General features: G+C 43.1%; 1 protein-coding gene across 1 annotated transcript; it reads right to left on the reverse strand.

Moving 5' to 3' along the window:
• Positions 1–11,240: 11,240 nt before the first annotated feature.
• On the reverse strand, positions 11,241–100,288 carry CRISPLD1 (cysteine rich secretory protein LCCL domain containing 1). The gene is made up of 15 exons (XM_040432989.1): positions 100,105–100,288; positions 95,182–95,505; positions 66,782–66,900; positions 66,564–66,696; positions 60,461–60,576; positions 60,275–60,375; positions 58,790–58,972; positions 56,655–56,715; positions 56,206–56,272; positions 52,769–52,899; positions 51,884–51,927; positions 51,716–51,788; positions 34,986–35,061; positions 22,428–22,561; positions 11,241–15,009 (listed from the first exon to the last, which is right to left on the reverse strand). Exons 2-15 carry the CDS (start codon positions 95,437–95,439, stop codon positions 14,958–14,960), a joined length of 1,548 nt encoding a protein of 515 aa, XP_040288923.1. The 5' UTR covers positions 95,440–95,505; positions 100,105–100,288; the 3' UTR covers positions 11,241–14,957.
• Positions 100,289–144,179: the final 43,891 nt, after the last annotated feature.

Below are 144,179 nucleotides of genomic sequence, written 5' to 3' on the forward strand. Positions count from 1 at the left end.
AGATCAAGGTCTTTGACCCAATTGAATAGATTACATTTCTGCAAGGGGACGAAAGACAAGCCCTTCTTAAGAATTTCCATTTTAAGTGGGGATAGGGGGCACTGTGATAGATTAATGAACTGTAAGTCGTCTGTTTGGGAGTTTGTAATTACCTTTTGTTCCTTAACAGGTACTCTGAAACTGGGGGGGGGGTATTGTCTAAAAAAACCTCCTCCTATATGCCTTCCTACTCTCTCCCTCGCTGTCTACCACCTCTTCATCTTCGAGAGCCTCTAGATCATGTACTTCTCCCTCTGGAACATGTGGGTCCCTGACCCGTATCTGTGTCGCACTCTGATGAGGATCGATCTGTTTCCACCTCAGAATTAGTGCCCCGTTTGGAATTGAAATCAAAGACCCTACCCTCCTTAAAATTAGGGATATTTCTGTTAAACTGAAAATGTTTACTCTCTTTGAGTTGACAGGTAAATGTTCTGTTGTAAAATAGATTTTTGTTATCAAAATCAGTGAGTTCACTAAATGTTTTTGCCTATGCTAGACTGTCCTTCAGGTCAACTTCACTTTTCGTCAGTAACCGCTGAGATGGAGAGAGCCCTCAATGGACGACTCCTCCCACTTTTTAAGCAAGTCGCACTGGTCAATTCTACAGTCTGACACGGATATAGGGAACCTGATACCTGTACGCCCTCTTGTTACTTATCGACGCAGCTCGATTCTACATGACCGATTGGTCCACAGTTTGTATCAAAGCCTTACACCACCAATGTGGCTTAAAAGTACCCTCACAGGCACGTTCCCATGTGGGTCATGTGTGGAGTGCTCTAACATAATGAAGGGTACATCGTTCTCCAGTACAGTTACTGGGGAAAATTACCGTATCAGATCCTTCATCAACTGTTTGTCTGTGGGGTAATTTACCTTCTCACTTGCCAATGTGGATTACAATACGTTGGCAAGACGAAGCGCAAGCTGCGTAGAAGAATAGGTGAACACCTATGGGATATAAGGAATAACTGTGAGACACCAGTAGCACGTCATGTGTGTGACCATCATGGGGGCAATAGCAGTGTATTTAAAGTCCAAGGGATCGAACATGTACAAAGACCCATTCGCGGTGGTGACATTGACACAATGCTACTCCGCAAAGAAACGCTATGGATTTTTAAATTGCACACAGTCAACCCTAAAGGACTTAATGAGGCCATCTCATATGCATGCTTTATTTAATCCATGCTGTGGCTGCCATCCATGTTAGACCTAAAACTATTATATTATAGAGGAGTCTCTCACTGTATATGTACAGGGAGTGCAGAATTATTAGGCAAGTTGTATTTTTGAGGATTAATTTTATTATTGAACAACAACCATGTTCTCAATGAACCCAAAAAACTCATTAATATCAAAGCTGAATATTTTTGGAAGTAGTTTTTAGTTTGTTTTTAGTTTTAGCTATTTTAGGGGGATATCTGTGTGTGCAGGTGACTATTACTGTGCATAATTATTAGGCAACTTAACAAAAAACAAATATATACCCATTTCAATTATTTATTTTTACCAGTGAAACCAATATAACATCTCAACATTCACAAATATACATTTCTGACATTCAAAAACAAAACAAAAACAAATCAATATCGCCACCTTTCTTTGCAAGGACACTCAAAAGCCTGCCACCCATGGATTCTGTCAGTGTTTTGATCTGTTCACCATCAACATTGCGTGCAGCAGCAACCACAGCCTCCCAGACACTGTTCAGAGAGGTGTACTGTTTTCCCTCCTTGTAAATCTCACATTTGATGATGGACCACAGGTTCTCAATGGGGTTCAGATCAGGTGAACAAGGAGGCCATGTCATTAGATTTTCTTCTTTTATACCCTTTCTTGCCAGCCACGCTGTGGAGTACTTGGACGCGTGTGATGGAGCATTGTCCTGCATGAAAATCATGTTTTTCTTGAAGGATGCAGACTTCTTCCTGTACCACTGCTTGAAAAAGGTGTCTTCCAGAAACTGGCAGTAGGACTGGGAGTTGAGCTTGACTCCATCCTCAACCCGAAAAGGCCCCACAAGCTCATCTTTGATGATACCAGCCCAAACCAGTACTCCACCTCCACCTTGCTGGCGTCTGAGTCGGACTGGAGCTCTCTGCCCTTTACCAATCCAGCCACGGGCCCATCCATCTGGCCCATCAAGACTCACTCTCATTTCATCAGTCCATAAAACCTTAGAAAAATCAGTCTTGAGATATTTCTTGGCCCAGTCTTGAGGTTTCAGCTTGTGTGTCTTGTTCAGTGGTGGTCGTCTTTCAGCCTTTCTTACCTTGGCCATGTCTCTGAGTATTGCACACCTTGTGCTTTTGGGCACTCCAGTGATGTTGCAGCTCTGAAATATGGCCAAACTGGTGGCAAGTGGCATCTTGGCAGCTGCACGCTTGACTTTTCTCAGTTCATGGGCAGTTATTTTGCGCCTTGGTTTTTCCACACGCTTCTTGCGACCCTGTTGACTATTTTGAATGAAACGCTTGATTGTTCGATGATCACGCTTCAGAAGCTTTGCAATTTTAAGAGTGCTTCATCCCTCTGCAAGATATCTCACTATTTTTGACTTTTCTGAGCCTGTCAAGTCCTTCTTTTGACCCATTTTGCCAAAGGAAAGGAAGTTGCCTAATAATTATGCACACCTAATATAGGGTGTTGATGTCATTAGACCACACCCCTTCTCATTACAGAGATGCACATCACCTAATATGCTTAATTGGTAGTAGGCTTTCGAGCCTATACAGCTTGGAGTAAGACAACATGCATAAAGAGGATGATGTGGTCAAAATACTCATTTGCCTAATAAGTCTGCACGCAGTGTATATCCATTCTGGATATGGTACTATATGTTCATTAGTCTCACCATCAGACTTTCCTTTTACTGACATGTTATGAAGGTCCCTTATACTCTCTTTCATTATCATTATCTCCTGTTACCTGCCGGTATATATGATGATTGATTCCCTTATGCCCCTCGCCACATTAACAATCCAACCATCTCTATGTGGCTGTGGACTGGACTTTACTACGCCACGGTCTCGATTCCCCCTTGTTACCTACCAGTGCGCTTGCGCCAGCTCTGAGTCAGGGCACGCAACAGTGCGGCAGCTATGTATTAATAGACAGCAGTCTTTTAGTGTGGTTGGCTCCTGATGAGGCGTAGTAAATTCCACGCAGAAATACGTACTAACACCTTATTTGAGCACTATTGTTAGGCAGCGTCAGATGCAATTGTGCTCTCCATCTGTGGCACATTGCTTTTGGTTCTTTTGGCTCTGGCTCCCATTCACCCAGATGGATATCATTAGGAGTCTGGAGTGTTTTAAACTAATGAGGGAGGCTGGGTACACTGACTAGACCTGCCATACCTTTATTGTTGGCTGTCTGTTTTATACCTGTGTGTGACTTACACTCACTGGGCAAAGACCAACAATAGTGAGTTTTTTTTTATATAGACTTACCGTAGGTTCTATCAGGCTACCACACTGGTTGATGGCGTATATCTGAGTCCCTCTCAACCTGCTAGGTACCCTGTTTGGCCTGTCTTATACCGAAGAGGGTGCATTTCCCCCCCCCTTTATTTTTAACCGTTTGTTTTCAATTAAAGATTTATTATTTTGTTAGCAATTATCATTCTTTCAGGCTGAGATTTTCTTTTGAAAACTGAATAAACATAAACAGACGATTGATGTTTGATGCTCAATTTCACGTTAACACTCACAGGTAGATTGCTTCCCTAGCCTGTGTACTGGTTTACTGATCACCTATATGCTCATTTAATTAAATTGAACAAGCCCCAAAAAATAACATTTCAACAGTGTGGAGACTGAATAAACATAAACAGACGATTGAGGCTTGACACTCAATTTCATGTTAACACCTACAGGTAGATTGCTGCCCTACCCTGTATATTGCTGCAATAATCATGTATATCTGCTGGTTAATTAAATAGAACAAAATAAAAAGATTAAATTACAACTGTGTGAAAATTGAATTCACAGAAAGGGATAATTGAGGCTTGACGCTCAATTTCACGTTAACACTCAGTTAGATTGCTGCCCTAGGGTGTGTATTAGTGTACAAATCACCTATATGCTGTTTAATTAAATAGAACCCCTCTAAAAAATATTAAATACAACCGTATGAAAACTGAATAAACAGAAATGGACAATTGAGGCTAGATGCTCAGTTTCACGTTAACACTCACAGGTAGAATGCTGCTAAACCTTGTGTATTCCTGCAGTGATCACATATATATGCTGGTTAATTAAAATTAACCCTCCCAAAAAAAGAACTATGAAAATGCGGGGGTGGGCATTTGGTGGGAGAATGAAAGTATTTAATTGCAGATAGCTGCTTTTGAGGTCTGCACTGCAGCAGCTGCAGTTCTGCTAGGAGGCACAGAAGCCACAGCTCCTGTCTTCTCTCTCCCTGGCTGTCAGCTTCCCTGGTTGCCCCTATTCTAAATTCTACAAACACAATTCTTCTTTGTAATCCTAGCCTTTCCCTTCACTGTCCCTGGCAATAGAATACAAGCTTTATTGATTTATGACTGTCCCTGATTTCCTAAGATAATTTTTCTTGAAGAGATCTTAACACCCAACTACCCTCATTCAAAGCCCTGCACAGAGTGGCATTCTGCTAGGGCACCTCCCTGTCTGCTACAGCATTGATTGGCTCATCCAGGCTGTATGTCAGCCTGGGAGACAATCAGGGTAAGCCCTCCCCTGTACTTCCTCTTAGGGTCATGTGAGAGCCCTTCTTCTCCCTTAGTGTTTTAATGGTGCTATGCGCTGGTTTAGTGAATTCGTCCTAAACTAACCTGAAAAGATTCGGGTCATCTGCAGTCCAGAAAATAGCAAAACATGTCAATCTGGACATTTGAATTTTAGGAGTAGGCTGTTTTCAGTTCTTACAGTTTTATAAAGAATTGGCCTGCTTTTTACCTTTAACGTGCCAGTTCAAGCATATGGTGGCATGGCTGCATCTACATGGATCTGAGGGGCATTTGAAGTGTCACTTACATACCACATCAATGTTGCTTTGATGTAACCAGATTAGAGGGGGGATTGCAAATTGATGAATGTTTTTGGGAAGCTTTGAAATAAGAGGGCAAGGATCCAATTTAAAAAAAAATGTATTCAAATTTCTAAAAATATACAGTACAGATCAAAAGTTTGGACACACCTTCTCATTCAAAGAGTTTTCTTTATTTTCATGACTATGAAAATTGTAGATTCACACTGAAGGCCTCAAAACTATCAATTAACACATGTGGAATTATATACATAACAAACAAGTGTGAAACAACTGAAAATATGTCATATTCTAGGTTCTTCAAAGTAACCACCTTTTGCTTTGATTACTGCTTTGCACACTCTTGGTATTCTCTTGATTAGCTTCAAGAGGGAGTCCCCTGAAATGGTTTTCACTTCACAGGTGTGCCCTGTCAGGTTTAATAAGTGGGATTTCTTGCCTTATAAATGGGGTTGGGACCATCAGTGGCGTTGAGGAGAAGTCAGGTGGATACACAGCTGATAGTCCTACTGAATAGACTGTTAGAATTTGTATTATGGCAAGAAAAAAGCAGCCAAGTAAAGAAAAACGAGTGGCCATCATTACTTTAAGAAATGAAGGTCAGTCAGTCAGCCGAAAAATTGGGAAAACTTTGAAAGTAAGGGCTATTTGACCATGAAGGAGAGTGATGGGGTGCTGCGCCAGATGACCTGGCCTCCACAGTCACCGGACCTGAACCCAATCGAGATGGTTTGGGGTGAGCTGGACCGCAGAGTGAAGGCAAAAGGGCCAACAAGTGCTAAGCATCTCTGGGAACTCCTTCAAGACTGTTGGAAGACCATTTCAGGGGACTACCTCTTGAAGCTCATTAAGAGAATGCCAAGAGTGTGCAAAGCAGTAATCAAAGCAAAATGTGGCTACTTTGAAGAACCTAGAATATGACATATTTTCAGTTGTTTCACACTTGTTTGTTATGTATATAATTCCACATGTGTTAATTCATAGTTTTGATGCCTTCATAGTCATGAAAATAAAGAAAACTCTTTGAATGAGAAGGTGTGTCCAAACTTTTGGTCTGTACTGTATGATGCCATCCAAACACAAGTATATAATAAAAAAAAGACTGAATCTATGATGTCTCCAATGTCACATGAGATTGAATCGTAAAGAAACGGTGTTCTGGTCAGGACAGTTACTCCACCCTAGTATGCCTAATTGTCCTAACCACAGGGTGTCCATCCTGAGAAGAGCAACCTCATCCAAAGCTTGGCTAATATGCTAATTTCCTTGATGTTCCCCAACAGCCATGTCATGTTCTGATATGGCAAATTTCTGTCCAACAGGAATTTGGATTTCTTAGGGGATCTAGAAACAAAAGTGAGAAGGCTAAAGAAAACGAATGCTGGGCTGTAGAGCTGCCCACTGATTATGGCAATATAATGGAGTTTTAGTTGGATTCTCACTCTCTTTGATTTGTAGACTGGAATCCTAGTGAGGTTTTTTGGTACATTTGTATAGGCAGCACTTAAGTGTTTGTGGTTTTGAGGCCTTGGAATAAAAGTCATGATTTGCGTGGGTTTTTCTTAAACCAAATGGATCACACAATTCATACGTTTACTATACTACATTTCTCATTTATCAGCAGCTGGTTTATAGTATTCCTGTTTGCAAGCAGAGCTTAGGAAATCACTTTTTCTGCCAGGATGGAAATAATACTTACTCATCAATAATGAAAAAAACCTTCACAATACATTTCTTTGTGCAACAAACTGAATTGTGGCTACAAGATAGTCTACAGTATGTGTTAAAAATGCCAGCCCGGCTGAAGTGTTCTGCACAGAATGCAGCTATGTCTACTTTACATGTTCAGCCATTACCCTGAAAATGCTTGCTTCAAAACGTAATGACCTGCTAACTAAAAATAAATAGCAGATGCTCAAAAATGTCCTTTCTGCTTTGGTTTATTTTCATTAAGTTCCTTCTGTGACTGACATCAAATTTTAACTGCTGTGTTTATACCATATTTAATTGGCTACAATAAAGTGATGAACTGTCGTAAAGGAAAACTGTTTCCCATAGGAGAGAAGCAATGCAGTGATTTATTCTGCAACTGAGAATATGGTTGTATTGTAAAGTTATTGTTTAAAGGGGTTCTCTGGGATTTACATATTCATGATCCACGCCGAACAGCTGTACAAAGAGGCCACGAGTGCTTAGGCCTCTTCCTAGGCCAGGGATAGTCGACCTGCAGCTCTCCAGCTGTTGCAAAACCATTACCACCAGCATGCAAAGACTGCCTACAACTATCAGCCTACAGCAGGGCATGGTGGGAATTGTAGTTTTACAACAGCCGGAGAGCCGCAGGTTAGCCATCCTTGTCCTAACCCATGTTCATCGGTTACGTGGCCTAGGCACAGCTCAGTCCCATTCAAGTGAATTGGGCTGTGCTGCAATACCAAGCACAACTGTAAAAATTTACAGTGCTGTGCTTGGTGATCTGCAAGGAGTTAGGGACACAGCCTCCTCAAACTGCAAAGGTGCCAGAAGTCGGACCCCTGCCGATCTCAGATTGAGGACCATTCCTGAGGATAGGTCATCGATATGTAAATCCTGGAGAACCCCTTTAAAATATTACAATACAGAAGTAAAAAATGTTTTATATTGGAGTCAATGAAGTCTGCTTTTGGACAACTAATGCAAAAAATGTATCACTTTGGTTACTTACTTACCATGCTTGCCAACATTTTCTTTTGATGACCCCTCCAAATGTATTGCGAGATATGTGCAACTGTATAGCCAAACAGTTGTCTACTGTTCACACTCTGTAAAAATATGTACATTTTTTGTGTACAGTTAAATTTAAAAGCTTAAAAGGGGTTGTTTCATCTCGCCTTGGTCGGAACTGTGTGTATCATGTCGCTTAGTAACGAACAAAAATTGATTTGTTACCAGGAAACGCGAGGAAACTTGGCTTCTTGACCAATCAAATTTTTCCTGAAATTTGGATTGAAGTCCACTGCATCAACTTTGATTTGCTCAACACTAATAATTTTACATGTAGTGTCATAACCTCTGCTATACACTCTCTTCGCCTGCCGTGGCAGACCTGCACCCTGTACCTACCTCTGATACTGGAACTTGTGCCCTGAAAACCCTTTGGGCTTGCTTTGCTTTGGCCTTGGGGTATAAATCGGTGATTTGTACCTGCACATTAGTGGGCTTGCTTTTGCAGGGAAGGAGCCCTTGGAGTATAAACCTGTAACCTTCTGCCTGCATCGTGTACCCTGAAGCTATCCTGTACCCCAGTATGAAGGACACTCCCTATTCCTGTGGGTTATGCATGTGTCCATTGGTGAGAACCTCACCTCGCTCTGCAGCAGTACAAGGGTTAATATCTACTCGTGGTGTGATTCAGCTCTGTGGCTGTTTCTAATGTGTTAATAACTTTTGTTATATATTCCATGCTGTTTGGCTCACAGGTGCCTTAGTGTCCATGTTTTCCTGTGCTGGTTTCTCTGTCCGGTGCTGATGCCAATGTTCCTGCCATGTGGGTTCCTATCCAGTCCTGATGCCTGTCTGCCTCGTTTTCAGCTATTACTGCATGTTCACAGCTCTGCATTGTATTGATCCAAGCCAAGCCACAGTTCAACTATTCCAGGTCTGCTTCATCACTGTGTGGTCACAGTCCTGCATTATACAGCACTACATTACTCCTGTTCAGCTGTCAAGCCATTGTGTTGCAAGTATAGCTCTGCTATTCCTTTGGACTCTGTGTTAATTCTTGGATTCTGTTCATACCTGCCTGTTTTGTACCATTTACTAAAAAAAATACACATTCATACATTATGCTGAATCTGAAACTGTTGCTAATCATCTGTACCTTTAGGTTTCAATAAAGTCAAACCCTAACAAAGGGTTTGGGGTGGCAGAAGCGGTTTCCTATATAGTGTCTAATAGGTTTTACTAAGGGCTCATACACATGACTGTAGACTGATACACGGATACTGGCCATGTGTGTTCCACATTTTGCGAAACCGAATGTCCTCGTCTCTATAGAACAGTCAAATTTTCTGGCGGGTGGCACAGAATGGACATACCGATGCAGATAGCACATGTGCTGTCTGCATATTTTGCAGCCCCTTTGAGGTGAATGTAGATTGGATGCGGAAAAAATAATATGTTCGTGTGCATAAGCCCTAAATGTGTTTTTTCGCTGGTTCACGGCCTGATTTATTGCAATAGTTGCCAGGTCACTCAATTTTTTTCTTATAGGAATACACTAAAATTGTGGTGAGAGTTGAGTTAAAGTGGTTCTCAAGGATTTAACAATTGATGAACTATTCCTGGGAGTCTGCCTAACTCTGTCTAACTTTTTCTCATTCTCAGGATGTTGATGTAATTACACTTTAAAATTGTACCTTTACATAGTAACATAGTTTACAAGGCTGAAAAAAGACATCTGTCCATCCAGTTCGGCCTGTTATCCTGCAAGTTGATCCAGAGGAAGGCAAAAAAAAAAAACTGTGAGGTAGAAGCCAATTTTCCTCACTTTAGTGGAAAAAAATTCCTTCCCGACTCCAATCAGGCAATCAGAATAACTCCCTGGATCAACGACCCCTCTCTAGTAGCTATCCTGTAATATTATTACGCTCCAGAAATACATCCAGGCCCCTCTTGAACTCTTTTAGTGAACTCACCATCACCACCTCCTCAGGCAGAGAGTTCCATAGTCTCACTGCTCTTACCATAAAGAATCCTCTTCTATGTTGTGTACAAACCTTCTTTCCTCCAGACGCAGAGGATGTCCCCTTGTCACAGTCACAGTCCCGGAGATAAATAGTTGATGGTAAAGATCACTGTACTGACCCCTTATATATTTATACATACAGTAGCTATTAGATTGCCCCTTAGTCTTTTTTCTAAGTGAATAACCCTAATTTTGATAATCTGGGTACTGTAGTCCACCTATTCCAGTTACTACTTTAGTTGCCCTTCTCTGAACCCTCTCCAGCTCTGCTATGTCTGCTTTTTTCATAGGAGCCCAGAATCTTTCTATATGTAAATGAAGGTCATGGAGTAATTCGGTCATCTTCTTACACTGTCTGAATCACCGAATCAACCCAGTGCATCTGAGATCAAGTGCATGTGCTGTTAGTTCTCTTTCCCCTTCTCCTTATCTGACATGGAATAAGTGATGAGCAGCATAGGCAATATTCTTTTTTCACGGTATTTTGCTAATTTTTGGCCTAATATTCTCCATAAATTCTAGAATTCTAGAATTCGTAATCTCCAGTCATTATTTTCTCCAGTCATTAAGATCGGCAATGTAATATGCGAGTATTGCGCTCGCAATACAGGCGTGGCTCACTTTTGCTACATTTTTCAAGCTGCTAGAATTTTCCCGAGACTGAAGAAAATGCACAGTATAGTAATTCCTATCACACTACCTAACACCCTGCACTGGAATCAGCTATGCTACATCAGGATATAACCTACACTGACTATCTCCCACTAACTATCTGTATTATATATATAAGCTAACTATCTAATGTAATTGAATAAGGATCCAGATGACTCAGCAAAGCACAGAGCACAGCACTGACACTGCTGTCTCTCTCTCTCTCTCTCTCTCTCTCTCAGAACTGCAAAAAAAACCTGCAGAAAACGGCTGCTGGGGAGTTTCTTATATAGGAAGGGGTAGGCAACTTTCCTATTGGTTGCTAGAGATGCTGCTAAGCTCAGACAAAGATATTGCAGCCGTCTCATTGGCCCACAAGCAAGAAGCAGTGAGGGTATTGATGAAAAAAAAAATATTTGCGATTACGAAGATAAAGCACTATATTCTACATCTTTGCAAATTCTCAAAGTGCAGATATTCGTGATGAAAATTAGCGATTAGAATATTCGTGATCAACACTGCGTGGAATACGTTGAGATGATTGGGATGACTTGGAGCAGGCAGTGGGTTGTCAATCACAGTGAGATAGACCGGCTTGTGGCAGTGACTCCATGACTCTAAGCAATGATTTTGCTCCAATGTGATCTCCCACTCTACTTAATTATTTGCATATGGAGAATTGTGATGACAGGTTCCCTTTAAGATTAGCACTCCCAATCCAAATGTTATGCTTTGCCATTTGATCAACTTTTTCACACAAACACAGAAAGAATAAGAAATCATACATTCCTTCTTACAATTTATATTTATTATGTTATCTCTAATAGAAAATACAACACAGAAGAAGATTTCATTAAAAGAACGTGACTAACAGTTGGTAAAAATAGTGTTGTGAAGATAATCATAGAATGTAACTGCACTACAAAAGAAATTCCAGCTGCAACATCTTCAACCTTTAGAAGGCAATATCTCATATAAGTATGTTTTATAATTAATATTTTTATACCAACATGTGGACAGGGTGCAACAATAAAAGTGAATGCACATTAACGGCATTATAAACTACTTTGCTGTACACTTCCTGGCCTGCAGGAATATTTGCCAGGCTATAAAAAAAAAAAAACACCAAAAAGTTCCAAACTTTTTGTAGAGTAAATTCATTCATCATAAAAATATAACAAAAGTAACAATACTACTCAAATATGAACAATATTTACACAATAAAAACCCTAAGCATCATTTCTCAACAACATATTGTTTTATAAGAAATAGCAGCAATAAATGATCCACTGCAAACATTTATGTATACAGATTTTAAATGTGTTGTCTCAACCCCCTTTTTGATTCAGAAACATATGGCAATTTCTAAGGTTGAGCCCCAGTTGACACCTCATGGGAAATGTAGTATTATATCAGCCCTTCAAATAAATGGCGCCAAAGTGCTGTGTGGATGGGCTGTTTCCACCAGAGTGAGAACTGTCTTTCATTAGCAGCTCTCTGCTCTCACTCAGAGAGAGGGTACCAATTTGGACACTGCCTCTATGATATCCATATGTCCTTTGGTTTTAACCACATCCTTAATTATTTCATTTTTTTTTAAAGATAATCAGTTGCCATGTAACAACCCCATTCATTAAAATCCCACGGTGACTTAGAAATTACAGCTCATGCTGTGGACATCAGTCCTGGTCCAAAGTTTAGAACTTCTGGAATTTCGCATGAAGGAACATTGAAACACATAGCTACCACGGTCCAACAGTGGAGTAGAAAGACTTCACAAAAAGGTCAGGAGGGCAATACTCGGGCCATTGTGTTCAGCACGCGAAAATCACAATGGGACAAACTTACAAAGTTGTTGTTATGACTGATTCTTCACTTAATCCAATAAAAAGGTATAATGGGGTTATAATGGATCTCCTAATCCAGTATAAAATTATCAATAAGATATTTCAGTAATACTGTAGGTCAATATAAAAAAATTTGTGTATTATATTATGTGTCTTTCAATTGGTTTTATGTAACATATATTGTCTTGAGGGTCAAGACTCAAGATGGGATTTTCTAGTAAGAAGAGGAAACTATAGTAGGTTTGAGAATCAAGGCATTTAAAGAATATTCGATGGAAATCCTCACTTTTCAAAATAACTTGATTGTGGCAAAAAGCACAGGATTTTACTTACATGATAATCCATTTTTAACAACCCCTATGATAGAAGTGTCAAATAATCATAAAGCTAATCAGAGAGTGTCACTGCTGGAATTCCCAGTCATCTGTTCGAGATCCTGGCAGCAAGAATTCATTTTTCCTTTGGTGTCACCACAGGGAAAATGAAGTATTATACATTGCCTATTGAAATAAATTGAGTGCCTAGGCATTTTCTCAGTGTTTTGGGTTCTCTAGAAAAAAATATTCTTTATGAAGATTCCCCACTCTGACGAAATACTATCATGAACTGCTGAGTTGGGCTACATTAATTCCGAATTCCTTCACAAGGATATTTGAAAGTGTTACCAACCATTTACCAAAGTGTTAAAGTTGTACATTAGCAGTAAAAAGTTTAATGCAAAACTCACACATAGCGGTAGGTGTGGCAAAAAAGCTGTACCTCAACATCAGTAAAAATAAATAAAGAAAGAAATTAAAAACCTGTGATAGCACACTGGGAAGATTTACTTTCAGATTTTGAGTTAAGATAAAATTACAGATGAAGTAGGCAGATACTTTGCCAAATGTGACACACACTATGTGATACATCTTGTTTTTTCTCTTCCTTATGCCACCCCTTGGCTGGCTTTTTTAAACCAATATTCTGAATCAAAAGAATGGAGCACACCTTCAATAAATGGGGTGCATTGTGCAACTCTTCTTAGCCATGCTCCTTTTCCAGATACATTTCTAAATGGCCCTGTGGTGCATAACAATTTTCTGTAAATATAATAATTATGCTGCAAAGTATTCCACTTTTTTGCCAAAATTTGTGCCAGATTAATTTAGCAGTTTGCTTAGTAAATCTCCTCCTTAAAGAAGCAGTTCCAGGTTATGCACCTAGAATTGCTTCTATTATAACTAATGGTCAAAATTCGTACATGTTCCTGTCAATTTTGCAGTCTTCACCATTACAGTAAAGGTGGAAGACTGCTGAAGGACAACCACAGAACAACAAAACAAAAAGCGAATACAAATAAATCCACCAAAGCTGCCCATGGCTTTAAACAAAAATCATCTTATGCCCTGAAAACAACAGCACTGTATTAATGGGATTTCATAAAATCACTTGAGAAAAGTGAAGGAACCTCCATCCAGGATGAAGACCCTTTGCTGCCCTATCAAAGCTTAATAAGTCATCACAATTGTACCTTTAAATTGTCGTACCAACAGGAGGCTATAAATCATGACCGTTTCACTTCTCAATTTTAAGAACCAGGAATCCACTTATTTCTAGTAGCAGATACAGGTAAATTGGTCATATGACCATTTCACAGTTCTGTAAATTAGAACCTGAGAACGATTGGACTCGAACATGTATGCACAAATATGTTGATCCTCACCACAGTGCTCTTGGAAATGGAACTATAACAGTATATTAGATACATTTGTTTTCTGGAACTTGGATCAGATCACCCTTAGAATAAATCATCAATGCTTGACTAGAAGGTGTCTGACTGTCAGCCCCCCTGCCATGAAGAAAATGAAGACGCTGCAGTTATCTTCAGAGCTCTTCATCCCATTCATCATTTACACAATTACAATGGCTTGTTTGCATAAATGTCTGTTCCTGGTATTGCAGTTCTTTCCATGGACTTGGATGGGACAAACTACAGTACAAGACTCAGCTGTCCATATGGACATGCCACTGTGCTTGTGTAAATAATGGAGAGCAACATCCCTTCAAGATTGGTGACTAGTGGGGATCCCAAAAGGAAGTCGCCACTGGCCTTACATTAAGTCCATGAGAATCCTTTGATTCATAATTGGACAAGGAATTTTTAGATTTTCCAAACTCCTTTATGAGTGATCAAACATTCTCTACGAACTAGAAGTTTATGTTGTCTCCTCCACATGGTGCATATTATACATTTTTAAGGGGTTTAAAAGTGCCCATTCCCAAAGCCAAATAAATTGCTAGAATATCTAAAATTGGATTAACTGTGTACTCTCCTTTAAAATGTTGCACGGTTCATTCTTTAGGTCAGTATTACTAATTTAATTTTGTGTTTGATTTTAAGGGTTAGACTGCCCCAACCCAAAGAACTGAACAATAAGGCATAATTCTGAATACACCAGTGGATCCTAATACTATAGCTTCAATGCCAAGAAGAGGTCAGATACAGCAGGAATTAATAAACTCTAAAAAGTTAATATTCTATAATGAATACAGCCTCATTTTACTATGATCCACAAATGTTCTTACAATAGATATTATGGACTGTACAATAATACACCTTTATACAAATCTTGAGACATGTTCTTCTGGATTGTTCGACTTCTTATATTTCCACTTCCTTCTCAGATGACAGCAAATATTCTAAATGCCTTGCTTCCCAATGGGTTATGTAAACTGCAAAACAAAGAAATTTTATTTCTTTAGAACTAGTTGGCAATGGCATCCATCTGAAAGAGGTCTTTAATGGATTCGAAGAAAAAGTATTATTCACTGTCTATGTATTATAATCAGCAGTCTTAAAATATCAGGAATTATGGCTTATCTGATCCGCTTATGGTAAATTTAGGAATCTTGCTGTAAATGGAGACTGAGAGCTACAGCATACAATCACTTTTGGCCTCATTGCGTGCCTATGGTGAAGCAGTTTTAGGTTCTTAGTAGAAAGCATTGAATCAAATATTACATTATACACAGCAGAAGACTAAAACACAGAGCTGGTCTGACTTGTAAGCAGCTTGTAAGGGTATGATTTATGGGATTACAGGAGACAAGCAGTTATGGTACCACAGCTTCTCCTGAGTTTGCTAAATACCATCAGTTATACAATTTAATAAATAACAATGGTCAGCTTATTCGACGTGTTGCACATACACTATGAATTTGTGTAACACATTGCATGCATTGCTTTATATGAACATGCACATACTTTTTTCTCCTCTATAAAGGGGAAAACATGACATGAATTGATGAAAAGACCATCATATAAATACGCAGAATAAATTTAATAAGTACCCTAGATTATCTATTGGTTGTAGTATATTGCATAGAGTGATACCTGACTGGTATGGTATATAATGTTGAAGACAAATGGCTGCTCACTTCGTGTTGTGATTAGTCACAAGTTCACAACAACTATAATGGTGTTGAATAGTGTTGAGCGAACCCGAACTGTAAAGTTCAGGTCCGTACCAAACTTTGCGAGTTCGGGCACCCGGACCCGAACTTTGCCGGAAAAGTTTGGGTTCGAATTCGGTGTTCGGGCATTTAATAAAGCTTTTGGAAAGACTGCAGGGCAGCCAATCAACAAGCTTTTAAGCTGTGGGCACTTAGAAGCCATCACAGCCATGCTTAGAAATGGCAGGGCTGTGATTGACCAGTGCATCATGTGACCCAGACTCTATACAAGCTGGATCACGTGTAGCTCTGAGTGGTGCAGGGACAGGAAGCAGGCAGCTGAAGTGAGGGAGAGTGTTAGGAATCTGGCTATTTGTTTTGTTAGTGACCTATAATGAATTTTTGTGGGTGCAATTCACCAGGTTTGTACGCCTGACACAGAAATATAATAATAAATCTGGCTGTTAATTCTTTGGGTAACCTATAGCGATTTTTGTGGGTGCAATGCACCATCTTTGTACCCCTGACACAAAAATATAATAGTTAATCTGTCTGTTAGTTCGAGGGGTCACATAGACCCATTCTTTGTGTGCGATACACGTGCACTTTATACATGACAGGGAAATGAATATAATTAATCTGACTGTTAGTTTGGCCGGACACATATACCCGTTTTTGGTGTGAGGTACACCTGCACTGCATACGTGACAGGGAAATTAATATAGTTAATCCGTCTGTTAGTTCGGTGGGTGACATATACCAATTTTTGGTGTGATGTATACCTGCACTGCATATGTGACAGGGAGATTAATATAGTTAATCTGTCTGTTAGTTCGGTGGGTGACCTCAAAGAATGAGGAGAGAATCAAATAAGGGACGTGGCCCTGGTCGTGGTGCTGCTAGTGCTGGTGGAGCTCCTGTTGCAGGGAGAGGACGTGGTCGATCTGTGCCAGCTACATGCCCAAATGAAACACCTTCCTCAGGTGCATGTAGGCGACAGGACATTCAGTGTTATTTTGTAGGCCCAAATACCGGTGTACGAATGGTGAGGCCAGAACAAGTAGAAGCGGTAGTAGATTGGATGGCTGACAGTTCCTCCAGTTCCTTCACATTGTCTCCCACCCAGTCCCCTGATGAAACCGCAGAGTTGGCACCTGCAACCCATGGGCACCTGTCTTTTACCTCACCCTCTTGCAAATCAGCCAAGCAGTCTGAGCCCCAAGTCATGCAGCAGTCTCGTATGCTTTTTGAGGACTCTGCTGGTGGGTTTCCATGGGCCATCCACCTAGCCCTGCCCAAGAAGTGGAAGAGATTTAGTGCACTGATGCCCAACCACTTATGATTTAGGATGTGAACATGGGAGGACGTCTCTGATGATGGAGAACGTCTCTGATGATGGAGACGAAACACAGGTGCCAACTGCTGCTGCTTTCTGCCGTGTGCAGACAGGCAAGGAGGGCAGGGGTGAAGAGTGGGTGGAAGATGATGTGGAGGATGATGAGGTCCTAGACCCCACATGGAATCAAGGTCATGCGAATGACGTGTGCAGTTCAGAGGAAGAGGTGGTGGTTACACAGCGCCACCCGGACAGCAAAATAGGAAGCAGGACACAAAAAAGAGGAGTGGCTGTCCCCTAGCCAGTATGCCTGCTACTGCCCACCAAGATTTAGGGACTGAGCACATCAAAGACAGCTTAAAGGAGTTCCCTGGCGTGGCAGTTCTTCAGACAATGTGCTGACGACAAGACACGAGTGGTTTGCAATCAGAGCCTGAAGCGAGGCATAAATCTTCTAAACCTGAACACCACCTGCATGATCAGGCATCTAAATGCAAAGCACAAGCTGCAGTGGAGTACACACCTCAAAAGATCTCAGGCTCCTCTTCCTCTCCCTCTGGAGTGACAGTGGCACCTGCCACCCCGCAAACCGAGGATGTGGCAGCAACACCACCACATCCACCACCATCACCCGGCATGTCCACACTGTCCCATGGAAGCGTTCAGCTATCCATCCCCCAAACACTGGAGAGAAAGAGGAAGTACCCCCCTACCCGCCAGCGATCACTGGCCCTAAATGCCAGCATTTCAAAATTCCTAGCTTTTGAAATACTGTCATTCCGTCTGGTGGAGACAGAGACTTTCAAAAACCTTATGGCGGTGGCTGTCCCACAGTACGTGGTTCCCAGCTACCATTAATTTTCCAGACGAGCCATCCCTGCCCTGCACAACCAAGTGGCGGTCAAAATCATATGTGTATTGCACAAGGCCATATGTGGCAAGGTCCACATAACTACTGATACGTGGACTAGCAAACACGGGCAGGGACGTTATATCTCCCTAACTGCACACTGGGTAAATGCAGTGGCGGCTGGGCCTGAGGCGGATAGCAGTTTGGCGCATGTCCTACCACCACCGAGGATTGCAGCACATTTTTCGATGCCTCCTGTTGCCTCCTCCTCCTACTCCTCTTCCTCATCCGATCAGCGTAACAACTTCACCACCAACTTCAGCACAGCCAGAGGGAAACGACAGCAGGTTGTTTTGAAACTCATCTGTTTGGGGGAAAAAACCCACACCGCGCAGGAGCTGTGGACGGGCATGGAAAAATGGACCGATGAGTGGTTGGTGCCACTGAGCCTCAAGCCTGGCCTGGTGGTGTGAAATAACGGGCGAAATCTCATAGCAGCTCTGGGGCTAGCTGGTTTGATGCACATCCCTTGCCTGGCACATGTGACCTGCTGCAGAAAGTGCGGGTCGTCTGTGCGTGCTTTCCGCGGTCTCACCCTGCTGCTGCTCGCTGTCTGCGCTGCAGCGTAACTTCGGCCTATCCGCTCAACTCCTCATATGCATCGTACCTATAAGCGATGATGGAAGAGGGTGTAGCACAGGAGGAAGAGTAGGAAGAAGAGGGACATTTCCACGGTTATCAGGCCAGTCATTCACAAGTGGCTCAGAGGGTGGGTTCCTGCACCAACAGAGGCCAGGAACACAAATGTCCAGCCAGGGCACAGTTCTGCAGGATGAGGAGGATGATGAGGATGACAAATCATTCACAGCAGGGTGGCACCCAAAGCAGCTTATGGGCATCAATGGAGCATGGCTGAGGGATACAGAGGACACAGACGATACCTCTGGGCAGCCTGGCACACAAGTGACTACATGATGCAGTGCCTGCGCAACGACCGCTGTGTTGCCCACATTCTAACCAGTGCCGATTACTGGGTGGCCACCCTGCTGTGTCCCCGCTAATTTCGTCACTGGAGTGTGATCCGAAGATGCGCGAGTACAATCGCACGCTGGTAGATGCGCTGCTGATGGCATTCACACCTGACAGCAGGGGCTCAGTGGAAGCACAAGGCGAAGGCAGAGGATGAGGAGGTTGAAGTAGCTGTGGCACTGACAGCACCTCAGAAGGAAGGGTTAGCATGGCCGAAATGTGGAAAAGATTTGTCAGCACGCCACAACAACCAGCACCACCAGCTAATACAGAACATTTTAGCAGGAGGCAGCATTTCAGCAACATGGTGGAACAGTACGTGTGCACATGCCTACACGTACTCACTGATGGGTCTGCCCATTCAACTTCTGGGTCTCCAAATTGGGCACATGGCCTGAGCTTGCCCTTTATGCCTTGGAGGTGCTGGCCTGCCCTGCAGCAAGTGTATTGTCCGAACATGTGTTTAACACGGCAGGGGGGGGGTAATCACAGACAAGCACAGCCGCCTGTCCACACCAAACGTGGACAAGCTCACGTTCATTAAAATGAACCAGGCATGGATCCCACAGGACTTGTCTGTACCTTGTGCTGAGCAGTGAATAGGATGGCCAGTTAGCAGTGTTCGCCAACGAACACATGCGGGCTGCCATCTTAACTCACAAGTCCGGCGATGCACAGGTAAACCTTTACCTGTGCCTGCGCCGGGAGCCAGTCTGAAATCAAATGTGGTCACTGGCAGCAGGCAGTCCGAGAACAGCCCGATGAAGGCCCCCGGTGGCTTACCTGTGCATCGCCGGACTTGTGAGTTAAGATGGCAGCCCTCATGTGTTCGTTGGCGAACACTGCGAATGGCCATCACTAGTGCTGAGTAGACAAATATACCAGCCGCACCCAGCCATTGTTATACTCTAGCGCAATTTCACTTTGCATTCTCTTTTCTATTTCCCAATGTTTTGGGGTCTTCCCAAATTTATACAAACCGGATTCCAAAAAAGTTGGGACACTATACAAATCGTGAATAAAAACTGAATGCAATGATGTGGAGGTGCCAACTTCTAATATTTTATTCAGAATAGAACATAAATCACGGAACAAAAGTTTAAACTGAGAAAATGTACCATTTTAAGGGAAAAATATGTTGAATCAGAATTTCATGGTGTCAACAAATCCCCAAAAAGTTGGGACAAGGCCATTTTCACCACTGTGTGGCATCTCCCCTTCTTCTTACAACACTCAACAGACGTCTGGGGACCGAGGAGACCAGTTTCTCAAGTTTAGAAATAGGAATGCTCTCCCATTCTTGTCTAATACAGGCCTCTAACTGTTCAATCGTCTTGGGCCTTCTTTGTTGCACCTTCCTCTTTATGATGCGCCAAATGTTCTCTATAGGTGAAAGATCTGGACTGCAGACTGGCCATTTCAGTACCTGGATCCTTCTCCTATGCAGCCATGATGTTGTGATTGATGCAGAATGTGGTCTGGCATTATCTTATTGAAAAATGCAGGGTCTTCCCTGAAAGAGATGACGTCTGGATGGGAGCATATGTTGTTCTAGCATTGATGGTGCCTTTCCAGACATGCAAGCTGCCCATGCCACATGCACTCATGCAACCCCATACCATCAAAGATGCAGGCTTCTGAACTGAGCGTTGATAACAACTTGGGTTGTCCTTGTCATCTTTGGTCCGGATGACATGGCGTCCCAGATTTCCAAAAGGAACTTCGAATCGTGACTCGTCTGACCACAGAACAGTCTTCCATTTTGCCACACTCCATTTTATATGATCCCTGGCCCAGTGAAAACGCCTGAGCTTGTGGATCTTGCTTAGAAATGGCTTCTTCTTTGCACTGTAGAGTTTCAGCTGGCAACGGCGGATGGCACGGTGGATTGTGTTCACTGACAATGGTTTCTGGAAGTATTCCTGAGCCCATTCTGTGATTTCTTTTACAGTAGCATTCCTGTTTGTGGTGCAGTGTCGTTTAAGGGCCTGGAGATCACTGGCATCCAGTATGGTTTTACGGCCTTGACCCTTACGCACAGAGATTGTTCCAGATTCTCTGAATCTTCGGATGATGTTATGCACAGTTGATGATGATAGATGCAAAGTCTTTGCAATTTTTCGCTGGGTAACACCTTTCTGATATTGCTCCACTATCTTTCTGCGCAACATTGTGGGAATTGGTGATCCTCTACCCATCTTGGCTTCTGAGAGACACTGCCACTCTGAGAAGCTCTTTTTATACCCAATCATGTTGCCAATTGACCTAATTAGTGTTAATTGGTCTTCCAGCTATTCGTTATGCTCAAATTTACTTTTTCCAGCCTCTTATTGCTACTTGTCCCAACTTTTTTGGGATTTGTTGACACCGTGAAAATTGGAATCAACGTATTTTTCCTTTAAAATGATACATTTACTCGGATTAAACGTTTGATCTGTCATCTACGTTCTATTACAAATAAAATATTGACATTTGCCATCTCCACATTATTGCATTCAGTTTTTATTCACAATTTGTTTAGTGTCCCAACTTTTTTGGAATCCGGTTTGTAAAAAAATAAAAATGAAACAAAAAAATAAATGGAAATAAAAAAAATTTAAAAAAAATAAAAAACTGTGTTGGGTACCTCCTCCTTCTCCACTGCCGCTTCCACCTACACTGCCAAATCCACCGCCTCCTCAACCTATTACTCCACTTTGACCTCTGCCTCCTAGTTCAAGATTATAATTTTTTTTTTTTTTTCTATTCTATGTTATTTTAAGTAATTTCCCTATCCACATTTGTTTGCAGGGTAACTGTCCTGCTCTTACCCCCATTTTGCTTCCTTTTGCAGCCCTCTACCCTTACTATGACTATTTTACAGCCATTTTAGTGCACCAAAGTTCAGGTCCCCATTGACTTCAATGGGGTTCGGGTCCCGAACCCGAACTTTGACCCGAAGTTCGGCCAAACCCGGCGAACTCGAACATCCATGGGTCCGCTCATCCCTAGTGTTAAATTAATATGCAGCTGATGGCTGGACTTACTACTTAGTCATACAGACTCACGTCGAGTTTATTGGAGTGTCCAGACTTGCTGATTCGTGGTGAGAGGAAAAAAACAAAAGGATCAGGGACCTGCCCTTTAGGCCGAATGCACACGGCCGTGTTCCGCGGCCGAGAGCGGTCCGTGGTATGCCGGGCTGGATTCCTGTTCAGAGCAGGAGCGCATGACGTCATTGGTTGCTATGACGCTGTGCGCTTCATGCCACCGCTGCACTACAGTAATACACTAGTATGATCTGAACATGTTGCAAATTAACTAATAAAAGCAACCTTTGCATTTGCACAGTACCCGGACTATATCTGGGAGGTAGCTGTGAACTGAAGTCCCTGTTCTTCTCTTCCGCACTCCTGTCTTTCTTCGAATTTGTATGGAATGTGAAAAATGGAATTCCTAAGCCAGACAGCTCTTTTAACATTTAATTAACAGAGATAAGTATACCTTTCTGAAGTAATTCCATTTTGCGATGATCCAAAATAGTGTTTCTTTTTATCAATTGGCATAACATCCACATAGCCTCCTTGAAGATTCCGGACTACACCAGCGTGAAGGGCTGCCTTGCAGATACTGGAGATCTTTAAAACAGATCGGAAATTTCAATATTGCTTGGATAAAATTTTACACATTTTTGCAGTGCTAAATATTTCCCAACATCCCGTCATAGATTAGAGACTAAATACTACATGGAGACAAGTATTTTATACCATGAGAGAAAAACACATACATCTCCATCCTTCCCGTACATCATTTCAGAATAATCAGTAAGGCCCCATGCACATAACCATATTCATCATCTGTCTGCTATCTACATTTTGTGTGGATGGCACACTGACCCGTTCATGTCTATAGGGTCATGCACATATCCGTATTTTTGGCAGATCATTGTGGCTGGTCTGCTAATTATAGAATATGTCCTATTCTTTTGTGTAATGAAGACAAGAATAGTTATATCTATTGATGGGGGTGAGAAAAATGGAATGGATTTGACACATGTCAAAGACAGTCCCAACATCAACAACTAGGAAGTCAGTAATATCTTCCTCATACTATCTGCTTTACAAAGACTAAATGGCCAATCCCTGCTCTTATAGGTAGGGATGAGCGAACCCGAACTGTATAGTTCGGGTTCGTACCGAATTTTGGGGTGTCCGTGACACGGACCCGAACCCGAACATTTTCGTAAAAGTCCGGGTTCGGGTTCGGTGTTCGGCGCTTTCTTGGCGCTTTTTGATAGGCTGCAAAGCAGCCAATCAACAAGCGTCATACTACTTGGCCCAAAGAGCCATCACAGCCTTGCCTACTATTGGCATGGCTGTGATTGGCCAGTGCACCATGTGACCCAGCCTCTATTTAAGCTGGAGTCACGTAGCGCCGCACGTCACTCTGCTATGATCAGTATAGGGAGAGGTTGCAGCTGCGACGTTAGGGCGAGATTAGGCAGATTAACTCCTCCAAAAGACTTCATTCTGTGATCGATCTGCAGCTGTGGATCATTGAAGTGTTATTATTGACTTGCTCACTTTTTTGAGGCTGCCCAGAGCGTTTTTAGATCACTTTTTTTCTGGGGTGATCGGCGGCCATTTTGTGACTTGTGGTGCGCCAGCACGAGCTATCACCAAGTGTATTTAACCATCGATAGTGTGGTTATTTTGTGCTATATCCTACATCAGCTGCAGGCTGAGCCTGTGTCACCGAAGTGCATTTAACCATCAACAGTCTGTCCCTAAAAAATAGACCTGACATTTCTATTCAACCAAATCTGTACTGTTTTATCTGGTCAAGTTATTTGTAGTGACCGTAAAAGCAGACTTTTTGTTCTGGGTTGAAAAAGCATTCCCAAATTTGCCATTCTCAAAATAACTAGTTTCTGGTATTTGAGGCCTACTTGAAATCTATCCCAAAAAGAAAATCTTACATTGAAGGTATTGATAGTGTCATTCAGAAAAACCTAAGACACACGCTAGCGTGCTGATAGAAGTGTGATTCTGTGATTAAACCTATACCTGTCACACAGCGCAAAAAAAAAAAAACAGGTCTCACATCTCTATTCAACCAAATCTGCAGTGTTTTAGCTGGTCAAGTTATTTGTAGTGACCGTAAAAGCAGACTTTTTGTTCTGGGTTGAAAAAGCATTCCCAAATTTGCCATTCTCAAAATAACTAGTTTCTGGTATTTGAGGCCTACTTGAAATCTATCCCAAAAAGAAAATCTTACATTGAAGGTATTGATAGTGTCATTCAGAAAAACCTAAGACACACGCTAGCGTGCTGATAGAAGTGTGATTCTGTGATTAAACCTATACCTGTCACACAGCGCAAAAAAAAACAGGTCTCACATCTCTATTCAACCAAATCTGCAGTGTTTTAGCTGGTCAAGTTATTTGTAGTGACCGTAAAAGCACACTTTTTGTTCTGGGTTGAAAAAGCATTCCCAAATTTGCCATTCTCAAAATTGTGGTGAACGGGAACAATGAGGAAAACATCTAATAAGGGACGCGGACGTGGACATGGTCGTGGTGGTGTTAGTGGACCCTCTGGTGCTGGGAGAGGACGTGGCCGTTCTGCCACAGCCACACGTCCTAGTGAACCAACTACCTCAGGTCCCAGTAGCCAGCAGAATTTACAGCGATATTTGGTGGGGCCCAATGCCGTTCTAAGGATGGTAAGGCCTGAGCAGGTACAGGCATTAGTCAATTGGGTGGCCGACAGTGGATCCAGCACGTTCACATTATCTCCCACCCAGTCTCTTGCAGAAAGCGCACAGATGGCGCATGCAAACCAAGCCCATCGGTCTGTCACATCACCCCCATGCATATCAGGGAAACTGTCTGAGCCTCAAGTTATGCAGCAGTCTCTTATGCTGTTTGAAGACTCTGCTGCCAGGGTTTCCCAAGGGCATCCACCTAGCCCTTCCCCAGGGGTGGAAGAGATAGAATGCACTAACGCACAACCACTTATTTTTCCTGATGATGAGGACATGGGAATACCACCTCAGCACGTCTCTGATGATGACGAAACACAGGTGCCAACTGCTGCGTCTTTCTGCAGTGTGCAAACTGAACAGGAGGTCAGGGATCAAGACTGGGTGGAAGACGATGCAGGGGACGATGAGGTCCTAGACCCCACATGGAATGAAGGTCGTGCCACTGACTTTCACAGTTCGGAGGAAGAGGCAGTGGTGAGACCGAGCCAACAGCGTAGCAAAAGAGGGAGCAGTGGGCAAAATCAGAACACCCGCCGCCAAGAGACTCCGCCTGCTACTGACCGCCGCCATCTGGGACCGAGCACCCCAAAGGCAGCTTCAAGGAGTTCCCTGGCATGGCACTTCTTCAAACAATGTGCTGACGACAAGACCCGAGTGGTTTGCACGCTGTGCCATCAGAGCCTGAAGTGAGGCATTAACGTTCTGAACCTTAGCACAACCTGCATGACCAGGCACCTGCATGCAAAGCATGAACTGCAGTGGAGTAAACACCTTAAAAACAAGGAAGTCACTCAGGCTCCCCCTGCTACCTCTTCTTCTGCTGCCGCCTCGGCCTCTTCTGCTGCTGCCGCCTCTGGAGGAACGTTGGCACCTGCCGCCCAGCAAACATGGGATGTACCACCAACACCACCACCTGCGTCACCAAGCATCTCAACCATGTCACACGGCAGCGTTCAGCTCTCCATCTCACAAACATTTGAGAGAAAGCGTAAATTCCCACCTAGCCACCCTCGATCCCTGGCCCTGAATGCCAGCATTTCTAAACTACTGGCCTATGAAATGCTGTCATTTAGGCTGGTGGACACACACAGCTTCAAACAGCTCATGTCACTTGCTGTCCCACAGTATGTTGTTCCCAGCCGCCACTACTTCTCCAATAGAGCCGTGCCTTCCCTGCACAAACAAGTGTCCGATAAAATCAAGTGTGCACTGCGCAACGCCATCTGTGGCAAGGTCCACCTAACCACAGATACGTGGACCAGTAAGCATGGCCAGGGACGCTATATCTCCCTAATTGCACACTGGGTAAATGTAGTGGCGGCTGGGCCCCAGGCGGAGAGCAGTTTGGCGCACGTCCTTCCGCCGCCAAGGATCGCAGGGCAACATTCTTTGCCTCCTGTCTCCTCCTCCTCCTACTCAGCTTCCTCCTCCTCTTCTTCCACCTGCTCATCCAGTCAGCCACACACCTTCACCACCAACTTCAGCACAGCCCAGGGTAAACGTCAGCAGGCCATTCTGAAACTCATATGTTTGGGGGACAGGCCCCACACCGCACAGGAGTTGTGGCGGGGTATAGAACAACAGACCGACGAGTGGTTGCTGCCGGTGAGCCTCAAGCCCGGCCTGGTGGTGTGTGATAATGGGCGAAATCTCGTTGCATCTCTGGGACTAGCCGGTTTGACGCACATCCCTTGCCTGGCGCATGTGCTGAATTTGGTGGTGCAGAAGTTCATTCGCAACTACCCCGACATGTCAGAGCTGCTGCATAAAGTGCGGGCCGTCTGTTCGCGCTTCCGGCGTTCACACCCTGCCGCTGCTCGCCTGTCTGCGCTACAGCGTAACTTCGGCCTTCCCGCTCACCGCCTCATATGCGACGTACCCACCAGGTGGAACTCCACCTTGCATATGCTGGACAGACTGTGCGAGCAGCAGCAGGCCATAGTGGAGTTTCAGCTGCAGCACGCACGGGTCAGTCGCACTGCGGATCAGACACACTTCACCACCAATGACTGGGCCTCCATGCGAGACCTGTGTGCCCTGTTGCGTTGTTTCGAGTACTCCACCAACATGGCCAGTGGCGATGACGCAGTTATCAGCGTTACAATACCACTTCTATGTCTCCTTGAGAAAACACTTAGGGCGATGATGGAAGAGGAGGTGGCCCAGGAGGAAGAGGAGGAAGAGGGGTCATTTATAGCACTTTCAGGCCAGTCTCTTCGAAGTGACTCAGAGGGAGGTTTTTTGCAACACCAGAGGCCAGGTACAAATGTGGCCAGACAGGGCCCACTACTGGAGGACGAGGAGGACGAGGATGAGGAGGAGGTGGAGGAGGATGAGGATGAAGCATGTTCACAGCGGGGTGGCACCCAAAGCAGCTCGGGCCCATCACTGGTGCGTGGCTGGGGGGAAACACAGGACGATGACGATACGCCTCCCACAGAGGACAGCTTGTCCTTACCTCTGGGCAGCCTGGCACACATGAGCGACTACATGCTGCAGTGCCTGCGCAACGACAGCAGAGTTTCCCACATTTTAACGTGTGCGGACTACTGGGTTGCCACCCTGCTGGATCCCCGGTACAAAGACAATGTGCCCACCTTACTTCCTACACTGGAGCGTGATAGGAAGATGCGCGAGTACAAGCGCACGTTGGTAGACGCGCTACTGAGAGCATTCCCAAATGTCACAGGGGAACCAGTGGAAGCCCAAGGCGAAGGCAGAGGAGGAGCAAGAGGTCGCCAACGCAGCTGTGTCACGGCCAGCTCCTCTGAGGGCAGGGTTAGCATGGCAGAGATGTGGAAAAGTTTTGTCACCACGCCACAACTAACTGCACCACCACCTGATACGGAACGTGTTAGCAGGAGGCAACATTTCACTAACATGGTGGAACAGTACCTGTGCACACCCCTCCACGTACTGACTGATGGTTCGGCCCCATTCAACTTCTGGGTCTCCAAATTGTCCACGTGGCCAGAGCTAGCCTTTTATGCCTTGGAGGTGCTGGCCTGCCCGGCGGCCAGCGTTTTGTCTGAACGTGTATTCAGCACGGCAGGGGGCGTCATTACAGACAAACGCAGCCGCCTGTCTACAGCCAATGTGGACAAGCTGACGTTCATAAAAATGAACCAGGCATGGATCCCACAGGAACTGTCCATCCCTTGTGCAGATTAGATATTAACTACCTCCCCTTAACAATATATTATTCTACTCCAGGGCACTTCCTCATTCAATACTATTTTTAATTTCATTTTACCATTATATTGCGGAGCAACCCAAAGTTGAATGAACCTCTCCTCTGTCTGGGTGCCGGGGCCTAAATGTGTGACAGTGGCCTGTTCCAGTGGTGGGTGACGTGAAGCCTGATTCTCTGCTATGACATGAAGACAGATTCTGCGCTGACATAAGGCCAGATTCTCTGTTACGGGACCTCTCTCCTCTGCCTGGATGCCTGGGCCTAAATGTGTGACAGTGGCCTGTTCCAGTGGTGGGTGACGTGAAGCTTGATTCTCTGCTATGACATGAAGGCAGATTCTGCGCTGACATAAGGCCAGATTCTCTGTTACGGGACCTCTCTCCTCTGCCTGGGCCTAAATGTGTGACAGTGGCCTGTTCCAGTGGTGGGTGACGTGAAGCCTGATTCTCTGCTATGACATGAAGACAGATTCTGCGCTGACATAAGGCCAGATTCTCTGTTACGGGACCTCTCTCCTCTGCCTTGGTGCCTGGGCCTAAATATGTGACAGTGGCCTGTTCCAGTGGTGGGTGACGTGAAGCCTGATTCTCTGCTATGACATGAAGACAGATTCTGCGCTGACATAAGGCCAGATTCTCTGTTACGGGACCTCTCTCCTCTGCCTGGGTGCCTGGGCCTAAATATGTGACAGTGGCCTGTTCCAGTGGTGGGTGACGTGAAGCCTGATTCTCTGCTATGACATGAAGACAGATTCTGCGCTGACATAAGGCCAGATTCTCTGTTACGGGACCTCTCTCCTCTGCCTGGGTGCCTGGGCCTAAATGTGTGACAGTGGCCTGTTCCAGTGGTGGGTGACGTGAAGCCTGATTCTCTGCTATGACATGAAGACAGATTCTGCGCTGACATAAGGCCAGATTCTCTGATACGGGACCGCTCTCCTCTGTCTGGGTGCCGGGGCCTAAATATGTGACAGTGGCCTGTTCCAGTGGTGGGTGACGTGAAGCCTGATTCTCTGCTATGACATGAAGACTGATTCTGCGCTGACATAAGGCTAGATTCTCTGTTACGGGACCGCTCTCCTCTGTCTGGGTGCCGGGGCCTAAATATGTGACAGTGGCCTCTCCCAGTGGTGGGTGACATGAAGCCAGATTCTCTGCTATGGCATGAAGAGACTGATTCTCTGCTGACATGAAGCCAGATTCTTTGCTATGGCCTGAAGAGACTGATTCTCTGCTGACGTGAAGCCAGATTCTCTGCTATGGGACCTCTGTCCAATTGATATTGGGTCATTCTTTTTATTTTATTTTTATTTTAATTCATTTCCCTATCCACATTTGTTTGCAGGGGATTTACCTACATGTTGCTGCCTTTTGCAGCCCTCTAGCTCTTTCCTGGGCTGTTTTACAGCCCTTTTAGTGCCCAAAAGTTCGGGTCCCCATTGACTTCAATGGGGTTCGGGTTCGGGACGAAGTTCGGTTCGGGTTCGGATCCCGAACCCGAACATTTCCGGGAAGTTCGGCCGAACTTCTCGAACCCGAACATCCAGGTGTTTGCTCAACTCTACTTATAGGCATTGTAAAGCTCCTCCCATCCACCTCTGGAACCTACCTGCTCCTGTCTCAAGAAAACTAACTTCACACCATCGTAAATATGGAGTAAGTGCACTTACTCTGCTATTTTTGGAAGTCCCATAGGAGTGAATGGAGAGAGTTGTGCATATATATGGCCCCTCTCCATTCATGGTGGCATGAGATGGAGCCCTGTTCTCGTGAAAGGAGCTCATCCCAGAGGTGGAACCTTATGACAACTGCCAAGTGTGTCTATTTACTTATAACAACTTTTTTATTCACATTTTAGTAAAATTCACACATTTTGCTGAGAACAATTCAACTTTGAGAATATAGCTGGGAAGATTTTTCTAAAGGGGTTGTCCGGGCTTTTACTGTTGATGACCTATCCTCAGAATAGGTCATCAATATCAGATCGGCGGGGGTCTGACACCCCCGACAATAAGCTGTATAGGGAGATGGCGAGCCCAGTGCGCAGCTCTCTTCTTGTTCACCGTTCAACCATTTTTATATCTTTGCTGGAGAGTAGAGATGAACATATGACTGCAATGTCAGACTAGATGGAAGACAGTAATCATGCAAACACATAGGTCTGCACAGCAGCTACAGAGCTTCTTATTGACCAAGAATGTATTGCAAAGTAAATTCATTCTTTTATTTTAGATTTATAGCAACATTTAAAAGGGTTGTCCGGGATCTTTTGTTTTTTTTAAGCCACTAAGGCTAGTTTCACACCTTCAGCAAGGTATCCAGCAGGCTTTTCTGGCAGAGAAACACTCTGAGAGTACACTGGGTCTGGCCTACAGATGTAGCAGGGTTAACACTCAAACTCTTAACTCAAACTTCTTAACTCATCGCGTTATCTTGAAACAAAAACCATTGAAAAGATATTGAAGGTGTTTGCTTAACGCATTTAGTTTAGATAACACTCATGAGAGATATGTTAACTCTACTACATCTGTAGCTGGATACTGCTGCATTCACCAGCGAAGCTCAGTCTCTGTAATGGGATCTGGTGGGGATCCAGCCACCTCCCGGCATTAGCGCAAGATTTTGGCAGGACAAAAACTAGTGAATGCACCAGTTATTGTCCAGCCGAAACCTGGCGCTCATGCCAAAACTGGCTTAATCTCCACCAGATCCCTTTATAGTCAATGAGCTCAGGCGGTGCATGGCCCTATTGGCTATGCTGGATACAGTGAACTCTGGCAGGCTGCTCCTCTGCTGCAGCAAACTGCTAGATACCTTACCGCAGGTGTGCAAGTAACCTAAGCGTACTAAAACGGTCAGTTCCACGACTCTCCAACGAAGAAGCAGCGAAAATGTCACATACATCGTTCACATCACCACTGCAGCCAATCACTGATCTCAGTGGTGACTCTTGCCTGTATGCACGTAACTGCTCAAGCCAGTGATTGGCTGCCTTAAACATTAATGAGGTATGTGACATCATTGCTGCAGAATTAGCAAAGACCACCAGACCAGAGTGGCAGGGTATTGAACATGTGAGTGTTTCTTTATTTATTTATTTTAATCACATTGCTGACCCTTAACCACAGTATGGAAAACATTGACGACGACTTTAACATTGTTTGCAAAGGTGTTCATAGCCTGTAAGGTATCTTAAAATTGAAGAAAATACTTTGAATTGTCTTGAAGCGCAGAATGAATTTTGTTACCATTTATGGCAGATGCCTTCAGCTACAGTACAGACCAAAAGTTTTGACACACCTTCTCATTCAAAGAGTTTTCTTTATTTTCATGACTATGAAAATTGTAGATTCACACTGAAGGCATCAAAACTATGAATTAACACATGTGAAATTATATACATAACAAACAAGTGTGAAACAACTGAAAATATGTCATATTCTAGGTTCTTCAAAGTAGCCACCTTTTGCTTTGATTACTGCTTTGCACACTCTTGGCATTCTCTTGATGAGCTTCAAGAGGTAGTCCCTTGAAATGGGTTTCACTTCACAGGTGTGCCCTGTCAGGTTTAATAAGTGGGATTTCTTGCCTTATAAATGGGGTTGGGACCATCAGTTGCGTTGAGGAGAAGTCAGGTGGATACACAGCTGATAGTCCTACTGAATAGACTATTAGAATTTGTATTATGGCAAGAAAAAAGCAGCTAAGTAAAGAAAAACTAGTGGCCATCATTACTTTAAGAAATGAAGGTCAGTCAGTCAGCCGAAAAATTGGGAAAACGTTGAAAGTAAGGGCTAATATACCATGAAGGAGAGTGATGGGGTGCTGCGCCAGATGACCTGGCCTCCACAGTCACCGGACCTGAACCCAATCGAGATGGTTTGGGGTGAGCTGGACCGCAGAGTGAAGGCAAAAGGGCCAACAAGTGCTAAGCATCTCTGGGAACTCCTTCAAGACTGTTGGAAGACCATTTCAGGGGACTACCTCTTGAAGCTCATCAAGAGAATGCCAAGAGTGTGCAAAGCAGTAATCAAAGCAAAAGGTGGCTACTTTGAAGAACCTAGAATATGACATATTTTCAGTTGTTTCACACTTGTTTGTTATGTATATAATTCCACATGTGTTAATTCATAGTTTCGATGCCTTCATAGTCATGAAAATAAAGAAAACTCTTTGAATGAGAAGGTAACTTTTGGTCTGTACTGTATATGTGACACAAAAATTGGGCATATTTACAAAAACACAATTACAAATAGCATGTGTATTACAATATAAAGTGCATTTTTGTCCACAAGTGGCTGGGTATATTTCTGAATATGTATTAATACATAAGTTTAACACATTCAGACCCACATGTCTCAGCTCACATATCAGTTGCTTGCCAGAGGTCAGTCCGTGTCAGACTGGGAGTCACTAAGGGAAAGCTTTCTGATGGTTTTTCAAATGCACTGGCCTGAAATCCTTAGTGGAATAACAGATTCAGGCCGAGCCATGTATCAAATATCATTAGAGTGCACTTTTGCTTGGACAGCCTGTTATTAGAGCACAGCAGGTGTTTTAGACAGTAATCTCTTGTAAAGCTGTCAAAGATATTCTAAGACCACGGCACTTAACTGTCAAAACAGACCTTTACACCATGTGCCAGGAAGGCATTTACTCACCAGCTCTCCTGCAAAATCTAAATATTTTAATTTATCCAATTATGGTTTTTATACCTGACTGTGAAGAAAGTGTGATGGACAAAAGACTGCTAAGCAGGCAGTTTACTTAACCTTCCATCCTTTGATACCTCCTACATCACTTATACATACGTAATTCTTATGGAAATATGGTTATATCCCAGGGGTATAAAAACAGTTTGGGCAAATGCCGTCATATCCCAAAACCACTATGTGTAGTTTACGTGCTCTTACATATGCTAATATTAATAGGTCCGGTCCTTTACAAGGTCTTATAATTCATAGACTGCACAGGAAGTTCTCCAACTTTTGCATTTCAATGCCAAGATGCATTGCAGCAGCCTAATAGTAGAACAGATAAGAAAAAAGACAGACTGTGCAGTGATGAAATGTACTGTGCAGGACGGTTGTGCTGAAGAAGTGGCACTTATGTCTGTCTGCTCTAAGGCCTATGGAACGGTTGCAAGCTCAAGTTGAAAGTTTCCCATCCCTCTTTCCTAATGACTGAGTGAACCCTTCTCTCTCCACAGGAAGCGCAACATTAGTAGACAAAGCTGGAGAAACCAGATGAAGGGTCACTAAAGAAGTTTAGGACACTTCAAAGTATCAGACCATCCAGATCAGGTTTCCAGACCCACAGCAGGAGGGGAAACCATTTTATTACTTATTTCGAAGCTTATATGACCTTTAGAAGCTTCCTCTACCCTGGTGCTTTTCTGATCTGAATGTCAGATATAAAAGGAGAGAAACGGAGTAGTGTAAAGTATATATTTAGATGATTTGGAGCAAGATTTCTAAGTAAATCCTGGGAGGACTCCTAGGAGACACTGATAGTCCTGCTGACCCCGCTCACACAAGATAATTGATATACACATTAATACAGAGAGGGCTGTGAGGCACTGTGTATAGGTGGAGTAATCAAGACTCTTAGGCCTCTTGCACACGAATGTTGTGTGCCCGTGGCCATATTGCGGCCAGCATACGGCGGGTCCGCAATACACAGGCACCGACCGTGTGCACTCCGCATCACGGATGCGGACCCATTCACTTGAATGGGTCCGCAATAACGGAGATGCGGAACGGAAGCACAGATCGGAACCCCACGGAAGCACTACGGACTGCTTCCGTGGTGTTTCTGTCTGTGCCTCCGCTCCGCAAAAAAATAGAACTTGTTCTATTTTTTTTGCGGTGAGGATCGGATCACAGACCCATTCAAGTTGAATGGGTCTCGATCCGTCCCGGCCGCTACACGGATGTTGCCCGTGCATTGGGGACTGCAAATTGCAGTCCCAAACGTACGGAACGGATGCACAACGTTCGTGTGCAAGAGGCCTTACTGTCTCTCCTATGAGTCCTGGATTATACTCCACTTTTTACTCAGAAATCCTGCCCCAAATAATAAAAACCTATATATCACTAAACTCAGCTTGTCTCCTTATCATATCCTTCTCTCAGATCAGGAAAACAGCATAATACTGATAAAATGACAGAGCAAAAGGAGGAAACATTCCTAAAGGTTGCTAAGCAGGTAATGAAAGTGGCAATAAGTTTACAGTTATGGAAACCTCTGCATCATGTTGGTTATTATTCAATTTTTTTATTGGCTTTAATTGAAATTTTTGCTTTGTTTGACGTCTATATGTATGCATAAATACGGGACACAGAACAGCTTTCTGCAGCTGGCTATGATAAATCTGTCGGACTTGCTGCCTGAAGGCTCAGGTCTCCAGTCCCTCTCCTGAATGGTCAACTAAGTTTGTGGAACCCAAAGAAAAAAACTATTAATAATTAGAATTAATGAATTCTGTCCTTCAGCATATAGCATTTATCATGTAGAGAAAGTTAATACAAGGCACTTACTAATGTATTTGTATCATTCATTTTTCCAACACATTTTACACTGCTCATTTCCAGGAGTTACGGCCACGGCTGCAGCGCAAATACAAGATGGCCGGGATGGGAGCTGCTGTGCATGCGTGTCTATGCGCTTGCCTATGGACCAGGCCATCAGAGAGGCCGAAGCTTTTTTCTATAGTGTGTAAGCATGGCCGCCACTGCTGGAGAGGCCATAACCCAGTCCACGAGCAACGTATAATGTGATGGAAATATGAATCCAGGCAGCAAAGGAGGCAATATGGACAATCACAATACATTAGTAAGTGCCTTGTATCAACTTTCTCTACATGATAAATTGCTGAAGTGAGACAACCCCTTTAAAGTTACTATGACAAGCTTCTTACTTCTGCTTCTCACCTGTCTCTAAGAGGTAGACTAGCAGTGGGGTCCACAATGTGAACAATCAAATAAGGAAACATGTTCACAGACTTCCTCCCCAGCTGACTTATGTGGAATTGGACCATTGGCAAACATTACATAGCACTACTAGGTGAATTTATTGAATTTAAGAGAAAACTAGAAAACTTACATCAGAATAAATACGGGTCCCGAAAACTCGAGCATAATGTGGACTTGCTTGGGCACAGTTACGTGGACAGTACACCCTAAACAAAGCAAAGAGAACATTATTACACCACCTATAACACATTCTGTATATGACATGTGGCAAAAATGTCTTTGTACTTCTTTAGGCTGCTGGAACTGGCGAAATAAAATAACATAGTAATGTCACAGTAATTCAGGCTCTGTATGAAAATTATTGCATTGCAAACAATGAATTTTGAACCCAAAGTCTGCGAGATATCCACCACATCTGAACATGGCATAAATGGTAACATTTACCAATGTCCATCTTCCAAAACTAAATGACTGCCATGTATAGGAACTGAAAAGTCTAGTCCGATTAGAATGTAGATTCACCTAAATATACTTATACAGCCCAACAGCCAGGGGCGTAACTACCATAGCGGTGCACCATGTGACTGCTATAGGGCCAAGGGCAAGAGGGGGCCCAGTCTTAATTGGGATTGTCTCCTCTTCTTCTGGGAGGTGAAAACTTGGTCAGGACCCTCTAAAAAGGAACAACTTTTATCAAGTGAAGCAGTGGAAATATGGCCCAAGGGTCATTGAAAAGGGTTTAGGCAGAAAACCTTCTGTCCTGTGTGGGGGGCCTGGTTTGATCCTTGCTATGAGGCCCTCACTTCTCTATGTACGCCACTGCCAACAGCAGTTCTAATCCTTGCCTAATCTCCATAAAAACACTGGACTTTATTTTATTAACATGGACTCTGTGAACTCTATGAACATCTCTTCAGATTTATTTGGTATTTGAAACAAAAATAGTCTTGTCTTTTATCTGTAAGATATATTACATTATCTTTACCAGAATACAGTCTGTTCAGAGCAAGCATGCATTTCTAATTACTTGTCTAGATTTTGGGTATGACAGGTTTCTTGATACACTTTATGAAGCCAAAATCAGAAGTAGATTATAAATGAAGAGAAAGAATTAAAAGGAGTTGCCTGAGTTATTAAATAAAAACTGAGGCAGCAGTGGTAAATGCACTAAATAAATAAATAAATAAACAAACACACAAACATACTCGCTCGTTGTCTCTCTAGCGTTGAGCTAATTGAAATATCCAAGGTGGACTTCGATACGAATTTTATTCAAAAATTTGATTCACCGTGAAGCTGAATTTCCTTGTGCTTCATGGTAACTAATCAATTTTCCTTGAAATGGCAGTACAAAAAGATGCATAATCATCTATTTGAGCTAGAAGAGGCCGACGCCATATGACATCACCACACCGGCCATCACACACGGCGCAAGATTTTGCGCAGGAGTTTCAATCATGATGACCGCAGCAGCCTCTTCGTGATGAAATGGATGAGTACTATTTTTATATTTTTTTAACTAAAAGCCCTAATTTTTCACCTCATATGCCACGATCACCAATGAACGCAGCATCAGGAGGGTTTAATAACGGGGTGCTGCACAATCACCTTTCCCAGTCATTGTGCCCACTACTAACAAACACTAAACTTCTGTGCTCTTGTTGGGACCCTCGGGATAAATACAAAATAACAATCACGGTCAATTGACCACCAAACCCCTTTAGGGGTTCCAACTTGTGTGTAATAAAACTAAATACTTTATTATTATTTATTAAAAACTACAAAACCGAAAATGAACCACACGTGTAAATTTAAAACTGTCAGAGTGAAACAGGGGACAGTTGTTGATTTCACTAGTAGCGGCAATACTTAATAAAAGCGTATTTAAAAATAAAGATGAATTGTGTGGTGTTTTTATTTATTTCCACAACTTTTCATTTATTGACACTCGTTGCCATGTGTGTTTTTGAACCATGTGCACAATGTGTCAATATTTTATGTAGTGGATTTTCTGTGTGGAAGTTTCCTGTGGAGATTAGATGGAGCTTGCTACAATGCTCCTACTTTCTGCAATAGGACTCCATCGTTCTGTTTACTTTTCTCCCCACATTGTTAATTTGGATACAATGTCGTTGTAAATGTGTCCACTGGTGGGACTTCACTGCTTTGAACTGACGGTATAACCATTGATGTAGTAATGGATCTAAGCCGCTATCTCAAGCACCCGCACTTACAGCTGTAACTGTGCTTACATGCTGTTAACTAAACCCAGACACTTCTAGTTCACACACTCTTTGTTATATGCACTGGTAACTGACCCTATACACTTTCCCTGCTAAATAATTGGTAGCGTCCCCCGGCTCAGCCCTGGCTAAAAACTAACAGACACTACCCCTCCCGACATGTTTCACTGCGTGTGCGGCTTCGTCAGGGGAGTCGGGGTATTAGCCTGATACCCCGACTCCCCTGACGAAGCCGCACACTGGTCAAGTTTGGTATTGCCGCATTCGTATTGAACCGCAGAATAAGAATGTCAGGTCATTTTTAGTGCATAGTGAACGCTTTGGAATTCATTTATTTTAATTTTTTTCAATTTTGCCGCACAAAGAATTGCTTTCCCGTTTACAAGCCATGGTAAATTAAATGGTGGCTTTAAAAATGCATCTTGTCCCACCAAAAATAAGCCCTCATATAGCTATGTGTTAACAGAAAAATAAAAAAAAGTTATGGCTTTTGGCACATGAGGAAAAATCAAAAATGTCAAAAAGAAAATAGACCGGCTCTTTAAGGGGTTAAGGAAAAACAAAGCCTAAACTAAAAGTGTGTATTTCAGTCCTTTCTGTTTCAAATGTTTGTTATGAGAAGATCTGAAGTAAGAGCCACTGATGTAATACGTAGTTTCTATATTGTGAAGCAGCAGATGCCAACAAAGGAGGAGCAGTGCAGATCAGATTGCTTACTTTGAAACATTTTTCAATGGAGAACAGGAAGACAGAACACATAAAATAACCTGCGCGTAGGAGGGGATTTCAGCAGACATATAATCATAACAAATAACAAGTTTCAGATTCCATCGAGTAGAGATTTTGGATCTCCTCCACTATGCCACAAAAGCATTCATGGATTATTTTCACATACTGCTAGAGATTAAATGGCAAATTGTTCTTAGTTCAACAGTTTTTTGCCTCTGAAAATGTCAGTCTTGTGCCAGATTTATCAGTCACACAATTATCTGTCAGATGTAATTTGACCTAAAGGTGACAATACACATTAAGAAAACCTTGTTTGAACCCACTGACAACCTAATAACCTTTAGGGTCTTACAACTCTCTTCAGATAGCAGATGTTGGGGGGAATTGTTTGTTCCCATCAGGAGATAAGTCACTGCTAGAGATAGAGAGACTTTTCCAGGTAATCAGAGCACTTTCGAGTCAGGTCGAATTTATTTGGACCTGAAACAAATTGGACAGGGGATTCAACCAAATTGGACCAGAATATATATTTTTTTAATTCATTCACCTCTATCCATGACATCCTACTTACTGAGTTTGTTAAAATTTTGATCTATCATGTGCACTAATGAATAAGACTAACTATGGTAGCAATGATACAACAGAAAATTCTAAAAATGACTAACCATTGTACAAATTCTCAGATCACCGGAATAGTTGCTGAGCATGTGAGCAGCTTTTACCTCGAATCTATGTGATTATATTAAAGAGAAATGCCAACTAAATCCCCTTCAGAATTGACATGTAGTTCCAACATACCAACTGAGATATGATTTAGAGTTTGCAAGCTAAGACCCATGGCATATGTTTTTAAGATGCCCAGTGAAGAAAATCTCTTTTCAGGGTAATATGTTCTTATTTAGTTTTTATTCATGAAAACTAATAGAACTTTTGAATTGTATCTTTATAAAAATGTCCTTTATCTGGTGTCCAGAGAGCTGAGTGTCACTCCATGTAATGACTGAATCAGCATGATCTTGTCCCCTCCCTCTCAGTTGAGCAATGTACGGGTTTCCCCCAAAATAGCTGTGTGACATACTTACACAAAAGGTCATGGTCTCAGTAGAGCTGGCCTCTATACACTCCATGTCATAAGTAGGTATGGGGACAGCTAAAGGAGCCCTGTCAAAGACCACTACAGAAGTCAGCTTCCTGGATCTCAGACAGCAGTACATGTGAGGAACTGTGATATTGGGTTGGCTGTACTTGCACTTATGCTTTCAGGTTCACAGTTAGGCTGGTGTTAAGGGTGTTAACAGTAATTATAATTACAGCACTAGTTGTAAAAAAGGCCATCAATCTTCCAGCTGTCCCTGAACACTTACAAGCAGCTAGGTGTTATGGGAGGTTGACCTCATACATTGCACTCCCAAGGGCTCTAAACATTAAATCTCATCCTCCTTTTGAGCGCTGATGATTTTCTCTCTTGATTGACTGCTGACGCAGTTCATTAATGACTCTTCAGGAGTAAATCACCTTTCCCAAAAGTCTTCCCTGGATTTACTGTAAATGACTTGTGAAACCATAATTTTCTACTGGTGTAATAATCAACACCTATAGATCATAAATGACGTTAGACTGTAATAAACTCTAAGAATTTGGATTGTAAAAATTTACCATGCAATTTGTAAATTTTAGTAGTTAACATTTTCCAAGGACCCATCGGAGGATATTACTTGGAGTATCCACAATTAATTTATAGAGAATATATAAATGTTCACTTTAAAGTATATCATAAAATATGACATCATTACTGTGCACACAGATCATATCGTTAATCATTTTTAATATGCGATTTGTGACTCACTGCATAACAATTGCCCCTAGCAACACAAACCTGTCTCCAAATGGGAAGGTCTTTCCATTATGTACAGGAGAATGTGATACACAGCCAAGTCATAATATTATGACCACCAGCTAATATCCAGAGTGACCACCGTGTGCAGCACAGACAGCAGCTACATGGGCTGGGAGTAATTCAAAAAGGTCCTAATAGGTTGTCATAGGTATCTAGACTTCAGTGAATCCCAGAGCTGCTAGAGGGTGCGTGGGGAGGATCTATAGAGCAAAAACATTGATCAACGTGGTCCCATAGCTCAACTGGGTACAAGTCTGGAAAATTTGGGGGCCAGGGTAGTACTTAGAAGTCTTGGTCATCTCTACCAACCAGTGTTGGACATTTCCAGCCATGTGACATGTTAAATTGTCTTGCTGGAAGATCCTATCCACCCAGACAATCCACATGCATGGGTGTACATGATTTGCAAAGACTAATTTATACCCAAATTGGGTGGGAGTGCCTTCCAGATGGATGAGTGGGCCCCGAGAATTCCATGAAAATATTCTCCAGACCATAATTCTGCCACCACCATCCTGTGTTCTTCCAGCAATGATTGCAGGGTGTTTGCCACTCTGAATGCATTTAGGCATGCAAATCATCAAGATCAGTTACTGGCAGCTCCCATTGCAATTGCCAACCAGTGAAGCAATGACATAACAGATGTGCTAAATACAGAGACAAGTTAAGAGATGCTGCAGACAGTGGTAGCTTGTTTAGGCCATGAAGAATGCTCACAGTAGCACAAGCGTGGTCCAGGGACACTTTAAAGAAATTGCCATACTACTGGGTCCACAACCAAATCAATGTAACACCAACCTGTTTGTGTACTTGAAATAAAGACGACAGGTGTCTGGCGACTATACATCATGCCACCCCATAATCCTGAAAGTAGTAGCAGTATGACGATACCTGGAGAAGGCCTCTTCATGTTAGTGCCTTTGTGGTCTCCAGCTACTGTATCATTGCATTTGAGCCAAAAGTGGAACTCATCGCTGAAATTTATAGACCTCCGCTCCAGCCTCCATTACAGTCTTGCTGTGCACCATGATAGCCTTTGAGAGTGGTATAATGAAGTTAATGGTACACCTGTAACTGGACATCTGGCTTGTAGCCCAATATCGTGCAAACGCCTTCTGATGGTTTATGTAGATGCTGTTTGCCACACTAGGCTTGGGATAGGACATCCAATTTCGCTTGCAGTACAGAATGGATCACTACACGCCATTCTTCTAATCAGGCGATCTATCTGTGCAGAGATTCACCTCCGTGAACCTCTTGCTCTCATTCCAGTTCATTGTAGTTCTCCTAACTCCCGGGACATGCAACATTGAACAGTGTTGACATCTCAGCCAAGGCACATTGTGATCTGCCAGAGAGATAAACCAAGGTCTCTCAGTTCACGGATTCTGTCCTACTCATTTTGCATACGTGGCGATAACTGGGACATCAATGAACAGGAGGCATCGTACAATCATCCCACAGCACTTGATCCGATTTTTGAGGTTTCATGTTGCTAAAAAAAAACTGCTTTAATCTGTTTTTTATGCCCCTCCCACATGCCTCAGATTAGAGCTAGGTGCTTACAATTTCAATCATTTGCAGATATTAGCAACACTTGCTACTTCCTCGATTTGTAGAACCTTATGGCTTGTCCTTGCTGGTGTTGGAATATCAGTTTTGAGGAATGTATGTGTATTATACTTGCATTTGACATCACTGCTTGTATAATTCCAGTGTTGTGACATTGCTGAGTTAGATTATCCCTGTACTGTAACATTAGTGTCTTTATCATCTCTGTACTGTGATATCACTGTGTAAATATTCTACCAATATTGTGTGCACCATCCTTATACTGTGACATTACTATGTAAATTATCCTTGTATGACACCATTGTGTCCTATAGCCCTGTGCATCATAAGCATTTATGAACATGTTGCTGAAAGTAGTCATGGTGGAATGGGACCCCATTCTACGTTTTGCTATGGGCTCCCATGGTTACTGTTGTGCTTCTATTCCCCAGCCTTCTCTAAAGAAAGTAAATCTCCTAACTAGTGTTGAGCGGACTTCTGTTTTAAGTTCGGCTTCCGGTTAGCGGAGAATCCCGATATGGATTCCGAATTCCGTTGTGGTCCGTGGTAGCGGAATCAATAATCGGCCATTATTGATTCCGCTACCACGGACCACAACGGAATTCGGAATCCATATCGGGATTCTCCGCTAACCGGAAGCCGAACTTTAGACGCCGAACTTAAAACAGAAGTTCGCTCAACACTACTCATAACCAAGATGTTCCATACCACATATTAATTTGGTTGCCTATCGTACCTTCTCTAGCTGTATAATATCTTTTATATGGACCAGTGCCCAAAACTGGATTGTATACTCAAGATACAGTCACGCCCATGCTTTTTAATGAGGTGATATAATACTTTCTTCTGTAGAGGCCATTCCTTCCCTAATACCGGGAAATATGTTCGGAGCTTTTGATGCAGCAGACAGTCATTGCATGTTAAAATTTAGTCTATTATTAATAATTACTAATCCTTTCCCACTGAGGAGACAATGTGCAGTGCATACATTACAACTGTACACTTATCAGTATTAAAACTCATCTGCCATTTTGCTGCCCATTTGGCCAATTTATCTACAGTAGGTCAGCCTGCAGTGATTGGACTTTCTGAACTATATCAACCACACCACAGAGAAGACCAACTTCTGCATCACAGGTTAAATAGTAAGGGTCAAGTGACTCTCAGGCCATTATAGAACATCAATGAAAACTCCATGGGGCCCTTTCGCGGGTACAGCTGTAGCATAATGCTTCCTAGTATAATGCTTTTATGAAATTGAATGTGGTTTTCTAATTTAAAGAGAGTCAAATCTGTTTATAATGAAAAGTTTCCAGTAAAACTTGTGTAACTTATGAAGGAGTAAAATGCTATAAAAGCTAATGGAGCAGTTAGATATGATAGGTACATCTTTCCTTGAAAGAGTCATGATTTCAATTTCATGGTATCTGTTTGAATTAAAAATAAAACTATATGGGGGAAATGTAATAATCATCTATGGCAGGTTTCTGGCATAGAAATTATTATTTTTTTTTTTAAATGGATCGGGTGTGGGTAGGCCTGTCACAAATAGGATCTTTGCTGCTGACACATTTAACAATATGTATGCCATAAAACTGTCACACATTTCATTTGCTGGCATAGATTTCCTTTTCTGGCATGTGCCAGCAAGCTTTATTATTAAAGGGGTATTTCATTCTTTGTCTTTTATGCTCTAGATGAGAATAAGCACACTAAGCATCAGACGGGGTGGCCAGACTTATGGAAACATTCGAGCAGCCTGCGCTCTGCTGTTTCCACTCCCAAGAAGTGAATGGGAACTGCATCAAACAGAGTAGCACAACAAAGTATATTGTTTCCATAACTCAAGAGTTACAGAAACAACATAGGTTGAGGTGTTCTGCTGTTTGTGCAGGGAGCCGGTGGTTCACTGCTACAGGGGTTAATGCATTTTCACTGCGAGTTCTGTGATCACAAGAGCTGTATATGGGAGGGAGGGTTAATATACCAGTCCAAGATTCAGTTGCTGGGTGTGGGCTGGTCCCACCCCTCTGATCTGGAGCAGAAAAGAGTGTGTGTGACTAGCTGATGAGTAAGGACCTGCTCTATGTGTCAGTGGAATTACAAAGAGAAGTGACAGGCAGGGATATGAGCCCCTGCAAGCCAAGAACAACTGGAAAAGTGAAACTAAAGCAAGCCAGCCTCTGAGGTCGAGAAGCATTGAACTTTATATAATGTTGATTGCCAATGTAAGGAATAGTACATGAATAAAAAGCCAATAGAGTTAATGCATGTACAGTGGAGGAAATAATTATTTGACCCCTCACTGATTTTGTAAGTTTGTCCAATGACAAAGAAATGAAAAGTCTCAGAACAGTATCATTTCAATGGTAGGTTTATTGTAACAGTGGCAGATAGCACATCAAAAGGAAAATCGAAAAAATAACTTTAAATAAAAGATAGCAACTGATTTGCATTTCATTGAGTGAAATAAGTATTTGAACCCTCTAACAAAAAAAGACTTAATACTTGGTGGAAAAACCCTTGTTTGCAAGCACAGAGGTCAAACGTTTCTTGTAATTGATGACCAAGTTTGCGCACATTTTAGGAGGAATGTTGGTCCACTCCTCTTTGCAGATCATCTCTAAATCCCTAAGGTTTCGAGGCTGTCTCTGTGCAACTCTGAGCTTGAGCTCCCTCCATAGGTTTTCGATTGGATTAAGGTCCGGAGACTGACTAGGCCACTCCATGACCTTAATGTGCTTCTTCTTGAGCCACTCCTTTGTTGCCTTTGCTGTATGTTTTGGGTCATTGTCGTGCTGGAACACCCATCCACGACCCATTTTCAGTTTCCTGGCAGAGGGAAGGAGGTTGTCGCTCAGGATTTCACGATACATGGCTCCGTCCATTTTCCCGTTTATGCGAATAAGTTGTCTTGTGCGCTTAGCAGAAAAACACCCCCAAAGCAAAATGTTTCCACCCCCATGCTTGACGGTGGGGACGGTGTTTTGGGGGTCATAGGCAGCATTTTTCTTCCTCCAAACACAGCGAGTTGAGTTAATGCCAAAGAGCTCTATTTTGGTCTCATCAGACCACAGCACCTTCTCCCAGTCACTCTCTGAATCATTCAGGTGTTCATTGGCAAACTTCAGACGGGCCTGCACATGTGCCTTCCTGAGCAGGGGGACCTTGCGAGCCCTGCAGGATTTTAATCCATTGCGGTGTAATGTGTTTCCAATGGTTTTCTTGGTGACTGTGGTCCCTGCTAATTTGAGGTCATTAACTAACTCCTCCCGTGTAGTTCTAGGATGCTTTTTCACCTTTCTCAGAACCATTGACACCCCACGAGGTGAGATCTTGCGTGGAGCCCCAGAGCGAGGTCGATTGATGGTCATTTTGTGCTCCTTCCATTTTCGAACAATCGCACCAACAGTTGTCACCTTCTCTCCCAGCTTCTTGCTAATGGTTTTGTAGCCCATTCCAGCCTTGTGCAGGTCTACAATTTTGTCTCTGACATCCTTGGACAGCTCTTTGGTCTTTCCCATGTTGGAGAGTTTGGAGTCTGCTTGATTGATTGATTCTGTGGACAGGTGTCTTTTATACAGGTGACTAGTTAAGACAGGTGTCCTTAATGAGGGTGACTAATTGAGTAGAAGTGTCTAACCACTCTGTGGGAGCCAGAACTCTTAATGGTTGGTAGGGGTTCAAATACTTATTTCACTCAATGAAATGCAAATCAGTTGCTATCTTTTATTTAAAGTTATTTTTTCGATTTTCCTTTTGATGTGCTATCTGCCACTGTTACAATAAACCTACCATTGAAATGATACTGTTCTGAGACTTTTCATTTCTTTGTCATTGGACAAACTTACAAAATCAGTGAGGGGTCAAATAATTATTTCCTCCACTGTATGTAGGCTATGAACTACACTGCATTTGGTTGGAATGATAAGCTTCAAGTACCCAGCAATACTACTAAGACATCCTGGCCATCTGTTAAAAGTTTACACACTGCAATATTGAGAGCAAGTTTTTTTTTTTTAGAGAGAATCTGCAACCCTTGGCCAAATTGGGAAGGGACAGCATGCAGTGGCTCAGTAGTTAGCACTGGTGCCTTGTAGCGTTGGGTTCGAATCTGATCAAGGACAACATCACATAGATTTTGTATGTTCTCCCCACTCCAAAGACATACGGATATGAAACTTAGATTGTGAACTACACTGAGGACAGCAAGTAATGATAATGTCTGTAAAGCACTGTGGAAAAAGGTTAGCGCTAGAGTTGAGCGAACCCAAACTGTAAAGTTCGGGTTCGTACCGAACTTTAGGTTTTTCGGCACCCGGACCCGAACATTTACGTAAAAGTTCTAATTCGGGGTTCGGCGCTTTTTGAAAGGCTGCACAGCAGCCAATCAACAAGCGTCATACTACTTGCCCCAAAAGGCCATCACAGCCATGCCTACTATTGGCATGGCTGTGATTGGCCAACTGCAGCATGTGACCCAGCCTCTATTTAAGCTGGAGTCACGTAGCGCCGCCCGTCACTCTGCTCGGATTAGTGTAGGGAGAGGCTGCAGCTGCTGTGAGGGAGAGATCACGGAGCAATCTTATCAAGAACTGGTTTATGTACTCAGCGATCTACAGAAAAAGTGTTTTGTGGGTGCAGTGCACAATTTTTTTAAGCCTGCCCTGAGCCAACTACTGCTGAAAACGAACTTTTTTTTCTTCAGTTAGTCAATATCAATACATGATCGGCAGCCATTTTATGCAACGATAGTGCACCAGCACAGGCTATCTGCAAGTCCAGAAATATGGCTTTGGCATACTGGGGTGAAAAAAGCCTCTGATATACTGCACATCTGGGATTAGACAAGCATTAGTGACTGTCACATTTAGGACAGAAATACAGCTTTTTGGTTAGGGTGAAAAACCCCTCTAATATACTGCACATCTGGGATTACACGTGCATAAGTGACTGTCACATTTAGGCCATAAATACGGCTTTGGCATACTGGGGTGAAAAAAGCCTCTCATATACTGCACATCTGGGATTACACGTGCATAACTGATTGTCACATTAAGGCCACAAATACCGCTGTCATATAGAGTTTAAAAAAAAATATAGAGTGCAATACCCTACATCAGGGTTTATATTGGCGGTTAATTATTTTTAACATACTTAACCACTTTTTACTTTGCTTTGCGAACGCTAACTATGAGGCAAACATCTAATAAGGGACACGGTCATGGTCGTGGTAGTGGTGTTGGTGGAGCCTCTGGTGCAGGGAGAGGATGTGGCCGTTCTGCCACAGCTACACGTCCTACTGAACCTACTACCTCAGGTCCCAGTAGCCGCCAGAATCTACAGCGATATTTGGTCGGGCCTAATGCAGTTCTAAGGATGGTAAGGCCTGAGCAAGTACAGGGGCTAGTCAAATGGGTGGCACGTTCACATTATCTCCCACCCAGTCTTCTGCAGAAAGCGCACAGGTGGTGCCTGAAACCCATGCCCATCAGTCTGTCACATCACCCCCATGCATATCGGGGAACCTGTCTGAGCCTCAAGTCATGCAGCAGTCTCTTATGCTGTTTGAAGACTCTGCTGGCAGGGTTTCCAAAGGGCATCCACCTAGCCCTTCCCCAGTGGTGGAAGACATAGAATGTACTGACGCACAACCACTTATGTTTCCTGATGAGGACATGGGAATACAACCTCAGCACGTCTCTGATGATGATGAAACACAGGTGCCAACTGCTGCGTCTTTCTGCAGTGTGCAGACCAAAAAGGAGATCAGGGAGGAAGACTGGGTGGAAGATGATGCAGGGGACGATGAGGTCCTAGACCCCACATTGAATGAAGGTCGTGCCACTGACTTTCAGAGTTCGGAGGAAGAGGCAGTGGTGAGACCGAGCCAACAGCGTAGCAAAAGCGGGAGCAGGGTGCAAAAGCAGAGCAGCCGTCGCCAAAACAGTTCGCCTGCTACTGGCCACTGTCAACAGGGACCGAGCACACCAAAGGCAGCTTCAAGGAGTTCCCTGGCATGGCACTTCTTCACACAATGTGCTGATGACAAGACCCGAGTGGTTTGCACGCTGTGCCATCAGAGCCTGAAGCGAGGCATTAACGTTCTGAACCTTAGCACAACCTGCATGACCAGGCACCTGCATGCGAGACACGGGCTGCAGTGGAGTAAGCACCTTCAAAACCAAGAAAGGGCTCAGGCCCCTCCTGCTCCCTCTTCTGCTGCTTCCTCGGCCTCTTCCTCCACCTCTGGAGGAACGTTGGCACCTGCCGCTCAGCAAACAGAGGATGTGCCACCAACAACACCACCTCAGTCACCAAGCATCTCCACCATATCACAGGGAAGCGTCCACCTCTCAATCTCACAAACCTTTGAGAGAAAGCGTAAATTTCCACCTAGCCACCCTCGATCCCTGGCCCTAAATGCCAGCATTTCTAAACTGCTGGCCTTTGAAATGCTGTCATTCAGGCTGGTGGAGATGGACAGCTTCAAACAGCTCATGTCGCTTGCTGTCCCACAGTACGTCGTTCCCAGCCGCCACTACTTCTCCAGGAGAGCCGTGCCCTCCCTGCACAACCAAGTATCGGATAAAATCAAGTGTGCACTGCGCAACGCCATCTGTGGCAAGGTCCACCTAACCACAAATACGTGGACCAGAAAGTACGGCCAGGGACGCTATATCTCCCTAACTGCACACTGGGTAAATGTAATGGCGGCTGGGCCCCAGGAGGAGAGCTGTTTGGCGCACTTCCTTCTGCCGCCAAGGATCGCAGGGCATCATTCTTTGCCTCCTGTTGCCTCCTCTTCCTACTCGGCTTCCTCCTCCTCTTCTACGACCTCCTCATCCGGTCAGCGACAGACCTTCACCACCAACTTCAGCACAGCCAGGGGTAAACGTCAGCAGGCCATTCTGAAACTGATGTATTTGGGGGACAGGCCCCACACCGCGCAGGAGTTGTGGCGGGGTATAGAACAACAGACCGACGAGTGGTTGCTGCCAGTGGGCCTCAAGCCCGGCCTGGTGGTGTGCGATAATGGCCAAAATCTCGTTGAAGCTCTGGGACTAGCCGGTTTGACGCACATCCCTTGCCTGGCGCATGTGCTGAATTTGGTGGTGCAGAAATTCATTCACAACTACCGACATGTCAGAGCTGCTGCATAAAGTGTGGGCCGTCTGTGCGCGCTTCCGGCGTTATCATCCTGCCGCCGCTCGGCTGTCTGCTCTACAGCGTAACTTCGGCCTTCCTGCTCACCGCCTCATATGCGACGTGCCCACCAGGTGGAACTCCACCTTGCACGTGCTGGAGAGACTGTGCGAGCAGCAGCAGGCCATAGTGGAGTTTCAGCTGCAGCACGCACGGGTGAGTCGCACTGCGGAACAGCACCACTTCACCACCAATGACTGGGCCTCCATGGGAGACCTGTGTGCCCTGTTTCGAGTACTCCACCAACATGGCCAGTGGCGATGACGCCGTTATCAGCGTTACAATACCACTTCTGCAGCGTCCCACTACGTGTGTGCACTTTTTACCTTGTCAACAGTACTATGTTGTAATGTATGATTTTGTGTGTATGTATCTGCAAAATCCCTGTTACCAGGCAGATTAGGTGTAATTTGTACATCCCAGCACTAGATGGGGATATAGTTCAGGTCTTATATATACCTAGGTCAGGCCTAGTGAGACAGAGGAGTTCAGACCAGGTTGTTGAAAATGTAGTTCAGAAGAGAGCAGATCTGAGGGAGTCAGATCAGATTAGTGGGAGAAAATGTAGAGTGAAGACTTCAAGACACAGATTAGTGAGTGGAGCCAACTTCGCTAGGAGGTGATACTCAGATGTTAGGCGTAGAAGAGTATTTTCCTTATGTGGCCGGACTATAGACTTGCATCCATGACCTGTAGGAGAAGAGTTTGCCTCCCTGGAAAAGAAACAAGCTTTCCTAAGGAATCATCGGTGATAAGAGCCATTATTGAGGGCCACAGACACCTTTGCATGGTGGAGGATTTATAGCTTCTGGCAGTCACACCAAACTTCTGAGAGACAGTTGAGTTTTCCTGTCTAAATATTCAGCTTGTAGGGAAAGACAAGGAATAGGATCCCACACATCAAAAAGGATCAAGGTACACCTAACCCACTGCTCCCAAAACTAAAAACCTGAAAAGCCTAGAAACTGTGGATTTGCAGAATCAACTCTGTACCATCAAGAAACTGCATTTTTGTACTGCTGCAACCAAAGACATCTAAAGTAAAAGTTGCGAGTTGCATTTCACCACTGTCTACCTCATTATTACCACTATTGGTTGTACCACCATTAACGGTACCGGCGTCACGACAAAAACCATCAATGGACTCAGCATGGGTTAGCATGGCCAAAATGTGGAAAAGCTTTGTCAGCCTTGGAGGTGCTGACCTGCCCTGCAGCCAGTGTATAGTGTGAACGTGTGTTTAGTACGACAGAGAGCATTATCACAGGCCGCAGCCAATGTGGACAAGCTTACGTTTATTAAAATGAACCAGGCATGGATCCCACAGGACTTGTCCGTACCTTGTGCAGAATAGACATTTATACCAGCCTCAACCATCCATTCTTATACTCAAGTGCAGTTATTCTTTGTTTTATTTTGTTATATGTCCCAATTTAAAAATAAAAAATTCCTCCTTCACCGCCGCTTCCACCTACACTGCCACGTCAACCTACAACGCCACATCCACCCATCCACCGCCTCCTCAACCTCCTACTTCTAGATCCAGATTGTTATTTTTAATTTTTCTGTATTTTATGTTATTTTAAGTCATTTCCCTGTCCACATTTGTTTGCAGAACAGTGGCCATGCTCTTAAGCACATTTTTATGCCATTTGCAGCCCTCTAGCCCTCTCCAGAACTATTTTAGAGCAATTTTAGTGCCCAAAAGTTCGGGTCCCCTTTGACTTCAATGGGGTTCGGGTTCGGGGTCAAGTTCGGGTCAAGTTCGGGTCCCGAACCCTAACTGTTTTTTCAAGTTCGGCCAAACCTGCCAAACCCGAACATCCAGGTGTCCCCTCAACTCTAGTCAGCGTTATATAAGTAAATAAATAACTGGGAAGATACTTAGAGATGTTTTGTAGCCTATTCCACCCTATAAAACAGACTTATTGAAAAATTGTATATAAAATAACTTGTATAATATGCAAATGAGCTTCTAGGAGCAGGGAGGGCATGTCTCCTGCTTCTAAAGGCTCCATTCTCCCACCTTTGGCCACACCCTGCTACACTTGATTGACAGGGCCAGGCAGCATTGGTCTCCTCCTGCCAGCCCTGTCTGCCGTGGAAATCTCGCGCCTGCGCCATCCCGTTCAGTATTCGGCACAGGCACAGTGAGTAAAGGACGCTCGCCGGCTGACGGCCTCACTCACTGCGCCTGCGCCGAATACTGAACGGGATGGCGCAGACGCGAGATTTCCACAGCAGACAGGGCTGGCAGGAGGAGACCAATGCTGCCTGGCCCTGTCAATCAAGTGTAGCAGGGCGTGGCCAGAGGTGGAAGAAAGGAGCCTCTAGGAGCAGGGGCAACGCCCCCCTCCACTCCTAGAGGCTCATTTGCATATTATAAAAGTAATTTTTTCTCAATAACGGCGGCACTCAGTGAGATGGCACTAATATAGTTATGTTCAGCTGACATTAGTTCATCACTAATGTCAGCCAGGTTAATAACCATTTTCCTGCTGACATAAACTCTTTAAAGGGAACCTGTCATCAACTTTATGCTGCCCATACTAATGGCAGAGTAAAGTAGAGACAGGTGAGTTGATTTCAGCGGTCTGTCATTTCTAAGTTAAAAGTAAGTGGTTGCCGAGAACCAACATCACAATCATTGCAGACCGGGCCTGAAAAAGAGTCACGACCACCTGAGAAAAGTCCTGGTTATTCATGACTTCCTGCTCTCCTGCCACCTGCTGATGACTGACCGTCTTCTACCTAGTTTTCTCCCCTTCTCTCTAGGAGAGAACTGCCAATCAGCAGATGGGCGAGGAGAGCAGGAGATTAGGAATAACCAGGACTCTTCTCAGGTAGATGTGACTCTTTTCCAGGCCTGGGCTGCAATGATTATGATGCTGGTTCTCAGCAACCACTTACTTTTAGCTCATGAGTGACACACTGCTGAAATCAGCATTTCTGTCACTATTTTATGCTGCCCTCATCGAGGTCAGCATAAAGTTGATGACAGGTTCCCTTTAATGCCAATTGGACATTATTAGTTATGCTTTACAAATTATGAAAAAGGTGCTGAAAATTTAAAGTTATTGTTGCCTGCTGAGACAGACACTTTCTATCAAATACATGTATTTACAATAATACTTTATGCAACCCCATTTCTATAATTCCAATATTTACTAATTCAATTAAAAGTATAAAATTAATATTTTGTATATACTTCACCTTGGACAGTGCGAAGCTGGAGGTTGAAATGGACATAATTGCTCCACTGTTGTCTCACATGTCACAGCCTGAACTGTATAAACAATATGGAAATAAATCATATATGCATATTTATTGTATTGGATTTGTTTTAATTGTACAATATTCACACCAAATTTAGATACTTACATGAAACTTTAGAGATTGTAAAGGAATTAGCAGATTGATATTTTCTGTTGGATAAAGAAATTCATATTTAGAGGTGTTTTCATTACTGATATTTTACTGTTAGGTATAGAAAACATGATGTAAGCAAAATAAAATGACTAATTCTGAACAATTATTTATTTCTAGGTTCCTTTAAAGAGTAACTGAGTGTAATAATATTACAGGTTATAGTTCCTAGAAATCTGGAGAAGGTTTGTTGATTCAGGGAGTTATTCTGATTGCAAGATTTTGAGTCGTGAAGGATTTTTATTTCCTTAAGATGGGGAAAATTGTCTTTTACCTCATGAGAATTTTTGCCTTCCTCTATCAACTTTGCAGGATAATATGCTGAGCTAGAAGAACATATGTCTTTTTTTAGTGATACAATCTTTTTTTATAGTCTACCATATGGATTTCTATGTCCGACTTATTCCTGACTCAATCATATTATAGAAAGGTTGGGTTCACCTGAAAATCCCCTGCCATTAGTCAGTGGATGAGCAAAATGCCTAGAACAGCAACCTTCAGCACTCCAGCTGCTGTGAAACTACAACTCCCAGCATGCAAACATAGCTGTTTCGGCTGTTCTTACTCCCACAGAAGTGAATGAAGCATTCTGGGAGAATGCTTCATTCAGAACCTTACATAAAGCCCAAATCTTGGACTCTTGCATTATTCTGTCTAAACAATAGAACATCATTGCAGGTTCCTACTGAAATAATTTCATTACAAACCAGTAACATCTAAAGGCAAAATGACTAACAATTGAAAGCTTAGAAGAACTTTCTGGAACTCCACGTCAGTATGCCATAAGTTAAAGGGACCCAATGGTTATTAGTAGTTAAAAGCATTTATAGGGTAACTCACCCAATTGCCTGGACTCCATTTCTGTAAGATTTTATGAAGTAATTTCTTCTCCCTTGTCGAGTAACATCTACCCATCCTCCTTCATTATCTATTACACCAGAATGAATGGCTGATCTACAAATACTTGATTGCTGATAACAAATAGAAAATTTTCAATGGATTTTGTAACAAAATAATGCAGAAATATATGATTTTATATTAAAGTTCAGTCCTTAAATTTTTATTTTTTTTTATCCAACACCTCTGCTGCCAATTCTATGTACAGCTTGACCCAGAGGTGTAACCTAAAGATCCTGGGCTCTAAAGTGAAATCTGTTAAATGTGTGCAAGATACTTCTATCCAAACATATGGAATGTGAGTAACCAACACAAGGGATCGGCTCTATTTCTATACTTTGGCTTATAAATTGAATAAGGGGGAACATAAAACACTGAGGCAGATTTACTAATCCAGTCTAAAATCACAGCTAAACAGCCTAAACAAGACATGCAGAAGATGCACCAAATCCCTCACATTGGTGATTAGATTTGGCACATTTTAGGCACTGCACACTTCTATAGGCACACTCTTGATTGGCTTATTTTAGACCAGTATTTTGCACCAAAAATGATACATTAATAAACCAGGCAAATTTTACAACTCCACTTTTATGGAGACAAAAAAATGTTTTGTTTCAAGCAGAAGTTTTACAGTGTAATCAAACCCTTTCCAAAAGCTGGCATTTAGCTGTGAACGAGTCCCCTTCATCTACAACATCTTGTCACATGACATGTCACCCTATTCCCATACACAGCCAAAAGAAGGTAATAGGTGAGGAAAACGTATTAACTACTGAACCTGAAAGGGGTTATCCCAATGTGGAAACCCTCTAATGACCTCCAAAAAAAAAATAACAAAAAAAGTTTATAAATAAGCATTCCTTCTTTTCATTGTCTACACTGCACCTGCCATTGGAAATTCAAGCTACTTAGACTTTCAGTTGACTATAGGTCAGTTTTGGCTGAGATAGAGACACAATGTGGAACTAGTTATTAAGAAATGGTACAGGTGATGCTTCTCTATTTCAGGGGTTTTTCAAGAATGTAAATATTGATTACCTAGTAGTTGTTTTTATTAGCTGCGAAGATGGAAAAAGGCACCGGAAAGATAAAGCATTTAACACTGTAGTGGCCATTCCTAGTTACGGTGGTGCTGCCACAGTCAAATCAAACCCTCCTTATCTGATATTGATGTCATATCTTAAAGTGGTTGTCCAGTTCCAGGAGGAAACCTGCCTGCTCTTTTCACCCGGCGGCAGCTGGGTAGACAGAGTTCCACCTATAGAAACCAAGTGGCGGTGCAGATCGGCCATCTAAGTAATAATCTATTCTTTAATGCAGGCAGAAATCATGTGTGGTCTGGTTTCCTCCTGAAATACAGTAGTACAACCCCTTTATACATAGGATGAAGGGATTTATCATGGTTCAATTGCAGGGGTGTGCTTAAAGGGGTTGTCTTACTTCAGCAAATCACTTTTATCATGTAGGTAAAGATAATACAAGGCACATACTAATGTATTGTGATTGTTCATATTGCTTCCATGCTTGCACACTATAGGAAAATTGCCCTTTTACTATAGTGTGCAACCACGGCCACCACTGCTGGATTACAGGGTGGTTGTAACCCCTGGATACGAGCAGTGGATATTGTGATGGAAAAATGAATCCAGCCAGTAAAGGAGGCAATATGGACAATCACAATACATTAGTAAGTGCCTTGTATTAACTTTCTCTACATGATAAATGCTGAAGTGAGGCAACCCCTTTAAAATAATTTAAAAAAAAGGTTAAGCCACATTGCCAGTCCCATTTTTAGATCACTGGGGATCCAACCATTGGGAACCTCAAATCTCAAGAAAACAGGGGCCCTGTATCTTACAGATATCACCTAAAAGAATGGAGCAGCAGGTCAAGCATGTGCACTGCCACTTCATTCATCTCCATGGGACTGCGAGAGACAGCCAAGTACAAGCCCTCAGCTATTTCCAGCAGTCTTGTAGAGATCACTGGGGCCCGACTTGCCACTCCATTCTTTTCTAGGACACAGCAACTGGACACCCACCAATCTAATAGTTATCCCTTATGCTGTGAATAGATGATTATGTGGAAATTGAATATCCCTTTAAAGGGGTTCTCCAGGAATAAGGAAAATGAAAGTACTTAAAGAGGACCTTTCACCGATTATGACAATGTGAAATAAGTATACAGACATGGAGAGCGGCGCCCGGGGATCTCACTGCACTTACTATTATCCCTGGGCGCCGCTTCGTTCTCCCTCTATGCCCTCCGATATCTTTGCTCAGTAAGTTATAGTAGGCGGAGATTTCAGTCACTAAGTTATGGTAGGCGGAGTCTGCCCTTGTTCTGCTGTAGCTCTGGCCAATCGCAGCGCAGAGCTCACAGCCTGGGAGGTTATTTTCTCACAGGCTGTGAGCTCTGCAATGCGATTGGCCAGCACTACAGCAGAACAAGGGCAGACTCCGCCTACCATAACTTTGTGGCCGAAGATACCGGAGGGCATAGCGGGAGAACGGAGCGGCGCCCAGGGATAATAGTAAGTGCAGTGAGATCCCCGGGCGCCGCTCTCCATGTCTGTATACTTAGTTCACATTGTCATAATCGGTGAAATGTCCTCTTTAAATATGACTTCATTATAAATATATTCCCAAATACCTTACATTAGTTATAATAGCTCATTTTGTCTGGGGAGCAATCATTAGGAGAAATAAAATGGTCACTGTCCTATTAGTACACGCAAAACCTGTCCTAATCACACAGGAGGACAAGTTATTTCATAACACTGAAATTAAGAACTGTCTCATCCTCCTCTCTGCTTGTCAGGGATTATGATCCCTAATACAGATAAGATTTTTAGCTGAATCTCTGTTGGAATTGAGTTCATGAGCAGATATGGCTAACGATCAGAAGATCTTGTATGCAGTCTGCATTACCACAGTCCCACATTACCACAGTCTGTCCTGTCCATTCTTTCTGTACTAAATGTCTCCTCATGAACTCCATTCCCACAAAGATTCAGCTAAATATCATATTAAACTGTATTTAGGATCATAATCCCTGACAAGCAAAGCAGAGAGGAAGATGAGGCAGCACTACCGCTCATTGTGGTGAAGTAACTTGTCCTGCTGTGTTATTAGGACAGGTTTTGTGTGTACTGATAGGACGGCAGACATTTTGTTTCTTCTAATCATTGCTCCCTAGACAAAACGAACCAATACAACTAATGAAAGGTATTTGGGAATATATTTATAATAAAGTAATATTTACGTATTTTCATTTTCTTAATTCCCGGAGAACCCCTTTAAGGACTTAACTGATGTACGAATGATAAGTTCTACATAAAACTGGAGAAGTTTAGAAGATGGGACTTTGGTACTTACCATTTCATAGAATACACTTCCAATTACTTTGGTATTGCCCTCCAAACAGCCAGCTGAACATTCATATCTAAAAAATATAAGTCTAAACTGTAGCATAATGCTGAAGTAAAAATATATAAAACATAAAAATATATATAAAAAAGGAGAGATTTGGGGAAAAAGTATAAAACTGAATTTTAGAAAAGAAAACACAATAAAACAGCAGGAAATGAGGTAATAAATGAAAAAATAAAATAAATAAATAACCATGACTCATCTGTTCAATCTGGCCAATGTTTCAGGGGTCCTCAATGGTCTTTGCAGACCAAGTAAATAAGGACTGAGCAGTAGTTATAGTTTTATTTTATCACCTTGCTACATTTATGATCATTTAAAAAAACCTTTAAACATTTAAATTACATGAAAAGCGATTTGCCCTTTATTGCATGCTTCTGAAGGTGCTCAATTACCTATTGCATGTTGTCCCTTTGCATTGATCCCTCAAGCGGACTTCACAAGTTACTATCTGAGCTTCAAGAAAAAACAAAAACAAAGAAACATTAATAAAAACTGAAAACTATAAAGTTAAAAGGCAATGCTATTCTCTCCCCTCGTTCTAAGGGTCAGTGTTGGTCTCAGCACTCAGACCCCACCTATCTAAACTTTTGATATGTCTCTGACATATCAAATCCTTTGGGAAAAGGTAGTAACCCTTACTATCCTGAAACCTCCTCTGTCCCCTTGTTGCTGTTCCTCTCCTCCCCTCCATTGCACGATGTAGCAAGACTGTTCAGGCCAGTGTTTGGCTGCACCAGTCAAGTGTTTTATCATATCACAATCAGTATAATAATGCTCGATGGTAAGGGCAGAAGGGACGAAGAGGCAGAACTGAAACAGAGGGGGTTGGGGATGATGATTATTTTTTTATAATTAGCAGTCTCCCTGTTTAAAAAAAAAATAAAAAATCCTTAAAGGCAGTAATAATACATCTCCCCAACTGTTTATCAAATACAAAGACATTCCAAGTGAATCTACATAAAATCTGTTGATCTGCTGGTTAATCAAATAGGTACATATAATGGACATATTTAATGTAATAAAAAAAAGACAACAATGCTATCAGGAGACAACAGATAAAACTGTTATTGTGAAGAATATTAATATGTAAAATGTATTAATATATAAAAGAGTTAAAGTAGATTTACACATGAAAAGGAAGAGCCAATTATTGGGAAGGAAGCGTTCCTTCCCGACAACAGGCTGCCCGTTCAGTTGCGGTGAAGCACTGCATTTACATGCAGCAATCACTTCCACGGTATAAGAACGAGCGATGGCTATTGTGATTGCTCTTCCTCATACAGTTGAATTGTTTCTAGGCAGAAGATCGCTGTTTAGACAACAAAATCTCTACCCAGAAGCAATAATTTACTTGCTGCATGTCATATTCTAGCGAGGGTCATACAGACCCCTAGAAAATTTCTCAGGCAAACAACACCAAGGCAAGAAATCAGACAACAAGGCAAGGACCATCACAAATGCTTTCTTAGCAGAGATCCAGACAAGACAGGAAGCTGGACCAGCAAGTAAGGGTTAAGTGGCAGGTGATACCACTGGACCAAGTACGCTGTTTGACTTGGTGCCATACCCAGAGGGCGAAGTCTCAGTGAGCCCCGTTCTTCACAGAGTTCCTGATAGCGAAATGAAGTTACCCGAGGGCTCACTGGTGGCACCTGCAGAATAGTCCCGATGCACTTGGCCACTTACCTGCAGAGATTGATGTTGATGCAAGCACCAGCGGTCCACACAAACATAAGACAGACTGGAACCCAGACACACAAACAGTAACCCAAACATAAATCGAACACAGGACACTGTTCAGACCGGACATAATGGGAACCAGAAAACAAGAATTGTAACCAGACAAGCAGATGTCTGGACCCCATGCGGAACGGATGAATGTCGGTCACAGACAGAGCTGCTAAGAAAAAACATGAATGCAAGGAAACATCAAGCAGAGATCAATACAAGGTGACCTTAGTGTTTCAGTAGGTGACCACACAGACAGAGCACAAGCCAAAACCCCAGGTCAGGTGCATAGATCCCGCACCCTGCAAAGCTGGAGACAGACTAACCCCCAAACCCGCAGCTCACAGGATAATATAGCAGGTTAACAAAGTCATCTGACCACCTAGCACACACACCCAGACCAGAACATTAACCCCACCTGAACCGGACAAACAGGGAGGGGAGCATGCATCTACAGGGAACAGTTCACACACAGCCCACCGCAACTACATGACACCCAAGGCAACCAGTCTAGACAGAAGCCTGCAGCCAGTTTACAAGAGCAACTGAAGAGAGTGGGCACGGCAACCCATGACACAGTGAACACACTGACACTGCACTAATGACAGTTTCAACCAATGAACAAGCATTTCGCTCATTCATCAGGTGATCGGCTGCACCTTAAGATGGGCAGATTTTCGGGAACGATTTTTCGCAGGAGCGTCCGTCCCCGATAATCTGCCCAACTATCGGCATGTGTAAATCTACCATTACAACAATTTGTAATGAACATCCTGGGGTATCATGCTGCTTAACTCACACATTTGTTCTGTACTGATCACTTCATTGCTATCATAGCTGTCAGTCCTAGTGGAACTTGTTGGGGAGTGGGTCCTCGCTCTACTCTGTGAAGTTGTGTCAAGTGCCTTTGAACGCTGCCTCTCGATCTCATTGGTCTCTTCCTCAGGCTCAGGAATAGGATAGTGCAAATCTGAACCATCTCCTGAAGAAAAAAGAAGCATGTGGATATGCACCAGGCCTATACAACATATATATTATACATAAACATATACACAATATTGGTTGGGGTTAAATCCCACTTCATAGTGCATTTTAAAAATGATATTATAGCTGAGGTTGTGTGAAGAAATGTATGTTGGGAATGGGCCCAGAAGTATAGTCTACACACTCAAGTGACCTTGTTTGATCTCTAGGAAAAAGCATGGCCAGACCAGTAATAAGCATCTTCCCTACACGACTGCCAACTGTGTAAATCTCAACCTAATTACTAGTTGTGGTTTAAAAAAAGAAGACTCTGGTTCACTGGAGACTGAGGTGAGACCACCAAACTATTTCTCCAGGGGACGTCAAGATGGTCATTAATCCTCATGTCAGGAGGCATGACTCCAGTGTTGAAATGTCTTACAAAATATGGATTATTCAGTATGAATACACAGAAATACCAGATACACGGCCCTTTCACTGCAGTAGGTAAATATTATTATCCATGAGTATGTGCCAAGTGAATTCAACAAACAATACCTTGCCGGTTATTTTTAAATCTCCAATGAAATGATTCACAGATTATATGCGTTTTAGAACATAAAACAAGATTAGCCCCTTAATGACCACCCACTGTCTTTTATCCTCACTGTTTTAGAGGGGACTGAGCGCTTCTGTGGGTGCTCCTGATGTACGGACGCAATTTAACTAACAGCTCCGGCTCTTAGAGTATCCCAACTGATAAACCTTTGATTGCCGTAGTCTGTGACTGTGGCATGATCAAAAGGGGATTTTCCTCTCCGATTAGATTCCAGTGATCTGATCGGAGGCTGGATAAGCCCTTTACAGTCAGCCCTGGGGACGTAGAAAGGACCGCCGGACTGTAATTTCAGTGATCCTTCTGTTAGGGCACCCTAAGGTTGCTTTGATCCCAGCCTGTGCTATAGAAACACAGAGCATAATGTACTGCCATACAGGAGTATGTAAGTATAAAATTATTTTGTGAGACAGTAATTCCTTAATGGGATTTTTAAAAGATGTAATAAAAAATGAATGTAAAAAAAACTAGCAAAAAATAATAAATATGAAATTTTTCTACATTAATACATTTTATTGCAAATACATTAAGTAAAAGCAAAAAAACAAAAAACAAACCTACACTTATTAAATATCTTCACGACCAAATATAAACAATAAATTGCAAAATGGTGTTCAAGAGTGAACATATGCATTGACGATTGTAAGTATGTCTTGGAGGGCTTATATTTGTAGGACTGTTAACAGTTAACAATGTATACTGTACCTCGGAAACAGAGATTTTCCCTGCAACCTCCTCCATAGCTGGGTGGGCAAGCTGAGCAAGGACGGCCATGTTTATAGGGAGCATGGCCCCACCAGTTTCCCCTTTAAATATAAACAGGACTATTAATTTACTAATTACTAAAATATTATGCTTGTAATTGTCAACAACTTGTTTGTCTTTACTTACTTTGGGGAGTAATTGCACACTAGGTATATTGCCTTTGGCCATATTTGCCCCCAAACATTCATGTTATGACACAGGTTTATAGCACAACCAATTCTGCTGCTTGTCGCCCAAACCACCTGAACAGAAAAAGCAATGTAAAGATCAATAATATAACATACAAATAATATGATAAAAAAATGTCGTCTGCATAGTCTTGGAACCCATGCGAAAGTTCATGTTATTACATATTGCTCATCTTAAACTGAAGCTGTCTCAGATTACAATTAACTTATACGTTATACAGTACATGGAATTGCTCTTTTTAACCACAGAATCATCTAAATAGTATTGCATAGGGCAGGTGGAAATAAAAAAATATGGCTGCCGTTGTCCTCAAGACCTGGAAGCAGCTTACAGTTGAGTAAATAAATGCATGAATAAAACTTTTACAGACATTTACACCTGCTTTTTGGATTGTCCTTGTCCATATTTGATGGCTATGGACAACTTCGGAATCATTATTATTAGTTATCAATTTACATGTATTTGGGGCCAAAAGAAACATTTTTGCAATTGATTTATAAAAAAAAAAAAAATATTGTTCACTGTTGGCTACTGCAGTTTCTATGTTTCACAGTACATAGCAGCCGCAAAAGGCCACCTTGTGACTGCTTGCTCAACAGACCCTCTCTGACCTCTTCTGAATGATATTCTAAGCTGATTTATGCTCAAATTAATGTTGAACTTTTATTTGGGAATATATCAGCTTAAAAAAAAAAAAGGAAAAATAAATAATGGAACCTATTGCAAATATGTCTCCTAATCATTATAGTCATGCTCTTTACATTTTGAAACCTTTGAAAACTGATCAATCCTCCCTTACACTACTGAATAAAACTTCCTCTGATAACTTCAGCATTGTGTCTGCATAGAAAGTCAATCATTCGGACATGAAGAAAAGTATGACCCATATCATGAATGCATCTTTTATTCAGGGACTGGAGTGGTATTAGGCTTTATCTGCACCACTTAAAGGGCTTATCCAACCCTTATAATGACTGTCCTAATGCCCACGGCCCTCATATAGGTTATACTTACCCTCCTCCCCGGCACCTGCGTCACTCCTGCTCCCTGCACGGCCACCACTGCATCACCCCATCGCGTCAAAACATCAGGCAACGGGCAGCGAATAGCAGGCCGCGACGGGGACGACCCTCCCTAACATCACGGGTGACGCAGCAGTGGCCAAGCGGGCATCAGGAGCAACGTGGGTGCCGAGGAGAGAGGTAGTATAACCTATATGAGGGCCCGGGAATTAGGGGGATCATTATAGGGGTTGGATAACCCCTTTAAGCTATTGCATCTTGTACTGTCAATAATTTTAGAAGAGGACCTGACAGCTCTCCTGATGTGTCTTAGTTCATACAGATGTGTACATCTTTACCTAGCTTGAATTTAGTTAAGCACTCTAGTTTCTTATTAAACATATTCAACACAATGGCCTAATATTCTAATGCTGTGTAATAGACATTGCAAACTCAGAACCTGCAGTCAAAAAATGTTGATTGCGTCTTTTGGGATGACATGAAACTCAGTAGCACATTACCTCATTTAAATGGGATATGTTACCAGTGATAAAGGAAAGGGTGTGTATGGTAGGTAGGAATGAACAAACAATTGCACTTGATCATTTATATTAAAACCACAAATAACTACTATACTTACCTATCGCAAATTACCTTGTGGCCCTACCCCACAATTCAGACACTCCCTTGCCAAACTTTTGGCTGAGGGTATGTCTCTAGGAGTTTTGAATGAAGAAATGAGAGACTTTTTACTAGTCCCTTATCCAATTGTCCCTATATTCCACTCACTGCCCAAAGTCCACAAGGAGGTATTCACCCCTCCCATGAGACTTATAGTTGCAGGTATAGGCTCTTTGAATGAAAGACTAGGTCAGTGGGTGGATCAGATCTTGCATCCTTTAGTACTACAGGCCCAAGGTTATCTCCGTGATAGCAAGCATGTTTTGCAGTCTCTTAAGGGCATTCAGTGGAAATCCAGTTATTATTGGGTAACTTGTGATGTTGCCTCTCTGTATTCCAGCATACCACATGAATCGGCACTACAGGCTCTGTCGCATCACCTGAACAGTTACAGTTCTTACAATAATGAGCTAAAACTGTTTATTTTGTCCTCAGTAGATTTTTTGCTGAAACACAATTCATTTGTTTTTGATAAAGAGTTCTTCTTACAGGTGCAAGGCGCATCTAGGGGGGCCAAATTCTCACCTTCTCTAGCCAACCTTTTTGTGGCGTGGTGGGAGGAGTCTTATATTTTTTCAGAAGATACTCCCTTATCACCACACCTAATATGGTATGGCAGATTTATAGATGACCTCCTCATTATATGGGGGGTTGCCAAGAAGACATCATTTATTTTGAAACCTTTATCAATAACAACGATCGTAACTTAAGTTTCACTTTAAATTATGAATACAACGAATATAAAATTTTTGTATTTGCCGCTTACTGCATACAGTCAGGTCCATAAATATTGGGACATCTACACAATTCTAACATTTTTGGCTCTATACACCACCACAATGGATTTGAAATGAAACTAACTAGATGTGCTTTAACTGCAGACTGTCAGCTTTAATTTGAGGGTATTTACATCCAAATCAGGTGAACGGTGTAGGAATTACAACAGTTTGCATATGTGCCTCCCACTTGTTAAGAAACCAAAAGTAATGGGACAGAATAATAATCATAAATCAAACTTTTACTTTTTAATACTTGGTTGCAAATCCTTTGCAGTCAAATACAGCCTGAAGTCTGGAATGCATAGACATCACCAGACGCTGGGTTTCATCCCTGGTGATGCTTTTCCAGGCCTCTACTGCAACTGTCTTCAGTTCCTGCTTGTTCTTGGGGCATTTTCCCTTTAGTTTTGTCTTCAGCAAGTGAAATGCATGCTCAATCGGATTCAGGTCAAGTGATTGACTTGGCCATTGCATAACATTCCACTTCTTTCCCTTAAAAAAACTCTTTGGTTGCTTTTGCAGTATGCTTTGGGTCATTGTCCATCTGCACTGTGAAGCGCTGTCCAATGAGTTCTGAAGCATTTGGCTGAATATGAGCAGATAATATTGCCCGAAACTGTTCAGAATTCATCCTGCTGCTTTTGTCAGCAGTCACATCATCAATAAATACAAGAGAATCAGTTCTATTGGCAGCCATACATGTCCATGCCATGACACTACCAACACCATGTTTAACTAATGAGGTGGTATGCTTAGGATCATGAGCAGTTCCTTTACTTCTCCAAACTCTTCTCTTCCCATCACTCTGGTACAAGTTGATCTTGGTCTCATCTGTCCATAGGATGTTGTTCCAGAACTGTGAAGGCTTTTTTAGATGTCGATTGGCAAACTCTAATCTGGCCTTCCTGTTTGAGGCTCACCAATGGTTTGCAGCTTGTGGTGAACCCTCTATATTCACTCTGGTGAAGTCTTCTCTTGATTTTTGACTTTGACACACATACACCTACCTCCTGGAGAGTGTTCTTGATCTGGCCAACTGTTGTGAAGGGTGTTTTCTTCACCAGGGAAAGAATTCTTCGGTCATCCACCACAGTTGTTTTCCGTTGTCTTCCGGGTCTTCTGGTGTTGCTGAGCTCACCGGTGCGTTCCTTCTTTTTAAGAATGTTCCAAAGAGTTGTTTTGGCCATGCCTAATGTTTTTGCTATCTCTCTGATGGGTTTGTTTTGTTTTTTCAGCCTAATGATGGCTTGCTTCACTGATAGTGACAGCTCTTTGGATCTCATCTTGAGAGTTGACAGCAACAGATTCCAAATACAAATAGCACAATTGAAATGAAATTAACTCTGGACCTTTTATCTGCTCATTGTAATTGGGATAAGGAGGGAATAACACACACCTGGCCATGGAACAGCTGAGAAGCCAATTGTCCCATTACTTTTGGTTCCTTAACAAGTGTGAGGCACATATGCAAACTGCTGTAATTCCTACACCGTTCACCTGATTTTGATGTAAATACCCTCAAATTAAAGCTGACAGTCTGCAGTTAATGTACATCTTGTTTGTTTCATTTCTTATCCATTGTGGTGGTGTATAGAGCCAAAAATGTTAGAATTGTGTCAATGTCCCAATATTTATGGACCTGACTGTATAATCATGATATTGTTTCTGCCTCTTACAATAAACCCACTGCGGGTAATTCTTACTACATGCAAAATCTTGTCATGCGCTACACATTATTAAAAATATTCCGAAGGGTGAGTTTATAAGGTCTAGACGTAACTGTTCAGATGATGCGACTTTTCAGAGTGAATGCCAAAGAATATCTAGTCATTTTTTAGCTAGAGAATATCCCACCTGGTCATTGGATCAAGGCATTGAATATGCCTCCCGAACTAGGAGGGGGGACTTATTGGCATCATCTTCTAGGAGTACATATATGAGCCAGCCCAAGAAGAAAGGTGTTTTTGTACAGTGCATAGCTTGGAGTACAGACAGGTTGTCAACATCATAAATAAATATATTCCCATATTCCCATATTACAGGGGGGTATTCAATGTGTTGCTAAAAAGGGCCCCTACTGTAGGTTTTATACTTTCCCCTCGCAAGTTCCCCTCTGAAAAAACATCATGCACTTAGTTGAAATCAAAAGGATTTTATAGGTGTGGACACAAAATTTGCCGGTGTTGCAAAAACGAAAACCTTTTCATCATATAAAACCAACATCAGTTATAAGATATCCTTGTATAATAATTGCAATACCAAATACGTTGTGTCCCTCATCTGCTGCACCTCTTGTAGACTGCAGAACGTGGAATGCACTACTAATACCTTAAAAACTATGATTCGGAAATATTTATCCGATGCAAACTTTGAAAAGGCATTAAATGCCTCTGCGGTTTCTCGACATTTTTTTTATGTCCACGGGGGTGATTTATCTTTTTTCACCTTCTGCGGAATTGAAAGGGTATTTAAACCATACAAAGGGGGCAATCACAGGAAAATGTTATTGGCAAGGGAAACCTTTTGGATTTTTATGCTTGAGATTAGATTTCCAACAGGTTTAAATAGGAGACATGATGTTATTTATTATTATTGATGTTGGAAATTATACATATATTAATTTACCATCTTTATTTCTAGTATTTTTTCAGTGGTGTTGATAATGCATCCTATGTGTGTCTGAACAGTGTTCTATTCACTTGTGCTGATGAATTGTTGAAGCACATTCCATCCACAGATACCTGTTACCCTAAAGCTAATTCAACACCAGGTTTACTCCCACCTGTTGATGACGTGTCTTCTTTTGATAGGTAAATCTAATTCTAACATGAATTTTAACTCCAGTTTTTCATGATCAAGCCATTTTTTTGATAAAGGGCCTGGGTGCCCGAAGGCGTCAAGAAGGTTATGTTTTTTATTGTTTGAGTGTTTTTTCTTCCAATAAAGTGACCAGTTTAGAATACTGCAGTGCTGTTTTTTTCTCTCACTTGGATTCAAGAATAACTAATATATATTTATAGTAAATGAGCGCCCATTAACTTGCTACATCATTGACCTGCAGTTCTTACAGGCCATTTATCTACATGCATAAAAAGAAGCTCATTACAGCCTTAGGATGTGACCGCATGTCAAGAACGGCTCAGAAATGCAAGCCACAGAGATATTCAATTAACTCATTAAAAACTGTTTATTCAGGGTTCATTGTTCATGGCTGAGTGGTAGCCTGCAAAACCACATGTCCGTTAACAGCTAAAACTGAATAAACAGTTTCTAATGAGTTAATTGAATCCCACTATGGCATATTGCCCTTGCATGGGCGAGCATGTCTTGCCACTCTTGACCATGCCATGTTGTGGTATGGTCACACACCACTGACAAGGACAAAGGATAGGTCATCAGTGTATAGAACCCTGAAAAAGTATTTGGGATATCATCCAAAGAAAATCCGCTGTATACAGCATTTTTTCAACTTTGTTACTGTGTACTAGTAATAATATACAGTGAATGGGCATTGAATGTGCTCCAAGTTCAAAGATTCTCTATGTAAGTTACATTAATCGTGCTTGATATAAAACATACCTGTGTATAATGAGTACATACAGGGCCGGAACACCTGAATGGACAGTAAGGGTTACACTCTTGTGGATATGGAAACGTGTAATCTCTGACTTCATCATACCATGCCTGGACGTGGTAAGTGGGTGGTCTGTATCTTTTAAGGAAGTACAGAAAAGGTCTTACTTTTCAACATAATGAAATTACGTCTTTTTCTAAAAACTGAGGGATACTTGTCTTACCTTCCCCAATGGGCACCCAAATTCTGTCCAATTGACGGAAGTAAATTTGCAGGACCATGTTCCCATAGACAAGTTGCAGCCCACGCTTCAGCAGATCTTTCCAGTTCTACATCCCATATCTTGGGGGGGAGAAAAAAAAAAAAAGCTTGGTTACTTTTGAAAATAAATATAAGACAGATATTGTGCAGAAATTATCCATGAAAGACAAAGGGGGGAATTTATCATAGACCAGCACTTTACGCCAATCTATGATATCCCTGAGAACTGCTGAAAAGCTGAGCCTAATTTATGATGTGGAGTAAACCTTCAGTCCGTGGGCCTAAATTGAAATCTATGCCAGCCTCTAGCTGTAGTATTTTTCAGTTTTCTTTTACACCAGAAAACTGGTGTAAAAGAAGATAAATATGCCAGTTGTTCTGGCCCCTCACCCTTTTCAAAAAAGTGGCAAGGACGACTGATCACATTAGGCATGCAGTGACATCATCAGCAATGACATCACCATGCACACCCTGCGTGATCACATGGTGAGGTCATCACACTCGCCGCAGGTCTTCAATCAAGACTGAAACAGACGGCCTTTTCCGAAATGAAATGGATGAGGTGAGTATAATTTATTTTTACTTTCAGCCACCATTTTGGGAAAAATTGATTCGTTATCACGAAGTGCGAGGAAATTCGCCTTTGTGGAGAATCACATTTTTCCTGAAATTCAGATCGAAGTCCACTTTGAATACTTCAGTTCGCTCAACACTATTGAGGATTATGGCTCACAACTAATGAAAACCCAAAAGTCAGTAGCTCTGAAAATTAGAATATTGTAAAAAAGTTCAATTTTGTAGACTCATGGTGTCACACTCTAATAAAACAAAACACCTGCAAAGGTTTCATAAATGGTCCCTCAGTCTGGTTCACTAGGCTATACAATGATGGGGAAGACTGCTGATTTGACAGTCATTGACATCCTCAAAAAGGAGGGTAAGCCACAAAATTTAATCGCTAAAGAAGCTATCTGTTCAGAGAGTGCTGTATCCAAGCATATTAAAGGGATATTTGAGTGGAAGGAAAAAGTGTGGTTGAAAAAGGTGCACAAGCAACAAGGATAACCACAGCCTTGGAAGGATTATTAAGAAAAGATAATTCAAGAATTTGGGGGATATTGACAAGGAGTGGACTCTGGCTGAAGTCAGTGCTTCAAGGGCCACCACACACAGACGTATCCAGGACATGGTGTACAACTGTCACATTCCTTGGTCAAACTTCTCATGACCCAAAGACATGGGCTAAGGAGAAAAAGGACTGAACTGTTGCTCAGTGGTCCAAAGTCCTGTTTTCAGATGAAAGCAAATTTTTAATTTCATTTAAAAATCAAGGTCCCAGGGTCTGGATGAAGAGTGGCAAGGCACATAATTCTAGTTGTTTAAGGTCCAGTGTGAAGTTTCGACAGGCAGTGATGGTTTGGGGAGCCATGTCATCTCCTGGTGTTGGGCCACTGTGCTATACCAAGTCCAAAGTCAGAGCAACCATCTACCAGGAAACTTTAGAGCACTTCATGTTTTCCTCTGCTGACAAGCTTTATGGAGATGCGGATTTCATTTTACAGCAGGACCTGGCACCTGCCCACACTGCCAAAAGTACCAATACCTAGTTTAATAACCACAGTATCACTGTACTTGATTGACCAGCAAACTCGCCTCTGATCTAAAACGCATAGAGAATCTAAGGGGTATTGTCAAGAGGAGAATAAGAGACACCAGACCCAACAATGCAGACGAGCTGATGACCACTATCAAAGCAACCTGGGCTTCAATAACATCTCAGCAGTGCCACAGGCTGATCGCCTCCATGCCATGCTGCATTGATGTAGTAATTTATGCAAAAGGAGCCCTGACCAAGTATTGAGTGCATATACTGTACATACTTTTCAGTAGGCCAACATTTTTGTATAAAAAAAATAATTTTAATTGGTCTTATAGAATATTCACATTTTTGGAGATACTGACTTTTGGGTTTTCATTGGCTATAACTTAGCCAACAATTAAAGAAATACATGCTTGAAATAGATCACTCTGTGTGTAATGAATCTAGATAATACTAGATAATACAGTTTTATTGTATTTGAAATGATTACTGATGCCCCTGTATATATTGCAACATTTTTTTAGGATGTATTTTTACTAAATAGAGTCTAGCAGGGGGAAAAATGTTTTTTGTCCATGAGTTATGGGGCTTTACTTGACCCAAAAATTTCAATTACCAATGGGCTATAACTTTCTGCCAACTAGGCATCACTGTTATGGGCCTTTAGAGTTTGTATAGGAAATGCTGCAAATACGGACGATCTTTTGGTATATTCCCTATGGATGCATTCAGCTTTTGTGCCAGGAGCTTTCATGCTACATATACTCAATATACTTTAAATAGAAGTGTGAAAGGAGTATAACAAATGGCTGAAACTTGACAGAATAGAAGACCTCAATAACATAAAGTCCCATTTTTATATACATATTAACGCCTGCAATAGGGTATTAAAATGAATCGCTAGTGTAAGGACCAGAAGCCTCTAGTATACAAACTGCTCCTAATGGTATCTACTGTGCAAACATTATACAAAATTATCTTCTAGTGGGCTCTAAAATTAGAAACTCCTCGACTGTCTTGATTGGCAATATCAGCACCTTAAACATTACAAGAGGGAAAGAGAAAAGGGAAAAAACTGCCTGTATAGAAAGCGTATAAGAGAACTGAGGAGTGTTACTACAGTAGACTTTACTTTTACATCCATCTTTCTTTCATCCATTACAATATGAAAATATCGGTATGACCACACAGTTACTGATAGAGCAGGTGATTTGTTTGACAAAGCCTTCAGACTAAAGATTGGTGGTCATCAGAGACTTTACCAAAAGTAATGGATCTACAGAGTAAGGCCTCTTTCACATGACCGTTTATTTTTTTCCGTCTGCGGACGTTTTTTGCGTTCCGCAAAAAAAAACCGGAATGTACTCCGTATGCATTCCGTATTTCCGTTTTTCCGTACCGTTGAAAGATACAACATGTCCTATTATTGCCCGCAAATTACGTTCCGTGGCTCCATTCAAGTCAATTGGTCAGCAAAAAAAAGGAACACATACGGAAATGCATCCGTATGTCTTCCGTATCTGTTACATTTTTGCAGAACCATCTATTGAAAATGTTATGCCCAGCCCAATTTTTTCTATGCAATTACTGTATACTGTATATGCCATACGGAAAAACGGAACAGAAACGGAAACAAAAAAACCGAACGGATCCGTGAAAAATGAACTGCAAAACACTGAAAAGCTATACGGTCGTGTGAAAGAGGCCTAAAGGGGAATCTGTTACCCGAAAATTCATTGTTAAACCAGGCACAATGTCTTGTAGGGCTCAACTGAATGTAAAGATACTTTTACTGCAGAGTGAAAGGTATTTTTAATCCATATGCAAATGAGCAGTTAAGTACACCAAGGGTCGGGCAAAGCCACTCACTGCACCCTTGCTCTTCCTGCTTCCTTTGCCAGGCCCCACCCCCTACAGGAGAGATGACCATGTGACTATGCAGGAACTTTCCATAACAAAATATTTATTTTTAACCCCTTCCCGATATCCACCGTACATGTTTTATACAGCAGGCACCAGTGGCTAATGACCGCAATTGGCGGTAACGCCCACTGCGGACATTTAACCCCTCAGATGCCATGGTCTCATGTGACCACTGCATCTGACAGAGCTAAAAATCGGAAGCATGGAGATCAGGGAAAGCGCCCTGTTGTAATAATGAGCCTGAACCTGTACCAGGCTCATTATTAGTATGTCTCAGTTCAGGCCACTAGGTGACAGCACTGAACTGTGACCGTGTTTGCAGTACAGAATAATGGATAATTTTCCATTATTCTGCACAAGTTGCAACTGATGATTGCAAAGTGTGGTCCAGTTGGGGACCTAACAAAAAGTAAATAGTGGCCGATTTGCAGTTTTTCCATCACTTCCATCCATCACATATTGCCAAAAAATGGAGTGATTGAGTGATAAAAGGTCATACACAACCCAAAATGATATTATAAAAAACAACTGATCGTCCTTCAAAAAGTGAGTCCCCACACATCTCACAATAAAAAAGTTATGGGGTTCAGAATAACGCTGAAAATCTAATTTTTTCCAAAGTTTTTATTTTTTTCAGTATTAAAACACAAGAAAAACTATACACACAAGTAAGGTTTACTGCATAATGAACACCGTAAAAAAAAATGTTGTGTTTTTTTTGTTCCCAATTCCACCCCCACTTGGAATTTTTTTCCCTCTTCCCGACACATCCTATGTAATATTAAATTGTGGCATTAGAAAGTTCAACTTGCCCTGCAAAAACCAAGCCCTCATATGGCTATGTGATCGGAAAAATAAAACAATTATAGCTCTGGGAAGGCAGGGAGCAAAAAACGAAAAACAGCAAAGTGGAAAATTGCCACGTCAGGAAAGGGTTAATTTACCAGAACATTTGCTTTTTTTAAAAAGTAAGATGCTTGGACAAGGCATCCCATTATTATTAATTATGCATCTAGAGGCAGCATCTAAAAAAGTATACTCTCTTTGTTCTTTCACCAATGTATTTTGCTTATGTAATTTCCCGCTCGTTGATATTTCCCCCCCTCCCCCCTAATCCAGGAAGAGGTCTTATATTTTGTTTTATACTTATTTTGGCCCTTGTTCCTTACACCAGACCTGTCCTTTTGGCCTCTGAGAAACTTTTCTCACCTCTTCAGCAGTTTCTCTAACTTGAGAAAGTATCTGTCCACTGTTAACTTGGAAGGTGTAAAAACAAGGGTTCTGGTTTGGTAGCACATTAACAGCTTGGCTTGCACTTGCTGTCTTCTTACAGATTGCCAAATCATATATCTATTACACATGCAGGAAAAAAACTAAATCTATTGTCCATTTATTGGGCAAACCATTGATTATTTGGCTGAAATATATCACATACTGTATTTACAATTAAAGGGGTTTTCTAAGATTTTTTTTATTTTATTTTTTACTGATAAACGGATCCAGTTTTATCTTTAACATAGCCAACACGGATCCGTCATGAACTCCACTGAAAGTAAATGGAGGACGGATCAGTTTTCTATTGTGTCAGAGAAAACTAATCCAGCACCAATGACTTGCATTGTGGGTCATGCTGGATCCGATTTGCTCCGCATCCCATGACTGAAAGAAAACCGCGGCTTTCCGCGGTTTTCTCTCCGGTATGGGAACTCAACCAAACGGAACGGAATACATTTCGGGGCATTCCTTTCTGTTTAGTTACGTTTTGCCCCCATTGACAATGGACGAGGGCAAAACTAAAGCGTTTTTCTCCGGTATTGAGATCCTGTGATGGATCAATATCAGAAAATAGAAACACTAGTGTGAAAGTAGCCTAAGCTGTGCATTTAACAGCTGCTCATTTACTCTCTGCTTCAACTCATTCTAAAACATCATTTTGGGGGAATCAGATGACCGCGGAGATCAGATCATCAGATGCAACACTTCATTACTTTGCATCTGTGTGAAATAATCCTTACATGCCTGGAGGGGTTTTATATTGTCGGCAGTCCATTTTCACCAACATGCCCTCTCTCCCTGTGGCATGGCCTCCGGAGTACTCACCCCTCCCTCTACACCATGCTGCTTGCTCCTCCTCCTTGCCCCTGCTCTCACTCGTGCGTGCTCCATAGGGCACATACTCTTCCTAACTTTTAATGGACAGTGTGCACACTGGCCAATCTGTCCTTAGCTTATGGGAGCATTTCCTAGGGTATATATGGTGCCTCCCCTATAGGAAGGTGCCTGAGAAAAGGGTACCTGGTTTGTCTAGCCCCTACAAATATGTGCTTATATCGGATTCTGATGTTTCATGGGAGCTAACCATATTGACCCTATGCTTCCTGCCCTGGCCTATTGCCTTAATTATCCAGACCCCCTTTGGATAGGTGATAACTTCAAATTTTGGCACAGCCCCTTTAATATACCATTTATGAGGCTGATGGCTCTAATAACGTGGTCATAGACTATTGAGATATCAAATGTTCACTTTTTGAATGACTTGTGCATGATCGGTCTATGAAGGTTGTTTTTCTGTATTACCGTGCCATAAGCGAGAATGATACAATGACAAAATTTAGCAGATCAAATGTTGCCTAACTTATTGACTTGAAAGATCAAGAGTGACTAATAACTTTTTTCACTTCTCTACTACTCAGTACTTTTACATATTGTCCTACATGTTGCTTCTGAGTGACTGATAGTTAAGAAGCAACATCTCCTGTCCATTAGGTAGTATATGAAAGAGGTAAGAGCAGCTGGTCTCCATCCATATGTTGAGGGAGAACTAGTAAATATACTGTAGATGAAGTCCGCAGATGGAAAAACTGCTAATAATGCCAGACACAAGTCATATAATACAGATAAGCGAGATTTAGTGTTATCACTAATGTGTACATGCCTAAAAGCTTAGTATGAAATCATGAAAGGGTTGTGCACTTTTTTTTTTGGGGGGGGGGGCAGCCCTACAAAAGGAAGCATATTTACCAGCTTCATGATACTGGGTCCCAACTCTCTCTCATCCCAGCTTTGGCTTTTCTACTCATCTCCCAGGTTGTAAACTTCTGTTTTGACACTCTGCAACCAACTGCTGGTCGCAGCAGTTACCTGCTCCCCTTGTATCATGCCAAATAGTCATGTGATGTAAGAGGGGTGGGTAAACGATTGGCTGCAGCAGCGTCAAAATGGAAGCTTACACCCTGTAAGCCGAGTGGAAGAGCAGAGGCCGGGCAGAGAAGGAGTCGGGAGATAGTGCCAGGAAGCAGGAAAGTATGCATTCTTTCACAGGTCTTCCAAAGTGAGGGGGGGGGGGGGTATTAACCCCCCTCCAACGAAGCACAACCCTTTCACTAAAATTATGTGTAGGTTTTAAAACTAAAAATTCAGCATTGAACCAAACTTATAAAAGTACAGTAGAGATGGGCGAAAAGATTGTGTGTACTTTTTCTTCCCCACATTATAATGAAACCACAGTGGGGTTTTTCTCTCAGTTTTGTGTTTTAAATAACTGCTTTTTTAAGCAAAAATCTTAAATTATGTCTCTGAAGGCCCCAAATTAAAGCAAAATATATGCACCAAGTATTTGCTGTATATAATTGTCCTTTTAAAAGACACTCTGGACCCAGGAAAGCCAACAGAGACAAAAATAACGGACAAAAGCTATGAATACTTAATCAGGCCAAAGTCTTTGAAAAGGAGGCCTGTATCCTTTCCAAACAAGTACTGTAGAGAGCTCTGTCTGTGCAAGTCATATTGGAAGCAAAATTAGTATCTTTAAATGTATTCAGGCTCTAGTAATAGACGGACAGAAGCTGCAGAACCAAGCATCAAAAACAATGACTGTATAGTTCTGAATGGGACCCTTCTAAAGCCATCTCCCTGCCTCTGCCCCATTGGAAGGAAGTCTTCTTTTTAATTTGCAGAATCATAGTAATTTGAAGTTACTGTAGTGATCTTTTTATTCGTAGAGCGTTTGGCTGTTTATTTTAATACTAATGCTTTTAAATCTTCACTGACCTCAAATGTTTCTTTACTTAGCTAAATCAAGAACATACAGCTCCAATGGAGATGTACAGCTTCATTTTATTTATCTGCAAAGATTTATGAGCAAAGTCCAGATTGTGTCTTCTCCTCTGAAGGTGCTTTGTGGTCACAGATTGGCATTACAACACCCCTCTATCAGATACACATGCATAATGCAGGGAATCATTCAGTCAAGCTACTACATGGTAAGGGTACAGTTTTGCAGTTGCATAATTTGACAAAAAAAGCCACATGTCACTATAGTGATGAGTAGGGATGAGAGAATCGACTTCGGATGAAACATCCAAAGTCGATTTGCATAAAACTTTGTTCTAATACTGTACGGAGCAGGATCTCCGTACAGTATTAGAATGTATTGGCTCCGATGAGTCAAAGTTATTGCTTCGTGAAGTCTCGCGAGACTTCGCGCAATAACTTCATAAATTAATTTGTATTGCATAAAACTCGGGTTCAGTTCCAAGTGGTACCCAATAACTTTGACTCATCTGAGCCAATACAGTCTAATACTGTACGGAGCTCCTGCTCCGTACAGTATTAGAACAAAGTTTTATTCGAATCGACTTCGGATGTTTCATCCGAAGTCGATTCGCTTATCCCTAGTTAAGAGGATTTTATGAAATCCCATGAACAATGTTCAATTTTTATAGCACAACACTTAAAAAATAAATAAATAAGAAAAAATATGCAGCATGCCTTATTAGTCACTAGCCAGTACTCTCTGCTCTGCACTGATGAGGGGCAATCACCCCGAAACAGCTTTCTGCAGATGAGGTGCTGGCTTATTTAATATCCAAGTCATGTCTCAAGGCTTAGCTAAAGAGCTGAACATTGACTTATAGGATAGCTGCCTTACATCTGGTGGCATCAGAGGCAGAGCTTGTTAAGAGCTCATTTGCATCCCTTTCCTCTTAGTAGTCACTGTTACACCACAGGTTTCTATATTGACTACTGTGGGGAAAACTACAGCTTTAGGGCTCATGCACATGAACGTATTTTCATTCCGTGTCCGTTCTGGGTGTTTTGTGGACCGTATGCGGAACCATTCATTTCAATGGGTCTGCAAAAAAAAAACGGAAGTTACAAGTCTGCATTACGGACAAGGATAGGACTTTTCTATTAGGGGCCAGCTGTTCCGTTACGCAAAATATGGAGTGCACACTGACATCATCTATATTTTTTGCAGATCCGTGTTTTACGGTCTACAAAACACAGATCCACAGTAACATACGCTGCACGTACCAAGAAAGTACATAGACGTGGTGTGTAGCAAGTGGACTTTATTGGATTAATAATGCATTTCGGAGCTGGACTTGATCCTTCATTAGATTACATCCAATGTTTGTGACACAACAGAAAAGTGTTTAAATCACAGAAAAGGGTGGCAAAAAGGGTGGGGAGGGGTAGGGGGTGTCCCCCTGTTGTCATCTACATAGATCAGCAGCAATCTGTGTGAAACCAGACAGTAAGTGTTCAAGCTCCTGTGGTGCCACCAAAGGGGAAATTAAGCATTAGAGTGCTCTCCTGATCCATACTATACTCTACCTACACTAGTGTTGAGCCTGGCCGCACAACCAAGCAAGGTGATTATATTGCACACAAACCTCTGTCTTGCCTCCTATAGTCTTTCACAGAGTGCATCTCTCCTTTTGTTCTGAATACAGATTTAAAAGGGAGTCCATCACAACGAATGCCTTGTAGGCCTAGCTCAGCAGAATGTAATGATACATTTCATTTAGAAATCCATTGCTTCATTATGGCGAAAACATACTTTTAACCCATATATGAAATGAACTGTTAGGTGCACTGGAGGTGGGTCCTAACCACTCTGTGCACCCTCATGCTCCCTCTGTCAGCCCCTCCCTCTGCTTTTTGATTGACAGGACAAAGGTTCCTGTATAGTCTTGTTGTCTGACCCTGTCAATCCAGGAGAGGGAAGGGCTGGCAAAGGAAGCAGGAGGAGAACGAGTGCACAGAGTGGCTTGGGCCTTCCCTTGGTGTACTTACCTGCTCAAGCTATCATTGCATTCAGCTGAGCTAGCCCTACAAGGCATTAACAGAGCATTTCCTGGGAATAGATGTAAGAGAGACAGCTATACTGAAAACGGGTCTATTAAGGACACACTCCAGCATCTTATTTAATATATAATATTAACTCACTTCATCTGTGTCATGTAATGCCAGTCTGACGCCTTGTCAAGAGCTTGCTCTCCAAACCGTAGGTTAGTCTCTCCAGTGTGTGACCCTCCAAGTAGCTGACCAGGTTCTTCCCTACTTGTTGCTCTTCATATAGTGCTACTGAAGATATAAACTCTCCCTTATCTAAGAGACCAGGAGTGCAGTGATGTAATAGAATAGCCTATAGCTGGGATCAGTAACTTTCGGCACTCCAGCTGTGACGAAACTACAACTGTCAGCATGCACACTTGCTTTGCTGTTCCCAGAACTTCAATTCAAGCGAATAGAGCATGCTGGGAGTTGTAGTTTCACAACAGCTGGAGTGTCGGAGGTTTGTGACCCCGTTTTTATAAAATAAACGTTTTTATAAAATAAACCTTATTCACACTGTGTATACTACGTGTATGTGCTGTGTGCAGAAACTCCAGTGTATTTCTATGAGCCGCAGCTTATCTCGCCTCTCCTCTGCCTCCTGCTTTTAAGAGCTGATGGAGAGAAACCTATCACAAGCCCAGATCAGGGAAGACAGGCTGAATCTGCATCATATACGAATACACAAACTGCAGTGTGAGTTAGGGGACAGCAATTCTACAGTATGTCACTGACATACATCCACTAATTATTCAATTTCTCATAACTTTGCTAGCAATGTTGGCTTGCACCACTGGTGTAACTATAAAGGATGTTGGGCTTGTACTTGCCACTGAGCCCTGTGATAGATATCAAAAATTGATGAATCATGGTACAGACTTGACTATGTGGGGGTGGGGGGACTGATGGAGTGGCTGATTGTCAGGAAGGAAGCGTTTCTTCTCGACAGTCAGCTGCTTGCTCAGTGAAGTAGACTGCTGCATTTACATACAGCGATCTCCTTCACAGTATGAATCAGTGTTTCAGGGCAGCAGATCACTGTTTAGTCAACGCGATCTGCTGCCCAAAAACGACTATCGGTGGTGCCTGCACGAAAGACAGGATCACCCGATGAACGAGCGTTTCGATTGTTCATCGAGTGATCATTGGCACATTTACACGGGCAGATTTTCGGGAATAAGCGTTCACAGGAACGTTCGTTCACGGTAATCTGCCTAATAATTGGCTTGTGTAAATCCACCTTAGGGCTCTTTCACACAAGCGGATGCCGTGCGGGTAATCTGCTGTCAAAGAGTGCCAAGCCCCGTTCTGGACAGCAGAGACACGGAGCAGTAACATGATTGATAATGCTCTTTGCCTCTCTATGATATTTTTGCTACAAAATCACAGTGACCACTTTATCTCACTGTGATTTTGTAGTAAAAAGATCACAGAGAGGCAAAGAGCATTATCAATCATGTAAATGTTCCATGTCTCTGCTGTCCGGAACGGGGCTTGGCTGTCTTTCACACAGCGGATTACCCGCACGGCATGCGCTCGTGTGAAAGAGGCCTAAGTGTGGGTTCCCTTTCTGATTCGAAAACCACAGTAATGAGTAACTGGCTTTTAACCCCTTAAGGACCTCCTCCGTAATGTACGGCGGAAGTCCATTCCCTAAACCTGGCACCCACTTGCATGTGCAGCGGGCCCCAAAGCTGCCAGGTTTCTGCTATTTTAAATAGTAGAGACCCGCTGCACATGTATGCGATCAGCCATAAGGCTGATTGCATACGTTTTCCTCTTTGGATGCCATGGTCAAATGTGACCATGGCATCTGATCAGTCCAGAAGAGGAAGTTGCGTTACATTGCTGAAATAGCCCGAAGCCTCAAGCAGGCTTTGGTGCCTATTTCAGGAATATACCAATACAGGCCACTAGGTGGCAGCATTGTATTGTTACAGTATATTCCAAATTAAGTGTTCAATGATGGCCATTTAGCCATCAATGAACAAAATGGGCAATCTAATGATTGGCAGTTATTATCACCCAAGGTGACTTAAAAAAAAGTTTAAAAAAAATTGTTTTTACAAAATATAAAAAAATAAAACCGAAAAGTTCAAATCACCCCCTTAAAATAAAAATGCTTAACCCAAAAAAAAAACATCATTAATTCAACTACCCAATCATTTTTTTTTTTTTTTAAAGTGATCAAAAAGTCGCACACACTTCAAATTGGTATCACTGGAAAGAATAGATCGTCCCGCAAAAAAGGAGGCCTCATACAGCCCTGTACACATAACTACAAAAAAATTACAGGGGGTCAGAAAAATGATACAAGTGTGGTATCATTGTAACCGTACTGACCTGGAGAATGAAGGTAACAGGTAAATTTTACTGCATAGTGTACAGTGTAAAAAAAAAAAAAAAAACTTAATTGAATTGCGTTTTTTAACCAATTCTACCCCATTTGGAATTTTTTTTCCGCTTTCCTACTACATGGAATGCAACCGTAAATGGTGCCATTAGAAAGTACAATTAGAAATCCCTCATAAGACTATGTGAATAGAAAAAAAAAAAAGCTAGGACTATGGGAAGGCGGGGAGTGAAAAAACGAAAATGCAAAAATGGAAAATCCCAGAGTCCTGAAGGGGTTAAGATGATTGATTTGTGTACAGTATGAGAGAGCCCCAGTGAGGATAATGTGAAATTGTATAACCTGCAGAATTAGATATCCTTGATTAAAAGATAACGTCCTCAGAAGACACAGGACATCATATTAACTCTGTTCGGTTTGAAAAACACAAATTGCAATTTTCATTGAAAGAGAAAATAAGAGAGCTCTACGGTATCATTTAGAGAGGATATAATTACCTCTAAGTACGCTGCTACAAGAAACAAGCTTTGCATGAAAGAGGATGTATTGCTTGATATCATTTCCAATACATAAAGCCTCCATTCTTACAACAATGGTCCACTGTCCATTTTCATCCCTGGTGTTGTTTAAAACGACAGGACTTCCCTTTACATCCGTAACTCCATTAAGGAAAGGAAGATGTGTCTCTGATTTCACTTCAAGGACAGAGGATGCATTTTGGAGCTGAAAGCAGAATTGTTTCTTACAACCTGAGTATGCACTCTTCAAAGCCGGCGTTCTCTATGAAGCACAGTTATACTGCACCATCACATGAGCATATTTTACATACACTTGCAAAAAGATGAATCCTAGCTATTAATAATATTCTTTATGTTCAATATCAAGTGGAAAGTATAGAGTCCCTATAAGCTCCATGTGAAACTCTATTTAAAGGGATTTTACACTTTTGTAAATACCACAGATAGTCATTATAAATGGGGTTCACCATTTGAGCTTTATTCACATCTTATACGAGGTGTGTTCAATAAGTTATCTACCCCAGCATGTTCTGTCAGTGTTCGAGAGCTGAGCTTGTCTATGCAGGTTAAAACATGTCTAGACATGCAACACACACGGTAGCAGTTCAGTCTGATGAAAACACTGGAAGTGACAGGATGGCAAGTGCAGTGCAGTACAGGTCTACAAAGAAAGTGATGGATTTGGAGCTTCATTTTGTGATTATATTCCTTACAAAGGAAGAAAATAAGACTAAGGAAATCAATGAAATGAAGATTGCTGTATATAGTGATGATGCCCCTTTCTACTACAAAGTAAAGTTTTGGGCCAAGCAGTTTAAACGTCGAAGCATCTTCAGAGTAAATGGGCCGTAAAGTGGAGCCCCTGATTTTGGAAGATCTTCAGGTCAAAGTCAGTGTTATAGCTCATGAATTAGACATTTCATTTGGCACAGTTTCCAGTATCATTCTAGATGTTTTGATGATGTCAAAGGTTAGTTCCCAATGGGTGCCACAAATGTCTGAGCAGAAATTTAGACATCCTTAGAGAAAATCCAGGGGATTTCTATTCTCAAATTATTATGGGTGATGAAACATCATGATCCTGAGAACAAACAAGAGTCCATGCAATGGAAGCACAACCAGTTACCAACCAGAAATTTTGTGTGCAGCAGTCAGCTGGAAAGATCATTGCAATAGGAGGAGAAATGCTGTGGGATGTTGTCGGCAGGTATTTTGCTGCTTCACGACAATGCACCAGTTCACAAGTCTTACAAATCACAAGCTGCTATCAGGGAATGCAGCTTCATGGAGCTTAACCATCCACCCTACCGTCCAGACACAATTCTCAGTGATTGATTACATTGTCTTTCAGAACCTGAAGAAATTTAGGAAAAACGATTTCCTGATGATAATGCAGTCAAAGAGGCAGTAACAGGGTTCCTGCAGCAGCAAGAAGTCTCCTATTCTGAGGACATCCAATTATTGCAGGTGAAATAAATGTGTTGAAGTCAAGGTTGGGTTATATTGAAAAGTAGCAAGTTTAATTTTCTCAGAAAACTGATTTCATATTTATGTACATAACTTATTGAACACCCCTCGTAAGTAGAAGTTTGTACAGCCATCCAAACTGACTCTCTGCGGTTTCTGTCTCCAGTAACAAACATTCTACAAGTGGGGTCACATATAGGTTTTGCTGCCATTTTGTATGCATTTTTTATTTTTTTAACCAAAGCCTTATGTGGCTTGAAAGGGAAAGAGAAATATAAGGGAAAAATGTTATACATCTCCTTCCTGCTGGATCCACTTCTTGATTTGGATCAAAAACCTGTGTGGGACAACAGCCTTAGGCCTCATTTACATCTCCTTTAGGAGATCCATCAAGCTGTTTCGGCACAAAGCAGCCTGCTGGATCCTCAATTTCATTGCCAGATCCCCTTTGACTGCAATGAGGTCCAGCGGTGATCCGTCCAATTTCCAGCACAAATACAACGTTTCACCGGATCAGGAAGCCGTATCTCCTAAACGGAGATGTAAATGTAGCCTTACAAGTTTAAGAAAAATTACTTAAAAACCCCTGAAATTTTTGTGTGTTTTTATGTAAGCAGAAATAAGAGGCTGATAAAGTGTGTGTGAAAGAGGCTCCAATAAGATAAACTTAGCAAATTCAGTCTACCTGTAGAACATGATCAGATGGAGTTGCTCTGTCATATCCAGGTATGAGACTTAGTTATGGGAGGTCAGCAGGACATTGATTTCATTTGCCAGAGGCCTCCGTGTTACTGCACGTGTATCTAAAAAATTATTTATATAACCAAATGAATTAACAAGTTATGGTTTTCAAAGCCACATGTGCTAAAAAAATAAAAATACATGATAATTTATCTTGTCATGAAGGCATGCACAAGTCTTGAGCTGGTTAACGTCATTCATTATGACATAGTACAACTGTGACTGGCTTGTCACTTCCACAAGCGTTCTGAAATCACATTCCAATACCACCATATAAATTAATTGGATAACTCTAGTTTACTACATAAGCCTCATCGCATGCCATTCTCTAATGTCAGACAGATGGAACTGCAACTACAATGCTATAATAGGTGAATGAATAGATGGATAAGATGCAATACTGTATGTTACCATTATTATCTTTACCTGATAGCATTTACCTAATGTTCTTACTAAGGCTTTGTATTGTACTGTACAATAGTGGCAGTAATGTATATAGAGCACTGACTGAACTGTTTAGACCAGCTGCTCTCAGACCATAGGGTGGGCCTCACTTGACTTTTTATTTAGCCAGACAGTTTGTCCTCCCTGATGGACAGTGGAATGCACACACTACTGACACAATACACCGTGCCTGCTGCTTAGCAATTCCACTTATCAGACTTGTAAAAGTGACTGCATAAAGTGAACAATTTACTGACAGTGATGTCAATGTGGTTGCTGTATAATGCAGGTCCATTAAAACAGTTTGAAAGATTCTTATTTGGAGAGAGAGCATTCAGATCATTCACAAATGGTCTTTTACAATTTATTTGGCATGACATTTGTTGGCTTCAGCTGGCATTTCAGTGGAGGTGCAACTTCCTACCAAACCACTACTAGCGCATGTAAACATAACTAGTGACGATCGAGCATGCTCGGCCGAACACCAGTTCAGCTCGAGCATCGCGATGCTCGGCACATCGCGGTGTTCGGCCGAATACTGCGTGTGCTCGAGCGCCATGCTCGAGTCTCCTCCCCGCACGTTTGTTGGCTGCCACGCAGCCAATAAACGTGCAGGTAAGTACTGCCACTCACTGTAATGCCGTAGCCATGTTGGCCAGAACGCGTCATTGGGTGCTATTAAGCACCTAATAACACGTGGTTCGGCTAGTCTTAGTCAGGAAGAGCTGTGCTGTAGAAGGGACAGATAGTGTAGGGAACTGAATAAAAATGTTTGGTTAGGCAGGGTTGGTGTTAGAGAACCAAAAGTCCTTTTAAGGACTATTGTTGTATCTGGCAGCAATATATATTTTTAGCGCAACCTGCGCTAAATAGCTTGCAAATGTTTGGCCGCTGCAGACAGCGTCATTATCTGCGCTACATCTCCTGTGTAACGTTTGCGCATCCTAAAAATATCTGTGACATCCAGTGTACTTTTTCCGTAGACGGTGTCCGCTGTCGACAGTTACATTACCTGCGCTACATCTCCTGTATAACGTTTGCGCATCCTAAATATCAGTGACATTCAGTTTAATTTATTTGCGCATACACTTACAAAACCTGCGCTACTGTACATGTGACATACTTGCAAGCATATGTACCATTTAATATGCAGAAGGTGAGCAGTAATGGACGGGGAAGGGGCAGTGCTGCTGATGGTGCACGCAGAGGCCGTGGCCCTGTGCGTGATGAAACTGTGCCTGCTGCCAGAGCACAAGAAACACACACATCCACGATACCTAGCTTTATGTCCCAGTTTGCAGGGTGGCACAGGACAAGACTCTCAAAGTCAAACCAGTGCGACCAGGTGGTCGGTTAGATTGCAGCAGAAAATGCTTCCAGTCGGTTAAGCACCACCCTGTCTTTCACAAAGTCCAGTCTCAGTAGCCAAGAGTCTGGTCAACAAAATCCTCACCCTGATCCTCCTTCCTCCCACCATGGAGAGTCTTGGCAAACAAGTGATCCCACGCTCGGATATTCCGAGGAGCTCTTTTCATCGCCATTCCTTGATTTGGCCCTCTCGCCAAGAACGCTTGAAGAGGGACATGAGGAGATCTTGTGCACTGATTCCCAAACTCTTGAGCATCCACAGTCAGAAAAAGATGATGGTGGGGAACGGCAATTAGTGTTTCACAAGGTGGATGATGATGAGACACAGTTACCAACAAGTCAACCGCAATTAGTGTCTCAAGAGGTTCATGATGAGGATGAGACACAGTTATCAATAAGTGAGGTTCTTGATAGGTCAACAAGTCGGGAGGAGGACCAAAGTGAGGAAGTAGAAGAGGAGGTGGTGGACGATGAAATCACTGACCCAACCTGGGAAGATGGCAAGCTGAGCGAGTACAGCAGTACAGAGGGGGAGGGATCCGCAGCACCGCAACAAGCTGGAAGAGGCAGTGGAGTAGCAAAAGGGAGAAGGCAGGCCACACCAAACAGGCTTGCAACTGTTCCCCGGAGCACCCCCTTGTGGCAATCTCTCTTGCCAAGGGGTAGGTGTTCCGCAGTCTGGCGCTTTTTTGAGGAAAGTAAGGACTATAAAAGAATTTTCATTTGCAACCTGTGCCGTACCAAAATGAGCAGGGGCATGAACACTAGCAACCTCACCACCACCAGCATGATCCGCCACATGGCATCAAAGCACCCTAATAGGTGGGCCAAAAGCCTGGGTCCACAATCAGTGTCTGCAGTCACACTACTGCCTCCTCTTCCCTGTGTTACGTTCTGGCCAATCCCCTGTCCAAAGCCCGGATGCCTCCCAACCTGGACCTGCGTAAGCACCATCAGCGACGACATCCACTTCTGTGTCCCAGCGCAGCGTACAGATGTCCATACCCCAGGCCTTTGAACGAAAGCGCACCTTTCCAAATTTCTGGCCCTGGAAAAGTTGCCATTTAGGCTTGTGGACACTGAGGCTTTCCACAGCCTAATGGCAGCGTCCGTCCCTCGTTACTCAGTCCCCAGCCGCCACTATTTTTACTGGTGTACCGTCCCCGCCTTACACCAGCATGTGCCCGGTCTGGCAACGCTGTAGCAGTGCTTGCAATTGCAGCTCACCGACTGTTGTGCGAAGTGAGCACGCGCTGGAACTCCACGTTACACATGTTGGCCAGGCTTTGTGAGCAGCAGAGGGTAGTAGAGGAATACCAGCTGCAACATGGTCGTCGCTTTTTCAGTCAGCTTCTGAATTGGGTGATGATGATGAGGAGGAGGAGTAGGAGATGGTTGCCTCCGCTACAGAGGATAGTACCCATAGCAGGTTTATTCTATCTGTTCAGCGTGGATGGGCCGAAGAGGAGATTGAGAGTCAGCCTTCTGATGAGGACAGCAAAGTCTTGTCTGTTGAGACTCTGGCACACATGGCTGACTTTATGTTATGCTGCCTTTCCCGTGACCCTTGCGTTATACATATTTTGGCCAACACCGATTACTGGTTGTTCACCCTTCTTGACCCCCGCTGAAAAGAGAACTTCTCATCTCTCATTCCTGTGGTGGAGAGGACTAGCAAATTGGTGCAATACCAGAAGGTCCTTGTGGAAAAATTGCTCCAAAAATTTCCAGCTGACAACGCTGGCAGCAGAGTACATAGGCAAGGCAACGCTCTCCAAGGCCTGGGACAGTTACATGACACCCGCCAGCAACCTTACCCTGATGCGCGGCCTAGTGTCACAAGAAGAGAAAAGTTTTGGAAGATGGTGAAGGAGTACGTAGCAGACTGTCAGCGTCCTCAATGATCCCTCAGTGCCTTACAACTATTGGGTGTCCCAGCTGGACACGTGGCACGAACTGGCGCTCTACGCCTTGGAGGTGCTGGCCTGCCCTGCCACCAGCGTTTTGTCAGAGCGGGTATTTAGTGCTGCTGGGAGCATAATAACTGATAAGCGCATCCGCCTGATAACTGAAAATGCTGACAGGTTGACTCTTATCAAAATGAACAAAGCCTGGATTGCCCCCGACTTCTCTACTCCACCAGAGGAAAGCGGCTGAACAAAAAGGCACTTTAAATGTGGCTTTTATGGTGTATTGAATACACTGTATTCCGATGCACCCCTTCTACCACAAAAAAAGGTATATGGTTCAATCTTTCTTTTCTCGTCCTCGTCCTCTATCATATCAACATGCTTACTAGGCTGCCTTCGCTCCTAATGTTTTAGAGGGTCAGGTCAGCAGCAGGCCCTCAACCATAATTTTTTTGATGGTCAGCTCAGCAGCAGGCACTCGTCCTATTGTTTTAGAGCAGGGCTGGCCAACCTGCAGCTCTCCAGCTGTTGTAAAACTACAATTCCTACCATGCCCTGCTGTAGGCTGATAGCTATAAGCAGTCTAGGCATGCTGGGAGTTGTAGTTTTGCAACAGCTGGAGATCCGCAGGTTGGCCATTCCGGTTTAGGAGAGTCAGCTCAGCAGCAAGCCTTCGCACCTAATGTTTTAGATGGTCAGCTCAGCAGCAGGCCCTCACCCCTAATGTTTTTGAGGGTCACCAGCAGGCCATCAATCATAATTTTTCAGGGGTGTGTATGATGCCCTCCTTTATGTGTAATAAAGGGTGTATTGGAGTGCCGGTTCCTTGTATTTTTTGGCAGCCCTTTCACTTAGTGCATAGGCTTTATGAGTGTAGGAGTCCCACTTCCTGAACTATTGTACCACAATGTGAATGAAGCCCTCCTTTATGTGATATACAGGATGTATCGGCGTGCCTCTTCCTTGTAATTTTTGGCAGCACTTGCACTTTATATACAGGAAAGAATGTTTACTAAAAATTTTTTCTCTAAAATCGATTTTATCTTTGTATTATTGTCAGTCTGTAAAATTGGCGTACTACTCAGACAACATCGTTCCCAGCAGCAACCTGGGAGTCCAAGATGCATCCAGACATCTTCCCCATGCTGTTCCCGAACCACTTCAGTGGTGTTTCCATCAATTTCTGACCTTTTCATGTGAACCAGATACCCTCCCCTCATCAGAGCTGGGGGTGCCTGGTTTAATGCTCGGGTTCTCCCATTGATTTCCATTGTGCTCGGGTGCTCGGTAGAGCACCCAAACATCCCGAGGTGTTCTATTTGAGCACCCAAGCACTTTGGTGCTTGATCAACACTAAACATAACCCTTCTTCTAAAAAAAGGTACCCTTTTAAACAACTAAAACCTGCAAGTTCAACTCTTGAAACCCTTGGTGAGGAGCACATATCCATGGGGTAAGTTGCTGTCATACTTAGGTTTCCTATGCATTGGCTGATGAATAAGCAATATGAATGGAATAAGCAATATGATGGGGTGCTTTAGAGCATGAACTGCCAAAATGTCATACCCATAGCATCACAAAGGTGTTCAGGTTTTTAAAACTTATGGATAAATCATCAATAGTAGTTTGGTGAGGGTCCAGCTACAGCATTGATTCATATTGCACTCACTGTGGTTTTTTGGATGTGCCCGATATTGTAGCTAGTGCCCAAAAAATATGAGGATAGTCAATTGAACTTTGAAAAGCTGGATAACCCATTGAACTCCATAATGCTGCTGTGGTAGAACCTTAAAATGGAAAATCATTCTCTAACCCCCCCACCCAATATAATTAAAGGGGTTGTCCAGCCATATACATTTTTTTTAAACTAGTTCAGGACAATAAAACAAGAAATACTTAGCTTACTATACTCACAACGCTCTCATTCTGATGCTTCCAAGTCTCCTTTCCTTCGTGATCACTCTAAACAAGCAGGGCATGCCCGTTCAGCCAATGGCTGGCCAAAGCGGTGACCCATCTTTGTCAGTGATTGGCTGAGCAGACATTTCCAGATATTTCCTGTTTCGAGGCAGGACACAGAAGTGGAAACCAGTGGGGACTTGATAAGCGTTGGAACATCTGTAAATGAGTGGTAAGGTGATTATCTCTTATATAATTGCTTTATGCTAATCTGAGCTAGTCTTAAAAAAAATTGTCAGCAGCTGGAGTAGCCCTTTAAAAGTTATGCTTGTGGTGTACATTTACTTTATAAACTGGGAAACCTTCCTACATGTATGCTGAACGTATCCATAACAGTGATATATTTTTTTATATATACCGTATGTTGGGAAATTTTCCTCACGTGTACACCAAATCTGCACCATAAATGTAATGTGAACAAAGCCTTATGTTTCTGGCAATAGGGGCATTTTCATGTGATCCACATTCTTTACATTGCAGAGGATAAAATCCACACTGCATATCAATTTCTGCACATATCTCGCACCGATTTTTTATTTAGTGTGGATAGAGTTTGTTAAGATGTCGGGGGTTAACAGTGGATCTTCAAAACTGACAAACACTATGAACTTTTTGAAACTTGACCTAATACACACATGTATTGATCTTCAGGACGGAGGGCTAATGATGCAATAATCATAAAGGAAAGCCGTAAACGGTTGTCAAACTAGTCATAACACATAATTGTTAGCGGTAAGAAATTGTAAGCAGAGGCGTTATTTTTTGGTAACCGATTTCATGGAAATACCACCACAATATTTTTTTCCTCACTCACTTCATGGAAATACCTCCATAATATTTTTACTTCAATTTATTACAAAGCCAGAAACCATATGAAAAAAAAAATGGAGATAGAATTACATGACTCCACAGCTGAAAGTCTTCTGAACCATTTTTTTAAGGAAATGAAATTCTGTCCACACTGCACATATTTGTTCTTTAAACAAGTGAGCAGAAAGAAGACTTTTTTTACCCTCAATAATGCCATAAACAACTTTAAAATGCTGAACATATGTCCCACACACGCACCTACTGGAAAATGTAACTCAATGAGAAAGATGACAAATAAATGGATTTTAAACCAGTGTATATGGCATGGTTTATTCATCGATATCTGCTCATTCTCTCCTTCATTAACAGCTTGGAGTGGGAAATGAAATGCTCTAAACTTCAAGCGGAATTAAATTCTTGTCACGAACATGTCAGCTGGAAGGATTCCAAAAGTAATCAGTGGAATTTCCTTTTATAGTTTAACTAGAAGGGAAAGGGAGCATTTTATATTATTTCCTTTCTAGATTGATGCTTTTTTTTTCCTTGTGAGAATTAGGCCTTATGCACATAGACATTTAAAGAACTTTTAACAATCGGCACAAAGGTTCTTTATTTTACCATATCTTTGACCATATGATGTTCCATTTGGCTACCTACAGTATGAGTTTTATATTTGTTTCTTGACTTCCATAAAGCTTTTCATATACCATTCTATACTATTCCAAAGTACTTCCCAACTCAAAATCAGTTGTTCTTGCCAATAGGCCAGGGGAATTTTCCAATTTCAATCTACATTAACTTCTCCGGGTGAATATATGTGATCATGAAGCATCCTATGGAGCATGGGATGGACTTCTTGAATTACAGTGACATACTGAATGTACACAAAAATCCTCCTGAGTGACACACTGAGGGGTCTGAATCTCCATAGGATAACATTCAGAACTGGTACAGGCCATAATTGTCACGGTGGGGAGTGAGGGGAAACCCCCCACCGTACAATGTAAAGGATACGAGATAACTGCTAGGCCAAGAAGTCAGGAAAAGGGAAGCAAGTTACCTCCTATAGCATCTCTAATCCTCTCCCTAACTCCTCACCGTATGAGCGGACCCCGATGGTAGGATGGCTCATATCCTGGAAACCTGGGACCCCGAGTCGCCCTGATAATCCCTCAGATAGGAGCAGGGGGGAGACGTCCTGTTCATCCAAGACACAGAAGAACAAGAGTCTCTAAAGACCTATTAGCAGGGAAAAGGAGGGACCATACACAGCAAGAGGATCGGCAGGTAAGAACACAAGACAACACATTTACCTGCCGAAGTGTCCACGACTGGAACTCGTGCTTATGTACAGGAGCCCTAACACCAAACAGGACGCCGTACCAGCAATTCACACAAGTATCCAGCACACCAGACTCCTCCAGGACCCCCATCCCACAAGGTGCATGGCAGCCCCCCCCAGGCAGCGCTGCATACAGGCTTGTGGTTCACCCCTCTGGGAAACCAACCCCCTTCCGGAGGACACAACACACAGGGAAAATGTCTTACATACATGCAGGGACAAACACCAACAACAGCCCATACTTGAAACAACAATCAAGATGCTCAATGTTCATATAGTCACCATATATGCCATAGACTGCACCAAATATTCATTCAATGTGATCAACTGTGGTCAATAACTGCATAAGACAGTTTAAATGTTGGTACTTTACCACTCTTGATACAGGTTCGGTATTGGCGTCTCAGAGGTATTGCTTTTTTGCGTATTAAACACATATTAAATGGTTAAATTTATCCATATGGCCAGATATTGAGTGCCCTCCTTACATATATCATTTTAAGTCTGGAGTACAACTGACTCCAGCCAGGAAGCCACAGGTAAAATCCACATAGTGGCCACACCCAGGACACACCTAAATCCCCACCAGCTAGAAGATTAACCTCTCGCTCACCAAACAGTAGGAAAACACACCTTAAAGGGGAAATGCAAGTGCAAACCGACAACACTTTGCCACCGGCAACCAGTCTGCACAGCAACCACGTCACGCTCAAACAATATGACCGTGACAATAATATAGCTGCTTGCATGAGCCCAGAGAGAGAGTCATCCAATAAGTCATTTTTAACTAAATTATTATATTTAAAGGAGTTGTCTCACTTAGCAAATAGCATTTATTATGTAGAATGAGGTAACACAAGACACTAATATATTATGATTGTCCATATTGCTTCCTTTTCTGGCTGGATGAATCGCATTAAACTCTGCTCATTTCCATGGTTATGACCACCCTGCAATCCATCAGTGGTGGTCGTGCTTGCACAATATGGGAAAGAGTACTAGCTTATGTGCGGTGCCACAGCCCTGGCCAGCAGAGAGGCCGAACGAATAAACTATGTTTACACATTATAATGGAAGCCACGAAGCTCAGCCAGATTGGTCATATGACAACTACCCCAAATGGACACCATGCAGCACTATTACTCCCTTCAACAGGATGACACAAAAGTGAACAAAAAACATTCATCCCACCTCACATCGCTTAGCACAATTCGCCCATCCATATTTTTAAAGTTTTGTTATGAAAGGGCCCTCTCCTACAATTGATTAAAAAGAAGTGTGGGAATGTCTTTAACTCTGCTTTCTATGTATAACAATTTGAGACAATTCATTCAGGTTGGTGGAATCTACTTCTAAAGATAGGAAGAAACTCAGTCATAGGGCCTACCCTAAACATAATTACAACTTCAGTTGTTCGCAGGCTACAGATCAAAAAAATAGTTTGTTTAAAATGAGTGTCTGCTAATTGTTACTATGCTGCTTCAGAGGTGGATCATCTAAGCAGTAGTATAATTGATTCAGACTAAACTGGGGCAAATCCTTCACCCTAATTACCCTGTAAGGAGGTATAGATTTTCCCACAATAAATCCCTTAGAGAAGCCTTGAATTCATGTTGGCGGTGTCTCAGTGGCAAATGTAGTCCCGTAACATACATAGGTCCACAACAGGTGGAAAACAGAAGTACCAGGAATGAAGAGAATAACAAAGTCTAAAGCAAGCTGGGGTCAGAGCCTTGGAGTCAAAGGTCTCAACAATCCAGGAACAAAGCTGTAAGCAGGTCAGAGAGAAGTCCAAGAGTCAGCAACAATTAAGAAACTGTGGAGTTCATCAACTAGAGTAGCAATAAAGTCTGTAGGTTAGCAAATGGATTAAAACTGCCACCTAGGACATCATCTTTGGGTGCTAGCTGCCTCGAAAACCCAACTCCATAGTGCCGGAGGGTCGAAACAGATTTCAGAAAATGTATATAGACTAGAACTAAAGCCTATGTTTCCTTATAGATGTTGTCTGCATTTGGATATATATTTCTAGGCACATTATATCAAATTTAAACAGCAAATATTTAACAGAAAAAAATGACAAAGTGATTAATTTCTATATTCATGTCACATGAGCCTCATATTGATCTACTATAGTACTTTGCTGTCTCCGCCATTTTTATACCACTGCTCTTTATGATCACTTTGGCTAGTCACCAAATTGGTTTCAATACATATCATAGTCATGACTCACTTCCACCAAAGTTGCAGTCCTCTGCCTGTTGTCAGGCAATATCCGTACCTTGTAACAGAGACTCAGAAGATGTCTGAGAGGAAGTGGGGACATGTCAGAGCTAGCTGAGATCCTGAGCCTGATAAAACAACTGCTTCTGCAAAACTATTGAAGATTATAGGAGCCTCTGGACTTTCTAGAAGTGTGATCTCTCCCTCCTTATCTGTTCAGTGAGCTTCAGAGTTGAAAACATAGTGGGAAGTAAGGAAAGGATGTCACAGCAGTACAGTGCTTGCAGATCCACAGAAGGGAGACTTCTAAAGTATGCTTTAATTTATGCATTTAAAGGGATTGTACCATGAATAGGGCATTCCAAATAAAGCATTATTGCAATACACTGTACATGCAATACAAATTTTGTAAAGTGTTTTATGTATAATACACTTTATTCTCTGGCAGCATCCATTGCTGTTCCTCCTGTGGCCGAAATTAAGGTCAACCTTCGCCTGCATTCAGAGGTCGGCACACATGCTCATTTGCTTCCCTGCTCCCTTCCACCTCTCGTTGCTGGCATACTGATTTTACAGTGAAGCAGGTCAAGGAGCACAGACACATTTCATTCATTTGTCTGTTTATAGCTGTTTCTCTCTCTAAACAGTGGAACAAGAACTTGGTATGGACTGTTTTCTATGCAGAAGGGGAAATGATTAGCAAGAATTCACTGCATTGCACTCCTGGGAAATGCAGGTGCTTGATATGCTGCTACCCTCCTACAGAAAGTGAAGAGACCCAAGCTGCAGAGGGGTGAGTTAAGAAGATAAAAATTGTGAAAATGAGACTGGAGAGCAAAGTTATTCCATTGATATAGTTAAAGTAGTGGTATGCATTTCTCCAGATCATTTTATTATTTGTGGAATAGATTAGTTAAGCAATAAAGTTGTTATCTAACAAAGTGGCAGAACATTGGCTGAGCGGTTAGCCTTGTTGCAGACCATCGGATCAACAGCAACATCTGCATGGAATTTTGTATGTGTTCAAAATAATTATGTGGGTTTCACTTCAGTTATCCAGTTTCTTCTCTCATTTTATATAGTGATGAGAGAAGTAATCACCTCAACCTTTCTAAAAGAGCATTATGTTCTATGCGCCTGTTCTTTGTTTAGAACCACACCTGGTTTTGGCTCATAATCACTGATGGAAATCACTGACCAAAACACTGACGTGTGAATGAGGCATTAAAGGGCTTTTGCGGTGTGTGAAAATTATTCCCTATCTACAGAATAGGGGATAATAACTGATCAATGGAAGTCTGACTGCTGGGACTGCCACCAATCCAGATAACAGGGGTCCCATTTTTGAGCCCTGATGGAGAGGCAGGCCAAGCATGTGCTTTGTTGCTCCATAAAGCTGAGTACAACACACGGCTATTTCCAGGAGTTAGAGAATGAATGGAGAAGCAGGACTCCCTAGCTTTTCATCAGGATGGAAACATAAGACCACCATTCTTGGAATCAGTGGGGGTTGAACCCCCACGATCAGAAAATTTTCCACTACCAATAACTTTCATACTTTACACAGCTCCTTTAAATGTATCCTGTTAGAGACAGTGGTTGTGCATGGTAGATGTATGTGGAGACGGGGGATTGGGCCCAAGAAGGGCAGCTCACACAGGCTTTAGATAGGAAGGAAATTAGATTTAGGGCAGTTTGCCCCCTGTGTATTATTCATAGCTGAAGTGTTAAATGACTGAGAAAGTAGCCTAGTCAAAGTCCTGAATTAAACCCAGCAATAGTCTGAAGACGTGTAGTGAGGCTAGTGGGTAGTTCAGGGCAGCTACTGCAACTTCGGCGCTACCAGCAGTCCCCAGTCCAGAACAGGTTCATGGAAGGAGAGACAACAGCCAGAACACTGCACAACAGGAACTGGTGGATTTACTGCAATGAGGCTTAACCCATGATGGTTACAAGTCCTTCAGGTTAGGGCTATAAAGGGGTTATCCTGAAAAAAAGAATGATGACATCCTCAGGATAGTATAGTAAGGACCAGCACTCGCTTCAGTAATAATTTCAAATACTTGACTTGCATTTGAAATCATTACTGAAGCGAGTGCTGGTCCTTACTATACCATTATCTGTGGATCTTTCTCCCGGGACGCGCGCACCGCACCGCTGAAAGCAGAAGTGCCGCTTGTATCTTCTCTTGGATCCTCAGGATAGGTCATCATTATTACATCAGTGGGGGTCCAAGTCCCGGCATCCCCGCCAATCAGCTGTTTCAGGGAGCCACTATGCTTACCACAGCTCTGGTGAGCGATGCAGGCTCCCAGCAGCTTTCCAAGGACAGCACCGTACATTATATAGTGGTAGTACTTGGTATTGCAGCTAAGTCCCATTTACTTGAATGGGGCTGAGCTGCAACTAGACCATGTGAATGATGTACAATGATATCACTGGCCTATGAAGAGGCTGTGGTGCTCAACAGGTGATTGGCGGGGGTACTGGGTGTTGCACCCCTAGAGATCTGATACTGATGAATTATCCTGATGGTAAGTCATAAATAGCTTTTCCTGGATAATCCCTTTAACAACATTACGCAGAGTGGGATGGTGGTTATTCATCCTTGGTTCTAGGGCCCAAAGCAACACAGGGCTCTACTGGGGCCAGCTACTCTAAGCGCTCTGAACCCTCCATGCCTCAGATTAAATGGCAACTCACCAAACTCAGAAGTGTTGCTTCCTCAGACCTCCTTCCCTAGGCCTCTCTGTCCATCTCTCTACAAAGGCTTTTGTCATGAGGTGCAGCACAGACTCACAGTTTCAATTCTCTACTATGGCCCCACCCCTGTCAACAACATTACTTCTCTTTTTGGAGGTATCCATCCTGTTTTTACACCTCCACTTGGAGCTTTGCCCCCTAGCGATGTCATTGTAAGCAGTTTGTGGCCACCAGAAGTACCTTCTACCTTGTATAAGGCCATAACAGACGGATCCGCACCGAACGCAAGTGTGAAAGTAGCCTTAGATAGTGGGGATCTCAGCGCTCAGGCACCCACCGATGTGAACTTTTGCTATGTCCCTATGAAAACTGAAAGTACAATGCCACTTTAAACACTCCCTTGAGCAAGTTGTGCTAAAGGCAGACAACACTAGTTAAGGGCATAATGCTGGGTCAGCTGCACCCATCTACTAAATTTGTGGGTTTGGGGTGGAAAGCACCTCCATCTAGTAATGAAGGGGATTATTGGGGGAAAACAGTAGTGCAAGGGGCACAAAGTGGTTGGATTTGATTTATTTCTGCAATGTTCTGACAGGTGATGCTAACAAATTATATAATTTCCAATCCCTGTTCCATTATGTTATGTATATAAAATTCAGATTTTTGTTATAATTGTATTATGGCCAGAAGAAGGTACTAGCCCAGTGCTGAAACTGGATATCACTTCTAGCACCCAGCACTTCTGTTTTGCTCCATGTATCTACATCTTTAAAGTCTCATTGTGCAAGATCTTAACATTTTTATGTGGAATACCAGTATTTACTAAAATACACGTCATAAGAGCATTTTAAGGCCTCAAAAAGTGAAGCATATCTTACCATGTACTCCATATTGGAAGCAGGAGGATAAACTTCACCTCTCAGTTTATTGTGCAAATCCAAGATGAGCTTCATGTCACTCTCAGTAATGGCCCTTTTACCCCTCTGCTTAGCAACCCACCACTCTCCATCCTCATCCATATATTTTTCCAAGAGGCCCTCTAATTGGGTGGCATTAGGAATGAGCATTGTAGCAACTGTTTGGACTATGAATAGCAGGACAGTCAGCCGAAGCCACTCTTGTGCTGCACAATTCATGGTTAGGGGCTTCAGACTCTTCCACGGTGACCTCCAATCTGCTTGTATTTATTCCCACAATTTAACCTGTAGAAAAATAACAAAAGCACTTTGAGACAAACAGTAATAAAGTATAAACAAATCCATCAGCAACGATTAGTAAGAATACGGTACATAAAAGTAACGAAAGTAACCAAGAGCAGTCATTAAGTACAGTAGACCCTTTAAAGGGAATCAATTACCATGATTCTGGACTATTATCTGCAGTAATACATAAGTAGTACTAGAGATAAGGAGTCCAGAGCGCCATTTTTTATTTTCCTTCTGCCCGCCGTTTCAGCACTAAAGGCTGCACTGAAAAACACAGTCTGGACTACTGTGCTGTGCTAACGTAATGGACAGGACTCATGTGCGCATGCACAGCAGTTCTGACAGTGTATTTCTACACAACTTTAAAGAGGTGTTCCAGTTAGGCTACTTTCACATCTGTGTTTTCAATTCCGCTATTGAGATTCGTCATAGGATCTCAATAGCGGAAGAAAACGCTTCCCTATTCATTGTCAATGGGAACAAAACGGAATGCACCAAAATGCATTCCGTTCCGTTTGGTTGCGTCCCCATCGCGGACAGAAAAACGATGCAAGCAGCGTTTTTCTATCCACGATGGGATGCAGAGCAAGTCGGATCCGTCCTGACACACAATGTAAGTCAATGGGGCGGATCAATTTTCTCTAACACAATAGAAAACGGATCCGTCCCCATTGACTTTCAATGGTGTTCATGACGGGCATATAGAAGACATGTCATGGCTATAGAAGACATAATACAACCGATCCGTTCATGACGGAAGCATGAGCTTGTATTATTGTAATGCAAGCGTTTTTGCTAATCCATGATGGATGCGCAAAAAACGCTAATATGAAAGTAGCTTTACATTACATTATACCCTATCCACAGGATAGGGCATAACTATTAGATCAGTGGAGGTCCTACTGCTGGGCCCCCCACCAATCATGAGAACAGGGGCCCCTTACCCCCTGCAGCCGCTTCAAAGAAGCAGAGTGTGCAGTCAGGCATGCATGCCGTTGTTCTGCCAGATTTCTATACCTTGCCAAAACTCTATACCGGAAGTGACGTGGCCGCACCGGAAGTGACGCAGCCAATATCCAGCACTCAGCTCTGCTATGTGGAGACCTCGATATTCTGCACTCAGCTCTGCGGTAAGGATGAACTGCTCCTGATGATTTAGGGGTAGGGAGATTTGATGGAACATTTTGTGCTGGAAAATCTACCTACCCCTAAGTGCACACGCACGGTGTACGGTTTTGCGCATGCGCATGAAGTCCCAGTGGATGTGCGCTTGCGCAGCGCCGCACACACCCTCCTCCAGCTGATTCCTGTGCGGCTGCGGCCCTTCCGGTATAGCGTTTTGGCAAGGTATAGAAATCTGGCAGAACACAGTCATTGCATTAATTTCTATGGGAATTCTGGAGATAGGCGTGCGCTGTACTCGGCTATTTCCGGAACTCCCCTAGAAATGAATGGAGCAGCTGAGTACAGGGCTAGGCTATCTCCAGAATTTCCATAGAGATGAATGGAGTGGCTGTAGCACATGCCCAACTGGTAGATCCATTTATTTCAGGGGGCTGCAGGGGGTAGGGGGCCACCGTTCTCGTGATTGGTAGGGGTCCCAGCAGTAGGACCCCCATCGATCTAATAGTTATTCCCTATCCTGTGGATAGGGGATAACAATGTAACTGGAATACTCCATTAAATCATGATAGCAGGGGAAAAGAGGGTAGTGGGAAAATAAAATAAAAAAATAGCGATCTGGACTCTCAGGGCTCATGCACACGAACGTATTTTCTTTCCATGAACGGTATGCGGAACCATTCATTTTAATGGGTCGGCAAACGAAAGTTACTCTGTGTACATTCCATTTCCGTATGTCTGTTCTGCAAAGAAATAGAACATGTCCTACTATTGTCCGCATTACGGGCAAGGATAGGACTGTTCTATTAGGGGCCAGCTGTTCCGTTCCCCAAAATACAGAGTACACGGGGACGTCATCTGTATTTTTTGCGGATCCGTGTTTTGGGGACCGCAAAATAGATATGGTAGTGTGCATGAGCCCTTAATCTACGGTCGTACTCATGTATTGCTGCAGAAAATAGTCTGAGATTCTGACAACAGTTTCCCTTCAAACGGAGATAGATTTCTGCTATTTGACAAACACCTCTGCACTGCATCTGACAAGCGCATCTCGTCTGATCAGCTAAATGTTGGAAAGATATTCCAAGCAGTGACTGGTGTAAGTCCAGACACACCTCTGCCCTCCCAGCACTCCCCCATAGCCATGTGGTTAGGATGTCAATCAGTGCTGCTCCTGCTTTTTCATAATGACTCCGGCTCTCCACAGGATCTCCCAGCAGCTCATTAAATACTCTGCACTGCGGGAAATGCAAACAAGGAGCAGCTCTCACAGGGCAGACTCTAACTTTATAAAAAAATAACACACAGAATACAACCTCTAGATGTCAGGCCACCCCTTTATCAGGGACCTGCAGGTTACATACAATGTAATATCTACTGTATTTATCCTTATTAGGATGAACATTCTAAAGGCCACAGTTTAATCCATTCAATCTACATTATGGAAGTCTTTTGGGCCTGCATTGAAGGTAGATCATTATAACTCTGAGGTAAGGTAATGCAGTACAGTGATGGCCAGTTCGCCCGCGAACACATGCGGGCTGCCATCTTAACTCACAAGTCCGGCGATGCACAGGTAAATCCTTACCTGTGCCGGGAGCCGATCTAAAACAAATGCGGTACCGGGAGCAGGCAGTTTCGAGAACAGCTGCCGGGGGCCTTCATCGGGCTGTTCTCAGAACTGCCTGCTCCCGGTGACCGCATTTGTTTCAGACCGGCTCCCGTCACAGGTAAGGACTTACCTGTGCATCGCCGGACTTGTGAGTTAAGATGGCAGCCCGCATGTGTTCGCGGGCGAACACGGCGAACTGGCCATCACTGAGGCAGTATGGAAGACCTTTATCAAATGTTTCATACACGTTTCTGACTGGACTTCTCGCGCTTAGTTGCACCACATTGCGTAACGTTTTGTGGGTTGCACCGCCCTGCCCTACAATTGGAGTAAGCATCAAGATCACATTTTTATCATTAGCATAAAAGTGACATCTCCACGCCAGGAAACCTCGAGGTTTGCTTCCACTGAAATAGACACAACTACATTGCACATACATTGGCGCAGGAGCGCATAGCGACTCCAGTCTGAAAGCTAACCTCGAGTCTACCTACAATGATAAATGATCCCCTATATCTTCCTGCTGTCCTGTGTAAAACAATAGAGAACACTTCATAATGTCTAATCTAAAGCAACAAACTCAAGGCTGCTACCGTCTGACAAGTTTAGCTCTGCTGCATCTGTAAAACAATGGCTTCCTCCTCACAGGACACTAAGTACACATTTCAGTGTCGGAATGCTTGACAATTCCTAAATTAAATCACCCCCTTCCAATCAGCATCACTCTTTCGAATGTCCAAGAGCTACATGATGTATTCTTTATGTAGGACACATTCACATGCATCAGGTTCAGTGGAGACATTTCTGCTCCATTCATCAGACTGGGGTTGCTGCTGCAGCCTGTGCCTGAACCTCTGCAGACTTCACTCATGGGACTGTTAAAGACATTTCTGAAACAAAATCTGCCACATACTCGCCTCAGGGCTCATGCACACAAACGTATTTTTTTTTCTTCGTTTTAATACAGAACCATTCATTTCAATGGGTCTGCAAAAAAAAAAAAAACTGAAATGACTCCGTGTGCCTTCTTCCATTTCCATATGTCCGTTCCACAAAAAAAATAGAACATGTCCTATTCTTGTCCATTTTTCGGTCAAGGACAGGCATTGTTACAATGGATCCGCAAAAACAAATGGATCCAACACAGATGTCATACGTTTTTTTTTTTTTTTTTTTGCGAACTGCAAAATACATACCGTCATGTGTATGAGCCCTGATTAAAATCTGTCCTTGATCATTTCCATTTATATCATTGCATATTAAACCTCGAGATCTGTATTACTTGTTATCAGAGGATTAGCCAAAAATTCGATCTTCCCCCGAAAACTAACTAGATAAGAGCCATGGCAGTCCATAGGGCAGATCTGCCAGTCGTTGTACGTCTCTTCCGGCGTGCTTTCCTACCTTTTGATCATTTCTAGCAGAAATAACTTTCGGCTGAACATTACCATGGATCATCTTGGTCATTTGAGGTGGCATCGTGGCATATACTGCCCGCCTTAGAGCAACGTAACTTTCTGTACTCGTCTTGGAAGCAATAAGACTGCAGTGCCAAATGCTGCACTGTGCAACCCAACCACAAAATGCTGACGGGATGGATTCAGCTGCTCGGAGGAGAACAGATGAGAGCAGAAGTGTTTATATACAACTTTCAAGAATTCAGTGAATTCCGGCTGCATACTTTCTGTGCGCCTTTTGTCGAAAATCTACCACAACTATTGCAAAGTTCAGGCGTGTAATCCAGGACTAGTAGAGTATACAAGTATGAAGTCCACAGATATAGATAAGTGCCATACATGCACATGTTGTAGAGTGCACTGGACCCAGAGCCCTGTACAGAGAATAGCAGAAAATATACTTACTGCTCAGCGTGGGAAGCAAGTGCAGGGCAGTGCACCGACTTAGTACCAGGGGCTGTCTGAGCCGCGTCGGGTTCTAGCACCAGCAGCAGAGCCTGTCACTCAGTAATCACATCGGATCAGAGAGCGGGGCTTTCAAAGCAGATCCTAGCTATGGAGGAGGAGGAGTCCGGGGAACGTGCACTGAGCTCTACCCCCTTTCTCGTCCTGATTGTCATGTGCTTTATGTGCAAGTGTTCAGGTGGGTGGTCGAATATGCTGAGAGCACAGGATTACAACCTGCAGTTTCTGCACAGACGTGGAGCGCTGCTTGGGGTTGAGCTGTGCTTGCTCTGGTATGACAAGATTGTGGATGCGAGCAATGTTTTGCGTGAAATGATTTCATTCTATTTTTGTTTTAGGGTGACGGACACACGGTCAGGTTTCCTGATGCAGTTTTGGAAGCCAAAACTAGGAGTGAATAAAAAAATAAAAAGAGCCTTAAGGGTACAGACACACGGTAAGGTTTCTTCATGCAGCAGTAGTAAAAGTCGGATCTGTCCTTTATAGTTTCTCTCCTTTTTATGATCCACTCCTGTTTTTGGCTTCCAAAGCAGCATGTAGAAACCTGACAGAGCGGCTGTATTCTTACAGAAATAAAATAAAAATATATATATATGAAAAAAATATATATATATGCTCTTGCTATATATATGCCGTGAACTGTGAATAGTAATGCTTTCTAGTGCAATGTTTTTTTTGTTTTGTTTTTCTAGTGTAATGCTTTAGTTTAAATGTCAGTTCTTGTTCCTCTGTCCATGGCATCTAGGATTGCTCCAAACAACATTTAATTGTATTGTACATTGTATTACATTGTATTGTACAGTGACAATAAAGGCATCTTATCTTATCTTATGAAAAAAAAATTCCAGAGTAAAGTAGAAATCAGGAAGGATTTACCAGTTTTATATCAATAAATATAGTCTAATTAAAATGTACAGATGTAGCAGGGTTAACACACGAACTCTTAACTCAAATCTCTTAACTCATCGCGTTATCTTGAAACAAAAGATATTGAAAAGCAATTGAAGGGGTTTGCTTAATGCATTTAGTTTAGATAACACGTCTCATAAAGCATGTGTGTTAACTCTACTACATCTGTAGCATGTTTTCCTATATTTCTTTGTGTTTCAGTTCCTCACTATGTTCAAGATCTCAATTTGCTGTCAATGAATGAGAACATTGCTGTTTATATTCAGAACCTGTAGACAGATAGTCCTGCTTTTAATAGAGAAGTTGATGCAATTGTAACCAGGCAATGATCTGATACATTGTAGCAAGCTTCTAGAGAGATGTGTGCCAGCTGGTGATGATGCATTTACAGTAGCTCACTGAGCATTGCCTACACTGAAGTATATCTACTTCTCAGCCAGGATTAGGACTAGCTAGTCACAGGTTTGCAGGTTCTGAATGTAAGGGATTTCATTAATACAAACGACCATAAATGTCCCTAATGCCATAAACCATAATGTAACAACAAGTGTTGTGGCCAATAGAGGGACACCCATATATAGTAGCTTGTCACAAGCTCCCAAATACACCAAACCAAAAAAACTGAAAGAACATGGAGCTCATAAGTACCCATAAAAAATATTTTATTACATATACAATATATAACAGACATCAAGGAGGAAGTGACAGAAAAAAGCACCATTCCGGCTCTACACAGACCGCACTAGTTGTAGAATACAATACTGAAAAGATGCTGATTAAAACAATATCACGATGAATCAGCAATAACCGGATCATGAACAGTAGTTACCATCACAATGACCAACGCATATGTATACACAGGCCCCAAGATGATAAAGGACACGATCCCAAACAGAACAATGTAATAAAGCCGACTCACCAAACAACCGGACTGTGAGGACCAGGATGGCGCTAGTGTGGTCTGTGTAGAGCCAGGATGGTGCTTTTTTTCTGTCACTTCCTCCTTTTATTAACGGCATGATGTCTGTTATATATTGTATATGTAATAAAATATTACAGATAAAGACTTGGTGACCAAGTATTTGAAGCATTCTCCATCTGTTGGAAGTGATTTTACGAATTGCTTCATCAATCCCAATTTTATGTGGAGAGGTGGTAGAAGAACTTTATGGGAAGGAACCAACATTTCTCGGAGGACATTTTTTCCACCGACTGTTAGCACCCTCGGCTGCCAACTCTTCTTGGTCCAGTGATTGTCGGTCTCGACTGTCCCATAGACACAGAAAACAAGGGTATTTGGTATACCCAGGTTGTTGCCCGAGCAGCATGCACAAGACCTTCAAGTCCCCACACACTTGACAACCATGTTCTTCATATTTAAGTTTATGAAGAACCAATTCAAAGTTCTCGTAGGTTTCCTTCAAGTGTACGTAAATGACCTACAGGTACGGAAGCGTAAAAACCACCCTTGTGGAGTAAAACTGCTTTGAGACTTCTTTTTGAACAATCTATAAAAAGACGCCATTGCTCTGAATCATATTGGATTTTAAATTGACCCATCAGACCTTCGACATTGATGCAATAAACCAACTTGTCTTCCTGTGCGAAGTAAGGAACAAACTCCTTTTCAAAATGTCTGAACCATGAAGATGACAACAATAAATTCCTGCTTTTCAGCCTTGATCCGAGTAACTCAGCGGCATCTTTGGGAAGATTCAAGTCTCTTACCAAATCATTCATCTCCTCCTGAGAAAACAATTTTGGTCTTGTATCATCTTCAAAGTCAGAACTTGAATCGTCATCTGGTTCAGGTATGACTTCACCTTCATCGGAGCTAGGTATCTCTTCCAAGGTAGCAGGGGGCTTGGGTACTGGTATATCTGTGACATGGGGGATGGGACGAATTGCTGAGTGAAGATTGGGGTATGAAATGGAATGCTTCCATTTGGAATTAAACCCTTTCACATCGCATGAACAAAAGTAACAGTCGGCACTATGGTTCTTTTGCTCTCGCCATACCATAGGAATCCCATAACGGAAAGATTTTTTCTTACCCTTGAACCCATTTCGGAGGTCCCCAACACACTGTTTGCACACTTTATGAGGTGCCCAAACTTTATCTTGATCTCTAATTTTTAGTCCAAAGTATGCGAAGTATACTTTCTTCACAAAGTCAGTAATATTCTGCTGCTGCTTCAACACTGTATATTCACCACAGATGAAACAGGAACTATCTGGCGAATTAATACACGTTTGAGGAGCCAAACCATAATGGTTCAAGAATGACAAGCTAACACGAACTGCAATAAAAAAGTGTGAACAGCCTAGAACCAAGAACCTGATGATGATTCGTGCACAAGTGTGGACTGCAGGAGAGAGCAGCTCTATGTCTGTACACGAGATGTCAGTGCTGGCCACAACCCCCTGCACTGACTGGAGCTGCTGCTATCTGACCTGTGTCTTCCTCCCACTCGATTCTTCAGGAAAGATTAACCCCTTCTACCATTAGAAGCACAGACTCATGGCTGAGGCTTAGGCTACTTTCACACCTATAATGCAAACGCTTGGATACGTTCAGAACGGATCCGTTTGCATTACCATGAACAAACAAAAAAAATAAAAAATTTTTTTTTTTTTTTTTTGTTCATGATAATGCAAACGGATCCGTTCAGACTTTACATTGAAAGTCAATGGGGGACGGATCCGTTTGAAGATTGAGCCATATTGTGTCATCTTCAAACGGATCCGTCCCCATTGACTTACATTGTAAGTCTGGACGGATCCGTTTGCCTTCGCACGGCCAGGCGGACACCCGAACGCTGCAAGCAGCGTTCGGGTGTCCGCCTGCTGAGCGGAGCGGAGGACAAACGGTGCCAAACTGATGCATTCTGAGCGGATCCGCATCCACTCAGAATGCATTAGGGCTGGACGGATCCGTTCGGGGCCGCTTGTGAGAGCCTTCAAACGGAACTCACAAGCGGAGCCCCGAACGCTAGTGTGAAAGTAGCCTTAGGCTACTTTCACACTTGCGTTAGGAGCGGATCCGTCTGGTGTCTGCACAGACGGATCCGCTCCTATAATGCAAACGCTTGCATCCGTTCAGAACGGATCCGTTTGCATAACCATGAACAAAAAAAAAAATATTTTTTTTTTTTTTTTCATGATAATGCAAACGGATCCGTTCAGACTTTACATTGAAAGTCAATGGGGGACGGATCCGTTTGAAAATTGAGCCATACTGTGTCATCTTCAAACGGATCCGTCCCCATTGACTTCCATTATAAGTCTGGACGGATCCGCTCGCCTCCGCACGGCCAGGCGGACACCCGAGCGCTGCAAGCAGCGTTCAGGTGTCCGCTCACTGAGCGGAGCGGAGGCTGAGCGCTGGCAGGCGGATGCATTCTCAGTGGATCCGCCTCCATTGAGAATGCATCAGGGCTGGACGGCTGCGTTCGGGACCGCTCGTGAGCTCCTTCAAACGGAGCTCACGAGCGGACACCTGAACGCAGGTGTGAAAGTAGCCTTACACATACAGCATGCTGCTGAGTATCCCAGTAGTCAGACATGTCACTCAGAGCAGCACTTTTATTCACCCCCTTCGCAGGGGGGAGGGGCAAAGATTGTTTACCTGCAAATAACAACAAAGGGCCAAGAAGAGAACTAGGGAAATGAGAAAATAGATTTTTTTCCCCTAAAGATTATGTACAGTATATATTGCTGACCATCAGATTTACAGTGCTATATTTTTTTTACATAACTCGGACAACCCTTTTTTGGCATTTTATATCTTAAATGCACTTATGTGAATTAATTAATAGTAATTTGGACTTTAACCCCTTCCCGACCTTTGACGTAATAGTACGTCAAAGTGATCGCGCGGGCACCGGAGCGGTGCGCGTGCGATCACTGCAGAGGCCCGGCAGTCCGTGGTAGCCGTGCCTCTGCTGTATCCGCCGGCATCGCTGTAAAAGCCGATGCCGGCGGATTAACCCCTTCTATGCCGCGGTCCGCGGTGAGGGAGTGCATCGAGTCCCCATGCTGCTGTGGCGGGGACCCAATGCGACACAAGGCAGCCCGATGCCGTGCAGAGGCTGCCCAATGCCTTGCACGGCATCGGGAACTGCCTTCTATGGGAGTCGAGGAGATCCAGCGTCAGGCTGAGTCTCCTAGGCAACCTGTTAGTTTATGACTCAGTGTCATACACTAACAGGCAATGCATTACATTACAGATGCAGAGGGGATCAGACCCCCAAAAGTGAATGTCATAAATAAAGTTAAATAAAAAGAAGAAAAAAGTGTTTAATAAAAATAAAGTAATAAAATTTATAAAGTAAAAAAGAAAAAAAACACCCCTTTACCCTTATTTTATATTATATTATTTAAAAACAGAAAAAATAAAATAAAAAAACACATATAGGGTATTGCCGCGTCCGTAATGACCGGCTCTATAAATATATCACATGATCCACCCTGTCCGATAAACACCATAAAAATAATAAAAATAAAAACAGTGTAAAAAAAAGCCAAAAACAGATTGGCATTTGGGTACATTTAGGTACTGTATAGTGCATTTGCGCATGCGCGTACGCGAAAATTATATTGCCGATTTTTCGCGTTGAAAAAAAAAATGAATGGAGATTGCAAATTCGAATAATACATCTGGTATGTTACTGTCCATGTTGTGGGACTATTTGTGCACTTCTAGTAATTATTTCTTGGCTGCAAATATGAGCTGAAGGTTTTTCAGGTTCGCCCGCCCGCAATTAAACTGAATGGAACCCGTCGTGAACTTGTGGTTCGCGAACATTTGATCGCGTTCGCGAACCATCCCGGCAGATGTTCGTCCATCACTACTTATGCGGTCTTGGATATGTTGTGTGCTCTCGCCAACATATGCGAGGCCGCAATGGCATTTCAGTATGTAAATGACAAAACTCGAGTCACAAGTAAAAAATCCTCTAATGGCAAAAGATTGTCCCATTCATGGATGGGTTACGTATTTGCCCTTGATGACACTTGAGCATTGGGCACAACTTAGATAGGAAAATGTTCCCTGTCTTTGGCTCCATTAAGAACAATTGTCTAGGTCGTCTAGTGAAGATTCCTACATTGGCTTTAACAAGTTTGTCCCTAATGTTGTGCAGCCTCTTGTAACATGTTAATGGAGGTTGGAGGAATTCCTCTGTGTTGGGGCAAGCCTTTGCTAATAGTGACCAATGTTTTCTTAGAGCTTGATGGACTTTGGGCATTAGTGGATGATAGGTAGTAACACAAGCTACTCTGTTTTTGTTGTCAGTTTGTGGTGTAGTGGTTTTCTCTAAATTGGTTAATGCGGTGTCTAGAAGTGATTGTGGGTAACCCCTTGGGAGGAATTTTTGTGTCATGTAGTTTAATCTTTCCCTTTTGGTGTCATCATTAGACACAATACGGTTAACCCGCATGTATTGTGATAATGGTAGGGATTTCTTTGTGGCTTTAGGATGGCAGCTGCTGTAATGAAGGAGGCTATTGCGGTCAGTGGGTTTATTGTAGAGGTCGATGGTAATACTGCCTTTGTGATCAATTTTAATCATGGTGTCCAGAAAACGGATTTCTTCTTGGCTGGTATGTATAGTGAAACTGAGTTCAGTATGTATCTGATTCAGATCTTGGACAAAGTTGTGAATGAAGCGGAGCCAAATGATGGCATGTCGGCAAAATAATGGATTTGTATATAAGTGATCTTTTTCAAATGCTCTCATGTACGTGTTAGCATATGGAGGGGCCACATTGGACCCCATAGCGGTCCCTCTCTTTTGGCCGTAATATGTGTCCCCAAATAAAAAGAAAATGTTTGTCAATATAATACTCAGTAGTTCAAGACAGAACTTTTGTTGTATGTCCTGTAAATTGGAGTGGGTATGTAGTAGAATTGCTGTTACTTGTAACCCCTTTTCATGTTCAATGGATGTGTATAGAAATGCACCTCAAAAACATCTCCAGAATCCGCCTTTTTTTACTGTAGAAACAACTCTCATTGTCGTCCTGATCCATTCTTATCTTGATTACTAATTAGTCTTTCCCTCACTAAACTCTTTCCACTCCAATATATCCTTGTTGCAGCAGCCAGGCTCATCTATCTGTCTAACCAGTATATTGATGCCTCTACCCTGTGCTAGTCCCTGCACTAGTTACCAGTCCACCAGAGAATGCAATGTAAACGGCTCACTCTCACCACAAAACTCTCCATAGTATCCCACATCTCCTCTTTTATTTTTGTCTACCACCCTACCCATGCCCTTTGTTCTACTAATGATCTAAGACTAACATCCATAATAATCCAAACGTCACATTCCCAGCTCTAAGAGGAAAATTCATTATTCCCCCCCACTCCTGTTTTTGGCATAGAAAAGTCTCAAATCTTCCAGATTTGCGAGTTTTCAATGCCATTGTGACTTTTCTAATCGCAACTGGCATTTATGCTGCCCTCACCAATTTTGCAAAAAGGGTGTATGGTGAGGTCAGAGTGTGGGGGGGACATCTGACTCAGCTCATTCATTATTTATGCCTGAAATTGGCAGCTCCAAGCAGCAGTAGTTCATTCCGGTTTACAGTCTCCAGAGGAGCCATGTAATTTATGAGGAGGCCTGTACCTCCTCCAGCAGCACAGGTCCCACCAAGACCAGCATAGCAGAAGTTGGAAGTCAGAAGACTTTTCTAGAGCTTCACCAGTTCTCTGGTATGCGCTACCCTAGAAAATAATTTTTAATATCAATATCTACAGTTTTAGGCATGGCCTAAAAACACATATTTTTCAGAGTGGCCAAACCCATTCTCTAATCTAACTCTTCTCTGTTCACTCCCTTTTATATTATCCCTCAGAACTTGGTCCCTCCATCCAACAGCAACCTCCACACTGCATGCACTTAAATGAACTTGAGAGCTGTAGGTATACTGGCTGGTGACTGGCTCACGTAGCTTTATAGTTAATCCCATATTTAGTTATGATGGTTGGACCATTGTACAGAAGAAGCACTTTTTACCTTTTGTATCACTCCTATCTCCTCATAGATTGCAAGCTCTTGTGAGGCAGGACCTCACTTCTCTTGTTTGAATCAGTTTGTGACATTGTGATTGTACATGTACCCTCTGATTTGTAAAATGCTCCAGAATATGCTGGAGCTATATGTTAAAATGACTATTATTTTAATTAGTCAGCAAGGGACACTCAGGCTGAGTTCACACATGGCGGTCATGTCAAGGTGTTGAGTGTTTGCTACCAGCATTTTTCACTATTCCCCTTCTACCTATTTAATTACCTGACCAGTTTATCTTTCAAACTATGTTCATTTGATACTCCAAAATGCAAATCAATTAAATTCATAGTGAATCTCAAACTTGGTAAACTTATTTTTTCATTATAAGAAAAATTTACAGAATATACTAATTTTTTTAATGCTCTAAATAGCATTTAATCATGAAATAATATACAACTCAAAGCAAAATATAGTAGCTAAGAACGCATGCAAAACTGTTGATCAGTTACAAAATTGTGATATTAAAGAGAAGAATTGGTCATAAATACAGGATATAGTTCTTTATGGTTTGAGTACTCAAACTATGGAATGCCCTACCCCAAGAGGGGGGAATGGCAGATACTATGTCAACATTTTAAAAAGGTATAGATGTTTATCTAATAGGAAATAGCATCCAGGCTAGTTATAACTATTTATATTGCCTAAATGAGTTCAGTCTGAGAAAGGTTGAACTTGATGGATCTATGTCGTTTCTAACCTGCATAACTATGTAAGGCTCAGTTTAAATTTCCAGTAAACCTTCTGTTTTCCTCTTCATCACAGGAGTGCTGGATCTGTCCTGTGATGAACACCAATGGCAACTGATGGACTCTGATGACTAAAAATGGATCCATCAGGTTTCCATCATTATAGGAATAATAACCCAGCACAATGTGCTATTTTACCCATCAAATATGATATTTCCAATGGAGTCTCCTAACAGGACTAAATAGGGCTCGTTCCTTTAAGAATAGAACACTTGCAAAGTTATGTGGGTGAATTTCTTGACATTTGTTTCTAGTGCAATTTTTCCAATTTTTAAAAAAATAAATTCAGTTTGGGTATTAATTAATACTACCCAAATAAAAAAACTGAGAAAAAGAGACTCGCACAAAATACTTGTGTGCCGGCGGTGGATCAGTGAAGTTATGTAGTGGCATTGGCCTCTCCATGACTTCGGCGTATCCACCACCGATTCTGAATGCAAGAAGCTGTCTAACATTTAGACCATTTTCTATGCCTAAACCAGGCATAGTAAATGATGAATAAGACAGGCCTTCCTTTCCACACCCACACCACCCCTGCTTTTAAGACCTGGCGTGAGCGGGGAAGAAGTCCAAGATTCTGCCGCAACATGGCATGCAACAGAATCTGTGCCAGATATACACCACAAAAGTGGGATATATCTGTTCCTAAATCACCTCCTAAATGTCCTTGTACTACACTTCTCTGAATATGTGTAAGTCAGTTCCCCCTCCAAAAGGATTGGAAAGCTAAGTGTCTCAAGAGAAGATTGTCCTGGTTAGTTAAGTGGCCTTTGTCGGGTTCTTGGGGTGCAAATTAGCATATCTTACTTCTACTGGCATCAGATAGGCTTAGTGTTCTTTTCCTTTTGGAAGAAAAAGGTAATGTGAATATATTTCCCAGAAACCTAAAAGGTATACAAATTAGTTTTTCTTAATGAAAAAGCACTGATTGAACAGTTTGAGGAAACCACCAGGGGAAGTTACTGTAAAAACTCAGCCGTGTTCACTGACCAGACCATGGATTTTCCAATTTTCCACCTGAAAGAGAACTTAGGAATAACTTCTGCCAACAGCCATTTAATTTATGTCAAACAGCAATTACCCCTGAATTTCCCAAGCTACTAATTAACCAAATATAATTAAAAATTTGATGCAGCAGATCAAACACAAGAAACGTTGATTATAGTGAGATCATTGAATATAAAGGATTGTCTCAACCAGACAATCCCTTGAAGAGAACTGGTCTAAATGAATCTAGCCACTGATGGCTGCACATCTTCTTTTAGTAGCAGCTGCAGGAAAAATATGGCATTGCACAGAGCACATTGAAATGAACATGCAACCGTGCCTATGCTCAGTCCATCAGAACCAAAGTCTCTCTTTGCTCTGGATGATAGAGGGTGATATATAGATAAGGCATAAGACAGGGTTGTAAAAGGAGGAGTTGTAAAGGAGGGGCTGTAGGACAACCCCTTTAACCACCTCAGCCCCCAGTGCTTAAACACCCTGAAAGACCAGGCCACTTTTTACACTTCTGACCTACACTACTTTCACCGTTTATTGCTCGGTCATGCAACTTACCACCCAAATGAATTTTACCTCCTTTTCTTCTCACTAATAGAGCTTTCATTTGGTGGTATTTCATTGCTGCTGACATTTTTACTTTTTTTGTTATTAATTGAAATTTAACGATTTTTTTGCAAAAAAATGACATTTTTCACTTTCAGTTGTAAAATTTTGCAAAAAAAAAACGAGATCCATATATAAATTTTGCTCTAAATTTATTGTTCTACATGTCTTTGATAAAAAAAAAATGTTTGGGTAAAAAAAAAATGCTTTGGGTAAAAGTTATAGCGTTTACAATCTATGGTACAAAAATGTGAATTTCCGCTTTTTGAAGCAGCTCTGACTTTCTGAGCACCTGTCATGTTTCCTGAGGTTCTACAATGCCCAGACAGTGCAAACACCCCACAAATGACCCCATTTCGGAAAGGACACACCCTAAGGTATTCGCTGATGGGCATAGTGAGTTCATAGAACTTTTTATTTTTTGTCACAAGTTAGCGGAAAATGATGATTTTTTTTTTTTTTCTTACAAAGTCTCATATTCCACTAAATTGTGACAAAAAATAAAAACTTCTATGAACTCACTATGCCCATCACGAAATACCTTGGGGTCTCTTCTTTCCAAAATGGGGTCACTTGTGGGGTAGTTATACTGCTCTGGCATTCTAGGGGCCCAAATGTGTGGTAAGGAGTTTGAAATCAAATTCTGTAAAAAATGACCTGTGAAATCCAAAAGGTGCTCTTTGGAATATGGGCCCCTTTGCCCACCTAGGCTGCAAAAAAGTGTCACACATCTGGTATCTCTGTATTCAGGAGAAGTTGAGGAATGTGTTTTGGGGTGTCATTTTACATATACCCATGCTGGGTGAGATAAATATCTTGGTCAAATGCCAACTTTGTATAAAAAAATGGGAAAAGTTGTCTTTTGCCAAGATATTTCTCTCACCCAGCATGGGTATATGTAAAATGACACCCCAAAACACATTCCCCAACTTCTCCTGAGTACGGAGATACCAGATGTGTGACACTTTTTTGCAGCCTAGGTGGGCAAAGGGGCCCATATTCAAAAGAGCACCTTTCGGATTTCACAGGTCATTTTTTACAGAATTTGATTTCAAACTCCTTACCACACATTTGGGCCCCTAGAATGCCAGGGCAGTATAACTACCCCACAAGTGACCCCATTTTGGAAAGAAGACACCCCAAGGTATTCCGTGAGGGGCATGGCAAGTTCCTAGAATTATTTATTTTTTGTCACAAGTTAGTGGAAAATGATGATTTTTTTTATTTTTTTCATACAAAGTCTCATATTCCACTAACTTGTGACAAAAAATAAAAACTTCCAAGAACTAACTATGCCCATCAGCGAATACCTTGGGGTCTCTTCTTTCCAAAATGGGGTCACTTGTGGGGTAGGTATACTGCCCTGGCATTCTAGGGGCCCAAATGTGTGGTAAGGAGTTTGAAATCAAATTCTGTAAAAAATGACCTGTGAAATACGAAAGGTGCTCTTTGGAATATGGGCCCCTTTGCCCACCTAGGCTGCAAAAAAGTGTCACACATGTGGTATCGCCGTATTCAGGAGAAGTTGGGGAATGTGTTTTGGGGTGTCATTTTACATATACCCTTGCTGGGTGAAAAAAATATCTTGGCAAAAGACAACTTTTCCCATTTTTTTATACAAAGTTGGCATTTGACCAAGATATTTCTCTCACCCAGCATGGGTATATGTAAAATGACACCCCAAAACACATTCCCCAACTTCTCCTGAGTACGGCGATACCAGATGTGTGACACTTTTTTGCAGCCTAGATGCGCAAAGGTGCCCAAAGTCCTTTTAGGAGGGCATTTTTAGACATTGGATACCAGACTTCTTCTCACGCTTTGGGGCACCTAGAATGCCAGGGCAGTATAAATACCCCACATGTGACCCCATTTTGGAAAGAAGACACCCCAAGGTATTCAATGAGGGGCATGGCGAGTTCATAGAAATTTTTTTTTTTTGGCACAAGTTAGCGGAAATTGATATTTTAAATTTTTTTCTCACAAAGTCTCCCGTTCCGCTAACTTGGGACAAAAATTTCAATCTTTCATGGACTCAATATGCCCCTCACGGAATACCTGGGGGTGTCTTCTTCCGAAATGGGGTCACATGTGGGGTATTTATACTGCCCTGGCATTCTAGGGGCCCTAAAGCGTGAGAAGAAGTCTGGAATATAAATGTCTAAAAAATTTTACGCATTTGGATTCCGTGAGGGGTATGGGGAGTTCATGTGAGATTTTATTTTTTGACACAAGTTAGTGGAATATGAGACTTTGTAAGAAAAAAAATATATAATTCCGCTAACTTGGGCCAAAAAAATGTCTGAATGGAGCCTTACAGAGGGGTGATCAATGACAGGGGGGGTGATCAATGACAGGGGGAGTGATCAATGACAGGGGTGGTGATCAATGACAGGGGTGGTGATCAGGGAGTCTATATGGGGTGATCACCACAGTCATTGATCACCCCCCCTAGAAGGCTCCAGGGAGACGCCTGTATGTGTTTTGCGGATCCGATCCATCTATCAGTGGATCCGTAAAAATCATGCGGACATCTGAATGGAGCTTTACAGGGGGGTGATCAATGACAGGGGTGTAATCAATGATAGGGGGGTGATCAGGGAGTCTATATGGGGTGATAACCACAGTCATTGATCATGCCCCTGTAAGGCTTCATTCAGACGTCCGGATGCGTTTTGCGGATCTGATCCATCTATCAGTGGATCCGTAAAAATCATGCGGACATCTGAATGGAGCTTTACAGGGGGTTGATCAATGACAGGGGTGTAATCAATGACAGGGGGGTGATCAGGGAGTCTATATGGGGTGATAACCACAGTCATTGATCATGCCCCTGTAAGGCTTCATTCAGACGTCCGGATGCGTTTTGCGGATCCGATCCATCTATCAGTGGATCCGTAAAAATCATGCGGACGTCTGAATGGAGCTTTACAGGGGGTTGATCAATGACAGGGGGGTAATCAATGACAGGAGGGTGATCAGGGAGTCTATATGGGGTGATCAGGGGTGATCAGGGGCTAATAAGGGGTTAATAAGTGACGGGGGGGGTGTAGTGTAGTGTAGTGTAGTGGTGCTTGGTGCTACTTTACTGAGCTACCTGTGTCCTCTGGTGGTCGATCCAAACAAAGGGGACCACCAGAGGACCAGGTAGCAGGTATATTAGACGCTGTTATCAAAACAGCGTCTAATATACCTGTTAGGGGTTAAAAAAACCACATCTCCAGCCTGCCAGCGAACGATCGCCGCTGGCAGGCTGGAGATCAACTCTCTTACCTTCCGTTCCTGTGAGCGCGCGCGCCTGTGTGCGCGCGTTCACAGGAAGTCTCGGCTCGCGCGAGATGACGCGTATATGCGTGACTCTGCGCAGGGCTGCCACCTCCGGAACGCAAATCTGCGTTAGGCGGTCCGGAGGTGGTTAAATCTCATGTCTTAGTGAAGATTTCCCAAACAAGTTCTACAAGTAGACTATGTTGTAATCAAAGGAAATTCCAAATGAGAAGAAAAGAAGGAAAAAAAATAGTTGGCATATATGAGACTGGTAAAGGTTGAGTCACCTCTAAAGCTAGTGGCGTACCGTCAATATAGGCAGACCACGCACTGGCTATGGGGCCCGTGAGGTTAGGGGGCCCGCCCAGGCTGCATGGCTCTGCCCTCTTTCCGACCCGAATACACGCTGCATTAGTGACAGTAGAGAGATAAATACCGGCTATGGCGGATTATAATAGGGTGTTTGGGTCGGCAGCCCCGGGCCCAGTGTCAATGAGGGGCCCATTGCCATCCAAACTCTCCAGTGCCATTACATATTTACATTTTCATTTGGCACTACGCGCAACGCTGGGCTGGAAGGAGGGAGAGGAGAGCGAGCAGCCGCTTCCTCCAATCAGGTAGCAGCTCACTGCCTGATGTGCCCGCCCCTCTGTGATGTATTTGCTGGAAGTTTGCTCCCACAGCTAGCAGCCCTGTGTTTACTTTTATCAGCAGTGATGTCCCTCATGTTGACCCTCCTCTGGGTCCTCCTGCACTTCTCTTTGCTTGTTTACCCCCAGCACCACCAGTCACTTCCTTCACACTATTCCTAGGCTGGGTGAGAGGTCAGAAGGAAGCAGCAGCAGAAGCGCTCTGCATGATGGAGCAGAGCTGAGGTGAGAGGAGCTGACAGGAAGACAGGCTGTTTGCAGGGTGACTGAATTTACAGCCCTCAGGGTCAGAGCCTCAGCTCTGCTCACTGTAGTGTATATGTATTCTTTCATATGGGACCTGAGGAATGTGCTGGATGCTCCAGATAGACTACCTCCGAGGTAAAAGGATGGGACATGACTAAGGCTAGGTCTACACGACGACATTTGTCGCGCAACAATTTTTATAATGGCAGTCTATGGTGTCGCACTGCAACATGCTGTGACTGCGACGCTACATTCGAGATGGATTTTTCTGCGACTGTCGTGTCGCAGTCGCAGCATGTTTCAGTGCGACACCATAGACTGCCATTATAAAAATTGTCGCCGCGCGACAAATGTTGCAGTGTAGCTGTGCCCCATCTGTCAGCGCGACTAATGTCGTTGTGTAGACCTAGCCTAAAATTGCTCAGCTCTGCTCCCTGTTAATAACAAAGGGAGAATTTGAGCTGTGAGACAGAGATCTAATGCTGTGGACCTGCACAAGATCTGTCCCAGGGGTCACATTGACCAGTGTGGACAGTCCTGCTGCAGTAATTAACCCTATAGTCTCTCCTCTGCTTTAAACCTATCTAAAAAGAAATAAAATTTAAAGGGTAAGGCCGAGTTCATATCCCGTTTTTGCTATCCGTTTCATGTATACATACAGTCGCATCCTTCATCATAGAGTTTGAAAGAAAAATGTATGTTAACGTATACGTTTTTTCTACTGGACTCTGCAGTATCGAAAAGCATTGGGTGCTGCACTTTTCCCTCCCCCCCCCATCATATACGTAAAAAACATATGGCAAAAACATGATGTGAACACAGCCTAACCTTTTTTTTTTTAACCTCTAATGTACCCTGCACACTTACTAATCAGCTTTAATAATTTGACTTTTTATTGGGGGGGGGGGGGCAATTCTGAGTTTTGCTATGGGGCCCCATGATTTTTATGTACACCCCCGTCTAAAGCTCTGGTATTTCATTGAACCTCATTGAAACCAGGCTTCTGTAGCCTCAGCTAAGGTCATTGTTCATTTCTCTATAATAAGAATGAGATTGGAACTCATTGGCGAGTAGCAAGGCGTAAATAAACCACTACTGTCCCAGAGTAACATCAATGACCATCTAAAATGTACAAAATGAGCCACCTGAATGACTCCAAAGCCGTTTGGATAAAGTTTTATGGACAGATGAGTCAAATGTGAAACTCTTTGGACAATACAGGACTATGATGTCTAGCCTAAAGCAAATACAGCATTCCAGGGTGAGAAGATCATACCAACAGCATGTCATGGTGGTGGTAGCCTGATGTTAACGATAGGGAGAATATCATCTCTCTATAGGCTCAAACTAGAATGTAATTGGATTATGGAGCATTGGCAATACAATATTCCAGTGCAAAACTGACTCGAAACTTATTGGGATGGTCTGGAAGGATCTGAAACAAGCAGTTTATGCGTAACCCAAACTACAGTACATTTTTATACTGATTATATTTTACCTTACATTAAATGTTTTTTAACAAAATTGCAATCATGTTTAGTTTGGAAGGTGTTTGTACCAAAGTAATGACATATCCAAAAACGTCATCACTCCTGGTCTGGCGGAAATTGAACACAGCATTGAAAGGGAGCCTAAGCACTGAAACAGCCAGGTTTTCAACAAATATATGCAATTTTTTTCGTTATACACTTTTCCCCCTGGCTTTAAGTTTTCAGTTGTTTCAGACAGCCCCTTTAATTCCTATGATTGTAATATAATCTAGAATGTGCCAGAAAACAACTATAAGGCTGAAATATTTGACCAACTAGTTCTACTGCTGTTTTGAACATAAAATGTGCAGAAAAAATGCATTGAAAGTGTGACCTGAGCTGCAAGGCACACAAATTGAATGGTCATGAATCAGTGCAATTGCAGCAGTAATCTGCACTTCCCACAGTATGGGATAGGAACAAGCTCAGCATTCTTGTACGAAGTGAGGCCTGTGAGCCAATGTTTGGATAAAATACAATAAAAAGCCTGAAAGTACACAAGTACTTCTGGATTTGTGAGTATCTTTATTCATTTACTGATATACAGCATATGGACTACAACATGTCTTGATGTTTTTTTTTTTTAAGTCAAAATGTACGAGGCATAGATACGTGAGGATTTTCACACTCCTCCGGTTGAGGCCAACCATCATGTTCTGTACCGTATGGCTGCTGCTGCCACCATCATGCCACTGTCTGCCTTCCTACCATTATGTTCCATACCATATGGTTGCTGCTGCTATCATGCCACTACTGGTGTCAGACTTCTTACCATCATGTTCTGTACCATATGGCTACTGCTGCCCTGCCACCACCACTGTAGCTGCTATTCTCTGCTGCTAATCCGTTTTTCCAATACCCCTACCGCCAATACCATTACCTCTACACAGTTGCCACTACTAATACCCCTGGACAGCCGCACACACATCTACTGTCTTGTCTGTTTCATGCTGTGCCGCTACTGATGCCGCTACATGCCACAATTACCTGATCTTTTCTACATCCACCATGTACTGCTGCTGCTTTCAATTAAAAGTGAGAATGTTTCAAGGCTCCTTTTAAACAAGCCACTCTTTTATCTGACAATTAACACTTGTGTGTATAAATACAGACAGTATTCTTCCCCTGTCATTCAGAACAAGTCACTCTATCTTCTGAGATTAACATGTTTGTGTGTATAAACAGGGGCATGGATATGTCCCCATTAAGACATAATTTTTGGATGCTTGTTCACCACAAGCCACTGTTTTTTCCCAATAACATCATGTGTGTATAAACACCATCTGACCGTGATAAAGGAAAATTTTTGGAAGGGTTCTGAATATGCAAAAGCATAACACATGCAACAACACCATATTTTTTCAAACATGCTATTTGTTAACACTGTCAAACATGCGTTTACCCATAGTGATATACACTCACCTAAAGAACTATTAGGAACACCATACTAATACGGTGTTGGACCCCCTTTTGCCTTCAGAACTGCCTTAATTCTACGTGGCATTGATTCAACAAGGTGCTGATAGCATTCTTTAGAAATGTTGGCACATATTGATAGGATAGCATCTTGCAGTTGATGGAGATTTGAGGGATGCACATCCAGGGCACGAAGCTCCCATTCCACCACATCCCAAAGACGCTCTATTGGGTTGAGATCTGGTGACTGTGGGGGCCATTTTAGTACAGTGAACTCATTGTCATGTTCAAGAAACCAATTTGAAATGATTCGAGCTTTGTGACATGGTGCATTATCCTGCTGGAAGTAGCCATCAGAGGATGGATACATGTTCTCATTCTGTTTACGCCAAATTCGGACTCTACAATTTGAATGTCTCAACAGAAATCGAGACTCATCAGACCAGGCAAAATTTTCCAGTCTTCAACAGTCCAATTTTGGTGAGCTTGTGCAAATTGCAGCCTCTTTTCCTATTTGTAGTGGAGATGAGTGGTACCCGGTGGGGTCTTCTGCTGTTGTAGCCCATCCGCCTAAAGGTTGTGCGTGTTGTGGCTTCACAAATCAGCTTGAATCAGTCGGCCCATTCTCCTCTGACCTCTAGCATCCACAAGGCATTTTTGCCCACAGGACTGCCGCATACTGGATGTTTTTCCCTTTTCACACCATTCTTTGTAAACCCTAGAAATGGTTGTGCGTGAAAATCCCAGTAACTGAGCAGATTGTGAAATACTCAGACCGGCCCATCTGGCACCAACAACCATGCCACGCTTAAAATTGCTTAAATCACCTTTCTTTCCCATTCTGACATTCAGTTTGAAGTTCAGGAGATTGTCTTGACCAGGACCACCCCCCCTAAATGCATTGAAGCAACTGCCATGTGATTGGTTGACTAGATAATTGCATTAATGAGAAATAGAACAGGTGTTCCTAATAATTCTTTAGGTGAGTGTATGTCATAGTGAGCCTGACAATATCAGGTATTACTGTCAATGCATTTAAGTGCTTAAAGAGGGGGCACCAAAAATTCACAAACAATTTACAAAAAGTGATATATTTTGTTTTAAAAAATCCTAGGTGGCTTTCAGGGCAATTGGATCAACTTTAATTTGTGTAGAATCGATTTGGACAAGAGAAAAACATTGTGAATGAATAGAAATGTTAATGGAGAAAAAAATCATAAAAAGAAAGCATTTAAATCGCTAAAAGAGGAAGGTAGTGAGGAAGTTCTGAAAAACTAAAAGGAAAAACTAAAATGTGTAAAAGACAGATAAAAGCAGGCAAGCTGGAGACAGAGAGACTAATTGCCAAATAAAGTAAAACTAAACTTAAAATGTTCTTCAGTACAAATGGTAAAAAGTTTAAACCAGAGTGTCAAAGTAAACTCCCCATTAAAAGTGATCTGTCTGTCCCAGGAAGAAGTGCAGGGGCATCTTAAAAAGATTAAAATAGACAAATCACCAGGTCCAGATGGCATACACCCCCATATCCTAAGAGAATTAAGTAATGTAATAGACAGACTCTTATTTCTGATATTTACAGACTCTATAATGACGGAGTGTTCCACGGGATTGGTACTTAGCAAATGTGGCGCCAAATGCTAGGCTGGTAAGTCTAACATCTGTTGTGGGTAAACTAAAAGCTTTCTAAGAGATGCTATTCTGGAGTATCTCAATAAAAATAAGCGTATAACGCTGTATCAGCACGACATCATGAGGGATTGGTCCTGCCAAATAAATTTTATCAGTTTCTTTAACCACTTCAGCCCCCCTAGCTTAAACACCCTTAATGACCAGACCACTTTTTACAATTCTGCACTACACTACTTTCACGGTTTATTGCTCGGTCATACAACTTACCACCCAAATTAATTTTACCTCCTTTTCTTCTCACTAATAGAGATTTCATTTGGTGGTATTTCATTGCTGCTGACATTTTAACTTTTTTTGTTATTAATCGAAATTTAACGAATTTTTTTTTTTCAAAAAAGGACATTTTTCACTTTCAGTTGTAATTTTTTTTAAAAAAACTACATTTCTATATACATTTTTCTCTAAATTTATTGTTCTACATGTCTTTGATAAGAAAAAATGTTTGGGTAAAAAAAAAAAATGGTTTGGGTAAAAGTTAAAGCGTTTACAAACTATGGTACAAAAATGTGAATTTCCGCATTTTGAAGCAACTGACTTTCTGAGCACCTGTCATGTTTCCTGAGGTTCTACAATGGCCAGACAGTACAAACACCCCACAAATGACCCCATTTCGGAAAGTAGACACCCTAAGGTATTTACTGAGTTCATAGAACTTATTATTTTTTGTCACAAGTTAGCGGAAAATGATGATTTTTTTTTTTTTTTTCTTACAAAGTCTCATATTCCACTAACTTGTGACAAAAAATAAAAACTTCCATGAACTCACTATGCCCATCACGAAATACCTTGGGGTGTCTTCTTTCCAAAATGGGGTCACTTGTGGGGTAGTTATACTGCCCTGGCATTTTAGGGGCCCTAATGCGTGAGAAGAAGTCTGGAATCCAAATGTGTAAAAAATGCCCTGTAAAATCCTGAAAGTACTCATTGGAATTTGGACCCCTTTGCCCACCTAGGCTGCAAAAAAGTGTCACATGTGGTATCGCCGTACTCAGGAGAAGTAGGGCAATGTGTTTTGTGGTGTATTTTTACATATACCCATGCTTGGTGAGAGAAATATCTCTAAAAGTCAACTTTTCCCATTTTTTTATACAAAGTTGTCATTATAGAGAGATATTTCTCTCACCCAGCATGGGTATGTGTAAAAAGACACCCCAAAACACATTGCCCAACTTCTCCTGAGTACAGCGATACCACGTGTGACGCTTTTTTTGCAGCCTAGGTGCGCAAAGGGGCCCAAATTCCAATGAGTATCTTTTAGGAGGGCATTTGGATTCCAGACTTCTTCTCACGCTTTAGGGCCCCTAAAATGTCAGGGCAGTATAAATACCCCACATGTGACCCCATTTTGGAAAGAAGACACCCCAAGGTATTCCGTGAGGGGCATGGCGAGTTCATAGAAGTTTTTTTTTTTGGCACAAGTTAGCGGAAATTGATAAATATATTTTTTTTCCTCACAAAGTCTCCCTTTCCGCTAACTTGTGACAAAAAATAAAATTTTACATGAACTCGCCATGCCCCTCACAAAATACCTTGAGGTGTCTTCTTTCCAAAATGGGTTCACATATAGGGTATTTATACTGCCCTGGCATTTTAGGGGCCCTAAAGCGTTAGAAGAAGTCTGGAATATAAATGTCTAAAAAAATTTACGCATTTGGATTCTGTGAGGGGTATGGTGAGTTAATGTGAGATTTTATTTTTTGTCACAAGTTAGTGGAATATGAGACTTTGTAAGAAAAAACAAAAAAAATAAAATTTAATATATCAATTTCCGCTAACTTGTGCCAAAAAAATGTCTAAATGGAGCCTGACAGGGGGGTTATCAGGGAGTCTATATGGGGTGATCACCCCCCTGTCATTGATCACTTCCTCTGAATGGAGCCTTACAGGGGGTAAGGCTCCATTCAGAGGTCCGTATGTGTTTTGCGGATCCACGGCTCCATGGATCGGATCCGCAAAACACATACGGACGTCTGAATGGAGCCTTACAGGGGGTGATCAATGACAGGGGGTGATCAGGGAGTCTATATGGGCTATATGTCATTGATCACCCCCCTGTAAGGCTCCATTCAGACGTCCGTATGTGTTTTGCGGATCCATGTATCGGATCCGCAAAACACATACGGACGTCTGAATGGAGCCTTACAGGGGAGTGATCAATGACAGGGGGGTGATCAATGACAGGGAGGCGATCAGGGAGTCTAATATGGGGTGATCAGGGGTTAATAAGTGTCAGGGGGGGGTGTAGTGTAGTGGTGTTTGGTGCTACTTATTACAGAGCTGCCTGTGTCCTCTGGTGGTCGATCCAAGCAAAAGGGACCACCAGAGGACCAGGTAGCAGGTATATTAGACGCTGTTATCAAAACAGCGTCTAATATACCTTTTAGGGGTAAAAAAAAATAAAAATAAAAAATATAAAATCGCATCTACTGCCTGCCAGCGAACGATCTCCACTGGCAGGCTGCAGATCCACTCGCTCACCTTCGGTTCCTGTGAACGCGCACGCCTGTGTGCGCGCGTTCATAGGAAATCTCGCCTCTGGCGAGAGGATGCTCCGGCGCGTCCAGGAGGAATAACAGGGCCGCCGCCAGGATGCAATCCTGTGTACGGCGGTCCTGAGCTGGTTAAGGAGGTAAGTTCTGGACTTGACCAGGTTGAGTCAATAGATGTCATATACCTTGATTGATTTCTTGCTGGATTTCTCTAAAGCATTGTATAGTGCAACATAAAAGGTTAGTATATAAAATCAGAATGCTTGGACTGGAAGAAAAGGTTTGTATGTGGGTAAGTAACTTGCTCAGTGATAGAAAACAGAGGGTGGTTATTAACAGTACACACTCAGATTGGGTCACTGTCACTAGTGGGCTACATCAGGGGTCAGTACTGGGACCTATTCTCTTCAATATATTTATTAATGTAGAAGGCTTGCACAGTAAAATATCAATTCTTGCAGATGACACTAAGCTGTGTAAAGTAATTAACACTGAAGAGGACAGTATACTGCTACAGATGGATCTGGATAGATTGGAGGCTTGGGCAGAGAAATAGCAGATGAGGTTTAACACTGGCAAATGGTTATGCACATGGGAAGGAAAAATACTTGTCACTACTACATACTAAATGGAAAAACACTGGTGTAACACTGACATAGAAAAGGACTTAGGAATTTTAGTGGAAAGCAAACTTAACTATGGAAAAAAATGTCAGGCAGCTGCTTTCAAAGCCAGTAGGATTATGGGTTGCAGTAACAGGGGCATAGATGCCTGTGATGAGAACATAGGCCTGCCACTTTACAAATCACTAGTCAGACAAAACATGGAGTACTGTGTACAGTTCTGGGCTCCTGTGAACAAGACGTACATAGCAGAGCTAGAGAAGGTTCAGAGGAGGACAAATAAAAAAAAAAAAAATAGAATGGGTGGACTACAGTACCCTGAAAGATTAACAAAATTAGGGTTATTAAGTTTAGAAAAAAGACGATTGAGGGGAGATCTAATACCTATTGTGAGGATTCGCTCTGGTAGGCAGGGTAAGCGGACGCAGAACAGAGGCAAAAGAAACAGTTTATAAAACAAACCTTCAGTGTTTATTCACACAGGAGGAAAAAAAAACAAAGCAACATTTTTCAGTCTTAGTGTTTGTTCACACAAAGGAAAGTACAAAGCACAAAAACAGTCACCTTGTTAGCAGGTTCTTTCAGCGTCCACAACAGGCTTTAGGGGGCCTGTTTCCCCGCATGTAGCTCTCAGCCCTCTAGTACGGCACCATGCCTCAGATCCCAAGACAGAGACCTTGATCTAAGCCCAGCTGCCTTTCTAAAGGACAGCCAGGTGCTGCCAAAACCCGGACCAGCACTTAAACTCCCGTCCGGTATTTGATCTCACCTGGCTGGAAATCAGTTGGGAGGAAAATACCTGTCTTCCCAAACAAAACCCCTTGCTATGTCACACTATGTATAAATATATCAGGGGTCAGTACAGAGATCTCTCCCATCATCAACTTATCCCCAGGACTGTGACTGTGACGAGGGGACATCCTCTGCGTCTGGAGGAAAGAAGGTTTGTACACAAGAAGATTCTTTAAAGTAAGTGCTGAGACTATGGAACCATCTACCAGAAAAGGTGGTAATGGTGAATTCATTAAGGCTTGAGGATCTCAATACCGGAGAAAAACGCTTCAGGTTTGTCCCCATTCATTGTCATTAGGGACAAAACTGAACTGAACAGATTGAAATGCTCCAAAATGCATTCCATTCCATTTGGTTGCCTTCCCATACTGGACAGAAAACCGCAGCAAAACGTTTTTCGTACACAATAGAAAACCCATTGACTTACAAAGGTTTTAATGCCGGATCCGTCATTGCTATTTTAAAGTTAATACAACCTGATCCGTTCATAACGGATGCAGCCGGTTGTATTATCACAAATGGAAGAGTTTTTGCTGGTCCCTGCCGGATCAGGCAAAACGCAAATGTGTGACAGTAGCCTAAAAGAGTTCAAGAGGGGCCTGGATGTATTTCTGGAGCGTAATAATATTACAGGCTATAGCTACTAAAGAGGGGTCGTTGATCCAGGGAGTTATTCTGATTGCCTGATTGGAAACAGGAAGAACTTTTTCCCCTAAAATGAGGAAAATTGGCTTCCACCTCATAGGGTTTTTATGCCTTCCTCTGGGATCAACATTGCAGGATAACAGGCTGAACTGAATGGACAGATGTATTTTTTCAGCCTAACAAACTATGTTGCTATGTTATAAATTAGTTGAATAGGAATTCAAGAAAATTGCTCATCTCTATTACATAGTAATATTAATTATTGAATAACTCATTTCATATTTGACAGTGGCAGTATCACAGTATGCCATCAGCACTTTTTATATTGGGCTGGGAGATGATGGAAAAGCAGTTGTTCAGTTCTACAGGGGTTTTAACACTACCGGCAGTTAAGAAGGAGCATAGAGCAGTGATCCGGCATGGCATGGAAAAGGTTAACTTGTTATCAGAGGTATTCAGTCTTGCTAGAAGTATATAGCAGCAGTTAGCCTGAAGATTTCCAGGAAGAAAACCTCCTCCACATTCCTGTCAACCAGTTAAGTTATAGAGAATATTTTAGTTAGAGATGGATTTTGTCTTTTGTGGTATTTTTTTTATTTGCTGATCATTACACATTTCATTTAGGCTACTTTTACACTAGCGTTAAAATTTTACGCTTCCGTTTTGTCCCCATTCATTGTCAATGGGGACAAAACATAACTGAACAGAATGGAATGCTCCAAAATGCATTCCGATCCATTCTCATACCGGAGAGCAAACCGCAGCATGCTGCGGTTTGCTTTCCATCCTGGGATGCGAAGCAGGACGTATCCGTCATGACCCACAACGCAAGTTAATTGAGACGGAAGCACATGTAGATAAAAGAAACAGCGGCACTCACCAATATTCTTTCTGAAGCTTTTATTGATCCATTAAAACACGGTGGATGTGGGTACAGCGCTTCCTGCGCTTCCTCAGGCCTCAATGGGGACGGATCAGTTTTCTCTGACACAACCTGGCACAATAGAAAACGGATCCATCCCCCATTGACTTTCAATGGAGTTCATGACGCATCCGTCTTGGCTATGTTAAAGATATTACAACACCGGATCCGTTCATAACGGATGCAGACGGTTGTATTATCAGTAATGGAAGCATTTTTGCTGAACCCTGCCGGATCCAGAAAAAACGGTAGTGAGAGAGTAGCCTAACTTTTTGTTGCCTATTACTTGTATTTTAGAAATATATATATATATATATGTGTGAAAGAAGAATATCCAGCTCAATTCAGATGAAATTATAAATGACCTTTATTCCAGCGTTAAAATCCGTAATGCAAGTATACATCTACGCGTTTCAGACCTCTTAGATATATGGGTCCTTCCTCATGACAAGCATGCCTAAGAGGTCTGAAACGTGTAGATGTATACTTGCATTACGGATTTTAACGCTGGAATAAAGGTCATTTATAATTTCACCTGAATTGAGCTGGATATTCTTCTTTCAAATTTCTGGACTTTACCGCATCCAGGTGCGGCATCCGTGCACAAAGGGTGTTTACAACCAACGCAGGTGAGAGCTGCCTTACTATATTATATATATATATATGTATGTAAGGTTGACAAGTCAGCCTGCATTTTTGGGAGGGGCGCAGGCACCTATAAAACAGAGGCACACCCTCACCTTACTTGCGTGCGTTTCCGGTGCCTTCTCCCACCACGAGCGTCACGCCCCCCCGTCACAGCGCGCCATCTCAGATAAGCAGGGCCCGGGTAAGTGCTCCCCTCCTCTGATCCCTCGTTCCTTTACCCCACGTTCCCGCGATCCCCCGCATCAGCTCCTGGCCGGGCGCCGCCACACCTCCTATTTGCCGGCGCTGCAGGGTCACGTGGGGCGCTAGGTCCGGGGCTGGCCGCTCGGCATCCTGTTTCCCCAGCAACGGGATTCGCGTCCCCGGCATGCGCACATGTGACCACGGCACAGCAAATTCTAGTGCAATGTGTTCTTCTGCTTCCGGCTCTCGCTGGTTCCTTTCTGGCCCCAACGTTTGCGGGGTGGGGAATGGAGCCGCTCTTGCTCCAGCCCCAGACTTGGAGCAAGTCTCCATGTCTACTCTCCAACTATCACTGACTCAACTTCATTCTATGATCAACAACATTGCCTCCTCAGTCTCGGATGTACAGACTAGGCTCCTGGCAGTTGAATCCTATCAGGGGTCGGCAACTACCCAGTCTGCTTCACCCTTGCCAGTAGCCTCCACTACAGGACCCGTTCCCCCAGGTAGGGTCCTAAGCGTGCCTGAAGTAGCTCCCTCGCATTTCATCCCTAGCAACATCAAAAAAGATATCCTAGAGGGTAACGACGTCAACCTAGCGTTCATTCTAATAGCTACACATGACACAATAGAAAGCAGAACGATCGCATGCGGTGACGTGTTCATCGTCCTCAAGGCCAGGGATCCCAGCCTAAACAAAAAGCTGTCTATCACCAAGTTCGTCCTGGCGTTCAGTCTATTCAGGGATGTCCTTTGCTCAGTCCACCCTGAGAGGCGGCAGGAGTTGGACAGTTACCTTTACCAGGTCACGGACTTGGGCCATAAATACGGTGGGCACGCGTTTTACGACTACCACTGCTCGTTTTTGGCCAAAGCTGCCGCCGCTCTGGCCCAATTCCAACACATCACAAACTGGGCTTCCATGGACATGGAGATTTTTTGCCGGCACTTCGCAGGGCTCAAGGCCCCGGCGTGTGCCTCCTGCCAGTCAATTGCCCACTCCTCGGATTGGTGCCCCATCACCGACAACCATACAGTGGTAGATATCATCGCTAGGGGCAGATGCCAGTCACCCCAGATCATGTCTTTTGTCCGCAGGCTGGTTTGGCTCTCCCTGCAGTTTAATTTCCACGTGTCCTGCAGGCACATTCAGGGCATACGTAATGTCGCTGCAGATGCTTTTTCTCGTTTTAATTTCGATACTTTCTTCCAGATCATGCCGGAGGCAGAACGAGTGGGCCTCCCCCCTCTGATTTATCAAACACTAATTATGGATTAAAATCATTAATTTCTTCTGCCAAGTCTCTGATGCAGAAGTCTCTGTCTGTTAACACGGCCAGGAATTACAAAACCGCTTGGAACACTTTCAACTGTTTCACACTCCTTCATCCAAGAAGGGATACTGACAGGACCACTTACATCACAGCCTTCATAGCTTACTGTCATACTGACCTCAAACTGTCCTATAACACTATCAAGTTATACTTGGCCAGGGTCCAGCATTTTTCCATGTTGGAGGATCCAGAGAGTAGGTCGGTTTTCTTGTCCCAGGCAGTTAGAGCGACACTCAGGGGCGTTCAGAAGAGTAGCGAAGGGGCCGTCCCGAGCAGACAGCCGGTGTCAGGGGAACTTTTCAGGAAGCTTTCCACCTCCCTAGATGGTCTTCCTTTTGGGTTTCATTCCAGCACAGTCATCAAGGCGGCCATGTACCTTTGCTTCTACGGGTTCTTAAGACCCGGCGAATTTACCAGCATTTCGGCCAGGACCAAGGGTTTAACTAGGGATCAGCTGGTATGGCGCGGCAACCATTTCTCCCTATACCTTCTCTCTTCCAAAACCTCTCAGGTAGGGCCACCAGTGGAGGTGAAGTATTTTCAGGCTTTCAGCGCATGGTGCCCAGTTCAAGTCATCATGTCATGGTCTTACCTTCTTGCTGTTCTCCTTCGTTTGACATGTGCTGGCGGCCATCTTGGTTTCTGGGTTTCTTGTAGCCTCCCACCCTGCGGCTCCTCCTTCCCACTGGGAGGAGCTGGATGCCTAGCTCATATATATAGGAGGTCTGTGGCTTCAGTTCCTTGCTTGGTCCCCCTGTGTTCACATGCTTCTAGACTGCTGCTGCTTCTGGTTCCTGATCCTGGTTTCGTCCGACTACCCTGCTGGTTCCTGATCCTGGTTTCGTCCGACTACCCTGCTGGTTCCTGATCCTGGCTTCGTCTGACTACCCTGCTGGTTCCTGATCCTGGCTTCGTCTGACTACCCTTCTGGTTCCTGACCTCTGGCTTCGCAAAGACTCTGCTTCGGTTTCGCCATCCGTTTGGACTTTTGCTTTACAGCTTTATTTTCAATAAAGCCTTCTTATTTTTCACTTATCCCTTGTTGTACGTCTGGTTCATGGTTCCGTGACATTAGGACCAAGCCATGAATTCTGACGGTACAGGGCCATCCTCGCTACCCACGCTGGTTGCCAGACTTGATCAGCAGGATCACCTGTTGGGTCGGTTCGCTGTGGCGTTGCAAACCCTGCTTGAACGCACGGCTCATTTCGATCCCGTTGCCGATGGGTCGGTTGTCGCTCCTGGGCCCGCTCCTACTGCCGCTCCGGTTGTTGTGCCAGAGTCTACCCCGACACCTGTTGTTGCACCTGCGGTGTTTCGGGGTATGACCGGTTCTGCCCCTCTTCCACAGCGCTTTGGGAGAGAGCCAACTCAGTGCCGAGGTTTCCTTAACCAGGTGGGCATTTATTTCGAGTTGCTGCCACATGCCTTTCCCACTGAGAGATCAAAGGTGGGCTTCTTGATCTCGCTGCTCTCGGACAAGGCCTTGGCCTGGGCCAGCCCTTTATGGGAGAACAACAATCCGGTGGTTGCCGAGTTTTCCGGTTTTGTTGCTTCTCTTCGGAAGGTATTCGATGTGCCGGCTCGTGCTGCCTCTGCTGCGAAGCTCCTTATGTCCATCAGACAGGGTTCACGATCCGTAGCTGAATACGCCATTGAGTTTCGTACCCTGGCAGCTGAGGTGGGCTGGAATAATGAGGCTCTGGTCGCTGCTTTCTCTCATGGTCTCTCGGATGCCTTGAAGGATGAGGTTGCAGCTAAGGACCTACCAGTGGAGCTCGAGTCTCTTATTTCTTTCCTGATTTTGATTGACACCAGACTCAGGGAGAGACCTTCCTTTAAGGAGAGCCTGCGGAGGTTTTCTAACAGATTGGCGCCTACGTTTGCTGCCCCACCCGTGCCTCCCTCTCCTCCCACGCCTCCTGGGGATGACTTGTCTGGGGGTGAACCCATGCAGCTGGGGTTTGCTCGCCTGTCCGAGGGGGAGAGGGTACTCCGGAGACGCGAGGGCCGATGCATGTACTGTGGTCTAGGTGGGCATTTTCGGTTGGCATGTCCGAACCGTCCGGGAAACGCTCGCACCTGAGATCCTGTCGGGGGCAGATCTTGGGTGGAGTCTCCTCGTCCCCGGTTTCCCGTGTTGACAAACCACTGATCACTGTTGTCCTCTCCTGGGTTGGGGGCTCGGTGACGACCCAGGCGTTGGTGGACTCTGGTGCTGGTGGTTTGTTCATTGATAATGTGTTCGCTGCCGCCAATTCCATTCCTCTGCAGGCTCGAGGTTCCCCACTGGCTCTTGAGGCGATAGACGGCAGACCCCTTCTGCCGCCACACGTGACTCATGAGACCCTTCCAGTGGGGATAGCCATTGGTGCCGTTCACAGAGAGTCGGTCTGCCTCCAGGTTATTTCGTCTCCACACTACTCGGTGGTCTTGGGGTACCCCTGGCTCCGGAAGCATAATCCGACTTTCGATTGGAGATCGGCCGAGATCCTCTCGTGGTCACCGCAGTGTGGGGCTAGTTGCATCCATGGGTCTGTCAAGTTGCTGTGTACTTCCTCGGACTCTCTGTTGCCTCCTGAATACGAGGAGTACCGGGATGTATTCGATAAGGTGCGCGCGGTTGCCCTACCTCCGCACCGCCCATACGATTGTGCCATAGAGTTACAATCTGGTGCCGTTCCTCCTCGTGGCAAAGTCTATCCACTGTCGGTAGCGGAGAATGAGGCCATGGAGGAGTACGTGAGGGAGGCGCTTTCACGCGGACACATTCGCAAATCCTCGTCCCCGGCAGGGGCTGGATTTTTCTTTGTGAAAAAGAAGGGCGGTGAGTTGAGGCCTTGCATCGATTACAGGGGTCTCAATCGCATCACGATCAAGAACGCTTACCCGATACCCTTGATTTCCGAGCTGTTCGATCGCCTTAAAGGGGCCACGGTCTTTACCAAACTCGACCTGAGGGCGGCATATAACCTGGTAAGGATCAAGGCGGGCGATGAGTGGAAGACCGCGTTTAACACCAGGACCGGTCATTATGAATCCTTGGTTATGCCCTTTGGGTTGTGCAATGCGCCCGCAGTCTTTCAGGAATTCATCAACAATGTTTTCCGTGACCTGTTGCAGCAGTGTGTGGTGGTTTATTTGGATGACATCTTGGTATATTCTGAATCCATGGAGGCCCACATTCTGGATGTCAGACGAGTGTTGCAATGGTTACGAGAGAACAAGCTGTTCGGTAAGCTTGAGAAATGCGAATTTCACCGATCCCAGGTAACCTTCTTAGGTTACATCATTTCCGCTGAGGGGTTCTCCATGGATCCTGAGAAGGTTTCGGCTGTCTTACAGTGGCCCCAGCCCAGTGGTCTTCGTTCCCTGCAGCGCTTTTTGGGCTTCGCCAATTATTATCGGAAGTTCATCAGGGACTTTTCCATGCTAGCCAAGCCTCTCACGGATCTGACCAGGAAGGGCAGTAATTCCCAGGTCTGGCCGCTCGAGGCCATCCGAGCTTTTGAGGCTCTAAAGTCCGCCTTTGTGTCGGCTCCGATTCTGTCGCATCCCAACCCTGGGTTGCCCTTTGTCCTCGAGGTGGACGCGTCTGAGACGGGAGTAGGCGCCCTTCTGTCTCAGCGTAGAACACCAGAGGGTCCTCTGCTTCCTTGTGGGTTTTACTCCCGGAAACTGTCTTCCGCGGAGTGCAACTATCAGATTGGTGACAGGGAGTTATTGGCCATCGTGCAGGCCCTTAAAGAATGGAGGCACTTGCTCGAGGGTTCGGTGGTTCCGGTCCTCATCCTGACGGACCACAAGAATCTGACCTACCTTTCTGAGGCCAAGAGATTGACACCACGTCAGGCCAGATGGGCTCTGTTCTTGTCACGTTTAAATTACGTGGTCTCCTACCTACCCGGTTCCAAGAACATCAGGGCGGATGCCTTATCACGGCAGTACTCCGAGCTGTCCAGGGAGGAGTCGATTCCGACTTCGGTCATACCTCCGAATCAGATCTTGGCCGCCATTCGCACCAGCCTGACCTCTCCCCTGGGTGAGCAGATTTTGGCGGCTCAATCTGGTGCTCCCTCTGGGAGACCCAACGGAAGATGTTTTGTGCCTGAGGAGTTGCGCACTCGGTTGTTGCGAACCTACCATAACTCCAAGACCGCGGGGCATCCTGGAAAGAATCAGCTGTCCTGGGCTGTTTCACGTCTGTTCTGGTGGCCTTCCCTACGTTCCGACATCGCCGCATATGTAGAGGCATGCTCCGTTTGTGCCCAGAGTAAGTCCCCTCGGCACCTTCCGTTGGGCCTTCTGCAACCCATAGCCACCGGGGAGCGCCCATGGTCACACCTGGGGATGGATTTCATTGTGGACCTCCCTGCATCCCGAGGCCATACGGTCATTCTCATGATTGTGGATCGGTTTTCCAAAATGTGCCACTGTGTTCCTCTCAAGAAGTTACCCTCTGCACAAGAGTTGGCCACGATTTTTGCCAGGGAGGTCTTCCGGTTGCACGGTTTGCCCAAGGAGATTGTGTCGGATCGGGGGAGTCAGTTTGTGTCCAGGTTCTGGCGCGCCTTTTGCTCCCAGTTGGGGATTCATCTCTCCTTCTCCTCGGCCTACCACCCTCAGTCCAATGGGGCCGCAGAACGATCCAATCAGGCCTTGGAGCAATTCCTTCGTTGCTATGTCTCCGATCACCAAGACAATTGGGTTGACCTCCTGCCTTGGGCTGAGTTTGCCAGGAACACGGCGGTGAACTCTTCCTCTGGGACGTCTCCCTTCATGGCCAATTATGGGTTCCAACCTGCCGTGTTACCGGAGGTATTCTCTCCCCAGGATATTCCGGCTGTGGAGGATCACCTTTCCGTCCTACGTGCTTCTTGGGTACTGATCCAGAAGTCCCTTGAGGTCTCTGCGCAGCGCCAGAGACTCCAGGCTGATCGCAGACGAGCGCCTGCTCCTTCCTACCAGGTCGGAGACCGTGTATGGTTGTCCACCCGCAACCTCAACCTTCGAGTGCCCACTCCCAAGCTGGCGCCTCGCTTTGTTGGTCCCTTCCGAGTGCTTCGCAGGGTAAACCCGGTAGCCTATGCCCTTGCGCTTCCTCCTGGCATGCGGATCTCCAACGTGTTTCATGTCTCCCTGTTGAAGCCACTGGTGTGTAATCGTTTCACTTCCTCGGTTCCTCGGCCTCGTCCGGTCCAAGTGGGTAATCGTGAGGAGTATGAGGTGAGCAATATCCTGGACTCACGCCTGGTCCGCGGTCGGGTGCAGTTTTTGGTCCATTGGCGTGGTTATGGTCCAGAGGAGCGTTCCTGGGTTCCCTCCGCAGATGTCCATGCTCCTGCCTTGCTCCGAGCCTTCCACGCACGCTTCCCTCAGAAACCGTTCTTTACTCCGCGGAGGAGGGGCCCTTGAGGGGGAGGTACTGTCATGGTCTTACCTTCTTGCTGTTCTCCTTCTTTTGACATGTGCTGGCGGCCATCTTGGTTTCTGGGTTTCTTGTAGCCTCCCACCCTGCGGCTCCTCCTTCCCACTGGGAGGAGATGGATGCCTAGCTCATATATATAGGAGGTCTGTGGCTTCAGTTCCTTGCTTGGTCCCCCTGTGTTCACATGCTTCTAGACTGCTGCTGCTTCTGGTTCCTGATCCTGGTTTCGTCCGACTACCCTGCTGGTTCCTGATCCTGGTTTCGTCCGACTACCCTGCTGGTTCCTGATCCTGGCTTCGTCTGACTACCCTGCTGGTTCCTGATCCTGGCTTCGTCTGACTACCCTTCTGGTTCCTGACCTCTGGCTTCGCAAAGACTCTGCTTCGGTTTCGCCATCCGTTTGGACTTTTGCTTTACAGCTTTATTTTCAATAAAGCCTTCTTATTTTTCACTTATCCCTTGTTGTACGTCTGGTTCATGGTTCCGTGACACATCAGGAGTTTGCTGTCAGTTTTGGGAGACTCCGCCCCGGACAGTCCTTTGCTCCCGTTTAAAGTCAGGGCCATCACGGCTTCCCAGTTTATCTCGCACATTCGTATTCTGGCATCTGGTTTGGTCTTCGACCCGAAGGCGATTTCAGGGCACTCCTTCCACATTGGGGCTGCATCCGCAGCCTCAAAGCATAATGTCCCCGGCCATGTTATTCGTAAAATGGGCCGCTGGCGCTCCTCATGCTTTGCGCGTTATATCCCAAACCCCCAGGCCGAGATATCCAAGGCCTTTCGCAGTTTGGCTTTGTGAGTTGTTCAGGTTCAATAAAGGTACTCTCTAATCTACTTGGTTGTTTTTTGCCCCCTTATAGGCCTACCCACGGCATGGCTAAGGGCACCCGTCCAGCCATTTAGTTAGGTCAGCAAACCATCAATCAGTTAGGTCCCGGTTCTTCAGGGTACTAGCTCTCTTCCGTACCGTGACCACAAATATATATATATATATATATATATATTGAAGAAAATCCAGCGGGAGCACCACCAGGAAACGGGTGCAAAATCCACAAGGGCAGTGGCAATGCCCCAATAATACGGCTTGAGAGAAATAGGACTGCACTCCAGATAAACGTGAAAAATAAGTGGAACTTTATTCACCCAAAACTTTGGCAACTTTGCGACGTTTCGGCTCACAAGAGCCTTCTTCCAGCCTGGAAGCTGGAAGAAGGCTCTTGTGAGCCGAAACGTCGCAAAGTTGCCAAAGTTATGGGTGAATAAAGTTCCACTTATTTTTCACGTTTATCTGGAGTGCAGTCCTATTTCTCTCAAGATATATATATATATATATATATATATATATATAGACTGTGTAGGATCAGGGCAGCACTCCTTGTAACAAAAAGATGGGTGCCAGCGGTGTGAACACCTTACCAAGGTGTATAGTATAAAACAAGAAGAGATCCCTCCTCATTAGACAAAACCTTAGACAGCATGACACAATGCTTTAAACAAAGGCACTACCCGACCAACATACTACAACAACAACTAAATCGTATTAATCAAAAAGAAAGAAGGGAATTGCTTCAGGGTACTAAAAGGGACCAAGTCCATAAAACTTTTGTATCCACTTTTAGTGAAGCAAGCCCTTATATAAGCAAGATTGTCAACAAACACTGGCCGATTCTAAGCACAGAACATAGAAATATTTCAGAATTTTCCACTCGACCAATTATGTCTTATAAGAGAGCTTGCAACCTAAAAGATAAGCTTGTAAAAAACGACATAGGCCCACAAAAAAGCACACGCCAATTACTTCTGGCTCCTAAAAAAACTGGTAGCTATCCGTGCCTTCACTGTGTAAACTGTAAATACATGGTGAAGGGGCGTGACTTCACTCATCCCCGTACAGGGGTTATTTATCCCATCAAATTTTATTTGACCTGTGATTCAAGCTTTATAATATATATTCTGTGGTGCCCATCCAAGTTATTGTATGTGGGCGAAACCACTTGTGATTTCAAGTCCCGCTTTAATCAACACCGTTTCTCAATACGTAAAAAACGAAAGGATCTGCCTGTCTCGCATCACTTTGCGGACATGGGCCATGCTGAAGGTGACCTAAAATTTATGATCCTTGATCATGTCCCATTACCGCGAACTGGCGGAAACCGCATAAAAATGTTAAAAAAGCGGGAATCCGAATGGATTTTTAAACTACAAACGGTTAAACCCGGGGGTTTGAATGTTGAATATAAACCATGGCTATTCATATGATCTCCGACTGTCTAGTCCTTATCGACCCATATTGAAAAATTTGTCCTTTTTTATTAATACATTTGGATAATGTATTTTTTATTTTTTATCACTTACAGGACCCATGGATGACAGGGTTCGCTCAACAGGAGGGTGGATACTCTAGAAAATACACGACTTATCCCGTGAAAACCACATATTTGTTAGATTGTGTCTTTGTTTCTGTTTTCCTTAAATATACGCCAGCAAGCGCTACTTTATGGCTGTATAGGATGTTTTTCACCTCATAGGGTTATTACATAATGAGAGTTATGGGAGGATAACGGCTGCAGCTGCTCTCCACCATTTCTTTTCATAATTTTCGGACGACAGTGCATCGCAAGATAGCACGTCATCCGATAGTTTACCCGGGGTGTTACATCCGGATCTTATAGCCTATACTGTTTACAAATATTGAATGAATATGCTTACGTTGGCATTAGATGTTTTACTACAATAGACTGCTATGCGGCCTGTCAGGTGACGCCTCCGTATGGGATCATGTGATGTCTCGGTTCGAGATCATGTGATTGCTCTAGGGATGACCTCACAGACATGCGCAAACACAGTTTTACTCTCTTACAAGGGATCACGTGATTATCCCTGGAATGACATCACGGACATGCGCAGCTTTAGTTCCGGGACGCCGTATCCATGCGGTGATGCCGCAACATTGTATCCGCCAGCCATTGAGCCCACCTGATTCCATGTTGGTCCTGCCTACACTTGTACTCTCACAGGTGATGAATATAACATATGTTGATTATCACTTATGAATTTTATTATGTTTTTGATAGATCACAACATTGGATTTACTCTATATGAATATCTGGATTGACTACACGGCTCTCCAGACACTATGTGTTTTTCTCATTTATGTATGAGACGCTCCACTGTATATTTTTTCACATATGTTGTTAAATACCACTTATGTATATTAATTGATTTGTTTGCATAAATACCCACACTGCTGTATGACGCATTGCTTGATAATAGTCCCAGCAAGTGGACTGAAACGTCGCAAGGGTGAATAAAGATCCACTATTTTTCACCTACGGATGTGCTGCGGTGTCTCTTCTTGTTTTATATATATATATATATCGAGAGAGAGAGAGAGAGAGAGAGAGAGAGATACAGTATATATACACTACTCACAAAAAGTTCGGAATATTTGGCTTTCAGGCATTTAAGTAGAAGCAGCAATGGTGATTTCTTAATCTCAAACTATTTATTGAAATAAAAGCCAACAACAGTACTGGTTATACCCCCAGAAAAATGTCAATGTCTTACTAATTTGTCATGTGGCCTTGAGCATCAATTACAGCTTGACAACAATGTCTCATGCTGTTCACAAGTCAACTTATTGTCTGCTGAGGTATGGCATCTAACTCTTCTTGAAGGGCGGCCCCCAGGTCACTGAGGTTCTGGGGTACAGAGTTACGAGCCTCTACACGGCGACTCAGCTGATCCCATAGGTTTTTAATGGGATTCAGGTCTGGAGAAAGTGCAGGCCACTCCATTTGAGGTACCCCAGTCTCCAGCAGCCATTCCCTAATGATGCAACCTCAATGAGTTGGAGCATTGTCATCCATGAAGATGAAATTAGGCCTGTGTTGTTTATGCAGAGGCACAATGACTGGATTAATGATGTTATTTATGTAGTATGGGCTTGTCACTGTACCGTTCACAAAATGTAGGGCAGTTCTGTATGAACTAGACACACCTGCCCACGCTGTAACACCACCACCAAAGGCTCGTCTGGTGACAATAGTAGCTGATGCATAGCGCTCTACCTGACGTCTCCAACATCGTTGGTGGCCATAATGTCTGATCAGTGTGAATTCATTTTCATCAATGAACAGCACTGAGCCCCACTGGTCCCTCGTCCAGTGTAGATGCCTCCTGGCCCATGCAAGATGATAACGCCTGTACCTATAGTGTGGTAAGGTACCCTCGCAGGTCATCTGGCACGCAGATTAAGCTGATGTAAATGGTTTTGAATGGTCTGACGTGACACTTGGGTGCCTCTCACCTCCCTTAAATGTGCCTGGAGTTGGTGGGGGCGTGGCCTGCAGCCGAGCGGTGCGGACGACTATCCCTGCAGCTCCCAACCACTGGATAGTATCCTACATCTGCCTTATTTTAGCAGCCTAGCTGACTCGTGCTACCTCCTCCTGGGCTCATCATACCACCCGCTGCAATCTGAGCCCCGAGTGGTGCTTCTCAGCCCACCAGATCCTGACATATAAGTGCGGTCTAGGCGAGCAGGCAAATCCCTGGCCTCGAATACCAGTACAGACGCCGACCCGGGAGCGACGCGCCTCCACTCCAAACCGCCGGACCTCCTCCCGACGGGGAGACAGACACAAGGGAGACCCCCAAACAACACATCAACATACAGGTCAGCTACTACTTACAGGTCAGCTCCTACCTTTGAGTCTGTCCTGGGCCTATCAGGAGACTGACACATCTCCCACCCTCCGCACTGCTCCCCCTCTGCCACTTTCTATATAGCATCTCCAGTGCAGAATTTCCTCAAAGGCACAGTCTTATTTTTTCATGAACCCCTCCTCCTCTGACAGTTGGGGTCAGTTTCTTTATTCTGACATTTAAAGGGCCATTGACTAAATTTTTTACGACCATCCAAGCACCCATCAGAAGTTCTACACATCTTGCTCTGTCAAGGGCAAGGCGCTCTCCAAAGCCCTAAAACCCGTCATGAAAAAACTGAAAGACATTAAACAAGACATGAGAAGTATTGGAGGCAGAGTCGAGCAGCTTGAATCCGCCCCCAATCACAGCTGATCTCCTACACTGAATCAGCATCCTCGGCCTGCAACTCATGCTGAACACATATGAATAAAATGGTGAACTGGCTAAAGGACCAAGAAAACAGAGCACACCGTAATAATCTATGTCTAAAGGGGATCCCCAAATCAATCCAAGCTGAAGCATTACCATTGTCAAACAGATTTTCATTTTGGTCCTAGGGGACTCATACCTCCTAGAGATTGCCATCGAAATGGCGCACAGATCCCTGAGAGCAAAACTTGCGCCCACAGACCCCCCCGAGAGATGTAATCTGTCGGCTATTTCACTCAAGAGCCAGAGATGACATCCTACGCTTATACAGAAGGAATCCCCCCAGACCTGTTGAGGGGTCAACAATCTCAATCTATCAGGACTTGGCAAGAGTCACACTCTCAAAAAGAAGTATCCTCAAGCCACTGACAGAAATACATAGGCACAGAGACATACCCTATAGATGGCTCTTCTCCTTCAGGCTCTCCTTCACGACGGACGGGAAAAGGTTCATCTTGAGAAATCATTCAGATCATTTGCAACTGCTAAAGATCACTGATCTAGACATTCTCACAGCCCTGCCCACCATACCTCTCTCCAACTACTTGGGAATTAGTGGGCACAGAGAAATGCAACAAGAACCGAAAAGTCAAGGGTAGCTGACCCCAAGAAGGATTGACGTCGATCCCACCTGATCTACCCCGCAGATGACGGGATAAGTGCTTACACCCACCTTGATGGGAATAATATTTTGAACATGTTCATCTTGTTATGTTTAGCAATATAGTAGTTATTGTTGATTAGTTGCGGGCCGGGGCCAATGCACGGTCGGTATCCGCAGCCATGGCGGAGAGACGACTGTCTGCCGAGAGGTGGTCCCTCCCTTATTCACAAGGCCGACGATCTGTAGCTTCCCCCCATACTGCCATTTTTAATGTTCTTCCATGCCAACGATTTTCTCCAGTCTCAGGAAACTTCTAGCAACTTGGACAATGTAGCAAAAGTGACCCCCGCCTGTATTGCGCATGCTTTACGCGAATATTACATTGCCGATTTTTGCAATCAAGAAAATAATAGCGAATTCACGAATATATGATGAATATTCTACAAAATATTCACGAAATATCGCAAATTTTAATATTGCCCCTGCTGCTCATCACTACACCCCAGATATGCAGACACTCCTCTGAAGGTGGCAGACCTGAGAAATATCCCAATTTCCTCCTATCTATATGCAGGGGAGAATGAAGATCCACTAGCCTCCACCCCATTACACTCCCTACAAAAATATGTCAGATTATTGCTATCCTACTACCACAAGAACCTCATACAGTTTGAAAAACTGATGGCAATCAGAACCTCCCCCCCCCCCCCCCCCCCGAGACATCTATTGACTCAGGTTTACGACATCCTCCAACAGCTAAAACATCCTCACAACAGAAGCGATATAGCTGAATGGAGTAAAGATTTGTACACGATATGGACAGAGTCAAATATAAAACAACTTTACCGTCTATCCCACAGAATCTCTCGTTGCACATGTCTTCAGGAGAATTCATTTAAACTGATTACAAGGTGGTATCTCACTCCAGTCCATCTCAAACAAATGAACTACGACATGTCCGACGGCCTCTCGCCGTGCACTGCCGTGCTGCACCGGAGCTCCGCCCCCATCCCCATTATAGTTCGGCGGCACGGCGAAATAGCGGCAGGACGGATCCGACAGGGTGAACAGCCTGTCAGATCCGTCCTGCCGCTAGTGTGAAAGTACCTTTAACACAATGGCTACACAAGGTGGACCATATCTATCATATGGAGGCGCTGTCAGCCTGGGAATTCAGATCACATACCAGTTTCCTACAGATCTGGGCTGACTGGATATCCTTCCGGAAAACCAGACCTTTTCTCAATAAATTCTCAGAAGCCAACCTTACTACGTGCAACCCCCGGCAATTTTGTACACACTCTATTATCTGCCCAACTTCCCAAATCCCTAACCCCCCCCCCTCCCCCCCGCTAGTATTTTGCTTCAACTGATAGGTTTACCTCAGCAGACATTGCCGACTCTCAACAATAGAATGTGAAGATAAAAGAGACAGGAGGCAGCGCCTCATGTGTGGTGTTGTACAATAAATTGATAAGAGATATGTAGAAACTCTTACCAGATTGTGTTGTGAAAAGTCACAACACCATTAGAAGCTTGTGCTGATTTGCCCGATCGGCATGCGGGGTGCCTGCGCTGCTGCCTAGGTTCCAGCCCGTGCTTGTGATAGCATTCGTCGGGTAGAGGTATCCGTGCAGAAGGAAAAAATAACTGAACCTTTTCGATGGCGCTGTCAGCAGGAATCAGATAACAGGTTAGGTATTGATAAACACAATACTTTTTATTTTCAGTCTACGCGTTTCAGGGGCGGAGAGCCCCCTTCATCAGGACAATATACAGCATGATGCTGTATATTGTCCTGATGAAGGGGGCTCTCCGCCCCTGAAACACGTAGACTGAAAATAAAAAGTATTGTGTTTATCAATACCTACCTGTTATCTGATTCCTGCTGACAGCGCCATCGAAAAGGTTCAGTTATTTTTTCCTTCTGCAACAATAGAATGTGTAAACTTGACTCTTTCTGTCGGATTGCCCCTTTCTACATCCCAAACTCTGACTTTAAGAGGAACCGTCTTTCAGAACCGTACGTTAATGTTTTAAGTGCAAGCTGTTTGTTACACGAACTGATGCCTGTACCAACTGTCTATTTTATTACTATGTGAAAATCAATAAAAAAATAAATACTTGAAAATAAAAAAAATGTGCCTGGAGTTGTGTGGCATTCATCATCCGGTTCCGCAAGGCCATTGTTCACAATAAAGCGGTCATCAGGGTGGGATGTGACCAAAGGAAGTCCACTTCTATGCCTTTCTGTGACTCTTCCAGTCTCTTTGTATCTCTGTTGCAACCTGCTGATAACACTCTGTGACACTCTAAGTTCAGTGGCCACTTCCTTCTGAGAACATCCTGCTTGAAGCCTCGCTTGGCGAGGTACTGTTGATCAATTGTTAAGTGTCATCTTGGTCTCATGACATCAAATTGTGAACAGCATGATGAGGAGGGATGTTTAAATACCAATTCTAATTGAACCAGGAAATTTATTGGGTGATTCATGAATCAAACACCTGTTGTGAATTTTGCCGCTAAGCTCCTTGTTAGAGAACAGCAAGTTGTGCAAAAAGTACTGAAACATTGAACAGTTGGATATGTGCATTCAAAAGTTTAGAGAAGGTTACATTAGGTTCACCTGAAAAGGTTAGATATAGTAAAGCCTAATTCCATTGAAAAATTGTAAATGTAATAAATGTAAATAATTAAATATCAGAGCATATTTTCTTCCTAGAAAACTGGTGATTAACTGTCCATATACTCTAATACAGTACACTAGGTCAGTAGGTCAACAATTGTTCTTCTAGCTGTGTTTCTCTGTAAATATTGGCAAATTTAGAGGTGTAGGTGCATGGTGCCGTCTGCCTCACTCATTAATGGTGAGATCGGCAAACGCTGCCCGTCTATGCGCTGGCTACGATACAGTCCAGCGCCCAGGTGCTATTAGTGGCGGTGTACAATGCTGATTGAACGGCATCTGTCCCAAGATTGATATTTTATTATTGGACCTCACTGGGTGATATTGACCCGTTTTTAGCGCATTCATACCAAATAAAGTTTTTTGTTTTACTTTAATGACATAACATATTTGTGAATTCATTATGAATTTCACAAAAATTTCTCCGCAAAATGAACCCAAAGGTTTTCAGGTTAATTGCGGATGAACCCAGTGAAATGGTATGTAGAAAACCATGAGGCAGAAAGATGAAGGATGCTCACATGACCCTGGGAGGAAATGGGGGGAGCGTTTGCCCTCATAGGCTCACAGGCTGACAGACAGCGTGCATCAGCCAACTAGTCAGGTAGCAGTCAGTGAGATACCTGTGCAGAATGAGCAGAACATCATTCTGTGTTGAGCTATTAATGAGGTTGGATGGGTGTATGCAGTGTCTGACAGAAAACAATCTTAGACAGTATACAGAGTTACAAGCAAGCATCTCCTTTAGTGTAACAAGGACCATGTAGGGAAAGAATAGAAAGAAATAATTGTGTAGAAAACTAGGGGCTTTGATCAGGGAAAGCAATTTGACGGAATGAGGGGCTGAGGGGCTGGAGCACAGTTCTTAATAATACAGCTGCTGCAGAACCACGTGCAAAAAAAAAAAAAAAAAATTATTTTTTTTCTGATTTGAACAGAGACAGTTGTTTTTTTTACCCAAAACCTCAGGTTTCCAAATATTATTATTGCCAGCAAAGCACCCCAATAGTATTCTGCTGCTGAGCAATTGCACTTTTTTTTCAGTGCATTATATTTGTCCAGTGTTAACGCGTCCCATTATAGCATTAAATCATTTTGCGACACTAACACCATTTTTTCACCAGTGAAATGAAATACAAATTATGCCATAGACAGAAATTTCACCACCTTTCCTATATTGTTATATTGTTGGTGTGATGGGTAGAATAATTGCTTTACAAGTTTACAGAAGGGTCTTTTCTTAAACTGCATTTTAAAAATGTAATTAACACAGGAGCCAAATCTTATACCGGCTTTTTCTGCATTGTTATATTGATGTTGTGGGAGAGGGGAGACAAATTGCATTACAAGTGTGCAGTGTGTGTTTTACTGTAGTGAAATGTATTTTTTGAAACTGCGTTTTTCAATGCATATAACACAGTAGGCAGAAATCCTACCAGTGCCAATACTGCATTATTCCCAAAGTAAATTGTCAATAGCAGTATTCACTGTATTTTCTAGAAGGTGAAGGATATTTAATTATGCCTCTGTCTTCAAGTTACACAAAATATTTTTGCAATTTTACTATAACCGTTCCATAATTTGTCTCTGTATACGAAGCCTGTGATTTTTCAATTAGGAAAAACATGAGTTTACATTGGACTTATTAATAAAATGTCTAGAATATGGAAGGCTTCAAAACAAAAGACCCATGCCTTTTCCTGCCAGAATGTAGTTAGTAGCAGTACTAGCTATTTAGCCAGTAGCTATAATAGAAGGAGGAGGCCACAGTTCTCCCTGGCTTCGGAATGGTGGAGAATTGAGGAGAATGAACATGAGATTGTGGATTAGATAACTCACTCCTCTCAGTTACAACAGGATGATGTGGAGGTCACTTCTGAGTCTGATGCCAGGGGTGACAGCATTTCTCCAGCTCCTCCTTCTTGCAGCCCCAGAGAAGCCTTTCAGTGGCGTCCTCACTGTCTTCACTGCCCCCACTGTCTTCACTTTCTTTTTTCCTAAGAAGAGCCAACATAACCCCACCATGAAATTCAGCAGATAGTACAACATTGGACTGCCATGAGGATGAGGTTTTGGGCAAGGTGGGGGACCCCATGCATAGCCATGTTGGTAGTAGTGCTGACGGCACTTGTAGCCATGATGGTGAAGGTAGCAATAGTGGTGCTCAGGTCAAATACAGAGCAAATAATCTGTAGGGGTGCCAAAGAGCGCACCATGAGATATCTGATAAAAGTGTCAGGGAGGGTGAGGGCTATGACAATGATTGTGTGATGGACAGGATATGGGAGCCTGATTGAGGTGCTGAGGAGGAGGGGACAACATCAGAAAAGAAGGGTGGTGGCAATGTAAAGCCAAAGCCTCAAAAAGAAGTGGCAGGCCAGATCTCCTACTATTGTGGCCAGCTCAGGAACTGGTGATGCCATTTATACTGTAAGTGCAGGATTAAAAAATTCCAGACCTAGGCCAAGCTCAGCTCCCTCTAATTCTGTGCAGGCAATTCCCGTATGGCATTTTTGCTCCACAAAGTCATCTCACAAAACCACAGCTGTGCGCAAGATCTGCAGGATTTAAAAAAGCTGTGGGCCTTCAAACACAAACATAGGTACCAGGGCTCTATTGCATCACACGAGTTAGCATCATTGGATCCTGTGGAAAAATAGAACTTGCCAGCATTCTCAATCAGAACAAGTCTGTCCTCCTTATCTTGGTCTTCTTTGTGGCAGCCAGTCCTCATCACCAAGCAGTATAGCGTCTTTGTCATCATCATCAGCTGCTTCGTCTCCTGTTCTGACTCCTCCCTGTCCTCCACTCCATAGGTAGACATTCATAACTGAATGTGTGGCCATGAGAAAACTATTCTCGACCAGCAGTTAGTTTATGTTCAAGCTGAACTCCCACCTGACCAAGTTGCTGGTGGTTCAGTTGTTGATATACAACTTGGTTGTGGTAAATGTGGCGCACTTCCGAGCCTTTGCTTAAATTACATTTTTCTGATGTGTGACCCGGATGGCATGCCGGGACTAACTCTTAACTAGACAAGCAAGAGTATCAGTCTGCAAAGTGGCATTTGGGCAAGCATTCTGGCACAGCGTTTTTTTTTAACATGCGGTTTGTTATCCAACAAAAAGAAAAAAGCATGTATTGCACATCCACATGCTATTCATTGACCTATCCTTGCTTCTCAGCACAATTTACCCATATCAATGTATGTCAGTGTCACTATCACAATATTTGCTATTGTTGTTATTGCGTTTCAGCTCTTAAAAGGGAGGGAAGAGAAAGAGCAAAGATGTCATCTTTTTCTAAAACGTTCTGAGTCCTAAGAGACTATAGGGTGTTAAATTTCAATTTTCAGGGCAATTGGTGCAACTTTGAAAAATTTCG

The sequence above is a fragment of the Bufo bufo genome, chromosome 5 (assembly GCF_905171765.1).
Source record: "Bufo bufo chromosome 5, aBufBuf1.1, whole genome shotgun sequence".
In the NCBI taxonomy this organism is placed as follows: Eukaryota; Metazoa; Chordata; class Amphibia; order Anura; family Bufonidae; genus Bufo; species Bufo bufo.

Bases quoted from the DNA above. Each gene is read 5' to 3' on its own strand.
- CRISPLD1 (XM_040432989.1), bottom strand. From the start codon at position 95,439: ATGAATTGTGCAGCACAAGAGTGGCTTCGGCTGACTGTCCTGCTATTC. The intron at 56,273-56,654 runs GTAATTGAGCAC...TATATTTTTTAG, and splicing joins AAAGGGACAACATGCAATAG to ATATGAATGTTCAGCTGGCT. The intron at 52,900-56,205 runs GTAAGTACCAAA...ATTTGTTATCAG, and splicing joins GAAGTGTATTCTATGAAATG to CAATCAAGTATTTGTAGATC.